General features: G+C 33.5%; 1 protein-coding gene across 1 annotated transcript; it reads left to right on the plus strand.

Annotated features, from left to right (window-relative positions):
- Positions 1-32,349: 32,349 nt before the first annotated feature.
- LOC126880469 (angiotensin-converting enzyme-like) lies at positions 32,350-121,680 on the plus strand. The gene is made up of 9 exons (XM_050644328.1): positions 32,350-32,674; positions 56,050-56,346; positions 60,603-60,858; positions 69,414-69,720; positions 86,756-86,908; positions 92,939-93,063; positions 109,077-109,252; positions 115,619-115,902; positions 121,178-121,680. Exons 1-9 carry the CDS (start codon positions 32,591-32,593, stop codon positions 121,470-121,472), a joined length of 1,977 nt encoding a protein of 658 aa, XP_050500285.1. The 5' UTR covers positions 32,350-32,590; the 3' UTR covers positions 121,473-121,680.
- The last annotated feature ends 19,621 nt before the right edge of the window (positions 121,681-141,301 follow it).

Raw genomic sequence — 141,301 nt, forward strand, 5'->3', positions numbered from 1 at the left:
CATCTTGAGAAATGAATATTGTGTAGTTTATGTTTCGAATGCCATTGTTACGGCGCTTGGGATGGTTAAATTGTGAGGGTTAACATATACTTGCCGTCGAAAGCTTAGGATATGGCTATACTCGGGAAGATTTTCACCGATTTTTAGAAATGTTATGGGAGATACAAGATGTAGACCGATTTTTTGCAGTTCTTTTTCAAGGACATAGTGTGGAATGGATGGGCATACTTGTGACATAACAATTCTTTCGGCAGGTGTTATAAGTCGTCTAGCCTTTAAAAGTTCTCCTCGGATAGTGATTTGGCCATGGTTATCTAAAAACTCATCTAGGATATTTTTGTTCGCAAGATAAATGCAAACTCGGTTGTTGGAAAGGCGCGAGGCGAAAATGATATTTTTAGGTTGAATAATGTTACCAAGAGGGATTAGGTAGTCATGAAGTGGAGTATTTTCGATTGAACTAAAGACTAGTGCTAGCTGTCTAGACGGAAATTTAAATTGATTTGTCACTGCTGAGTAGCTTTTCGGTGAAATTTGGTTTTGTTGAAATTGTTGATCCATGCTTGCTTCGGTGGATATCATTTTAGAAGAACAGGTATCACCCGCAAGAGTGAGTGCGGCCCTGTCCCCCTATTGGGAAAACCGACTCCAGTTTTGTCAGTATAAATCGCAATAAAATTGAAAATGTGTTTAAAATGTTACTGGTATATACAATTATTGAATATTATAATACAATGAAATATTTATTATTTCAAAAATTTACGTGAGAAGTCGATAATATGCCATATATCACTTACTGCTTTTTTGTTATGTAATACTTTCACGAAAACTTAACTTGTATATAAATAAACTTTTATTTATATTTACTTGTTGAAACGATAAATGTTCTGTTAATTGCTTTTTGATAACTACCTAGCTCGTCTTCGATACGATGTTAACGGTACGAAGGTTCAAACTCTCCGCCTGTAATTTTGTATATATTTTCTTGAGACATTCCTTGAGATAACGCTGTTGATATATTTTTTGTTTTATGCTTATTTTTTATTTAACAATAATAAATATGTTGATTTTTGCCCTTTTTGTGCAAAAAATTTCGTTGTTTTGATTTCTGAGTGATACCAAAAAGTCAAAAATCGTTATAACTAAAAAAACTCGAGAAAGTTATCTCGATAAACATATTATAGCTAATAAATGTTTTTTGATTTTTTTGTTTACCATGATCCAATGACAAGATCGGATGTCCACCGCGAAATCCATTTTCTTTTTCGAGGTGTCTTAAAAAATTTGCCACCGTTGGCTTATTTTTCGATATTTTTCCTTGAATTTTTTTAATATTCTTTGAATTATACTGAATATGCTTATTTAATTTAAAAATAAAATAATTTTATCATATTTTAAAAAAATCACAAAAATATACTTGAAATGTTGATTTCAACCCCTACGGGATACCCCCCCCCCTTAAAGATAACTATGACACGATATTGATAGGCAACCCATGCTGGCCGTGTTTGTCTATGTATGAAATTTTCTAAAACAAAAATGTTTCATCCGGCAAGCAGATGGATACATTTCGACCTCCTATTCGGATCTTAGACTAATATTTATTGAGTTTAAAACATATTTTAGGAAAAAAATATAATAGAGTGATTCTAGTGTGCAGAGTTAAAGACGACAAAAACAAGTAAATAAACACAACGGGTATAACAACGTTTTTCTAAGTGGAATATAAAGGCTGCAAGTTATATAGGGTGTTTCATTGGGAAAGTAACATACGTTAACTGTAGAAAGAGGACACTTAGCCGGTCTCAAAAATACCGTACTAAATGGGTCTTACTTCATTACTAACAAATATACTGGGTGTTTGACCTACTTTGCCATTTTCTTATTTTGTTCATAACTTTTTAGCCACAGTGTATATTTATTTTATATTTGGCACGCAAATATTATTTAAGGTGTACAATCAATTAATTTATTTAAAATTGTAAAAAATCCAGGTCTGGATTAAAAAATATTGGAAAAATATTCCAACCCAAAAACAACACACTGTACATCAAATTTTTTTATAATAGATTTTTTATTTGAAAAGAGGATGAAAAACTAAATTTAATGGTATATTTTGAATTTTCGGCAAAATGATTTTTCTGGTAAAATTTTGAATTTGAATTCTGAAATTATGTGAATTGCAAAAGCTCGAAGTAGAAAAAAATTTAAATACCACTTACAACTTGTTAACCACACTTTATATTTATTTTATATTTAACACTGAATATTCTTTAAGGTGTCTAATCATGTAATTTATTTGCAATTATGAAAAATCCAGGGTCGGATTAAAAATCATTGAAAAAATGTTCCGACCCAAAAAAGCACCCTGTGCATTAATTTTTTTAAATGGATTTTGCACTACTTGAAAGTAGCATGAAAAACTAAATTAAGTGGATTACTTTATATTTTCAGGAAAATGATTTTTTGGGTAAAATTTTGAATTTGAATTCTGAAATTATGTGAATTGCGAGAGCTTGAAGTAAAAATATTAAAATGTGACTTAATTTTAATTAATACCATTATTTAATCTAAATTTTTAAAATGTTAACATTTTAGAATTTTTTATTATGGCGACAAATAACTTCATAACAAATATTCACCTTTAATTAATGAATAAATAATAAAAAATCTACAAAAAATACATAACTTTAATCAACGAAAGATCTAGTGCGGCAGATTCGTGCAAATATTTATTATAAGAATTGTGCATTTAATGATAGAAGCATATAATTTAGACCACATATACTACACATACAAAGCTTCAAAATTAGAAATGAGGCCATCTCAGATTTTACGTTTTACAAAAATGGCAGGCATTCAAATTGGCGACGATACATATGTGACTGGATCTACGAAAAAAGGTCGCCAACAATTGGTCGAGCGAAAAAATGTCGCGCACATTTGAGCGCGTATCAAAAGGTCGCCGGCGAAAAAACAGCGCCGACGAAATAAGGTCGCGTGCAATTGATCGCGCGAAAAAAGATCGCGTCAGAAAATATGTTTTCATTTGCATACTTTAACTTTCCTTCACACTTAATCCAGGCTTAGGTCAGATTTAGATGATGCAATAGAACTAAAGGATTGCTGTTAAATAATGACCCAAACAGTTAAATATTTTCTTATTAGTCATTTTAACCTATTGGTAAAAAATATTTTTGATACGCGCTCAAATGTGCGCGACATTTTTTCGCTCGACCAATTGTTGGCGACCTTTTTTCGCGACACCATATGTGACTAATAGCACGATAACTTTTTAACGAAAAGTCCCACTTCAACCAAATTTGGTATACGGTTTCTTTTTTTTTATTTATAAGATCGAGCTCCTGAACCGGAAGAATCGGTTTACCAGAGGTTGTGCTTTTCCTGGTTTTTATGTAAAAATATGTTGTGTTTTCAATTATTTTACCCTGTATATATTAATTTTTCAAAAAGGTAATACCGGCATTGAAAAGAGCGTAAAAATGTTTTTTTTAAATATGTTGAACTTTTTAGTTATATCAAGTACTATGTAATAAATGCATGACTTATCTTCACATGTACCTATGTGCGGCAGATTCGTGCACATATTATAAGAATTATTGTGCATTTAACGGTAGAAGCATATAATTTGGAGCACGTATACTATACATACAAAGGTTCAAATTTAGATAGAATCCCATCATAGATTTTGCCTTTTACAAAGAAGGCGGGCATTTAAAATGGCGACTGTACATATGTGACTAATAGCATGCTAACTTTTGAACGCAAAGTCAGATTTCAATCAAATTTGATATATAGGTTCTTTTTTTGATGTATAAGGTTGAGCTCTTGAACCGGAAGAATCGTTTTACTAGAAGTTGTGTTTTTCCTGTTTTTTTTTTTTGTAAAAATATGTTGTTTATTTTTTCAATTCTTTCACCCTGTATATATTAAGTTTTCAAAAAAGTAATACCGGCATTGAAAAGAGCATAAAAATATTTTTAGGAAATATTTTGAACTCTTTAGTTATATTAATTACCATTTAATAAATACATAACTTATCTTCACATGTAGGTACTTATATGCGGCGTGACCCGTCAAAATAGCCCGGTCAAAACAGCCCTGTCAAAAAAGCCCCGTCAAAATAGCCCGAACACAAAATAGCCTCGACAAAATAGCCCGCAAACAAAATAGCCCCGACAAAATAGATCGCACACAAAATAGCCTTCTGTCAAAATAGCCACGGCTAAAATAGCCCCGGCTAAAACAGCCTCTTATAAACAATTACATAATTATTTATACAAGGTGTCCAAAAACTTTTTTTAATTTAAATTATTTGACAAAAAGGAAGAATGTATTTAATTTATTTAATTTAAAATGCATTTTACTGTTGCCCGAAAACAGAAAAAAATGTTTATATCATAAATAAACATTGATTTTCGCTTAACTTAAATGTTCAAACTTCCAAGAGGCAGGAAAGACAGGACTCGAGTTCTCTGAAAAGACCATTTTTATTTAATGTGATTAAGATAAACATCTGAATTGAGGATAATGACCATTTCCGAAAAAATGTATTTTTAAGGAATGATTTCATGATGAATTCTGAAGGGAGCTTTTTTGTCGGGGCTATTTTGTCGGGGCTATTTTGTCGGCGGGCTATTATTCCGCGGCTATTTTGTCTGCAGGCTATTTTGTCGGAGCTATTTTGTGTGCGGGATATTATGTCAGAGCTTTTTTGACGGGGCTATTTTGACGGGGTACCTATGTGCGGTAGATTCGTGCAAATAATAATATAAGAATTATTGTGCATTTACGGTAGAAGCATATAATTTGGACCACACATACTACACATACAAAGATTCAAATTTAGATATGAGGCCATCTCAGATTTTGTCTTTTACAAAAATGGCGGGCATTCAAAATGAATCTGCCGCCCATAGGTACATGTGAACATACGTTATGCATTTATTAAATGGTAATTAACATAACTAAAAATTTCAAAATATTTCCTAAAAATCATTTGTACACTCATTTTAATGGCGGTATTACCTTTTTGAAAAATTCATATATACAGGGTGAAAGAAGTGAAAAAGAAACAACATATTTTTACATAAAAAAACAGTAAAAACACAACTTCTGGTAAACCGATTCTTCCGGTTCAAGAACTCGATCTTATTCATCAAAAAAATAACATATTTTCCAAATTTGGTTGAAATATGACGTTTCCTTCAAAAGTTATCGTGCTATTAGTCCTCCATGTATAGTCGCCATTTTGAATGCCAGCTATTTTTGTAAAAGGGACAAAAACTGAGGTGGCCTCATATCCAGATTTGAACCTTTATATGTGTAGTATCTGTTGTCCAAATTATATGCTTCTACCGGTAAACGCACAATAATTTTTGTACTATTTGCACGAATCTGCCGCACATAGGTACATGTGAAAGGTACGTTATGCATTTATTAAATGGTAATTAACATAACTAAAAAGTTCAAAATATTTCCTAACAAATATTTTTACGCTCTTTTCAATGGCGGTATGAACTTTTTGAAAATTAATACATACAGGGTGAAAAAATTAAAAAAAAAAACAACATATTTTTACATAAAAACCAGGAAAAACGCAACTTTTGGTAAACCGATTCTTTCGGTTCAAGACCTCGATCTTTTTTATCAAAAAAAGAACCTATATACAAAACTTGGTTGAAATCTTACGTCTCATTCAAAAGTAATCGTGCTATTAGTCAATATGTATAGTCGCCATGTTGAATGCCCGCCATTTTTGTAAAAGGCCAAATCTGAGATGGCCTCATATCTAAATTTGTACCTTTATATGTGTAGTATATGTGGTCCAAATTATATACTTCTATCATTAAATGCACCATTGTTTCACATATCGGCTTCACTAATCTTAAAAATTAAAAAAACAAAAAAATTGCTGAAAAATGACTTTTGGATATTTAACATCCAAAGTTTATAACGAGGAAATAAATAGTAGGGAAGAACTTCTTGACCGGATTCGAGACGCCTTCCAAGAAATGAAGAATAACCCTGACGAGATTAGGAAGTCAGTCAGACAAATAACGAAAAGAGCAAGATTTTGCCTTCAACAAGGTGGTGGCCATGTTGAACAATTACTATAGTTTTGAGAAGTTGTTTTTTGGAAAAACATTGCTGTTTTTTTTTTATTTTTAAGACAGTTTGTTGATTAAAGTTATCTATGCTTTGTGGACTGTTTATTATTTATTCATTAATTAAAGGTGAATATTTGTGATGAATCATTTGTCGCCATAATAAAAAAATACTAAAATGTTAAAATTTTAACAATGTGAATTAAATAATGGTAATAATTAAAATTAAGTCACATTTTAATTTTTTTTACTGCGAGCTCTCGCAATTCACATAATTTCAGAATTCAAATTCACAATTTAATCCGAAAAATTATTTTGCTGAAAATTCAAAATATACCACTAAATTTAGTTTTTCATCCTCTTTTCAAATGCAAAATCCATTTTAAAATAATTTAATGCACATGGTGTTTTTTGGGTAGGAACTTGTTTCCAATATTTTTTAATCCGGCTCTGCATTTTTTTATAATTGTAAATAAATTAAATGATTGGAGACTTTAAATAATATTCAGTGTTAAATATAAAATAAATATAAAGTGTGTTTAAGAAGTTGTAAGTCGCATTTCAGTTTTTGAAGTTATACTTCTTTACCGGCGATAGAGGGTAAATTTTTATATGGGAAAGTCTAGCGACCGGGCGCATGCGCATTATAACTTTGTTCTGATTGGATGTTCAAATGACATGTCAAAAATTATTCAATATGGTGGCTGTGGCACAGCTGTAGTTAGATTATTTATGGTTGTTGCGTTTTAAAATTTGTGTGAAAAGAAACAACAAACAAAAGTTAGTTAATAGTTATACTGCCTTTTTAAATAGTTTTCATATACCTATATTTTTGGACTTTAGGACAAGGAAAACTCATTCTAATTTGGTAAGTACCTAGTTTTTATTATAATCATATTGTAATTATACATTTGGATTAGGTTGAAATACATACATTTATTTTCTCAAGAATGCGGATTTTAGAGAGAAATCCCAAATTAGGTTCGATTTTTATTTTTAAATTATGATTTTTTGGCGTAGATTTATTTATCTAGTAGGTATGTAATGCTTTGATTTACATACTTAATTTGATTACCAACAAAAGTTCTACCAATCTTCATCTAATATATTGTTTTCTTACTGTTTTGTTATATTTTTATATTTTCTTCCACAAAATTTAAACTACATAATTTTCAAAACAATTGTCAAACAGTAAAACGTTCAGTTACCGTATTTTCCCACAAGATAAATAATGTGCGATTGGACGAGTGAGTCTACACTTCGATTACGAGTCAAAGCGGCACGAAATTCAAGGGTTCAATTCCCGATGCAAGTTTTATTTTTTTATGCATATTATGATTGTAAGTATATTTGTTATATAATTTTTTTTTTCAGCAAATGCGTATTTAAAATTTTTGCCAACAATTATTATCGTCCAGAATTCATTTTTTCTTTGTGGCATTTTTCAATGTGTTTGTGTGCGTTTTATTCTTTTATTTTTTTAAACTTTTGGTATAGTCTTAAAAATCACATAATATGTAGTAGAAGTATAACTTCTTACGTGCGTACAAAGTACACACACATTCTTGTTTCCACTTCGAGCTTGCGCAATTCACATCATTTCAGAATTCAAATTCAAATTTGACCAGAAAAATCATTTTGCCGAAAATTCAAAGTATACTACTAAATTTAGTTTTTCATTCTCTTTTCAAATGCAAAATGGATTTAAAAATAAGTTAATGTAGGTACCGGGTGTCCCAATAAGAATGGCTCTCGACCATATCTCAGGAACCGTTTATAGTAGAGCTTTGAAATAAAAAATTTTATAACAAAAGTTGCCTCAGGAAAAGCCTGGAAGTTATTTTCATAATTGTGGGACCACCGCTAGAGGGCGTAATTGAATATCAAAAATTAAAAAATCTAAATTTTACAAAATTTTCCTAATGAAGGGGCACTGGAAATCCGATCGTCGTATTCTTCATAAAATTCTACGCATATTTGATTTGACAAGTTTAGGTCTACCTTTGGAAATAAGAGGTGGGGGTGAGTGGGAAACTTGTTATGAAAAACTGGCTGTGAGTCCGGTTCTGCTTAATTAAATTTTGCAAACTTGGTCTTGTTGAAGACAGATCTTTTTCGTCAATGTAAAAGTTATGATTTCCAACCAACTTACTGAGTAATATGCCAGCTAGAAGGCGTTATTTAATTTTTTTCAGAAATCTAGTGTTCCTTGGAAAATATTAAATACAAACATGCATTTTTAATACTATATTACAAAATTTTAGCAACAGAATAGCGAAAACCGCATGTTAATACCTTTTTTCTATCTCGAGATATTTTACAAAACGTGTAAATTTAACAACATAACTGTTACTGTCACCGGTAAGCGAAAATAATTAAAAGTAGTGTGCTATGGAAACAACAAAGAAACATTTTCCAGCTGTCAACGTATATTAGGTCTTTTCAACGCTTCTCATTTGTTTCGAGCCTCGTTCATATCTCGTATATTAATATTATACACGGATTATACGGCATATGACAGAGGCTCGAAACAAATGAGAAGCGTTGAAAAGCCCTATTACAAAGAAATAAAAACAACTATTTAGTGATGACATAAACGTTTAAATTTTTGCCCATCGTTTTCGTTGCAAACATTTACTCTTTCAAGAGTAGATTGAACAGCAGTCTCAATTTCTGCTTTCGATGTGCATTGAATGGCGTTTAGTATTCTCTGGATAATGTATCCTAGAGTAGTGTATGATGGGCAACAATTTGAATATTTAGGTCGTCACTAAGTAGTTCTTTTTGTTCTGTGTTATATTTAATTTTAATAGTATTGTCTCTCTTTATATTGTTGTTTTAATTAATTATATTTTTATACGTTGACATCTGGAAAATGTTATTTTGTTTTTTTCCACAGCACACTACTTTTCATTAACTTAGCTTACCGGTGATAGTAACAATTATGTATAAAATTTATACGTTTCTCGAGATATCTTGAGATAGAAAAAAGGTATCGACAAAATGCATACTTGTATTTAATATTTTCCAAAGAAAACTAGATTTCTGAAAAAAATTAAATAACGCCTCCCAGCTGGCTTATTACTTATTAGGATGGTTCAAAATTATCACGCTTACATTGAAGAAAAAGATCTGTCTTCAACAAGACCCAGTTTTCAAAATTTGATTTAGCAGAACCGGACTTACAGCCATTTTTTCATAACAAGGTTCCCACTCACCCCCGCCTCTTATTTGCAAAGGTAGAGTTAAACTTGTTCAATTAAATATGCGCAGAATTTGATGAAGAATACAATCATCGGATTTCCAGTGCATCGGATTCCATTAGGAAAATTTTGTAAAATTTTGATTTTTTAATTTTTGATATTCAATTACGCCCTCTAGCGGTGGACCCACAATTATGAAAATAATTTCCAGTCTTTTCCTGAGGCAACTTTTGTTATAAAATTTTTTATTTCAAAGCTCTACTATAAACGGTTCCTGAGATATGGCCGAGAGCCATTCTTATTGGGACACCCGGTACATGGTGTTGTTTTTGGGTCGGAATAATTTTCCAATATTTTTTTATCCGAACCTGGATTTTTTACAATTTTAAATAAATTAATTGATTGTACACCTTAAATAATATTTGCGTGCCAAATATAAAATAAATATTCAGTGTGGTTAAAAATTGATGAAGCGAATAAGAAAATGGCAAAATAGATAAAACACCCAGTATCTTTGTTATTAATTAAGTCAGGCCCATTAAATATGGAATTTTAGACCGCGTAAGTGTCCTCTTTCTACAGTTAACGTATGTTACTTTCCCAATGAAACACCCTGTATTTAAGGGTTCAAACAACCCGGGAACAGTCGCGCTCTATTCTGTCACGTAAGCAGTCGCGCGTTCGTCTACTACGGACGTGGTGCCCACATGACCCCAGACTAAATTCAAATTTAGGCGAGCGGCGGGCACTCCCAAAGTGATGTAATTTGTAATGTGTTGAATAACTAACAATTTGGAAAAATATAAAAAATATATATACACTAATGTAAAATATATGAAATAAATTATATTTAACATAATTTGTGATATCTTTAAAAAATGTTGGCAATACCAAATAGAAATTACATGGGGTCTACATGGCACCACGTCAGTAGTTATGTTCCAGAAAGTACACGTCTGTAATAGAAGGTTTTAAATCTAACAATACGAATTTAAATACGAATTTAAAACAAATTTTTATTTTATAATATTTTTATTTACTTTTTATTTTAAAAATATTTATTTCTAACAATTTTAAAGCTGGTTCTCACCAAAGCCACAATATTTCACAAAAAAATTTAAAAATAAAAAAAAATAAAAATTAAAAAAATACCTACTCATTACTACAATCTTCTTTGGGGCACTTACTAGTGGGAAGTTATGCTGCAAAATTGTTCATCAAGTTATCACGAAAAAGGATAAAATGTTAGATTTTTTCTAACGGCGCGACTGCTCCCGGGTTAACACAGTTTACAAAACAGGATATCTCTTCACCTTTTGCACCATTTCTAAAAATACATACGCTAAAGACTAGTAAATACAGAACAATATCCAGTGCGGATTAACCATTAGGCGGAATAGGCGGCCGCCTAGGGCCCGGGCACTTGATGGGGCCCGCATCCCACACAAATGCATTAATTAATATTTAATTAGGTATTTAGGCAGTTATTAAAAAAAATTAATGTTAAAAAATCAATAGGGCTAACAGACAAAAAAAAAGAAAATTGTTAATTTATGATTTCCAATCAAACTCAGTTTTTTGCTTTGTCTGTCAAATATCAGAAAAATACAACCGACTCAAGACAAATTAAGCAGCTCTCTTCAAAGGTATTTTTATATTCCATGTTCTAATCATTCCCTCAATTTGATAACCAATTCTGCAAGCAAATTTTGATAAAAGCTGCTAATTATTTTGGTATGGTAGTACGTTTTTTTTTTTCAATTTCTACCCACCGATGGGCCTTATAGTCCATTCACTCACGGTGAAATATTGCAAAACCTCCGGATTTTAAAGAACCGTTGGATTTGAAACAAGAGCTTGGATTGACATGAAATTTGGTATAATCATAGCTAACATGTCAAATAAAAAAGTGATATTGTGCCAATGTGTGTTTTTGCTCTACAGTTGAGTCCACCCCTTCTCGGGGGTGAAAAAATATACCGTGAAAATACGCCCGGAAGTGGATAAACTGACTAATTCTAAGCAAATTTTGTTCAATAGAGTTTTTTCATCAAGTCAATACATTTCGAGTTATTTGCAAGTGAATATCTTCATTTCTCAACAAAAAATAATATGTTTTTAGACGGTTTTTCGCAAAAAAACTCAAAAAGTAAGTATTTTATCGAAAAAATATTCTTAGCACAAATATAGCTTTTAAAAAATGGTGAATGTGTGCAGTCTGTAGACCCAGTAGAAGCAGATTTGTAGCTAATGAAAAGTAGGTTCTGAAGCACTTTTCATGGAAAACTCATCATAACTTGTTTAAATGTTTAAAAAAAGCATTATTCTTGTTTTTTTAAAAAATTTCTATCATAAAAAGTAAGCAAGATACGTTCAGAATAAAGTTGATCCCATTTTTTGGGTAAAAAAAACTGGTGAAAATAGCCCCCTAATTAGCATCCCAAATGAAATTAATCCTTACCGCTCCACAAGCTACTTTACTTATGTATTGTTTATATGCTCTGTAAGTTTTATCGGTATAAAGTGCTAATTTATAAAAGGGCTGTAGTAGAAAGGGCTTGAACAAGTCACTAATCACGAGTGTATGTAATTTTTTTTTATTTAGCTTAATGCTTCGGCAACTAATGGCCATTGGAATGGTATAGTGAATTTTTCCAATCAGGTACCTAGTGTAGTGGGCAGTGTGTGTGTGTGTGTGTGTTGAGTAAATGCCTTGTTACTTAGCAAAGTCGTCATTGTTTTTGCAAAGAGACGCTAATTGTATCCGAACGTCTGCGGTCCCTCCGGTGAGTACCGATCCCACAAGGATAGAAACTATTTTCGTTTATTAATTTTTAATAAAATTTATTATTTAATGAAAAATTCTCTACCCAGGTTATGCAAATTTTGAACAGTCATATCTTAACCAATTTTTATCTTCCAAAAAAGCGAAATTCTGAAATATTCAGAAAATCAAAACCTATATTTTTTACTCGTTAATATTTTTGGTACCACTAATAATTTTTAAGTTATTTTGAAAAAAAAAAGAGATTTTTTTTCAAAAAATTTGTTTTACTTTAAATCCCAATGTTTTGAAATATAAGCACTGTGAACCGGTAAAACTTACATATCATATAAATAATATACTTATAAGTTTTTTCAAGATTTTCATACATTTTCAAGATTTTTGTGCCAAAAAAGGAATCAACATTATTTTAAGCTTTACTTGCTTAATTTTGATACTTGAAACTTGTTAAAAAAAAATAAAACTTTTTTAACACTTTAAAAAAGTTGTGATGATTTTTCACTGAAAATTTCTTCATTTTTTGGTAATTTACGTTGAAATATTTGATTTGGAATTTATCGAATAAGAATCTACTTTTCATTAGCTCCAGTTCTGCTTAAACTGGGTCTACATACTTCATACATACACCAGTTTTTTAAATTTTGTATACGCTATATTTTTTCTAAGAATATTTTTTCGATAAAATACTTAATTTTGGAGTTATCTGCTAAAAACCGTCTAAAAAGGTGTTTTTTTTTGTTGAAAAATGAACATATTCACTCGCAAATAACTCAAAGAGTATTGATTTAGTGAAAAAACTCGATATAACAAAAGTTACTTAGAATTAAACAGTTATCCATTATTTTGAATGTATTGTTTTTTCACCTCCGAAGGAGTGGCACTCACACCCAGGGCAAAATCACATATCGACACAATATCCCTTTTTTTCTTTGGCATATTAGCTATGAAATATTAATGAGAAGTTGTTGCGAAATGTAAAAAAAAAGAAAAATGATCTTTTTTACATTGTCGTAATTTATTTTTGGAGTAACTACTTCCCAAAACAACATAAACATCTGTAAATTTGTTTTCAGTAAATGGTCGATATAAAGGGGCCTACTTCTTATGGCCGCCTAGGGCCCCATGATGCCTTAAACCGTCACTGACAATATCATTAACAAGTCATGTTCTCAAATTATTATTAAAAATAATGCATGGTCGTAAAAATAAAAAACGGGAAGAAGGAATAGATGATAATCAATTTGGATTCTTCAGAAACGGACTAGGAATTAGAGAGGCATTATTTGGTTTTATTGTGATAGCTCAAAGATGCATGAGCATGGATATGAACGTGGATATAATATGTATTATTATGCTCTGTTTTTTCTCCTTGTTTTGAGATTGACAAGCATTTTATTAATTAGATTCATTCATTAATTCGTTTAATTGCTACTCATGAAACAAAACCTAAATTTAAAAAAAATTTTCCATAAACATTATTCTCAGTGCTAACTGATTGGATGTATTACCTTTATTTGTGTCTTCTAGTATTTCTCGTTACTTGCTTTATCTAGGACAAAACAGGGAAAATAAATATACTCAAAATTATATAAATTTTATAACTATTAATTATTTATATAATATACTATAAATATTAAAAATTCAAATTTATGCTATACTTTATTCTGTTGTAAAAATATCTTATCTAATCAAAAATAATTCTTTAATTCTATGATCTCCTTTTGTGAACCAAAATTCATCCAATTGAATCGGTAGACTGTTCTTATTATTATTAAGTAAACAAATATGAAAAAAAATTTTTTAAGAAACGCTTTTCTTTAGTTACGAGTGACTAAAATTAAAAATATTATAAAAAAATCAACTAAAAAGCAAAATATAAAAAAAAAAATTGAAAAAATCTAACACATTCGTCAAAGAACAGCGTGGCGCGTCTTCATCGAATAAACGGTTTTCGCCCCACGCTTTTCTTTAACGAATGTGTTAGATTTTTTCAATTTTTTTTATATTTTGCTTTTTAGTTGATTTTTTTATAATATTTTTAATTTTAGTCACTCGTAACTAAAGAAAAGCGTTTATTAAAAAAAATGTTTTCATATTTTTTTATTTTTTACTTTTTATTCTAACATGTTTCAAACATTAAAATATATCGTCATGTTTATTAAAATATGTATATAACATATGATGTACTAACATGAAAAGTAGTCGGAATCGGCAAAAAATTTGAAACTTTTTTGTTTATTTATAAAGCATAACGTAAACAATTAACGCAAAAAGTGAAATTATCTATAGCTCATATAATTAGCTACAATCCGTAAAAGCTTCAAGATTTTACATTGTAAAAAACAAGAGAATTTAAGCATTTTCCATTAAAATCGTTTTTTTTTTTTTATTTAAACAACTAATAAACATAAATATTTTTTTTCTTGACTATTCGTGTATTGTTCCCGCGAATGCATATGTCTGCAAATTTTCATTCATTTGTATTGGAGAAAAGGCAGTCAAATTAACGTCTAAATATTTGACGCAAATTATTGAACTAAATAAAAGCGTTTAAAAAACAAAATTTAATTTCCACTTTTTAAATAGATTATTTATAGCCCAGTCGGGATAGCATTTGACCTTGCATTTGGAGCTGCCCCAAATTTTATTTTTCTAATCTTTAGGGAGGGTCAATATTAGTGTAAATTTAAAATCTCGACTGAATTCCACCCTTGCGTTAGCCGCCATCTTGATTTTAAACGAGAACCGTTTTTGCTCAATATCTCCGCCATTTTCAATTTTTTACAAAAAGTGTAGAAACTGAAATTGTTGAAAATGCGATTTTCTATAATTTAATTTATTATAATTTTTTTCTTGCAGTCGATATTTTCCGAGTTATGAGGGGAAAATAGTGACAGTTGTAGCATAATTATTGAATTATTAAATTATCTCGTTTATTATTAGTTCTACAACAAATATATACCTATACAAAAATGAAGAGAATTAAATTTTGTACAATTTTGATGCCGTTTATTTTTTTGATAAAATCAATATTTAAGGTAGTACGTATGTGGTAAATGTGCGAGCGTAAGACCTGATTGATTTTGTAGCAATAGTTTTTGTTCAATATCTCCGCCATATTCAACTTTTCGACAAAAAGTGTAAGAACTGAAATTGTTGCAATTACGATTTACTACAATTTTTTAAGAGAACCAGTGGCGGGTCTACAAGGGGAGGAAATGGGAAAATTCCCCCCAACAGGGTCCAAAATTTAAAAAAAAATGTTGAAACATCACGATATTTTAGCTGACATAAAACTTAAAATATCGACAGACAAATTCAACCAATAAAACCCGCTAGTTAATAAAATTAAGTGAACTTAATGCATATAATGTCTTTTTATGTCTTTTATATACTTAGTTTGGTTGATGTTTCATTGGAAATTTCAAAAATTTTATAAAATATAATTCTCTTTATTTTTGTTTAAGTACAATTATGTCGTAAAGTTAATAATAAATGAGACAATTCAATAATTATGCTTCCCCTCCGATTCCATTATTGTCCCCCTTAACTCGGAGAATATTGATCGTATAAAAAAATTGTGCCAAAGAAATTGTAGAAAATTGCATTTTCAACAATTTTCTTTCCCACTATTTATGTCGAAAAGTTGAAAATGGCGGAGATATTAAGCAACAACAGTTCTCATTTAAAATCAATATGGCGGCTGATGCAACCGCGGAATTCAGTCGAGATTTTAAATTTACACTACTATTGATCTCTCCTAAAGGATAGAATTATAAAATTTGGGGCAGCTCGCAAACAAAATTCAATTCAATAATTATGCTCCCCCCACCACTTTTTATTATTTTCCCATGTAACTCGGAAAATATCAACCGCATGAAAAAAATTGTTAAAAAGAAATTGTAGGAAATTATATTTTGAACAATTTTAGTTGAGAATGGCGTAGATATTGAACAAAAACATTTGCTATAAAATCAATCCGATCTTACGCTCGCGCCATTAACGCATACGTACTACCTTAAATATTAATTTTAGCAAAAAATGAAATAAATCAAAATTGTGTAGAATTTAATTCTCTTCATTTTTGTATAGGTACGTATTTGTTGTAAAACTAACAATAAACGAGATAATTCAATAATACAATAATTATGCTCCAACTGTCACTATTTCCCCTCAATAACTCGGAAAATATCGACCACACGAAAAAAATTATAATAAATGAAATTATATAAAATCGTATTTCCAACAATTTTAGTTTCTACACTTTTTGTCAAGAAATTGAAAATGGCTGAGATACTGAGCAAAAACAGTTTTCGTTTAAAATCAAGATGGCGGCTAACGCAACGGTGGAATTCAGTCGAGATTTTAAATTTTGACTAATATTGACTCTTCCTAAAGATTAGAGAAATAAAATTTGGGGCAGCTCCTAATGCAAGGTTAGGCCTGCTATTCGTCTAACCCGACTGGACTATTATATCTTCTATGAATTTATAAATGAATAATTTATGCGGTAATACTATTAAGTTCACAAAAAAAATATGGTATGTAATACAAAACAACTCTCTCTTTTCACAAATAATCTGGCTAACCTATGCTCACGTCCTTATTTCTTCTGATGGATTGTGTTGTTCCTGGTTTTCCCACATGTGCTCCTCGGACTCTGCAAACTGTCCTTCTCCTTCAAACTGTTTCAAAAAACAGCACTCGTTTGAATTCCTCCTCAAATTAAAATCTCTGACTAGATAAAAACAATATCAATTTTTAAAATTCCAAGATTTTTTCTCTCAGCTCGGTATCTCGTGCAAAGTTTATATAATACGGCTACTCGTTCCAGACAGAAACTGGAATCTATTTGGACACAAGGAGTTTGTACTTCTCGACTTGATCACGATTTCGTCCCAACAAGAATCTGCTTCCACGGTCACCAATTTAACACACTTTACAGAAAAATACTACTTTTAAACTGGACTGATTGCTTTCGATGTTAATTACACAATAATTCCTTTTTCTCTCATCAATTTGAAACTCACCACTCCATTCTCCTTCGATCGGTCTCCTAGCCAATGACAAGAATTCTCCACACATCATTCCCTACTTTTTTCTTAAGAACAAATAGTATTGTATACCAATTTCCTTTCTTGTCAATTTCCAGGAGATATTAAAATTAATTTTACTTACAATCTAAAAAAAAAACCTCTATTCTAAACTAAACAAAATTGTTTACTATCCGTTTCTTTCTGAAAAACCATTTAGAAAACACTGTCTATTGTTCAATCAAACGCGGAATACATTAACTTTCTAAACAACCATTTATAGTCCGTTCTGTTGAAATGTATAAATTGTTCGTAGAAACTTTACCACTAAAATTTTTCTCTTCCGCGAAAAGTTCTTACGGTTAAATTATTTTATTTTCAAAATTTGACCATATACAGGGCCATGAAAATTTACGGTCTCGTAGTCTTTGACATATGTAAATTAATTTTTTAAATTCTCCCCATAAAAATTATTTAACAGTAGATGTTACGTTGACTTTGAAAATGGATATGACAAGATAAGAAATGAAAAATTCTAAAGACAAAGAACCTGTACAAAAGGGACTTAAGAATAATAACCTTTATTGGAATCACAGAGATTTAGGAAATAGTTATTTATGTACCAAGTCAGTAAAGTGATTCTTTGTCGAACGAGCCTGATATTACGAGCAGAGGGAGCGAAGCGAGCGAGGCGAGTAACAGACGAGTTAACAGAGTATAATGTCACAAGAGAGTGAGAATAAATTGAAAATAATGCGACAGTTTTTCGAAAATTTGTTGTCTGGCAATAGATATGAGAGCCCGAAGGGCTCGAGTGGCTATTGCCCAATGACAACAAATTTGAGTAAAAATGAAGCATTATTTTCTTATTTATTCTTACTGTCGTGTGATGTTCGTAAGATTATTTTTTAATACGTATATTATTGATATTTTCTTAAATGTGACAGTTGTCAAAACTAGGAAACCGGTTGCCACTAAACAGAAACAATCTACTTAAAAAAATTCTATCGGTAATTTTCTACAGTAGATAATTCTCAGTATAACTTTAATCTGATTGGACAGAATTAAACACGTGATCAAATATCTTACCATACGATTGGAAGTTAAAATCATTAAAAAATAATCGGGTATAATATCACAAGAGAGTGAGAATAAATCGAAAATAATGCGACAGTTTTTCTAAAATTTGTTGTCTGGCAATAGACACGGGAGCCCGCAGGGCTCGAGTGGCTATTTCCCAATGACAACAAATTTGAGTAAAAGTGAAGCATTATTTTCTTATTTATTCTTACTCTCATGTGATATTCGTAAGATTATTTTTTAATACGTATATTATTAGGAAATGTGGTGAGACCGCTCCCGTCTGAAAAAAATTTCTGATTCGATTTCATTGTGGATTCCTATTCAAAAATGTCCCCTTTAAATAAATCAGAAGGGTGCCGGGCGGAATTTTTGGGCAGAAATTGTTTAAACAATTTTTTTAAACAAATACAAAAGATCATGTTTTTTTGCTCTGTAACATATATTTTTAGATTTTTTGGGTCAATCTAAACAAGAAAGGTATCTTGTAATTTTTCTCAGAAATTGATAGTTTTGGAGTTATAGGCGATTTAAAATCTGAAAAATGCGAAAATACGCATTTTCGAGGCTTAAAAACTCATATTTAGATTAGTATTTTTGAGCTGCCAGATACTTAGATTGAAGACTGAACATTCAGCTTTAAGATTCTGAGCAGTGATCGCTTCTAACTTTAATTTATACCGTTGTTTTTTAATTGTTAAATATGCGTGTTTATCCGATTTTTTGCCGGTGCGGCGGGCTCCATTTCAAAAATCTCCTATTTTTCTCCCAAAAATATTTTTTCTAGATTCTTTGTGATATTCTAAATAAAATAAGTTTCTTGCTTTTTTTCAAAAGTTAATAGTTTTTAAGTTATAAGCGATTTAAAATCCGAAAAATGACAAAAAACGCATTTTTGGATTTTAAATCACTTATAACTTTAAAACTATTAACTTTTTAGAAAAATTTAAAGAAACTTATTTTATTTAGAATATCCAAGAGAATCCAAAAAAAATATTTTTCGGAGGAAAATAGGAGATTTTTTAAACAGAGCGCGCCGCACCTGCAAAAAAATCGGATAAACACGCATATTTAATAATTAAAAAACAACGGTATAAATTAAAGTTAGATGCGATCCCTTTCTAGAATCCTGGAGCTGAATATTTAGTCTTCAAGTTAAGTATCTGGCAACCTAAAAAATACTAATTTGAATATGAGGTTTTAACTCGAAAATGCGTATTTTCGCATTTTTCAGATTTTAAATCGCTTATAACTCGAAAACTATCAATTTCTGAGAAAATTTACAAGATACCTTTCTGGTTCAGAATGACCCATAAAATTCAAAAATATATGTTCCAGAGCAAAAAAACGTGACCTTTTGTATTTGTTTCAAAAAATTGTTTAAACAATTTCTGCCCAAAAATTCCGCCCGGCACCGTTCAGATTTGTTTAAAGGGGACATTTTTGAATAGGAATCCACAAAGAAACCGAATCAGATATTTTTCCAGACGGGAGCGGTCTCACCACATGGACTATATGGATATTTTCTTAAATGTGACAGTTGTCAAAACTAGGAAACTGGTTGCCATTAAACAGAAACAATCTATTAAAAAAATTCTATCGGTAATTTTCTACAGTAGATAATTCTCAGTATAATTTTAATCTGATTGGACAGAATTAAACACGTGATCAAATATCTTACTATACGATTGGAAGTTAAAATCATCAAAAAATAATCGGGTATAATATCACAAGAGAGTGAGAATGAATTGAAAATAATGCGACAGTTTTTCGAAAATTTGTTGTCTGGCAATAGACACGAGAGCCCGCAGGGCTCGAGTGGCTATTGCCCAATGACAACAAATTTGAGTAAAAATGAAGCATTATTTTCTTATTTATTCTTACTGTCGTGTGATATTCGTAAGATTATTTTTTTAATACGTATATTATGGATATTTTCTTAAATGTGACAGTTGTCAAAACTAGGAAACTGGTTGCCATTAAACAGAAACAATCTACTTAAAAAAATTCTATCGGTAATTTTCTACAGTAGATAATTCTCAGTATAACTTTAATCTGATTGGACAGAATTAAACACGTGATCAAATATCTTACTATACGATTGGAAGTTAAAATCATTAAAAAATAATCAGTTTAATTTTTATTTCTCTAGCTTTCTATTGGTCAGAATCTCCTATGAATGAAATAATCGCGCTAATATCATTAAAACATGAACACAATAAGATAAATTTTGAAATAAATTTGTAAATAATATCTAAATATTAGTTTATTGCATGTATTATAATATATTATAATGCCATATTACAAGGTATTTTACTTTCCCGCACGGCGTGCGGGAAAATGTCTTTCACGCACGTCGTGCCGGAAAGTGCAACTTTCGGAAACGAAATGCGTGCGTGAAAGTGGCTCTTTTAGCACGGCCGTAGAAAAATATTTATTTGTGTGAGTTACGACGTCATAAATTGTAGAATAAATTATTTACATCGAAACAAGCAGAGTAACGAACACTGAGTTTTGTGAAAAACTTCATCAATAGTTAACAAAGAATCGAGAAGTAAAACGAGGTTTATTAATGGATCTCCATATTTTATCAGTCGAAACAATGTAGTGTTGTTGCGGAATGTGGTAAAATTGTTACAATTGCAGAAACAAACATATTGGGAATACATTATTTATACAATAACATTAAAATACGCCACCGTGATGGAGAATACAAGTTGTAATATAAAAAGTTGTACAGTAGGCAGTAGTAGTGGCGGCTCGTGATTTTTACCATAGGGGAGGCTATACCTAACTGTTAAATATCTAGACAAATTTGCACTAGCAAAAAAAATCCGTCAAAAAAATCTAATTTATGGCCCTATTTTTTTGACCATTTTTTATTTACATTTTATAATATCATCATAATTCATAATTTCATAATATCATATCATTTTAAAAATAGTTAGTCAAATTGTAAAAGTGTATTATTACCAAAGTTTGTGTCGTTTATTTTTGTTAACAATTCTATCTCTATAAGTAGATATGCATATCAAAATAAATACAGATTTGAACTTTTGCAGTCCATAAAGGTTGAGGGTTCACATTTTTTAAGATACTCAACTGATTTTTTTTTAATTCTAAAAGCGGCCTACCGCGAATCCAAAAACACGGTAAATTACCGATATCTAACCCCACATACCGAATTTCATCACAAAATTCGCACTTTTAGTTTTTTCATTATTTGTATTCAGGATCCTAAAATCGCAGAGGAGGCTGCTGACCGATCAGCCGCCCTTGCCCAATCTCCGGGCAGCGTGTGCGTTAAACTATAATGCAGCTGTAAGAAGACCGGGTCTCCGTAAACGCTGCTGGACTGCGCGGAGCATTAGCAAGTGAGATTTTCCGGCCAGCAGCCTCCTCTCCAGTTTTAGGATCCTGACTACAAATAATGAAAAAACTAAAAGTGCGAATTTTGTGATGAAATTTGGTATGTGGGGTTAGAACAATATTTGGAACAACTTGTTCAAATAACTTTTTCCGATTCTCTAACGGGAAGCAAAATAGCAAAGTAAACAAAACAGTGTAGCATGTCCAGCATATGTAAAAAGTTTATGGGGAGGCTAAGCCTCCCTTGCCTCTTCTGACCAGCCGCCACTGCAGTAGTCTATAAATTTTTTACTAATAATCAAAAAAAGTAGCTTTTGCTAAATAAATATTTATTTTTAATTTTTTAAACACTTTAGTAGGTTAAAGAAACAATTCATAGCTTAACTAAATGCACTTTTATAATGTATGCAACGAGGTATCCCAATATCTTTAAAGTTGTAGTTCCTTTCTAAAGCACATAATCAATAGACATCATGAATATTTCTCTAGATCTCCATATATGAATATATTCAATTCTTTTGTGGATAAGATATATAACTATACGATTTCACTTTTGACTTCATCGAACTAAGAAATCATTTTTAATTAATTTCTCTTTCATTGGTAGGCTCTGCATTCCGTTCAAGTACAGAGTTTAAAAATATGACCTTAATTACAAATTATTCATACATATTTTTACATTTACCCCCCAACTCATTGTTCAACAATTTGCATAACCGCTTAGTTTCATTGTTCATCTTCACATTTACTCTCTTAAATAAAATAAATCAGTACTTATAGGTCATTTGGTGAAATTATTATTGTAGTAGACCAGGGCGCATCTGTAAAAATATTAGTACATTTGGATGTTGAGAGGTGACTCATATTTTTTTGCAGAAATTGCTTGAAAATAACTTATATAATAATATTTGAGTTATCCTCCCACTTAAAAAGGTCCGGAACATTCTTTAAATAATCAAAATGTCAAAAAATGAAGGAAAAATTCGATCTTTTTCTTGGTTTTTGATTATATCTTTAAATGTATTCATGTCCGAGAAAAGTTGCAATGACATAAAAGTTTTGTAATTAAATTTCCCACAATATAGGATTAGTTAAGGATTTTAAAAAGTGTCACCCTTGTTGCAAAATAGCAATAATGGCAAAAAAAACCATAGAAAAACAAGTATTCGCATTTTAGGTTTTTCAACCATTTATGCTAAAGTTAGGACCTTAATATTTCACCCAGAAAAATTTTATGAAACAATTAAACAATACTGTAAGTTTTATTAAGATCGGTTTAATAGATTTTGCAAAATAAATTTTGCAATCCAGCTTTCGCAAAAAAAATTCATTTTTTCAAAATGTTGCAGGACTGAAAATAAAGCAGACAGCAAGTTGAATTTTATTTTGTATATATAAAAATACTGTACCATTCATTTTTCAATTTGCAAAATTAAAATCGTTTGACTACCACGACGCCAGGAATTTTTTTCAAAAAACATTAATTTTTGATGCTACGCGGAGGACAGAGGATACGTTTGCTCTGATTGGGCATTTCAATGATCTTTGATAATGATTGATAAATTTTAATTTTTAGTACATTTCGATATAAATAAATAAATGTGTTTATTGCAAAATAAAAACACATACTATGTCCTTTGAAATAACAGCAAAAACTTTCTTTGTTCATATATTTTAACTTAGAGAATGAAAGTTTATTATTTTTAAACTAATGCAATTGTTTAAACAATATTTCACAAACAATAATCAAATTAGTTTGATATTTGTGGAATTAAAATATTAGAAGACAACAAAATATAGAGTAAGAGAATAATATATTAAATAAAGATTGGAAGAAATTTTAATTAATGTTTATTTAAAACAAATTTCTGGCGCCGTGGTAGTTAACCGATTTTAATTTTGCAAATTGCAAATGAAAGGTACGGTATTCTTCAATATGTAAAAAAAAATTCAACTTGCTATCTGCTTTATTTTCAGTCCTGCAACATTTTGAAAATAGCTCAAATATATTGCTTGACAATAAAGGAAATATTATAATGGAGACAGAACGAAAACTATGACGATGGAAAGAGTACATCGAGGAACTATTCCATGACCAGAGAGAAGCTAGTGCATCCGTAGATAGCCAAACCGGAGATGTGGGCCCAGAGATAACCAAATCAGAGGTTAGTCAGGCAATAGACTCTATGAAAACCAATAAATCTGCTGGTCCAGATGAATTACCTAGCAAGCTGATAAAGTTGGCCAACGATAAAAACCAGGACATAATAGTAGAACTGTTCAACGCTATCTATACTACGGGAATCATCCCTGGAGAAATGTTGACATCAGCATTTTTGTGTTTGCCAAAGAAATGAATGCCAAAGAATGCAGTGACTACCGACCATAAGTTTAATGTCACATACCTTGAAAATTCTGCTGAAAATGATCCACGCCAGAATACACTCTAAACTGGAGCTGGATATTAGTGACACTCAATATGGGTTCCGCAATGGTATGGGTACCAGAGAGGCATTATTCTCCTTCAACGTGCTGACACAGAGATGATCAGAGATATTAACCGTCCTCTTTACGTCTGTTTTATAGACTACAATACTACAATAAAGCGTTTGATAAAGTAAAACATGATCGACTCATGGAAATTCTGAAAACTAAAAACGTAGATGAAAGAGATTTAAGACCTCTTAAGACCTTTAAGACTTAAAAGTTAATAACATACCTCTATTACAATCAGCAAGCAATAGTAAGAATTGAAAAAGAAATATCTGAAGAAATGGAAATAAAGAAAGGAGACAGGCAAGGCTGCATACTATCAACTCTATTATTTAACGCTTATTCTGAAGAGGTAATGCGAGAAACTCTGGAAGATGAAACAGTCGGCATAAGAGTAAATGGAGTCTTAGTTAACAACATCAGATATGCAGATGATACAGTAATAATAGCCAATAGTTTACAAGACTTGCAAAGACTCATGAGTAAAATAGTAAGGTGTAGTAGGGAATACGGACTCCCTCTCAATATCAAAAAGACGAAGTTTATGAAAATAAGTAAAAACAACCATAATAATAACGAAATCTTGATAGTAGAGGACCAGCAGGTCGAAAGAGGAAAAAAGTAAACTTACCTAATAACACTTACATCAGAAAATAATGACTACACTGTAGAAATCAAAGTCAGAATCGAAAAAGCACGTTCTAATTTTATGAAACTGAAAAAAGTCCTATGTAGCAAAGATCCATTAGCTCTTAAAGTACTCACAACAAAATGTTACGTATACAGTTTACTCTACTATGGAGTAGAATCATGGAACTTAAATGTAGAGAAAATGAGACGACTTTACGCTTTTGAAATGTGGACCTATAGAAGAATTATGAGGATTTCCTGCGTAGATAGAGTTACGAACAACGAAGTACTGAGAAGAATAGGTAAAGAGAAGGAAGTTGAACTTACAATTAAAGAAAGAAAGCTAAGGTATATCGGACATGTAATGCAGGGCTAGAAGTATGGCACCTGCGACTTATAATGCAAGGAAAGACAGATGGCAGAAGAAGCATCGGAAGAAGATGAATTTCATATCTGAAGAACTTGAGAGAATGGTTTGGATGCAGCTCGAAACAACTATTTAGAGCTACTGCCTCAAAAATTAAAATAGCTATGATGATTACCAACCTCCGTAGCGGAGATGGCACCTGAAGAAGAAGAAGTTAGAAAACCAACTGTCAAGCATAGATTTTCCTGGTCATTTCCAAGTACTTCTTTGTTGATGACTTTTAAAGGTTCCTTAGTGTTATCTTGGCAAGTCATTCCTTCTCTCTATCTTTTCACGGTTTGCGTGTGAGAGTGATATTTGGCAATCTCCACGATTGTTGTAGTTGGTCAGCCGTAAATCTCCAGGTCCTACGAGTCTTAGTCCTGCCGCCTTCCTATCTAGTTCGTCAGCAATGCAGTTGCCTTTATTTCCATTGTGTCTTTTAGTCCACCTCAGGGTGATGTTATTACCATCTAAAGCTTGAGATAGTGAGTCATAACACTCCATTGCTAATACCGATGTGAGACGTAGTAGCGCTTGTCTGCTGTCCGTGCAGATTATTATGGTTTTACCAACTATACCTTTTTGGGTTATCCTGTTTGTGGTTATCGAGATGCCAGTGAGCTTAGTCTGAAGTATGCTGGTATTTTTTCTCATACCCCACATTACTCTTAGTAATATGGAGTACCTACATATCCCGCATCTTCAAGCTTCTTCAGTTTCGAACCATCGGTGTACAGGGTGTTTGGTAAAGAATGGGCCATGGCTTAACCGCAGATTCCTGCGCTTAAAATAGGTCGATTTAAGCTAACTTCCTTTAGTACGAAATACAGGGTGTCAAAGTCAAACTTTTATTTAATTTATTCTTGAATATTTCCTGACAGGCATGGGATAACAACACGAAATTTGGTAAGCGCGAGTTTTTTGGGATGTAAAATCTAAATTCGCCACCAAAAATAATGTTTTACCCAGAGGGCGCCACATACGCCTTTCAGCGCTCATTTAATACGTTCAATTTTTTTTATCCCCCACCCTACATAATTTTTGAATACACATTTTTATCTCTTAATCTTTTTCTTTAAAAAGAATACTACATTCATCTCGCCAAACTCAACTGTTTTCGAGATAACCGCATTTTAATTCTGCGATACAACATAAGTTTTTGCATAATATCTTTGATATCATTGTAGTTAGACCCGTAAAATAAACTTGAAACCATAATACTAATGGTAGGGGAGCAAAGTATGCTAAATGTGCAGTCACTCGAGCGCTTTGGGGACCTATTGGGTTGTGAAGAGTAGGTTCTAAACCTAAAAAAAGTTAAGTAAAGTTTTCCAGTTTAGTGGGCGCTTGCCATTTTTTAATTTAATTTTCCATTTCCAACAATCGTTTTTCCGATTATAACGCCATCTATCCATAATTCGAAAAAATGTTTCGAATAAAAGTTACTTATTTTTATGTAAGGAATCCAAATCTGCAATAAAAAATGAGGGCTCCCATTTAAGATTTTAAAGTAACCCCCCACCCCACATCCATGGGGGTCGTGTTTGGTACCATTCGATAGATTTTTAAAAAATACTGAATAAGTGTATTTTACAGTTTTTCGATCTGATGTTCATTTCGCGAAATATCGCGGGATTCGTATTTAAAATATTAAATTTACCCCCCACCCCTCTCCGTGGGAAGTCGTGTTTGGTATTATTCGATAGATTTTTAAAAAATATTGGGCACATATTTTTTAGTTTTTCGATCTGTCATTCATTTCGCGAAATATTCGCTTTTTTCTTGTGAAACTTTGGGACTCACCCATTTCCTTACGCCCGGCTCAAATCGTCAGATTTTTGAAATATACACTCTTTTGCATGTACTTAACTTACCTTATCTTAATCTGACAATTTCGAGTTTTTTAAGGATAGATTTTTTTTTTCGGGCCCCCCTTAACGAACTCCCCTGTGTTAAGAGCCAATATATGGTAGAGGTACATCTGCAGGGTACCAGGTTTCTCGCATATGCTAATCTGACGCGCTCGAGTAACTGCAAAAATCCCCGCTTGGGCTCCCCTACCATAATTGCGCCAGTTCTCATATTTATATCATTGCATCGCAAATTCTATTAATTTGAAGAAATTTGCGATAGATTTTTGTAAATTTTTATGATTTTAATATATTTTTCGGGTGTAACTACAATGACATTAAGCAAAAAATTATGTTGCCTCGCAGATTTAAAATGCGTTTTTCTCAAAAACTGTTGAGTTTAGCAAAATAAACATAGTATACTTTTTTTAAGTAAAAATATTGGGAAAATAAAAAATTTTGTCAAAAATTATGTAGAGTGGGAGATAAAAATAATTAAACGTATTAAATGAGCGCTGTAAGGCGTATGTGGCGCCCTCTAAGTAATACATTATTTTTAGTGACGAATTTAAATTTTTCGTCCCAAAAAACCCTCGCTTACCAAATTTTGTGTTATTATCCCATGCCTATTAGGAAATATTCAAGAATAAATAAAATAAAAGTTTAACTTTGACACCCTGTATTTCGGTTATTATCAACTTTTGTATTAACCCTAGAAAGACCAAGGAGGGTTAAAAATTGTCCACAACATTGCATTACATCCAGTTTTCTAAATATCTTTGTTCCTAAAAATCTCAAATAATTAGTATTTTTAGGCGTACTTACTGCCCTATTAGGTGGCATAATTAGCATTTATATAATTTAATTCATTTCCTCATACTTTTATAAAAACTTGACAGTGGACTATAAAATAATCCCCTTAAGTACCTTCAACACCATCCCAAAATGGAAAGGGCCGATATCATTCATGTGTCAAATTAGCAAAATCTAAAAGAAAAAAGGCCAATAAGTAGGCAAAAACAACCATAGTTTGTTCAAAATTCAAGTATGTATGCGGTAAGCACAGCAAGAAGTCAAAAATGTTTCTGTATCCTACGATGATGCCAATTCCACTGAAACCGAAGACTCCGGGTAAATTATAAATTCGTATCTTTTAATAATTCCATTCACGTCTAGGAATAATATAAAAGTGTTATTTTTAAATTAGTTTAACCTTTAACTACCCGCGCATCAAGTTATAACATAACTACACGCGTGGCGTACTTTATACGCCACAAGAAAATACACTTAAAAACAGCGGATTTGTTTATTTCTTTTTTGAAAAATACACTTAGTTGTTTGTTATAAACCTTATTCGGCATCAGTGAATACTTGAAGTTCCTTCTCAGTAAGCCAATTTGAATTTATAACTGGAATCATGGAATAACTGGATTCCATGATAAATAAAAGTATTAATAAATTTTTTTTAAATGTGATTTTTTACAGGAGTAAAAGTATGGTTTACAAAGAAAAATATATTTTATGCCATAATGACTAAAAAACAATTGAAATATGTACTTATATTACTACTTATATCAATATAATCGTGGCGTATATTGTCCACCACCGGAAACAACAAATAATAAACTGTAAATTACGATGTCCCAGAACGCCGATTATAACGCAACTAAAACCAAATTGTAAAGCACATTCCAGTGATAGGTTAGAGAGATAAACAAGGTCAAAAATTAAATTTTTAAATATATTTGCAGTAGAATTCTTATATCTGGCGTACAAAATACGCCAGCGCGTGTAGTTAAAGGTTAAATAAAGAAGTACGTTTTTGGTTAATTTATGTGTGAACATTTATTGACCCTCCTTGGTCCTCGCTGTTTCTACTAAAAGGTTGGTCCTGCGAGGGTTAAGGCCAGTTAGCTTAAATCGACCTATTGTAACCTCAGGAATTTAAGGTTAAGCTATGGCCGTTTCTTTATCAAACACCCTGTATATACAATACGCATTTGCTACGTTTGACTCCTTATGTTTTCTTGTTTCGATCTAGTAGAATGTGTTGAAGAAAAAGTTAGGTTTAATTGCGTCACAGTCTACCTGAAGCAGGGGTCGTGCATCCAGCTCTAACCGCCAGGAGTGACACCTGAATTGTCCCATTTCTACATCAACGTTTGTACCCGCTGAGCGCAATCGTACCATTGTCACCAGTTCTTCTATAGAGGTGATGCCAGTGAGCAACTGAATTGCAGAAGTTTGTGTTTTTTTATGGCTCCTGTTGTACTTAGGCAAGCCAACCGCTGAATATGGTTTAGTTTGTTGACCGCTATTACTTGGTGCACAAGCAATAGCTTCGTAAGTTAGCATTGGCCTAATAGGTCTGGATCCCGCGTATGAAAAAAAGTTGATTACTAGCAAGCTGAAAATTTGTTAATAGCTTAAGGGTGTCTAGTCGGATAAACTTTGATATATGGGAACACTGGAACAGGGGCAGTTTTAATTGTGGAACAAGTTAAAAATTTGGAACGGTCAGACCACGAAAACGGCACATGTATTTTGTCCGACAGAACAGACTTAAACTCTCCGAACAGAGATTAAACTCTCATGCAAAAGTCAGACTGCTATTTATCACCAAATGGGCGTTTTAATGAGTGGAACATGTAGAATATGTCAAATGACAGGAATTATGACAGGTGATAAATAGCAGTCTGATTTTTGCATGAGAGTTTAATCTCTGTTCGGAGAGTTTAAGTCTATTCTGTCGGACAAAATAAATGTGCCGTTTTCGTGGTCTGACCGTTCCAAATTTTTAACCTGTTCCACAATTAAAACTGCCTCTATTCCAGTGTTCCCATATATCAAAGTTTATCCGACTAGACACCCTTAAGCTATTAACAAATTTTCAGCTTGCTATTAATATTTTTTTTTCATACGCGGGATCCAGACCTATAAGGATAGTAGTATAGATACAGGCGATCGCCCTGGGAGAAACCAAGGTGCGTCTAACCCTGTATCGACATTGCTTATAGACAATATATTCTCTTTTAGCTCTACTATTTAAGTGGAAGTTTCATGGTAACTTCCTGTCAGAGGTAATACCAAGGTAGTTTACCTCTTCAGTAAAGTTTAGACTACAGGATCTCTGTATTCATAGGAATTCTAGATAGTGAGTGAGAAATACCATGCTTCTATTAGTCTGTGATCTGAGAGCAACTTGTAAACTTTACATAGCGTCTTCTCAAAATTACCGTTTTGCAAGTCAGATATGTCGTCTGCATAGACTATTGTGTAGAACCCGTTGCTGCTGAGTTGGTCAGAATCAGAGTGTCTAAAGCTATGTTCCAGTTGGGTGGTGATAGCACCTCCCTCCCCCTGTCGACAACCACTCGCAACCTTCATGCTAACCGAAACGTCTTTTGCATTTATGCTTATTGCTCTATTGGAGAGCAAACTGAATATCCATTCGCTCACGGCTAGGGAGACATTCCTGACATTGAGCTATTGGGTGATGGTTAGGAATTAGTGCAGTCACTGGAGGTGGATATAAGCTATTACCTCCGATTTCGCTGAACCTCCATCGATTTGCATGAAAATTGGTGAGTGGTTAGAGAATATCTCAAGGAACAAAGGTGGCATGGTGCCAACTTGCGCTTTTACCCTAGGGGTAGATGCCACCCCTTCTCGGTGGTGAAAATTATTTTATTGAAAATAACCCCATAATTCCATAGAGGGACCAATTCTAAGCAAAATTTATTAAATAAATTTATTAAATTAAATGAAATCTTTTTGAGTTATTGAAGATTAAAAATTTTAATTTTCCTTGAGAAAAATGCATATTTTTAAACGATTTTTCATCAATAATTCAAAAACTATGACTTTTTACAAAAAAAGTTATTATCACCAAAATTGAAGCTAATAAAAAATGAAATAAACCGTTTTCTAGAAAAACCTTTTAATGTTAACTTAAAGTGGGTTATAGGTAGGTAATTGAATATATATTTTTTTCGACGAGTAAAAATATCTAAGTATTCAAGTCGAAATAACGGGAAAATGATGCATTTTATAACATAAGCTTATTAAACATTTGTCAAAGAACTTAAAATATCTATCAAATGAGCCCCCGAACATGTTGATAGCATTAAAATTTATGCATCAAAATGTTTTCAAAATTTATCTTTTAAAAATTTTTCCAAAAAATGTTATTGTTTTTTTTTTTTTATAAACTCCATTTATTTTTACGATATCCGGTTTATCTAAAAAATGTTTGAAAGATAATTCCAAGGGCTATTTAACCACGTTGAATTTAATCTTTTAGACAACTTATTTTTTTAAAAATAAAAGGTTAAATAATTTTGGCCCCAGTTGCATGGTTTTCACAGCAAAATTTAAGATTTTGCACCCCCGAGAAGGGGTGGCATCCACCCCTAGGGTAAAAGCGCAAGTTGGTATCATATCACCTTTGTTCCTTGAGGTATCCTCTAATTACTCACCAATTTTTATGAAAATCGATGGAGGTTCAACAAAATCGGAGGTGAAAACCTTCAGTGACTCCACTAAATGTGGTTTTATCAAACGTTCCCTAAATGTCTATGAACTTTCAGTTCTTCCCTATACTTAACGCAGTGCAGAAGCGGTCCCGAAGTATATGCATGTTGATTTGGGTGAAGTGGGTTAAGAATCAGAACTTCATCCCTTATATATCTCTCTCATAGCTTTTTCATCGTTTTCAATAGAAACCATGATACGGTAGTTGCTCGGAAAGCCTTTGATAGGGTGTAGTCCATCCTACCTGGTTTTGGTATGAAGACCACACGTACCTCTCTTCAATTCGTATGAAATATCTCAGAGCCAAGGAGGCTCTGAACATTTCCACAAGGTTCAGCAGAAGGATATCCAGTCCTCGACGTAGTAGGGCTAGATATATGCCGGGGGCCCCTGCTGACATGAACAATAAAACCCCTTTAACGTTGTAAGTTGTAATTCCTTTCTAAAGTACATAATCAATAATCTATATCAATCTACATATTATGAAAGTATTCAATTCTTTGGAGTATAAGAATATAATGGTACGATTTCACTTTTTACTTCATCGAACTAAGAAATATTTTTTAATTAATTTCCCTTTCAGTAAACTCTTCATTCATCTAGTATACAATTTACATTCCGTTCAAGTACAGAGTTTAAAAATATGACCTTAATTACAAATTAATCATACACATCTTCAGATTTGCCCCCCAAATCATTATTCAGCAATTTGCATAACCGCTTAGTTTCATTGTTCGTCTTCGCATTTATTCTCCTAAACAAAACAAATCAGTATTTATAGGTCATTTGGTGAAATTATTCTAGTAGAGAGTGGGCACGTGCGTAACAATCCTGGTGGAAAGAATTCTCGACATTAACGTGTATGGATAAGTGTATATTCTTAACGACGACGCGTTACGCTCCGTGTGGCATACCTCAAGAGTCATTTGTCACGCTACTTCCTCAAAGTCAAGACAATTTAGTTGTGTCTTATTTTTGCTAGGCCGTAATTTTGCTGGTATCGCTATGTGATCATAATAATACATTTTAATAACGACAGTATTTGTTGTATGTTGTGTTAGATATGAGGCTGCAACAATGAATGGTGCATTGAAGGTGGCAATTTTAGTGGTCGGTTATGGGATATTTTATAGTTACAGTGAAGATGTGCCCTTTCTTTTGGTAAGATATCCTTATTGAAATTCAACGGATTTATTGTATGCTCCAATTATTTTAAATACTTGTGTTTTGTTCGGTTTTCTTTTTTTACATAAATAAGAGACTGAAACTATTCATTTTTATGATCAGAATAATTAATCAAAACACACTATGTGTATAATTAGTCATAAAATTCTCCTTTTTCCGTTCTAAGAAAGTGGGAACTTTTGGTCCCAATAGTAGTTTTGATTGGGATTTTATGATCCCATCAGTAATAAAAAGAGCACTTAGAATACCAATGTTTATTAAATATTAAGGTATAAGTGCAATTTAATTATGAGTGGAATGTTAAAAAACACTTTTTGCATAAAGGTACATTTCATCCAATAGGTATATAAAGTTTTTGTACGGTTTTCCTTCTTCTTATGGGACTAACACAAACTCATTTTAGTATTAGTTTATTCTAAAAGGTGATCCCCAATATGTGTCATTATTTTTTGAATTTTTGTGTGTCTACCTGGACTACCAGTGACTCTTCTTTTAATTTTAGTTTTGGATCTCCCCAAACTCAGCAACTGCTCATCTATAGGTACTAAATAGTTAAGAAAAGGAATTTTCTTTCTTTCCCTTTAGTAGATCCCCTTAAATTTAAGCCGCCATTTGGTAGATCCCTCCCAGATCAACTCCTCCCATACGTTTATTGTGAAAATAGCTTCATGGCAATTCAAGTACATTTTTCAACTGTTTTTTTTTCAATCTGAGACCTAGATGGTAAGTGGCAGTTTTATAAAAGTAAAACTTCTTTAGTTCCCTGCCCTCTAACTTCCATTACACCTTTATTATTTACCAATGATTCGTCAATGAAGAACTTAATAGCAAACTGGGACATCTCCAAACTGATCATCTCCTTTAATACCAGTACGTCCCTGAGAGAATACTTAAAAGCGACAACTACAAGCTATACCGGGACCGTACTGTGCTCACACATCAACCATAGTATGGTATAACTAGGTCCAAACCCAGACATCTACAGTGAAAGTTATCCTCCAACACCAAATTGTTCTATATGGTCCACATAATGTTCAGAAAAAAGTCACACCATTTTGAGCGTCGGGTTTGGGGAGAGAGGGGGAGAAATCGGTAAATTCGTAGTTTTTTAAGTTTCTCGTCAATATTTCTAAAACTATGCGGTTAAGCATGAACAACCTTCTATACAAAAATGTTATACATTAAATTTGAAACAAAAAAGGCCCTATGCATAATGCTTCTAAAATGAACGGCTCCAAAGTTACGGAGGTAGTATAGTATAATTGGTGCAAAAAAGGCCTAACCCAGACATTAAAAGTAAAAGTTTTCCTCCAACACCAAATTGTTCTATATGGTCCAGATATTGTTCAGTAAAAAGTTACACCATTTTGAGCGCCCGGTTTGGGGGGGGGGAGATGGGGGAGAAATAGGTAAATTAGTAGTTTTTTTAAGTTTTTCGTCAATATTTCTAAAAATATGCTTTAGACTAAACAATGTTCTATACAAAAATGTTCTACATCAAATTTAAAACAAAAAAGGTCCTATACATAATTGTTATAAAATCAACGATTCCAGAGTTACGGAGGGTGAAAGTGGATGTTTTCGATACTTTTTATATTTTTTTGGCAATTTATAACATTTTTACTGATTGAAAGAAATTTTCTTTAACAGGATTTGCTATTTCAGTGGCCAATGGTATGTTAGTGATAAGACCTTGAAGAAACGTCAACCTCACCACCCAAAATCATCATCAATTGCCCAAAAAATATAAAAAGTATCGAAAACCTCCACATTCCACCCTCTGTAACTCTGGAACCGTTGATTATATAACAATTATGGATAGGCCCATTTTTGTTTTAAATTTTATGTAGAACGTTTTTGTATAGAACATTGTTTACGCTTAAACATAGTTTTAGAAATATTGACGAAAAACGTAAAGAAACTACTAATTTATCGACTTCTCTAATGGAGTAACTTTTTACTGAACAATATGTGGACCATATAGAACAATTTGGTGTTGGAGGAAAACTTTTACTTTGGATGTCTGGGTTAGGCCTTTTTTTGGACCAATTATACTATACCTACTACCTCCGTAATTTTGGAACCGTTCATTTTAGAAGTATTATGTATGGGCCCTTTTTTATTTCAAATTTAATGTAGAACATTTTTGTATAGAAGTTTGTTCATGCTAAACCTCATAGTTTTAGAAATATTGACGAAAAACGTAGGAAACTACGAATTTACCGATTTCTCCCCCTCTCCTCCCCAAACCCGACGCTCAAAATGGTGTGACTTTTTTCTGAACATTATGTGGATCATATAGAACAATTTGGTGTTGGAGGATAACTTTCACTTTAGATGTCTGGGTTATGTCATTTTTTGAATCAATTCTATCATACTACCAGTGGAATATAATAGACCAGATCTCATACTAGCTAATAAATATAATAGTCAAACAACACTAATAGGTGTGGCGATGCCTAGTAATAATAATCTACTTTTAAATACAAGGAACAGATCGCCAAGTACAGAGGTCTGGAAATACAAATAAGGAGACAATGGAAAATGGAAACTACCTGTCGATATCTATCATTCTCTCTACTACTGGAGTCGTTTCGAAGAGAACAACTCTATAAGACCATGCAGTGATTCTAAGGGATACTACTCTCAACATCCAAATGAGTAAGAAAATTTTTGTAAGATACTCCGACGGGCGACGTACCAAGTCACCTAGAGCTCGACAATACGGAAAGAGTCCCACCAAAGCTCATTGCTTTTGGTACCCTTCTTCTTATTACGCCGTCTCCTTTCGAAGGTTGCCGACCCAAATGGCAATTGTAGCTGTGGAAACTGCTGCACGAAAAATTTCTGAGGATGAGCGGTCAAACCATCTTCTCAGGTCTTTCAACTAGTTCTGGCATCTTCCTACTGATCTTTTGCCCTCTATTTTGCCTTCAAATATGATTTAAAGTTAATATATTTCCCCTCTCAACCATTTGCTCAAGTATTGTATTTTTCTTTCTTTGATTATTCTTAGTAATTATGTTGTCTGCTCATGCGCCAAACTACCTCACTGATAGAAGCTTTTTGTACCCATGGAATTCTCAGCACACGTCTGTATATACAGGGTGAGCCACGCTCAACGGGACGGAGCCTACCGGGGAAACGACTAAAGAAACTAAAAATTCCTTCCGTAGGATACGTAGGTAAGTACCGGCTACAAATTAAAATTTGTGAAATATATACAGGGTGTCCCAATTTGGGGTAATGATATAAAGTTATATATTTTTAAATGGAACAACCTATATTTCACTTTAATTTTGAATTCTACTGAACAAAATATTGTTACTTTATTCAACATTCCCCATACCTATTTTTGACAGGTTTCGATTTATTTGGGATTTTCTGAAAATGTACTATTCGCGAAATTAATAATTAACGTATTTTTGTCAGTTAATTGTCAACTGTCCATGCTTTACATCAGAATAATTACCATTTGAAACTAATCTACAGAGTGTTTGCAATCTGAAGTGTCAATGCTGTACAATATTTTGTATAATTACTTTCTATACTTAAATGGGACACCCTGTATTTTACTTTAATTTTGAATTCTAATCAAAAAAATAATGTTACTTTATTAAACAATCCCTATACCTATCTTTGACAATTTTCGATTTATTTGCGTTTTTTTTTTTGAAAATGCACTATTCTTGAAATTAATTAATTACACTTTATTGCATAAAGTTAAACAAAACACACTGGAAAAAATTAATTTACATTAAATGTTCAAAATGGTGTCCATTTTCTTCAATACATAACCTCACTCTGGGTTCAAAATTTTGTTTTACTTTTCTTAACATTTCTGGAGTAACTGTTGCAAACGCATTACGAATACCCGTTTTCATATCTTCAGCGGTTGTAGATGGAGTTTGATAAACCAAAATTTTAATATATCCTCAAAAAAAGTCCATTGATGTTAACCCAGGTGATCTAGGGGGGCCAATTGACAGCACCATCCCTACCTATCCACTTTCCGGGAAATTTTCTGTCTAAATATTCTAGAACATTACGCGTGTAATGTGCTGGAGCACCGTCCAGCTGCAGAAACATTGTTCTTCTAATATTTAAAGGGATATTTTGCAAAAGTATCCAAAAGACTCTTCGTAGAAATCTTAAAAACTTTTTTCCATTTATGGCCATTAAAAAATACGGTCCAATCAGATGTTCTCCTATTATTCCACCATATACATTAAGGGGCCATCGGTTTATCGATCAATACATCCATATTTATGTTGATTTTCCGTAGGTATTATAATAGTGAAAGTTATGTCGAATCACGAGTCCATTATTATGGAAAGTATACTCAAATTTTATCAAAAAAAATGTTGATCTGCTCCCGTTTTGTCTCGAAACCATAAACAAAACTCTAACCTACGTTCAAAATCAGCTCCATACAAATGCTGATGCACTTGAATGTGGTATGGGTGATATTTATATTTTTTAAGAATTCTGCGTATACTAGTTTGGTTTACTTCAATCTCCCTGGCCATCGTCTATGTACTTGTATTTGGATTTTCAATAACTGATTGAATAACTTCTAGTTCGGTATTTTCATCTTCAGTTATGGGATTTATCAATTTTCGTTTAGGATAAACAACACTGCCAGTTTCACGAAACCTTGTTAAGACTCTTTCAAATACTTTTTTACGAGAATGACGTTTTAAGGGAAATCTCTCAGCATAGACTCTTGATGCTAACAAACTGTTTTGATCACATTCACCCAGTACTAAAATCATATTTACTCGTTCTTCAATTGAATAATCTGACATTTCTATTAATTGAAAGCAATACAGTTAATAGTTTGACTATTAGTTTGACAGCTAGGTACCTTTTGTTTTATCATGGCATTCTTTATAATGTATAATGAGCTATGTAATTAACGACATTTATTGTTCCAGGTGACATAATGCAAATAGATCTGAAGATACTAGATATTAATATAAAATTGTATAATAGTTTGATTATAATACTTGTTACAGCATTCAAATACAGGGTGTTTTGTTTAAGTTAGAGTAGAACTTTATGTAATAAAGTGTAAAATAAAGTGTAATTAATTAATATCAAGAATTCGGAATAATTAATAATAATAAATAATAATTAATTTCAAGAATGCATTTTCAAAAAAACTCAAATAAATCGAAAATTATCAAAGATAGGTATAGGGATTGTTTAATAAAGTAATATTATTTTTTTGATTAGAATTCAAAATTAAAGTAAAATAGAGGGTGTCCCATTTAAGTTTAGAAATTAATTATACAAAATATTGTACAGCATTGACACTTCAGATTGCGAACAGTATGTAGATTAGTTTCAAATGGTAATTATTTTGATGTAAAGCATGGATAGTTGACAATTAACTGACAAAAAGGCGTTAATTAAAATTAATGCGATATTATGTAATTAATTAATTTCGCGAATAGTACATTTTCAGAAAAACCCAAATAAATCGAAACCTGTCAAAAATAGGTATAGGGAATGTTGAATAAAATAACATTATTTTGTTCAGTAGAATTCAAAATTAAAGTAAAATATAGGTTGTTTTATTTAAAAATATATAACTTTATATCATTACGCCAAATTGGGACACCCTGTATATATTTCACAAATTTTAATTTGTAGCCGGTACTGACCTACGTATTCCTACGGAAGGAATTTTTAATGTCTTTAGCCGTTTCCCCGGTAGGCTCCGTCCCGTTGAGCGTGGCTCACCCTGTACAAAGCTCACCCTGTGTACTTACATCTCAAAGGCATCTATTCTCTTTTTTATTTCAGAGTCCGTTGTCCAACTTCCACAGTCATGTAGCAAGACAGAAAGCACACACCATCTGATCATTCGGATTCTGAGTTTTAGACTAAGGTCTGATCTTGTAAAAAATGTTTTTAATGTTCATGAGTGTTTTCCTCGCTTGTTCGATTCTTGATAGGATTTCGTTTTTTGGGTTACACTGGCTATTGACATTTGCTCCCAAATATTGTATGGACGTCACCTGCTCTATTATTTGTCACTTCTCATAAAAAAGAATGTGTGTGTACTTTGTACGCACGTAAGAAATTATATTTCTATTTATAATTTCAAAGAAATAAATATATTTAACGGGTTATTTGTATTTTATTTAAATATTAAACTAACTTTCTTACCTACCACTTTTAAAAAAATTTTATTAAAATGATACTAAACATTAAAAAAAATGAATCATCCGGGATTTGAACCCGGGACCTCTCGATCTCCGGTCACACGCTCTACCACTAAGCTATATTCCCTTTGACTTGACAGGTTACAAGATTTCTCATACATACTGACAAATTTAATAGACCAAGTGAAGTATACAAAAATACTTTAAATATACTTACTATTATTATAAAATATCTTATTCCTGAGGAAGACAAATCCAAAGACACAAAAATTATAATAAATAATACATTTACTAAACACACTAATATATCCTTTTAAGGACTTATTTGCGCTGACAGCGCTGATACAGTGATACATACATAATATCTTGAAAGCAACGAACTACTACATACTGTCTGTGTGCGCATGCGCCCGGTATTATATAATTTCACTCTCGATCGTAAAGAAGTATAACTTAAAAAATGTACGTTTAATCCATTAATGCCCAAAATTAAAATGTTATCAAAATGAAAAAAAACTTCAGAATGAAATAAAGAGAGGTTGTTTTTAATAGCAATGTGTAAAATTTCCTTTTTTTTTTTTGGTTGTAACTGTCTTTTTTTTGACGTATGATATTGTCCTTTTCATGATCATTTTTCAGTGCGTAACAAATGATAGGAAAAAGGGTAAGTCCGTGATAATACACATTTATGACATTTATTCTAACATGACATTTTAGTTAAATTAGACAGTTGTCACATTTTATTTTCAATTTGGAATAAAAACAAATCAAATGTGATTCTTTCATTTATAAAATGGTATTTTCATTGATTTGTATAGTCTTATAAATTATGCAGATTATATTTGTAATATTATTATCTAATCAAAAAAAATATATTTTTTTATTATGGCGCCACCTATCGACGACTATAATAACAACAGAACTAGAATAATTACCAAACTAATCACTGACGTGCCTTTTTTTCTGTCACATACAATTTAATGCGTTAGAAAGAAATCGAAAAACTGTGACGCACTGAAAGATGATCATGAGAAAAAGAATATATCATACGCTGGACAATAAAGGAAACAAAATATCATAAGGCATTAATTTATTTTAAAGTTTTTACAACTTGTGATATTTAACGAAACATTGCTCGGGATGAAGTCCTACATTACATTTAATGCACCGATATTAGGTGCACTGGCCACATTTGCCACACCTTCATTGTTTTTCAATTTAATCCACCAAATGACCCATATTATCCAAGTGAATTTCCTCACCAACATGTTTTGAGGAGTTTTGACGTACACCACGTAGCGTTGGAATATATGATCTGAAGCTGTCAGCAGAGCTTCCACAATTCTCTGGCAAAATTCTAATAAATAAGTTGCCTTATTTTGCGGTAAAGAAGCCATATGTTCAGTATTGCCCTATTCAAACAAAATCTGAATGTCGCCCAATATATTTTTTATATTAAATGCAAATACTATACAAAGATCTTAACTTATCGAATAAATCTACACCACCCATTCCCTTGTTATATATTTGCACAACGTTTGGTTGAGGAGCCATTATCTGTTTCTGGACCATTACATCGGTTACAGCTTCCTATAGTAAATACATATTTCTGAAATTGAAATAATAGTTGCCATAGTAACTTCATTATTACTTATCATTCCAGGGACTTAAAGTGAGCTATTGTTTTTCGGTATATAGAGCATGAAAAGTTCCACGAATTTTTTTATCTCTTTGATTGGGGTTCTTCCAATCCTGCCTTACCTAATTTTGCCGGTACATACAATGAATCTCTTGATCCCTCAAACTTGTCAGTAAAAGTAAAGATGTAAAAAAATTAAAAAATACCTATGTAGATAACAGATTCCTGTGGTATAATAAAAAGCCTACGCAGCTTTTCTGAGACGAAACTTCCTAACGAGTTACCCTGTAGTTTATCTCCACTTTGAGTATAGGGATGAAATTGTGCCAGGTAACCTTTATAGGTCTGGATCCCGCGTATGAAAAAAAGTTGATTAATAGCAAGCTGAAAATTTGTTAATAGCTTAAGGGTGTCTAGTTTTTTTTTTTTTTTTTTTTTTTTTTTGGGAGGTGGGAATCTTCTCAAGACCGTCTGGGAAGGTGTCCCAGGTGTGTCGGATTCGGTCCGTCCTATCTGTATCACGGGCCGCCTACCGACTAAACCCACCCCCTCTTTTCTCCAGCCGACGGGTCTGGGACCGCTCTTAGCGAGCATATCTGACCCGTCGACCTTACTCATATCTCCCCTCCGGCACTCCTAGCGTGCATTCCATGAATCAGTTGGCCCCCGGGTCGACCCCCCGCCCACGCCCCGCACCAGGCCAGTCAGCGTAGCGACCGTCTGGCGCAACCCGTGCGCAGGTAGGGCGACAAGGAGGCCCCCAATCCCGGATAAAAACAGCCAGAAGATGTCAGTTGGCAGTTACGAGCAACTCCAGTCGTTCATACTTTCATCTATGCACTCTTTCTCGTCCGCTCCTTCATACTTTCTCTCATTCAACTCCAATCATTCATACTTTCATCCATGTAAGCTTACTCATCCACCCATTCAATTCGGAAATTAAAATGGGACAGTCGATGGTAAAACGATACAAGACATAACACAAAGGACTAAACGAGAGTGAAAAAAGAGAAGAAAAGAGCAGAGATAAAATGAGAGAAGAGAAAAGAAAGAGAAAAGACATAACGAAAAAGGAAAGAAAAAATAAAGGACAGTGAAGAAAGAAAAGATAGAACACATAGACAGGAAAAACCAAAAATAAAAATTGTTGGAAAGAAATATTAACTTATGTAAATAAAATTAAAGAGGTAAATAAATAAAATACGATAAAATAAATAAGTAAAAATATGAAAAAGTAAAATAAGTAAATAAAAAAATAAAAATAAAAATGGGCAGTCAGCGTGGTTTGGATGTAAAGGGTCCGCCCCCCGCTGGTTGCCCGATCACAACACAAACACATTTTAAGAAAATAAATATAAAGCGGTCATCCCGCTTGCAGCCGCCTCTCTTTCTCTTCTTTGTGCTTTATTGTCTTTGTGACGAAGGCAATGATCAGCTCAAAGTCTCGTTTGCTGTCGATAGCTCTATCGATCAGCTCATGAGGCTCGCCTAGTGGAGATCCCAGGCCCAGCTGCAGTTCGGTACGCCCCGCGCGATAGGCAGGGCATACGAACACGACATGCCGCGCGTCATCCACCACACCACACTCGGGACATAGATCGTCCCTAGTTTTCCCAATACGGTGGGTATATTGTCGAAACGATCCATGCCCCGTCAGAAACTGTGTAAAGTAGTAGTTGACGCGCCGATGCCGACATCCGTACCACCTCACTACATCCGGGATCAGGGATCTCGTCCAGGCGGCCCTTCCGACTTCGGCTGCCCATTCCCTCTGCCACGTCTCTAAACTTCTAGCTTTCTCCAGTGGTCCTGAACCTATCGCCCCGTTGCCCCTTCGGTACATTTGGACTCTCTCCCTGGCCAGGATGTGCACCGGCAGAGAACCAGCCACTACCTGTAAAGCAATGGTTGATACAGTCCTGTACGCGCTGCACACTCTGATCAGGGGTTTCCTTTGAGCCCTCAGAAGCATGTCTTTATACTTTTTCATCCGGAGGACCTCATGCCACACTGGGGCCCCGTATAATATTATGGATAATATTGATTGTAACATCATTAGCCTCTTCTGGGATCCGGGCCCCCCTATATTTGGCATTAGTTTATTCAGCGTTGAGGTCCTCTCCTCCGCCTTTCGACATGCTTCTATCACATGTTGTCCAAATGTCAATCTCTCATCCAAAGTTATGCCTAAATACCTTACTGTCCGTTGGGGTCTTATTTCGGAACCTTGATATCTGAAAACTGTATCATCTCTTTTTCTTGGTCCCCTCAAGATTATTATTTCTGTCTTTTCTACTGCTAACTTTAAATCGTTTTTCTCTATCCACGCCGCGGTCTTCTCTATAGCTTTATTTACTTTTTCCGTTATACCCCGACTCATATCATCTTCCACCAGTAAGGCTAGATCGTCCGCGTATGCTATCGCTCTAACTCCTGTTCTCTTGTGAATTTCTAGTACCCCGTTATATAATATATTCCAAAGTAAGGGTCCCAGGACTGACCCCTGGGGTACTCCCGCGGTCATTTGTTTCTTTTTCTTCTTCGATATGCATACGGATCTCTCAGATAGATAGTCCTTAATTATGTTGGACAAATATTCCGGAGCACCACATTCGCCTATTCGGTTCACTATGAGGCCCCAGTTTGCTGAATTAAAAGCGTTTTTTATGTCCAACAGAACAAGGACCACCCATCTTTTCTTGCTTGTCTTAGCCGCATCCCTTATCCAGGTAGCGGCATCGACTGTCGATCTACCTTTTCTAAACCCATATTGTTGACTAGATAAAACTCTCTTATCTTCCAACATGCCCTCCAGCCTCCTCTTGACAAGTCCCTCATAGAATTTACCAAGACAGTCCAGGAGGCATATTGGCCGATAAGAAGTTGGTGAATCAGGGGGTTTCCCAGGCTTTAGGAGTAGAACCAAGTTCGCTTCCTTTAAGTCCCTGGGAAACTCTTGTTTCTGCAGTAACTCATTACATATTTTTCTGATCAAACCTGGTTTCTCTGTTGCTATAATCTTTATTGCCTCTGGTGGCAGCCCGTCAGGGCCGGGAGCTTTCCCTGTCTTCATTTCCTGACCAGCGGTTTTTATTTCCTCTTCCGTGAACTCCTCGACCATGGTAGGAAATACCTTAATAAAATTCTGTGGTTCCTTAGTGGGGAAGAGGAGCTCAGCTGATTTCATCCGCTGGTCTTCGTCGAGTCTATATGGGGCCATTATCTTCAAGGTTTTCATTGTAATCCTGTATGCGTCGCCCCATATATCCTCGTCCAGTGCTTTTATCAGGGTCTGCCACTTTTCCTTTTTCTCTCGTTTTATTTTATTATTTAATGTTTTCTTCAAGTCTTTATATATTTCTTTGAGCTCGAGGTTGCCCTGGCTTCTCGTGTAAATCCTTCGAGCTCTGAGGCATCTCTCCCGTAAACCTTCTATCTCATCCGTCCACCAGTAGGGGGATTTTTTATCATTTTTCTTCTTAACGGTGGCCAACTTTGCTGCATTTTGTAAAGCTCTTCTCAGTTGGTCAAGGTCAGAAATCTCTTCTTCGTTTATTTTTCTGACCTCCGATAGGTACTTGCTTTTATTGAAGTATGATTCTGTGTGACCTATCGTCCGTTTTAATCCCCCTTTAACCTTTATCTCATATTGTATGTAACGGTGGTAGGTAAATAATTGATCGTCGAGGACGTCCCATCCGTGCACCTTTCTGGATAGCCCTTCGCTTGCGAACGTGACGTCAATATGTGATTGGCTGGCCCCCCTTACGAATGTAGGTTTGTCGTTGTTTAATACTTGGAGGCCAGCCTGGGCTATCCATTCATTCCATAGTTCCCCCTTTTTGTCGTTTATGGGGGAACCCCATAATCTGGACTTCGCATTAATGTCCCCGGCGATCAATATTTCTTTTTCGCTTATGGCGGTGCTCATTATTTCATCAACGATGGCTTCGTATCTCATCATAGGGATGTTCGGAGATATGTAGCATGCCAGGAGGCTGAAACCCCTCAACCTGATGAGGATATGATTCCCCCCCCTGACAATGCTCTGCACTCCCACATCCCTATTTCTAATGAACACCGCCACGTTCTTTCCATTGTCTTGAACCCAACCACCGCCCGACGTAATCTTTATATTTGGTTCGGGGACGATGAGCAGGTCTATGTCTAGCTTGCAGGCTTTTGCGAGGACAAGGTCGTGCGCTCGACGCGCCCTGCCCACGTTTACCTGCAAAATCCGTATACCAGGTTGATCCTTGAGGTCCACTTTGGTTCAGTTCCCTGAGGTCGTTTCTGCAACGGATTCGCGTCTTTCTACTGAATTAAAATTCCTACAAACTACAAAAAATAAATAAATATATATAAATAAAATAAATAAGTTGGTAAAATAGTTAAAATTTGTATAAATAAAATTATTTAATAAATAAATTATATAAATAGGTAAAGAGAATAAATAAAATGAAATAAATAAAATAAATAAATGAAATATATAAACAAAATTTGTATAGATAAAATAATGGGGTGTTTGATTTTCAATAGAGTCTATTCTTCGCGAAACTCTGTGAGAGGTGGCTTCCTGTTTCACTGGTGGACCGTATAGGGGCCCACTCCCGTTCTCCAGAAAGCAACCTCTCACCTTTTCACTGTTCTTTCTATTTTTATTTTTATTACTCACCCTTCTGGAGTTCCCCATTTCTTCCCCTGCCGTACACCCACGCCCTATAGGCTGGGCATTGCATACGGTCCATCCTGTGTCCCTCTTCTTTACAGGTTAGACAGTATGACGCACTGCTACACTGTACCGCAGTATGTCCCGTTTTAAAGCAGTTGTAGCAGCACGCTACCCTGCTCTCCCCCTTACATTCGTAGGTGTTGTGTCCATAGTGAAGACACTTGTAACACCTTGTGGGGGTGTATCTTTCCATTATAGGGCATGACACCCAGCCTATCACTATCGCATTATATTTGCGTAGCTCCTCCGCTTTTGTAGGGCGCACGGCTATGGTGGCAACCTGCTCCCCTTGTCCATTTGTTCTTAGCATTTTTATACTTACCTCTTCTTTGGGTATTCCCGTATAGACCTTAATGGCATCGTGCAAAATTTCTTCTGTGACCCCTGGGTGCAGTTTAGTAATCGTGAAATTATGCTCCTTTCTCCTAATTGCCATATTCATGCCGGACATCCTAGTATCCATTTCCTTTCTTAGCTTTTCAGCAGCTCCCTTCCCCTTTAATTTTACGAGGATATCCCCCCCGTCTGTCTTCTTCATCCTGTCTACTTTAATTCCAATTTTTCCTATATCGATCTTTTGGTTCATTTCCTTCACGACGTCGGTATATTTCTTCCCACCAGTTTTGATTAGAAGGGCCTCTTCATGTTCTTGTCTAGCCCCTTTATCCATTTCTTTCCCTCTAATCACGATTTCCCACGTTATATTTTCTCCCCGACCCACGAATTCTAAGGCTTTCCGCACGTTTTCTTTATTTATTTCATTATTTATGATTACACGAATTGTTTCCGGCGGTTCTTCCCTCTCTTTGATTTTCTTCATGGCCCTCTCGGCCACTTCATACATACCTTGCTTCCTAGTTTTTGCTACGTACGTGTACCACAGCCTTTTTCCGGTGGCCATGGAACTTTTTTTCACATTTTCTATATATTCAATGCTTCCCTCTTTACAACCTTCAATAATTTCATAAACATCTTCCCTGATTGTGCGTATGGCGCTTTCTACCCCTCCCTCTTTTATATCGTTATTCGTTACTATCAAACATTCCTTCTTCTCTATCGTGTCTTGTAGGCCCCCCTGTTCCCATTTTGTTTTTTCGTATACTTTTTCTTCCCATTTCTTTTTGTATATTTGACTAAAATGATTAATGTTCCCCCCTTCGTTTAGGACTCTTAATATTTTTTCCGTTTCTTTTTTTTGTCTTTCCTGTTTTATTTTGATTTTACATTGTTCGCATTTCGTGTCTTCTTCCTCCCTTTGTGTCGTTTGATTTTGGGTTTGGCTAGTCTTGTTTTGTATGGTTGTTATTTCCCCTATTAACTTTCTCGCTTTCGCCTTTTTTTCTCCTTCTATGGATCCATTAGCATTTAGGATTTCTAGTACCTCCTTTAGCTTTCTTTGGATCCTCTCATTTTCGGTTTCCTCGGAATATGTTAGGCTTTCTTCTCGCTTCTCTTTCTTGAATTTTTCATTTATTTCGAGGCTATCCCCTTTCCTTTTTTTATTTTGTTTTATTTCTTCTTTATCCGCCTCATCGAACAGAAGAGCCGACAAGACGCTCTCTTCTGTGTCTTGCCACTGTACATTCCTTTGCTCTTCTTTTTCCCTTTTGGCTTCTGTTTCTTCCTCTTCTTCTATTTGCACTGAAGAATCATTCTCCCCTTTATCTTCTTCTTCTTTCTCTTCTTCTTTGTTGATTTCCTTTACCATATCATCCCCTACCAGTGTCGAGTGTTTTGGGGTACATGACCTGTTCATCTTTGGCTGCCTATTATGCCACTCCAACATTTCTTCTTCGAATCTTCTTTGTTCCTCTTCTTCTGATCTGCCGTCTTGCGGCCGTTCTTCCCTATTCTCATGTTTCTTGGTTAATTCATCGTCCTTTTTCACTTGCCTGTAGTCATCTTCCTGTTTTCCTATTTCTTTTTTTGTTTTTGTAGTATCCATATAAGTCCCACGAGTCGGGACGTGTTACATGTCCGGCGCGGCAGTGCGCCCTTACCGCGCTAAGACTGCATTACTTCGGGAGGTCGCCAGGTATCCCGAAGGGATCGTTTGCGATGCTCTAACCCTCGCATCTCTCATATCTTTGGCACGATGCCTTCCACCGTGATAGTGGGGATTATTTTATTGAGGTTTACTCCTCTAGGCTTTTTATCACGGTTGCCTCCGGACGCAGTGGCGGTCTGTATTCACAGGCTACCTGGAATTTCCGCGTAACTGCTGCCTCCCCTGTCACGCGGGATTTGGAATGGATATGTGGTAGGAAAGGTACTTTGGTGGGGTAAGACATGGCGACTACTCGCAGTGGGTATGTCGAGAAAGTTCTCGAATAAAGATTTGTGATCGGAGTTCGACGTAGAGCCCCAGCATGGTGCGTGGGGCTCCCCCTCGACCTCCGGCAACAATGCTGGAGTGGGCGAGAATAACTTTAGGGATTAGAGTAGTCGTAGGGAAGTTGGAAGGTGAAATACAATAGCTGAAGGCGAAGGCGTCGCAACTGCTCACCTCAGTTGCGACGCCTTTTAGCGTCCAGCGGCGGTGTCCGGCGCTCACCCGGTGCACAGTCGCTGGACGCTGGGACTGTTCTTGGTTTCATCGGTCGTGCTCCCCACACAGTTTTAGGGACCACGACCGGTTACTCGGCCCTCCCACCGTCGTCGAGGTAGAAATACAGCCCCGGGGAGGGAAAAAGAAATAAATATATTTAACGGGTTATTTGTATTTTATTTAAATATTAAACTAACTTTCTTACCTACCACTTTTAAAAAAATTTTTATTAAAATGATACTAAACATTAAAAAAAAATGAATCGTCCGGGATTTGAACCCGGGACCTCTCGATCTCCGGTCACACGCTCTACCACTAAGCTATATTCCCTTTGACTTGACAGGTTACAAGATTTCTCATACATACTGACAAATTTAATAGACCAAGTGAAGTATACAAAAATACTTTAAATATACTTACTATTATTATAAAATATCTTATTCCCGAGGAAGACAAATCCAAAGACACAAAAATTATAATAAATAATACATTTACTAAACACACTAATATATCCTTTTAAGGACTTATTTGCGCTGACAGCGCTGATACAGTGATACATACATAATATCTTGAAAGCAACGAACTACTACATACTGTCTGTGTGCGCATGCGCCCGGTATTATATAATTTCACTCTCGATCGTAAAGAAGTATAACTTAAAAAATGTACGTTTAATCCATTAATGCCCAAAATTAAAATGTTATCAAAATGAAAAAAAACTTCAGAATGAAATAAAGAGAGGTTGTTTTTAATAGCAATGTGTAAAATTTCCTTTTTTTTTTTTGGTTGTAACTGTCTTTTTTTTGACGTATGATATTGTCCTTTTCATGATCATTTTTCAGTGCGTAACAAATGATAGGAAAAAGGGTAAGTCCGTGATAATACACATTTATGACATTTATTCTAACATGACATTTTAGTTAAATTAGACAGTTGTCACATTTTATTTTCAATTTGGAATAAAAACAAATCAAATGTGATTCTTTCATTTATAAAATGGTATTTTCATTGATTTGTATAGTCTTATAAATTATGCAGATTATATTTGTAATATTATTATCTAATCAAAAAAAATATATTTTTTTATTATGGCGCCACCTATCGACGACTATAATAACAACAGAACTAGAATAATTACCAAACTAATCACTGACGTGCCTTTTTTTCTGTCACATACAATTTAATGCGTTAGAAAGAAATCGAAAAACTGTGACGCACTGAAAGATGATCATGAGAAAAAGAATATATCATACGCTGGACAATAAAGGAAACAAAATATCATAAGGCATTAATTTATTTTAAAGTTTTTACAACTTGTGATATTTAACGAAACATTGCTCGGGATGAAGTCCTACATTACATTTAATGCACCGATATTAGGTGCACTGGCCACATTTGCCACACCTTCATTGTTTTTCAATTTAATCCACCAAATGACCCATATTATCCAAGTGAATTTCCTCACCAACATGTTTTGAGGAGTTTTGACGTACACCACGTAGCGTTGGAATATATGATCTGAAGCTGTCAGCAGAGCTTCCACAATTCTCTGGCAAAATTCTAATAAATAAGTTGCCTTATTTTGCGGTAAAGAAGCCATATGTTCAGTATTGCCCTATTCAAACAAAATCTGAATGTCGCCCAATATATTTTTTATATTAAATGCAAATACTATACAAAGATCTTAACTTATCGAATAAATCTACACCACCCATTCCCTTGTTATATATTTGCACAACGTTTGGTTGAGGAGCCATTATCTGTTTCTGGACCATTACATCGGTTACAGCTTCCTATAGTAAATACATATTTCTGAAATTGAAATAATAGTTGCCATAGTAACTTCATTATTACTTATCATTCCAGGGACTTAAAGTGAGCTATTGTTTTTCGGTATATAGAGCATGAAAAGTTCCACGAATTTTTTTATCTCTTTGATTGGGGTTCTTCCAATCCTGCCTTACCTAATTTTGCCGGTACATACAATGAATCTCTTGATCCCTCAAACTTGTCAGTAAAAGTAAAGATGTAAAAAAATTAAAAAATACCTATGTAGATAACAGATTCCTGTGGTATAATAAAAAGCCTACGCAGCTTTTCTGAGACGAAACTTCCTAACGAGTTACCCTGTAGTTTATCTCCACTTTGAGTATAGGGATGAAATTGTGCCAGGTAACCTTTATAGGTCTGGATCCCGCGTATGAAAAAAAGTTGATTAATAGCAAGCTGAAAATTTGTTAATAGCTTAAGGGTGTCTAGTTGGACAAACTTTGATATATGGGAACACTGGAACAGGGGAAGTTTTAATTGTGGAACAGGTTAAAAATTTGGAACGGTCAGACCACGAAAACGGCACATGTATTTTGTCCGACAGAACAGACTTACACTCTCCGAACAGAGATTAAACTCTCGTGCAAAAATCAGACTGCTATTTATCACCAAATGGGCTTTTTAATGAGTGGAACATGTAGAATATGTCAAATGACAGGAATTATGACAGGTGATAAATAGCAGTCTGATTTTTGCATGAGAGTTTAATCTCTGTTCGGAGAGTGTAAGTCTGTTCTGTCGGACAAAATAAATGTGCCGTTTTCGTGGTGTGACCGTTTCAAATTTTTAACCTGTTCCACAATTAAAACTGCCCCTGCTACAGTGTTCCCATATATCAAAGTTTATCCGACTAGACACCCTTAAGCTATTAATAAATTTTCAGCTTGCTATTAATCAACTTTTTTTTCATACGCGGGATCCAGACCTATTACTGGTTGCAATACACCGGAATTTATATCCATAATGGATGGGTTTTCCCCGAGTAGACCGCTGCGTTAAATTATGTCCATAATACGGCTCCATCGCTTCTTCTACTGAACAACTTCTAGTCACTACTGGAGGTAATAACGAAAACTTTAATTTAGATTTCCGTTGTTTGGACAATGCAAAGTGAGTTGAACTTGTAAATTACACTGGTAAATTTTCTGTTCCAAAGTATCGTCACCTATAACATTAATTTCTACATTACATTCTACATTCTACATTAAACTACATTTTCAACAATTCAACACATCCTTGGGATTGTTAGGATCATACTTTTTCGTCATTTTTTTCTAAAATCGAAATAATGTTGATTAGTTACCACGAGTGCCCAGCGTATTATATATCATACGCAAAAATCAATAATCTTCAAAATACTCACCGGTATAAATTTCAACAATATTTATATCTCTATTCGATATTTAGAAGCCTTATTAGTTGAGTACTACAAACGTTTTCTCAAAATAAGTCGAAAAAGTCATACAAACTCATTTGACATGCAACTGGTGCACTATAATGTAACCTAAGAAAGCTTAGCACAAATCTAATCACGCTTTACTGCCAAACGATAATAAATTTTTAATAATACGATAAACAGTTACCTTCTACATCTACTCTGTGCCGTATATTAGGACAACAACTATTGTTTACTTTTTTTTTCTGATAATTAGATGGCGAAATATGTAGCAGTGTCTTGCGTATTACATAAAATACGGTGGGCATTAATGGGTTAATCTGTCTTTGAGAACACTCAAATTTTAGTTTTGAAAACGTTTAAGTGTAAACCAAATATTTCGCTATGACGAGCTACCGCATTTATTATATTTTGTAGTTCTTGTGCGTTGCTTGCTATAAGGACGGTATCATCGGCGTACCTGATGTTGTCTATGCTGGTTCCGTTACTCTTGATTCCACCTTGGACCTGGTCTAATGCTTCTCCGAGAATAGACTCCAAATACAGATTAAATAATAGCGGTGAAAGATAGATACCCTATGTATACGAAATGAGTAAATTTTCCCTTAAAGGGACTGTGAGCGGTATGGCTACATTTGGATAATAAATATATACAATTTGTTTGTTCCGAAGTGGGAATAGAAATGTCAAAATCAACTTAGTGTAAAGTAAAATTTTCGCTTTTTCCTCTCACAAACAGTAACTTGACATTTAATTTATTTGGAATAAAGATGGTGGCATCTTGAATGTGTTCATGTTCCTTAAATTGACGTTAAATAAAATATTCTTTTAATTTTTTTAACGATTAATGTTAAGTGCTACAACGTGAACTCATCACGAAATTATTTTGTCCTTTAAAAATTAATTTGCCTTTACGATGTCAAAAATTAAGCACCTAACATCTTAGAATATAATGTAAGTACAGTTAAAGGTGCAGTTTCGCTGTTTTACGGTATTTAGGTATAAACAATGAGGGACAATTTGACCCACAATCGGTGAATCGTATCGAAACGGAGGAAGAGTAATCAGTGAAAATTTTATAGGCATGTCATTTAGAACAAGCAGATGATAATAAATTCAAATAAATCAATACGTAATGGAACTGTTGCGAACGTGACGTAATTTTAATAGAGTAAATTTTTTTGATTCATTAGGCTCGCAAAGCCAACCCAATGAAACAACAAAGGAAAACGTCAAAAGAAAAATAATAAACGTGGTATCAGAAGTACATGCCAAATATAAAGGGATTCGAAACAGAAAAAACATTAAAAGAACTAAAATATAATAAAGCTTCAGAACACGACGGTATAATTGACGGTTTAATTGAAACAAGCAAGACAGTAACTATCCCTACACTAAAAGAGCTATTTAATAGATGTCTCCATAATAGCAATATCCCTATAGACTGGAACGAGAGTCTAGTAATACTATTACACAAAAAAGGAGGAAAATGTGGCCTACAGAATTATAAACCTATATCGTTGCTCAGTCAAGTACGCAAACTATGTCTGAGAATAATTCTGATTATGTGATAATTCTCATTGAATTAGGCGGTAAGAGATTTAAATAGTGAAAAAATATTTCTTTTTTTTTTTAATTAGGTTTTAAAGTCTTTATAATATATCCACACGCTGTCCACAAACATTTTTAGAAAAATTGACTTAAAATATTTTATGTCTTTTATAAAATCAAGTAGAGTCGATTAAGAGTTGTGAAACACGAGGTGAAACCACTAAAGACAATATTATAGAAAGAGAACAATTTATTGTAAAGCAATTACAAGAGGTGGAAAAAAATTATTTTCAGCCTGTACAGGCGCAAGGTTTGTTTCATACTTAAAGTTTTCTGTAATTAACCCTTTGTTGGTCGTACATGGGATTAGCAGTCTCATGGATAGCATTTTTTTTTGTTTAAATTCAAGCTAGTATAAATACGGGATTGTAGATTTGGGATATCTTTACTTAATCTTTTGAGATTCCTTTATCTAAGTTTTATACAAAAATGCTGGTTTCATTCCTTTATAAATTAGGATCAGCTACCTGGTTAATGATACAAAAATTTGTTTAAAAATTAATAATGTATTCAAAACTATGAAACAATTTTATTAAATTTGTTTTTAAATCAGAGTTTTGTTGATAATATTTCTGCACCTCGGAAGTAAACTACAGTAAACTACACTATGTCATTTTAAGCAACTTTTTAGTAGAGCAGTTTGAATATTTTAAAAATCTTATATATCCCATAATTAGGTATCTTTCGGTCTGAAAGACATTGTGATCATATTTTAATCAAAAAATATAACTAGTTTGTACAATACAACTAATAAAATGTTAAAATTTGCCCTAATTACTGTAAGTAATGGTATTTTACCGAATATAATATTGTGAAATGCCCAATACTAGTTTATTACTTATCGTATTTATCTAAAATAAGATTAAAAATAACCTGCATAATAATATTATGGTCGGTGTCGGCGATCATAAAAATCTTAAAGCTCTATAATAATATGTCTTAAAATAGGAAACCTTTGTCGCTAAGAACAAAATAAAAATATAATAGCTGAGAGAGTGCAAAGTACATTCACAGTTGAAGAATTCTTTAAAATGCTTGACATCAGATGTTTAACACCTGATAACAATCTGAACAGATTCTGTTTTTTTTTTTCGTTGTATACAATTTCTGGTCAAATTATTAGACGCTTTATAAAAGATTTTATAAAAAATGTTAACTATGAGGTAATACTAAATAGGTTTTTTTATGTACCAGATACATAGTCTATAAAGCCACTGCGCATCCGCTAGGAAAAATTATTCTAATTCGGATTTTTTGCACAATCTTACTAAAAAGGGGCCCCTTTTAAGAAATTTGCATGTTGCCAGGACCAAAAGTTCGTCAAAAATGTTTTAAACGTTTTTTTTTGTTTTTTTTCCTAAAATTATTTTTTTTTTGCATGGAACAAATTTTTTTTTTAAGTTTTTTGGATCATTCCAATCAGAAAAGGTCATATTAGTGACTCTTCTCTAAAGATGATAGTTTTTGACATGTAAGCGATTAAAAATTGAAAAATTGCGAAAATGGCCATTTTTAACCCTCAAAAACTATGTGAAAAACTGAAAATTTGAATGTTACCAAGGTAGGTAGATATTCTTTAAACATCGATTGATGAAATCCCGAAGAGTTTTTGCAATACAATATTCAAAACTTCTTTGTTTTTTAATTGCTAATCAAGCGTGCGCGACACTATTTTCCACCGTTGCATGTGAATACAATATGGTGCAAATGAAAGGAATAAATTCGTTATTTCATAAACCGGCGACTTTAAGGAAAAATTCCGAAACAGGTCGATTTTTATTTTTAAGTTATGATATTGTGGCATGTATGGTATACTAGTGACGTCATCCATCTGGGCGTGATGACGCAATCGATGATTTTTTTAAATGAGAATAGAGGTCGTGTGCTAGCTCATTTGAAAGGTTCTTCAATTCTATATTCAGTAATATAAACATTTACATAATTATTTATACAGGGTGTCCAATAATTTAATTCTTTGTCAATTTGCCAAATGATTTAATTTAATAAAAAATTTTTGGACACCCTGTATAAATCATTATGTAAATGTTTATATTACTGAATAGAGAAATGAAGAGCCTTTCAAATGAGCCAGCACTCGACCTGTATTCTTATTTAAAAAAATCATTGATTACGTCATCACGCCCAGATGGATGACGTCACTAATATACTATATATGCCACAATATCATAACTTAAAAATAAAAATCAACCTGTTTCGGGATTTTTCCTTAAAGTCGACGGTTTACGAAATAACGAATTTATTCCTTTCATTTGCACCAGACTGTATACACATGCAACGGTGGAAAATAGTGTCGCACACGCTTGATAACAATTAAAAAACAAAGGAGTTTTGAATATTTTATTGCAAAAAACTCTTCGGGATTTCATCAATCGATGTTTAAAGAATATCTACCCACCTTGACAACATTCAAATTTTCAGTTTTTCACATAGTTTTTGAGGGTTAAAAATGGCCGATTTCGCAATTTTTCAATTGTTAATCGCTTATATGTCCATGAATGGATCCAAATGATCCAAAAAACCTAAAAAAATTTTGTTCCATGCAAAAAAAAATAATTTTAGGAAAAAAGTAAAAAAAAACGCTTAAATAATTTTTGACCCACTTTTGGTCCTGGCAACATGCCAATTTGTTAAAAGGGGTCCTTTTTAAGTAAGATTGTGCAAAAAATCCGAATTAGAATATTTTTCTTAACGGATGCGTAGTGGCTTTCTGGACTAACAAGGTATGTTGTTTTGTTGTCTATTTAATTGTCTATATTTTATCACAAATAGAACAATATTATTAATGAACCAATATGTATTTACTGACTTTTAAAAGAAAACAGAAATAACGACAACTAAATATTGTCAATTTGTTGTTGTCATATTTTGGCTCAACAAAATAATAACCTTTAATAATACTTTAATTGTTTAAATTTAATAAATTTTAATACACAGAAAAGCTTTTTATTTCATATCAATCACAACTGTGAGACACATACCGCTAATAGGCTTAGTTTTATAATAATTTTTGATAAAAGTTTTAGCGGTATCTACCTTTTTTTATATAAAACTCTGTTTTAAAATATAATTAATGGTTCCCTTAATAAACTATTAGCTAGTCCATAAATCCCTAACCGGCCAAAATTTTAGCATTCAATTTTGAAATCGGTTTTGCCACCATTTTTTCAAATGTTAGTTACCGCCTTTGTGCCTACCACGGCAGTCTAGCCCTCGATCAGCAGTCCTATATGCTATATTAGGTCGTGTTTCTGCAGCATATGTCATTATTCTGTCTTTCATTCCTTTCCGAAAAACCTTAAAAATATAAGAATGAAGATAAAGAATAAATTTTAAAAAATAATACACAATTGAATATTTTTTTAATTTTGTAGCGGTATATCTACACGACTTTTTATTTTCAGGGAAAAAATACCAACGTTCCAGAAGCAGCAGATTTTTTAAAAGACTATGATATTGAAGGATCAGAAGTATGTTTTCGTGTCAACTTGGCCCAATGGCACTATGCTACAAATATGACAGATCTCCAAAAAAGAAAAATGATTGAAGAACAAACACTAAAAGCTAAATTTGATAAACTGGTATGGAAAAGGGCAGCTGCTTTCGATTGGACCCACATAAATGATCCCGATACCAGAAGACAATTAAAGATGTTAACCACAAATACAAGAGCAAGTTTACCCGATGACAAATATAACGAAGTAAGTTTGACATTGTTTCTATGATTTATTTATTACATTACAATTAGGGGCGTCCCGTCCCGCACATTGTCTCGTGGGACGGGACGGGACAGCGATTTTTGCTGCGGGACGGGACAGCGATTTTTGCTGCGGGACGGGACGAGAGAAGAAACAGCGATTTTTATGCGGGATGGGACTCGGGACCGGGCTGGCGCTTTCTTCCGTGAGACGTGCCGTATATCCCGCAAAAGCTGCACTTTATTATTGTCGGAATTATTTAGTAATTAAAGTTACCTATACAACTGAGGCCCTTAGAATACAAGAGGTGTAAGTGCCAAGCTTTGAGAAAACTTTGTTCAAAGCTCTAGACAATTTTTTTAAAAATCTAGGTAGGTACTACTTAGCATGTTTTCAATATGACATATTACTATTACTAGTCTAGTTTACGTAGACAGTTTGAAGTCACCATGTTTTCTATGTGTTTGGGAGTCAATTTTTGTATTTAACCCAATTTCCTAAAAAGGGCCTCAACTAAATATCAGCATTATGCTTGCAACGTAAAAATATTTATAGAAACTAAAAGGTTTTCTATTACGGATACGGAATATGGATTTATAAGTTTCATCCGATACCAATACCGATGATTTGAAATAAATTGCTGATGGTGCTGCTGGCCTTGATCTTGAAAAGGCCATTAAACAATAGCTCGCACTGTACGACAATTCAAATCATCTAACAGGATATTTAAAAAAATTCCTCACTAAAAAACATCAGACCTGCATCAACATAACAGAAAGCTAACGTGAGTTTTCAACTTCAGCAAATTTGTGTACTAAGAAAAAAGACTAGCCTGAAAGATCAAACACTAAACAATTTATGTTTTCTTAAAACATTTATTAAACACAAATTTATAATTTTCCTATTTTTAAAATTTCCATTAAAGTTTTGAATTTTTTGTTAATATTTGAATTTTTCCAAAAATTTTTAATATGTAATCAAATTTATACGTGTTTATACTAATTGCAATGAAAAATAATAAATGATCTAAAAAAAAATTTCTTCTTTGTATTTTTAAATTAAATGATTTTCGGGAATTCCCGGAAAATCTAAATCACCGACTCCCGATTCCCGGGAAATGAAAAGGGCCAGGAAAATGGAGCTCTGTCTTGAGTCTCAGACACCGGAAGGTACACTACAGCTACATAAACTATAGATACTCAAGAAATATCATCTGTGGATAATGGCGACAATACAAGACACGTCTACGTCGTCTTCCTTTGATAATATCTACCACAATAACAAACAATTCCTGAATACGGTTTATAAACTCCAATAACAATGTCCATTTATAAAACTCCGGCTATGACAGCCAAACATGTGAAATAAACATTTAAATATACTATTTATTATTCCTTGCTCCTTCCTCTAATTGTACCCATTAGTGTAATAATTTTTAAGAATTGATGTAAATATTATTAAATTTCTAACTATTTAACAAACTTATGATTCATCTCCTACTCGTTTTTAATTTTTTTATGATTCATATATTATTTTGTGCACGTTTTTTACCAAGGTATATAATAACAACTAGTATTATAATACTGTCGTGATATAATTACATATTTTATTATGTCTGCTATTGATTAAATAATTATTTTTTAATATTAAAATACAGCCATGTGCAAAAAAATCGATCCATGATATATTCCCATTTATTGTGAATTTTAAGACTTACGACTTGTTACACAATCATCATCATCGGGGTCTTGAGGTGTAAGTCCCCTCTTAGTCTGTTCAAGGATTAGGATTCCTTCCTATCCTTTGTCTTAGTTTCCCAATTCCTTCCTCTTAACATCCGTAAGTATTCTTTCACCTGGTCTTTAAATCGAGCTCTGTGCGTGCCTCTGCTCCTCACTCCATCCAGTGTTTGGTTATAAATTAGGGATGGGAAAAACCTACCGGTTATAACCTAAAACCGGTTTTTTCCCTCCGCTACAATCGGTTTTTTCGGTTTTTTTTTTGTCCAGGTTAAAACCGGTTTTTTCTTTTTAAAGTAATAACCGGTGAAAAACCGGATAAGTTACCTCTGGAAAAAATAATGAATTCAGAGAAAAAAGGGGGCTGTTTTTTGTATATTATGGGATCTATATTATATTATATTAATCCATCCTCATATATTTACAGAGAAACGTCTATTAGCTGATGCTGATATGCTGATATGAAAGCATCTCTAAGCTAGACAGCTAGTACATGATATATTATCCGGACTGACTATCGTTACATTAGTATGCCAAAATTGTGGATTACTGTAAATATAGAGCGCAAAGCTCATGATAATTGACAAGAAAAAGACAACAGAAGGTCAAATCTACGTCAACCAAACCACAGTAAAAAGAGTCATGGACTACAGTTACTTCGGCACTATGATGAATTAAGAATGGGCCAACAACCAGAATAGAAGAGCGCTAATTGGAGCTTGCCTCTTGAAAGACCTCCTTCAAGAGCCACAAAGCCACAACCTCGCTCTTGGTATAAAAGTAAGAATGCGGTGATGCTATGTCTTTTCTGTCCTTTATTGCGGTGTTGAATAGTGGATTTTGAAGGAAGATACATACAGAAAATTGGAATCAATTGAGATGTTGCTATATCCAAAAATACTTCGGTTACTTAGAAAGACCTGGTGAACTGACGAGTCGTAAATAAGGGGGTCCTCAGAAGAATGATGAATAACCGAGATCACCATCAAACGTCGAAAGCTACAATATTTAGGACACATTATGAGAAATGGGTCCAGCTATGCCCTGCTACAAACCATCCTGAACCATTCATATGTCTATTGATTATCTTGGTATCTATATTTCTTTCAATAGTATCCATATCGGTAATTTTGAAACCGATTCGAATGGAGTACCGCAAGCTAAAGTGGAATCTAAATGAAACATTGTAACCTAATTGGTATTGGTGATTAATTGAAAAACCAAACACCGGTTTTTAGAATAACCGGTTTTTTTGACCGGTTACAACCGCCAGGTTAAACTGTAAGTAAAAAAAACGGTATAACCGAAAACCGGTGCTGTTTATTTCGATGCACTTACCAATAGTAGGTCCATTATAAAGGAGGTAAATCCCGGAATTATGGCGCCTTCGCCATAATATATGTTTTCCTGCACGCCTTTATAAAAAATATGTTTGAAGATTTTAGATTCAAAACAGCCTAAACGTTCGTCATCGCTTTTTTTCATCATCCACGTTTCTGACACGTAAATGAGGACGGGCTGGATAAGAGTGCTGTACATCAATATTTTTGTTCCATTTGTGAATATGTTAATGTTAAAAGTTTTTTTAATCTATAGCAAAGGTCCCCAAACTATTTTTTCTCGTAGACAACTTTAAAAATTTACTGGTTTCGGTGAACCCCCTGCTGCTACATTTTTACCATATTCCCAAAACTTTTGATTCCTAAATTCCTTCAATTCCTAAATTTTATACAATTTTGATCTCTTCATTTTTTTGCTAAAATCAATATTTCAGGTATATGTAGTACGTATGCGGTAAAGGCGCGAGCATAAGACCTGATTGGTTTGATAGCAGTGATTTTTGTTCAATATCTCCGCCATTTTTAACTTTTCGACAAAAATGGTAGGAACTGAAATTGTTCCAAATAAATCGTGTTTACAATATTTATTAATAATTATTACAATTTTTTTTAACCATTTTTTTCGTACGGTAGATATTTTGCGTGTTAATTGTACTTACAGCAGACGCCTATATTTTTTACTCTGAAATTATTCTACATATTTGCTTTTGTATTCTAAAACTATTCAAATTCTTAAAACCACTTAGTCTTGTGTTTTGGCTATTTGTGGGCAAATTTTCAGTAAAATCGAAGGACATGTATTTTGGAAATGGAGGAAAATGTAAAAAACGGTATTTTAACGTTTTCAACACTAAAATTTGATAAAACTTGCTAGACGTTTGTTTATTTCTGCTGTTAGTTACTATATTGCTTTGATTGATTTGTGAGTAAAGATATAAGAACTGTCTTACTCATTTGAAAGTATAATATGTTCCAACCTTTGGATTTTCGGTTTTTACTACCTGCTTATTATTTGTCAACTTCATATGTAGCAGTTTTACTAGTATTAACGTGTAGCCGCATTCTTTTTGCTGCTGCTTCTATTGCAGTTGACGATTGGACCAGGTAGTTATTATATAGCAGATATATCAAAAAATATGATGCTATACTTGTTATTAATTATAAAATTCTGTTTTTCCAGATTTATCATTTAATATCTGAAATGAAAGATATTTACGCTACTACAAGAATATGTCCCTACAAAGCAGATTTTTTTGAAAACGAAATCAGTTACTGTGATTTGGATCTTGACGACGTTCATACAATAATAGCTAGATCGAGAAATCCCATAGAGTTGGCACACATATGGAGAGAAGTACATAACAAAATGGGACCGCCTATGAAAAATAAGTTTATGCGATATTTGGAGTTGGCAAACCAAGCCTCTAGATTGAATGGTATGTCTTTAAAAGTAAATATATCGAGGGGTTCGAGCGAAAACCCGATAACTAACAAAACCATTGTTTAGAGATAATCGCGATTAAAGATTTTATGAAGTTTGAAGAAGATTTAAAATCGTCATAGGAAGTTTTATCAAATATTCGTTATAGCCAAATGGCAGAGAATTTAATATTTAGTTAGAATAATTTATTTTCAGTTTGATTTATAACAAGGTATTTACAAAAATAAACGTAATATTTATCGGGTTTTACCTCGTTGAATCAGTATAACATTTGATTTTATTGGTTTTTATTTTTAATTTTTTTAATTTTAAAATAAAAGTTAACTGTATATATTATTCCAACAAAAAAAATATACCAGCTTTCTTTTTAGAAAATTAAAAGATAAAATTTGTCCTCGTTCGACTCTTCTCTCATCATTACGTCTGGAATTCGATCTACGATATAATTACCGGTTTTTAAATTTGTTATTTAAGCATGCATCCCTTCTGTAAAAATATTTTCTTGGCACATCTTCATCAAATCCATTTTCTTTGCTTCACTTATTGGAAGGGTACTTTTATATAACTTCGATAAATTGCCCGGAGTTGGTAAGTCTATGGTTGCTTTTTGGGACGAAATTTGTTTTTGCCTTTTAGGGCGTAGAGTAGGAGTTTTTTTAATTCAAACCAATATCTTCTGATATTTTTATTAACTGGTTACCGCTTTTCGCTATTGTCTTCTTTAGAATATCCAGTAGAATCACTGTTAGCTACGGCATTCATTATATCATCTGAGAATATACACAGCGTTTTGTAACAAACTTTAGACACACTGGAATTCATTTATGGTAAGCTAGTGGAAAGAAACATTTCTTACTTAATGTTCGTTCCTTTCTTTATGAAGTTTTAGGGGCAAGTTTATTCCTAATTAGTTTAACAGTTATATTGTACAAAATAAAACTTTTTCTAGACTAGACTACTACTACTAGACTCCAGTAATTTCTACAAAGTTTCAATAGTCTTCAGACAACTTTTCAGTACACTTAAATTTAACAAATTGAAGAGTCTCAGATGCAGAATCCACCAATTTAATAAAAATTAAAATGGTAAATAGTGATTTAAACCTGAGACTTTTCGCGTTGAAAGTTCTTACTGATACATCCTTAATCTGCGACTTTTTCAATTAATAAGACAGCAGACGACGAATATAGAAAACAAAAGGGAAATGATCACATTCCGCCTTCATTCGTCTAGGAAAAGGACAGCAGAGGAACTTTCAGTACTCAAACCGAGTAAAGGATAATTTATTATTTAATTACTTAAATTTAAATTTACTAGCATTGATTTGCTGTGGTACTTTGGAAGCTCTGAGTTTGTTTTTGATTATAAATATGGGCCCATTCTAACCCCTTTTTTGTTTTCGTAATATTCAATTATCAATTTACGCCATCTTTTATTGGGTTTTCGCAGGAAAAAAGTGAGCTGAAATTTAATAAACTATCATAGTCTAAAATTCTTTATTGGATTTTCGCATGAATATATTTTGTCAAAATGAACAATTTTGTAATCTTCATCTCCGATAAAACTAATTATCAATTTTTAACTTAGAAATATTTCTAATAGAATTAGTAACTTTACACAGGAAAAGAAGATAAATGATTCTACCGGATTCTCATATTATAAATATGTTTACAACAAAGTGTTTTTATCAGTAAAGTTATATTATATCTATCGAGTTGGTGTTATTTAAAAATATGAGTTAACGATTTTTACCATGTTTGGTTTTTATTAGTTATTGTGCTTAAAAATGTTAATATCAAATAAAAACATTTACCAGTAATAGGAGACGTATTTTTACTACAGCAGAAATAAAAATACCGGATTTCACAATTTTGGTATTTTTCGGGTTTTTGCTCGAACCCCTCGATATGGTGTGTAAAAATAAGCGAGACGGTCAAATATTTCGCGAAACGAATATCGAATATCAAAAAACTGAAAAACATATTTCAATATTTTTCAAAAATGTATCGAAGGACACCAAACTCGACTTCCTACTCCACCTTATGGTGGTGAGGTGGGAGGCAGCTTTAAAATCTTAAATAGGAACCCCCATGTTTAATGCAGATTTGGATTTCTTATATAAAAATACTAATATAGTAAGTGACTTTTATTCAAGACATTTTTTCGAAACATCGATAGATGGCGTTATTATTGTAAAAAAAATGTATCCTTATGCCTTAGGAAAATAATTATGGAGACGGTCTAATATCTCGAGAAATACTCGTAAATGAAAAAATTAAAAACACGTGTTCAATATTTTTCAAAAATCTGTCGAATGAAACCTAACTTAACCAAGCATGATCCCCACCCTACCACACCCAGGGAGTAGGAATGCGGGGCCGCTTTTGGAGTCATTCGATAGATTTTTAAAAAATATTAAACTCCTGTTTTTTGGTTTTTCATTTGTAAGTGTAATTCTCGAGATATTAGCTCTTTTCTATATACCTATACCTATGGTATGATGATAAATCGTTTTTTTTTTCTACTACAGCGCCATCTATCAACAATAAGACAAAATGTTTTTTATAAAAGTTACTTAATTTTATATGAGGAATCCAAATCTGCAATAAAACATGGGTATTCCTATTTAAGATTTCAAAGTTGGTTTTATTTGATAGATTTTTGAAAAATATTGAACATGTGTTTTTCAGTTTTTCCATCCAGTGTTCATTTCGAGAAATATTCAACAGTTCCGCTCTTTTCACAAACCCTGTATATAAAATATTGTTTTATATTAACAGATTCAATGGTTTTTATTTAAATGTTATTTTGATGAATTCTGAGTTATACATACATGGTGCACCCAACCTTTGGTGTTCTTTTATTGCAGTTAATTAAAAAACGTATTAAAAAAAATGTAAAACCGATGTATATCAAAGACGTCTATTATTTAAAAGTATTTTCAGTTATACATGGTTAGTCGAAACAACGGATATAATCAAAGTTGTGTCTTTTAACAAGACACCCTGTATATTAAAGTTTTTTTAACATAATTTCTAAAAATATGAAGAGTTTGTATAAGATTTTATAGGTCTGAAGGTGATGCCTTTCGAAATATTTTCAATTTTATTGACAAAAATATTAATATTTAAAAGGCTGTGGATTAGGTTTCCAAGGTACCAAACATATAAATGACGTGTCAAAGTATTTCTACTGTAGTATTATTTTTAAATAATTTAGCATCTTTGACGTTTATTTTAACCATACATTGTACAGTGTGATCACTCTTGTCAAATATAAAATTTTCTCATTTTTTTTTAATGGAACACGCTGTATATTAATATTGTATTTTGCAGAAAGTATTACAACCTTTATTTTTATATGACGCTATACCTAGCATGTTTCATTTTGTATATATTTAAAAAAAAACTATAGATTTTATGTTTAAGTTAGAAGATTTTTTTAACTATTTTAATTTTTAGAAGAATTATAATCTCATACTTCCATCCATCCAATGGCACTACAGCCCAAATCGAGCCTTGGCCTCCTTCAATAAGCTTCTCCAATCATTTCGATTTACCGCTGTTCTTTTCCATGAACGCGTTCCCAGGAAGTTCCTGGCATCCTCATCGACTTCGTCTTCCCATCTCTTTTTAGGTCTTCCAACCGGTCTTCTTCCCTGCATTCTTGCATTCAGCAATTTTCTGGGGATTCTATTCTCATGCATGCGGACCACGTGCCCTGCCCACCGTAATCTCTGTAGTTTAGTGTGTTGTGCTAGAGTTGGTTCGCTATATTGCTCGTATATTTCTCTATTATACCTAATTCGCCAGTTGTTATTTTCCCTTATTGGGCCCAGTATCCTACGTAATACTTTTCTTTTAAACACATCTAATGCATTGGCAGATTTCTGTGTCACCACCCATGTTTCGCAGCCATAACTTACTATGGGCCTGATTATTGTTTTATATACCCGGAGTTTTGTTTTCCGGTGTACGTCTCGCGATTTGAATATGTGGCCCATCGCGAAATATGCTTTATTTGCCAGCACAAGCCTTCTATTTATTTCCGGTTCTTCTTCACTGCTTGCAACCAGATCCATTCCTAGGTACGTGAATCTATTCACATGTTCTATATCGTCAATAAAGTGTTGTTGCGCCGGTCTATTTGATCTGGTTTGTATGAGCAGTTTTGTTTTATTTGTGTTTATTGCTAGCCCTACTGCTTCTGCACTCTGTTTCAACTCAACGTAGGTTTCTTCCGCTGCATTCATTGTTCTGCTCATTATGTTTATATCATCCGCGTATGCTGCTAATTGGGTAGATTTGTTTGTAAGTATGTTATTTCCGCTTACCGTCAACCGTCTAATTACATATTCAAGAACAAGATTAAAAAGCGTTGGAGCCAGTCCGTCGCCTTGTTTCAGTCCTTGCGTTATCGTAAACGCATCAGTGATCTGTCCTTGAATACATGCTTGTGCTTCTGTTTCTGTCATTGTCATTTGCACTAGTCGTATTAATTTTGATGGTATGCCAAATTCTTCCAATATATTAGGTAGAATTGTTCTATCTATTGAATCATAGGCTTGTTTAAAATCTACAAAGAGATTGTAAACGTCCATGTCATATTCCCATGCTTTGGCTAGTATTTGTTTAACTGTAAATAGTTGGTCAATGGTAGATCTATTTTGCCTAAACCCTGCTTGATATTCCCCGATGATTTTTTCCGTGAGAGGTTGAAGTCTTCGATTAAGGATGTTTGTGAATATTTTGTATCCCGAACAAAGTAAAGAGATGCCTCTATAATTCTGACACAACAGTTTGTCTCCTTTTTTATGAATAGGGCAGATTATACTTTTCTTCCATTGTTGGGGAATTTCTTCTTCTATCCATATCTCTCGTATTAGCTGATACATCTGTTGTGTCAAATTCCTTCCTCCTTGCTTGAGTAGTTCTGCCGGTATTTTATCTATTCCCGGTGCTTTATGGCTTTTTTGTATATGGATTGCCGTTTGGACCTCCTCTAGCGTTGGGGGTCTAGTTAATTCATTTTCTTCTCCATCTTCCCCCAGCTCTTGTTGTTGTACCTCCTGCCGTGCCTGCTGCTGTCTCTGTTGTTGTAATGGTGGTTGTGCCCCTTTGTTTAATACTTCCTTAAAATATGTCATCCAGGTTATCTTAATTTCGTCCATATCGCTAATGATTTCACCCTTCTTATTTTTGCAGAGGCTAGTCTTAGGTTTGTATCCCTGTCTTAAATGTTTAATAAGTTGGTATGCACTACGTGCTTCGTTTTCCTTAAACTCCCTCTCTATGTTTAGTATCCGTTGGTTTTCGTACTTTCTCTTTTTCTGCCTGCACAGTTTATCTGCTCTTCGTCTTTTGTTCTCAAATTCTGTTTTTCTCTCTCTAGTACGTCTGAGTATGTAATTCTTATGTGCTTCATTTCTTTCCTGTATAGCTTGTTTGCATTCTTCATCGAACCATGTTTCTTCTCTCCGTTGTGTCTTTGTTCCTATGACTTCTTTCGCTGTGTTTAGTATGATACTGCTTATGGTGTTCCATTGATTTTCTATTGTGGAGTCTGCTCTGTTTTCTTCTAGTAATTTTTCATCCACTGTTCTCTCAAATCTTTCTTGTACCTCAGGGACTTTTAGGTTATCTAAGTTTAGTTTTTCTTGTTTTGGATATTTTTCCTTTACCTGTCGACTGATTTTGCATCTAAACCGTGTCTGCACTAGTAGATGGTCTGAGTCACAGCTTGCGCCACGTCTGCTTTTTACATCTAATATACTCGTCGCCTTTCTTTTTTCAGTCAGTATATGGTCTATTTGATTTATTGTGTTTCCGTCAGGTGATATCGAAGTGCCCTTATGTATGTCCCGATGTGGGAAGCATGTCGAACTGATAATCATATTCTTTCCAGCTGCGAAATCTATTAGAAACTGACCATTCTCATTTGTGTCTCTATGCAAACTATGTTTCCCTATTATCCCTATGTACTCTTCTTCTTTTCCGATCTTGGCGTTTGTGTCGCCTATCACCATTTTAATGTCGTTTCTTGGTATTGAGTCATAGATTCGTTCTAGATCTTGATAAAAGGCTACCTTAGTGTCTTCTTCCTGTTCATTTGTGGGACAGTGTACATTTATAAGGGTTATGTTAAATAAATGGGTTTTTATCCTAAGCTTGCAGATTCTTTCATTGATGGCTTGAAAATCTGTTATCAGGTGCTTCATTTTATTATCTACGATAAAGGCTACTCCAAATTCTTTATTTCCTTCATATTTACCGCTATACAGTATAGTGTGTGTTTTAGTGTCCCGGATACCTTTTCCCAACCATTTAGTTTCTTGTACTGCAGTGATTCCTATTTTATATCTTTTCAGTTCGTGTAGAAGGATCCTCTGTGCTCCTGGTCTATTTAGCGTTCTGACATTCCATGTTCCCAGCGTAAATTCCATATTCCGTTGCCAAAGTCGTCGTCTTGATATCCGTCCATTCCGAGGCCTATCTGAAGGTTTCGTAGTAGTACTTTTTTACAAGAATAGGTTACTGGCCTATCGCCCAACCCCCTTTTCGGAGGACCATTTCTCCCTTCCTCGTCAGCCCTGACCCTACTTTCCACTGGGGTTGGTTACCCAATCTCCGGTAAGGTTGCTCAGGGTCCCCAGGGTTCACCCGTGCAGCCCAAGCCGCACTTTGTGGAGGTGAGGATAGGAATTGAGTAGGAGAGGCTAGAGATGCTAACTGGAGACAGCATCTTGTATTGCGCTTCACTACCCCGTTTGAACCCCATAATAATGAAGAGTTTGTATAAGATTTTATAGGTCTGAAGGTGATGCCTTTCGAAATATTTTCAATTTTATTGACAAAAATATTAATATTTAAAAGGCTGTGGATTAGGTTTCCAAGGTACCAAACATATAAATGACGTGTCAAAGTATTTCTACTGTAGTATTATTTTTAAATAATTTAGCATCTTTGACGTTTATTTTAACCATACATTGTACAGTGTGATCACTCTTGTCAAATATAAAATTTTCTCATTTTTTTTTAATGGAACACGCTGTATATTAATATTGTATTTTGCAGAAAGTATTACAACCTTTATTTTTATATGACGCTATACCTAGCATGTTTCATTTTGTATATATTTAAAAAAAACTATAGATTTTATGTTTAAGTTAGAAGATTTTTTTAACTATTTTAATTTTTAGAAGAATTATAATCTCATACTTACTACATACAAACTGCTTTAGCATTTGTAATTTTAATTATTATAATAATAATGTTGTTTCCTGTCACCTGGTTCAAGGTGTCCCATAATGATTTTATATTTTAAGCAATATTTTTTTAAGCGCTCTAAATAATGTCCTTAAGAGCATAGGCGTAACCAGGGGGGGGTTTTGGGGGTTGTAACCCCCCCCCCATTGGGATGTACTTTGAGCTCTATACGCTTAACACCATAGCCCTCAGAGACCTTCCAGTAGTTGTAACCCCCCCCTTTCAGGTAGTTGTAACCCCCCCCCTTAGGATCATCCTGGTTACGCCTATGCTTAAGAGCCAACAGTAGCGATCAACAGGTAGCAACAAACGCGGTCCAAGATTGCGAAAGTTCTGCGAACTTTCAAAAGTGAGTCAACAGTGCGTCGGTAATTCGACACTGACAGTGACGTTTTTATACTATCAAAATAGTTATTTATGAAACAGTTCGTGAAGTATGCTTTTTGCGAACGCACGCGATTTTTAGAGCACGGGCGACAACGGAGCGAGTGCTATACATCGCGTAAGTTCGCAAAAAGTACTTCACGCACAGTTTCATACAATATTTTATCTACGATAAACAAATAAAAAAACTGTAACTCTTCGTCACTGGAATTCATTTCTATTCTACAATTTGTAGAACTTTGACATTTAAAAATCCTAACTACTTTCAAACCACAAAACTGTCAGAAATTTTGTTGTAAGTCATTGCTCATATTGTCATCACCATGACAACGCGAAAGTTAAAGATATTTGATTAAATGAAAATGTGCCAAAAAACCCATTGAAAGTGTGCGAAAAAGCAAATCCCATTTAAATACATTGTTACTTCACGCACTGCTATCTATAATGACAGTTTTCACAAACTAAAAACATAGATAATATGACAAAGAGTAGATTAACAATAATTTTTATACACATAGGCGCGAAATGTTGCAAAGCCAGTGACGTTCGATTTCTTGTTAAAAAAAATCGATTTTTAGTAGTTTCAATTTGACACAAAATCTGGCACGGGATAAAAAATTTATTTGAAGAAAGTTTATTTTTTTGTCTTTCTTAATGGCGGTACAGGCTCCTTTTTGCAATATTTTATTTAGTTATAGAATAATTTCCACATACTAACATATTTCTGAAATTGGGCTCTTTACCGCCATTCTTTATTATATTACGGATATGTGTGCCAAATATCTCGACAAAATATTTAAAATTACAGCCGCAATCTTGGAACGCGTTTGTTGCTACCTGTTGATCGCTACTGTGTGCTCTGAATATGAAAGGAGTATATTATTTTTAAAACCAATTTTAGGATTTAGTGACTACGGGGAGGAGATGAGATACATGTACGAAGATATAAACTTAGAAGATGATTTAACTGAATCAATGCATAAACTTCTACCACTCTACAAAGAACTGTTCACCTTTGTACGTAAACGACTTTTACAAAGATATGGAGATCATGTAATAAGACCAGATGGTCCCTTGCCGGCTCATATCCTGGGAAATTTATGGGGTCAAGATTGGACTAATATTGCCGACATGGTTCTACCGTATCGTGATTACTCTGATTTGGATGTTACCGATGAAATTTTAAGACAAGGCTTTACACCACTCAGGTAATGTCATAAGACAAAGTTTATTTAGTTTAAAACTAAACCACCAAACTACCATTTAAAGTCGACAATAGGGTGTTCCGAAAAACCCAATGTTTAAAAATGTCTCCACGTCTGTTTTCTGGTGATGAGTAGCCTATAAACCAAGGGTGGGCAAAAGCCGGCCCGCGGGCCGGATTCGGCCCTTTTGCTTATTTTATCCGGCCCTTTGGAAAATCCCGCAAATATTTTTTTTAAATACCTTTTATGCGATTTTGTTGAAATCAACAATATTAGTGTGTGTAGTGTTCATATAAATAACGAAATATATAAATAATAGAGAGTATTGTATTTTCGCACAGCCGCAGACGTAACCATATCCCTACTTTAAAGTTTGCAACATACTTTCCATAAAGCTTTTATGTAGAATAAGTTAAAAAATTTAATGTGATATTTATAATTTTTTATCGTAAGTGGATCAGACATGAAACAAAAGATATCCTTCCTTTGTATATCTTCTCCATATTCTCCTAAAAATTTTCCCCCTCAAAAATTTTTCTCCTCTCTAAAATTTTTCCCGGCAAGAATTATTTATACCTAGGTAACCTAAATCAGTGACATTATAAAGCTTGTCATATTTAAGTCGTCTTATATATATTGCTCTTTTATATTTTGTTCCTCTTGTCCATCCTCTTTCGGTTTATATTGCTTTCACCCATTTTAAAAAAATCTGAAAACGTTGAATTATCCATGTCAGTCTGTCCCAGGGACTTTGTAAATACAACTCCTCCATCATTATAGCATAGACTGACAAATAATGAGGTGTCGACTGAAAGTTTATAACTAAAGTTCTGATTATAAGCATTTTGCTATCTTTTGCTTTTTTTTGCTTTTTTGCTTTTTTTGCTTATTATTAGGATTTTTAGTAAAAATGCTTATTTTATAGATATGTTGCTTATCTTTGTTTATTTTGCTTCTTATGATAAACTATAGTTAAATTTCACGTATTACTTCCTGTCTTAAGCAAAATTCAGTAAGTATACAGAGATATAAAACCCTAATAATTCAATAAACCATAAGAATTTCAATCCCTTAGACTTAGGACAGAGTTTCCCAACCGCTGGGTCGCGACCCACTAGTGGGTCGCCAGCGGATTTCAGGTGGGTCGCGGCGTGGCTCTTACAGTAGCTGAATAACGTACATATATATCATCATGGGTAAGGGATGGGTCGCGAATATTAGAGGATGGGTCGTCAGACATGAAAGGTTGGGAACCACTGGCTTAGGAGATAAACTGGAAAACTCATCGTTATACCTGTCCATGTAATAAAATAATATTTGTCTGCAGAATGCCCAAATTTATTATATTGTTGTAAAATACTTTTCGGTGGTATCGGTACATTTGTCTAAATTTAAATACCCACGCACCAATCACATGTGCAGATGTTGAAATAACTTTTTCTACGTATAAATAATATTATATCTACAAATAGAAGACACAGCTTTTTAAAAGAAAATTTTGAACATATTGTTAATTGTTTTTATGCTAATGGCAATAAATACAAAAATATTAATATGTTAATCATTTTTCAATTTTTTTATTATATTATAGTTTAACACTTTTGTAATTTTTTGTTTATTGTTAATAATACAATATAGTACGATAATTAAAAATAAATGTAATTTAATGTTAAATTCCTTTATTCATATTTATATTATATCCATGTTTATTTACAGGTTTTTTTTCTTGAACTTTGCTTATTTCATAAAAACTTTGCTTCTTTTTTTGTCATTTTTTGCTTATATAAGTGCTGATTTTGACCTTTCATGCTTATAATCCAGGCTTTACTTATAACGCAAGGATGGTATTAAGGTAAGAAATTTGACTTAGAACCTCCGGTTTTAGAGCTGAAACCGAAAGTATTATTTTAAAATTGCCGAAATAGTATAAACGATATATTATTCGACGCGCCTTAACAAGTCGATAACAGATATATAATTCACCGGTTTCATGCCTGATTGTCCGTCCGTCTGTTCGCGAACGCGAATATAATAACTTCTACGTTATTAGAACTGATATAGCCACAAATTAGGCGTCGAGTGTGAGCTTGGATGGTAAGGATGGTATTATATATATAAATTCGGGTTCAAAACGTCCTCCGACGTTGTCCGATGCCTTGTTGCCAATATCTTCTATCATTGCAGTTTTCATCTTCTAATCCTCGTACACTCATTGATCGTCTTACTCCTTGTATCCATGTCGTTCTTGGCCTTCCTCTTTTCCTGTTTTCTGTAGGTATCCATTTCATAATTTTCTTTGGCAGTCTTTCCTCCCCCATTCTCTGAACATGTCCGTACCACGTTAATTGTTTCTTCTCAATGCATTCTACAATCGTTTTCTGTAAATTCATTCTTCGCTTTACTTCCTCATTTCTAACCCGTTCTAATCTCGATGTTCTACTTGCTCTTCTTATGGCGTCTATCTCAGTAGCTTCTATTTTTTCTTTTTTGATGTTCCTTTATTGTCCATGTTTCGGATCCGTATACCAATGTGCTCTTAAGCATGGTGTTGTATATTCTTATTTTTCTTTGTTTCCTTACTCGGTACTCCACAAAACTCCGTTCAATTATTTAATTATCGTTTTTGCTTTATTTATTCTGCTCTTAATTTCTGCATCGTCAGTGCCTTCCTTATTGAAATTAATTCCCAAGTATGCTTTTTCTCATGAGGATATTTCAGTGCGTCACAGTTTTTCGATTTCTTTCCAACGCATTAAATTGTATGTGACAGAAAAAAACGCACGACGGTGACATTTATAACATTTATTCTAGTTGTCAATAGATGGAGCCATGTAATGGAAAAAAATATTTACGAATTATATAATATATCTACGAGTATAATCTGTAAAATTTATAAGACTATACAAATCAAAGAAAATACCTTTTATAAAGGCAATAAACACAATTGATTTGTTTTTATGCCAAATTACAAAAAAAATGTGACAACTGTCATATTTAACTAAAATGTCATGTCACTAAAATGTATATTATCACGGACTTACCTTTTTTTCTATCATTTGTGATGCACTGAAAAATGCTCATGAAAAGAAGCATACTTATATTTATCACAGCTAGTTATTTTCTGATTATTGTCCAATATCGTATCAGTTGAATCCTCACCTAGGCATAAATATTGTGTTTTTTCTACATTCATCTGCAGTCCCCATTTTTAGTATTCTTCCTTCAATTTCCGAGTCATATATTCCAAATCTTCTTTATCGTTTGCACATAATATTATCTGATCGTCTGCAAATTGAAGGGTGTACAGGCAGGTGTTGTCGTCGATTTGGATGCCCATTATTCCACTGCATAGTTTCGGTATCGGTATATTGTCAAAATATGCTTTTTGCAAATCTATAAAAACTAGGTGTATTGGCCTATTCCGTTCTATTTATCACAGCTAGTTATTTTCTGATTATTGTCCAATATCGTATCAGTTGAATCCTCACCTAGGCATAAATATTTTGTTTTTTCTACATTCATCTGCAGTCCCCATTTTTAGTATTCTTCCTTCAATTTCCGAGTCATATATTCCAAATCTTCTTTATCGTTTGCACATAATATTATCTGATCGTTTGCAAACTGAAGGGTGTACAGGGAGGTGTTGTCGTCGATTTGGATGCCCATTATTCCACTGCATTTTCTTTTCCATATTGTAAGGGCTTTGGCGACAAAAATCTTAAACAGACTCGGTGATATGCAACATCCTTGTTGTAGACCTTTGTTGGCTCTAAACAAATCTGTTATTTTGTTTCCTAATTATACTGCAGATTTCATGTCACTGTATAAATTTTGGACAGCTTTTATGAGAGTAAAGTTAATGTTGGAGTTTTGCAGTACTTCCCATAGTTTCGGTATCGGTATATTGTCATAATATGCTTTTTGCAAATCTATAAAAACTAGGTGTATTGGCCTATTCCGTTCTATTTATCAAAGCTAGTTATTTTCTGATTATTGTCCAATATCGTATCAGTTGAATCCTCACCTAGGCATAAATATTGTGTTTTTTCTACATTCATCTGCAGTCCCCATTTTTAGTATTCTTCCTTCAATTTCCGAGTCATATATTCCAAATCTTCTTTATCGTTTGCACATAATATTATCTGATCGTTTGCAAACTGAAGGGTGTACAGGGAGGTGTTGTCGTCGATTTGGATGCCCATTATTCCACTGCATTTTCTTTTCCATATTGTAAGGGCTTTGGCGACATAAATCTTAAACAGACTCGGTGATATGCAACATCCTTGTTGTAGACCTTTGTTGGCTCTAAACAAATCTGTTATTTTGTTTCCTAATTATACTGCAGATTTCATGTCACTGTATAAATTTTGGACAGCTTTTATGAGAGTAAAGTTAATGTTGGAGTTTTGCAGTACTTCCCATAGTTTCGGTATCGGTATATTGTCATAATATGCTTTTTGCAAATCTATAAAAACTAGGTGTATTGGCCTATTCCGTTCTATTTATCACAGCTAGTTATTTTCTGATTATTGTCAAATATCGTATCAGTTGAATCCTCACCTAGGCATAAATATTGTGTTTTTTCTACATTCATCTGCAGTCCCCATTTTTAGTATTCTTCCTTCAATTTCCGAGTCATATATTCCAAATCTTCTTTATCGTTTGCACATAATATTATCTGATCGTTTGCAAACTGAAGGGTGTACAGGGAGGTGTTGTCGTCGATTTGGATGCCCATTATTCCACTGCATTTTCTTTTCCATATTGTAAGGGCTTTGGCGACATAAATCTTAAACAGACTCGGTGATATGCAACATCCTTGTTGTAGACCTCTGTTGGCTCTAAACAAATCTGTTATTTTGTTTCCTAATTATACTGCAGATTTCATGTCACTGTATAAATTTTGGACAGCTTTTATGAGAGTAAAGTTAATGTTGGAGTTTTGCAGTACTTCCCATAGTTTCGGTATCGGTATATTGTCAAAATATGCTTTTTGCAAATCTATAAAAACTAGGTGTATTGGCCTATTCCGTTCTATTTATCACAGCTAGTTATTTTCTGATTATTGTCCAATATCGTATCAGTTGAATCCTCACCTAGGCATAAATATTTTGTTTTTTCTACATTCATCTGCAGTCCCCATTTTTAGTATTCTTCCTTCAATTTCCGAGTCATATATTCCAAATCTTCTTTATCGTTTGCACATAATATTATCTGATCGTTTGCAAACTGAAGGGTGTACAGGGAGGTGTTGTCGTCGATTTGGATGCCCATTATTCCACTGCATTTTCTTTTCCATATTGTAAGGGCTTTGGCGACAAAAATCTTAAACAGACTCGGTGATATGCAACATCCTTGTTGTAGACCTTTGTTGGCTCTAAACAAATCTGTTATTTTGTTTCCTAATTATACTGCAGATTTCATGTCACTGTATAAATTTTGGACAGCTTTTATGAGAGTAAAGTTAATGTTGGAGTTTTGCAGTACTTCCCATAGTTTCGGTATCGGTATATTGTCATAATATGCTTTTTGCAAATCTATAAAAACTAGGTGTATTGGCCTATTCCGTTCTATTTATCACAGCTAGTTATTTTCTGATTATTGTCCAATATCGTATCAGTTGAATCCTCACCTAGGCATAAATATTGTGTTTTTTCTACATTCATCTGCAGTCCCCATTTTTAGTATTCTTCCTTCAATTTCCGAGTCATATATTCCAAATCTTCTTTATCGTTTGCACATAATATTATCTGATCGTTTGCAAACTGAAGGGTGTACAGGGAGGTGTTGTCGTCGATTTGGATGCCCATTATTCCACTGCATTTTCTTTTCCATATTGTAAGGGCTTTGGCGACATAAATCTTAAACAGACTCGGTGATATGCAACATCCTTGTTGTAGACCTTTGTTGGCTCTAAACAAATCTGTTATTTTGTTTCCTAATTATACTGCAGATTTCATGTCACTGTATAAATTTTGGACAGCTTTTATGAGAGTAAAGTTAATGTTGGAGTTTTGCAGTACTTCCCATAGTTTCGGTATCGGTATATTGTCATAATATGCTTTTTGCAAATCTATAAAAACTAGGTGTATTGGCCTATTCCGTTCTATTTATCACAGCTAGTTATTTTCTGATTATTGTCCAATATCGTATCAGTTGAATCCTCACCTAGGCATAAATATTGTGTTTTTTCTACATTCATCTGCAGTCCCCATTTTTAGTATTCTTCCTTCAATTTCCGAGTCATATATTCCAAATCTTCTTTATCGTTTGCACATAATATTATCTGATCGTTTGCAAACTGAAGGGTGTACAGGGAGGTGTTGTCGTCGATTTGGATGCCCATTATTCCACTGCATTTTCTTTTCCATATTGTAAGGGCTTTGGCGACATAAATCTTAAACAGACTCGGTGATATGCAACATCCTTGTTGTAGACCTTTGTTGGCTCTAAACAAATCTGTTATTTTGTTTCCTAATTATACTGCAGATTTCATGTCACGGTATAAATTTTGGACAGCTTTTATGAGAGTAAAGTTAATGTTGGAGTTTTGCAGTACTTCCCATAGTTTCGGTATCGGTATATTGTCATAATATGCTTTTTGCAAATCTATAAAAACTAGGTGTATTGGCCTATTCCGTTCTATTTATCACAGCTAGTTATTTTCTGATTATTGTCCAATATCGTATCAGTTGAATCCTCACCTAGGCATAAATATTGTGTTTTTTCTACATTCATCTGCAGTCCCCATTTTTAGTATTCTTCCTTCAATTTCCGAGTCATATATTCCAAATCTTCTTTATCGTTTGCACATAATATTATCTGATCGTTTGCAAACTGAAGGGTGTACAGGGAGGTGTTGTCGTCGATTTGGATGCCCATTATTCCACTGCATTTTCTTTTCCATATTGTAAGGGCTTTGGCGACATAAATCTTAAACAGACTCGGTGATATGCAACATCCTTGTTGTAGACCTTTGTTGGCTCTAAACAAATCTGTTATTTTGTTTCCTAATTATACTGCAGATTTCATGTCACTGTATAAATTTTGGACAGCTTTTATGAGAGTAAAGTTAATGTTGGAGTTTTGCAGTACTTCCCATAGTTTCGGTATCGGTATATTGTCATAATATGCTTTTTGCAAATCTATAAAAACTAGGTGTATTGGCCTATTCCGTTCTATTTATCACAGCTAGTTATTTTCTGATTATTGTCCAATATCGTATCAGTTGAATCCTCACCTAGGCATAAATATTGTGTTTTTTCTACATTCATCTGCAGTCCCCATTTTTAGTATTCTTCCTTCAATTTCCGAGTCATATATTCCAAATCTTCTTTATCGTTTGCACATAATATTATCTGATCGTTTGCAAACTGAAGGGTGTACAGGGAGGTGTTGTCGTCGATTTGGATGCCCATTATTCCACTGCATTTTCTTTTCCATATTGTAAGGGCTTTGGCGACATAAATCTTAAACAGACTCGGTGATATGCAACATCCTTGTTGTAGACCTTTGTTGGCTCTAAACAAATCTGTTATTTTGTTTCCTAATTATACTGCAGATTTCATGTCACTGTATAAATTTTGGACAGCTTTTATGAGAGTAAAGTTAATGTTGGAGTTTTGCAGTACTTCCCATAGTTTCGGTATCGGTATATTGTCATAATATGCTTTTTGCAAATCTATAAAAACTAGGTGTATTGGCCTATTCCGTTCTAATTTTTTTTCGATGATTTGTTTTAACGAAAATACATTATCCGTACAGGACCTTCCAGCTCTAAACCCGCATTGTTCTTCTTCTTCGTATCTTCGTAAACTTCTTCATTGAAGCTGAGAAATTTAACCTTGGCGTTCTGGTTCCAGATTTGGAACTTTTTAAGTCGCCGAAAAAGTTCAAGCGATATGTTACTCGACGCGCCTTAGCGAGATGTGAATAAATATATATTTCCGGTTTTTACATCACTTCCGGTTAAAAAGGTGTAATCGAAAGTGGCACAATATAGACGCAGAAGTATTACAATATTACATCAATCACCGCGTATTGAAAAGTCGAGCTTGAATATTTAATTCCGGTTTGATATCATTTCTGGTTAAAAAGTTATGGCCGGAAGTTTGGCAAAAACGACTTGAAATTAGTGAAATCGTGTATCAATCGTGTATCAATTAGTAATGTTGGATAAAAGCCCAGGACTTACAAAGTTCAATTGCTTGTTTCTCACCAAATTCATTTATTAAATTAATTCTGTAAAACGTGCTTTAAACGTGTAAACTCTATCGCCTGAACTAAGACTTGAAATTAAAGAATTTGAAGTTATGTAATAAACAGCATAAGCAACTTCACCTAAAGTGTTTCTCGGTTACTTGTAAAGCAGCAGGATCTATACAGCGGTTCTACTATTAAATTTTAATTTATTTAGAACTTCTACGTTTCACAACACTTAACTTGTTACAGTTAAGCCAGAATTAAATTATAATTTTCCATATTAACAAAGCGCTCTTTGAATTATAACTTTGGATATTTTGAGTATCCAAAGTGCACGGATTGTTTAGCAGAAATACTTTGGTTCAGGAATCACTAACTTAAACATGGGACATTTGTTAAGGTTTGGTGATTAATCATTGTCATTGCTCTATCGTATGTTAAGAATCGTATATTACTGATCCCTCTTTTTCTTTCTTGAGTCCTCCCCGTTTGCAGAATGTTATTTTGTTTTACTATGTATCTACAGGGTGTCCCAGACTTATTTATCTAGGCTATATCTTTTAAACGAATAGAGATTTTCGAATGCGACAAACATTGATCTATTCCATTTTGTAAAACACTTTAATATGGCGTAGAGAAAATCATCCCCTATATATTCATCCCTTAGTTACAACCCCTAACTTTAATATTTTTTAATAACACCCTGTACATATTTTTTATAGTTTTGGATGTGGTCTTCGATCGTCTATTCAACAGATTTCTTAAAAATAAAATCGGTTCGTAAGTAATCAAGAAAATATCAGTTTATTTTTGTTAACTTTGTGTCCCAGATTAATTTATCCAGGTTATATTTTTTTAACGAATATAGATTTTCGAACGGAACAAAAACTGATCTATTCCATTTGTAGTACACTTTAATATTTTTTTTTATTTTTTAAACACCAATAAGATGCTTAAAAGAACATTACAATCTGATCAAATAATGTGATCAATGAGCAACTTATTTCTGACCTAAATTACTACATACTAAAAACTTAAGACTAAACTCAATAGTACCCATTAGGTTCTGTTAATATATTGCACAAGTGTTAACTTGTACCATCACTTGCACCGTGCACTATTTTTCAATTAACTAACTCGAAGGGTTTCTTCCTCTTGAGTCTTCTAGCTAGATCCGTGTTGTCGAGGAGCTGAATGGCCTCAACATTGACGTGTTGAAGAAGTCGTTGTTCGTGACTCTTGGCAAATTTTTCTATGGTCTTGTTAACAGTATCCATGTCTAGGTCCCTATGTAGGTCACTGTTCCTATATTACCATGGAGCGTTGACAATGTTCTTTAGTAGTGATGTAACGAATGTCATTTTTTGAACATTCGTGAATACGAATGCGAATGCGAATATCTGCTACCGACATTCGCGAATGCGGATGCGAATGCAAATATTCAGTTTTTTTTTAATTTGTTTATATTTTTGTAATGTTTCCTAGATTTTTAATGAAAAGTCAATTGATATTTACTTTAAATCAATCTGAATCTTAAACTTTATTACATAATACCAAATAATGAAAAAAGTGAAGGCTGATAATGTAATTAGGATACAAGGTTATGTTCGATCTATCTATTGACCTTCATTTGTCCAAAGTTGAACGTAGGTCTCCCCCTTATTTTTCCACTCTTCTTGGTTCATTGCTAATGCTATCGATCTGGTCCCTGCGTATCTTTTTAGGTCATCCGACCATCTCGTCTGTGGTCTGCCCCTTCCTCTTTTGTAGTCCCAAGGTCTCCAGTGAGTTATCGCTTCATTCCACCTTCCGTCTCTTTGTCTGCTGTTGTGTCCTGCATATTTCCATTTGAGAGTAACTGCATGTTTGAGGTTAAGTTTACCTTTTCTTAATAAAAAAAGATGAGAAGTGAATAGGTTTTGATTTTATTAACCTAATATCTTAAAATTTTTTTTCTGGTTTTCATATTCGCAAAACATTCGCACAAATTTCGCGAATGCGGATGCGAATGCGAATATGCAAAAACATGCGAATATTTGCGAATGCGAATGTGAATACGAATATTCGTTACATCACTGTTCCTTAGTACTTTGTTTTGGAATCGTTGAATGATGTTTGAATTGGTATTACTAGCGCAGCCCCATAGCTGGATGCCATATGTCTATATAGGACACTTTAATATGGTGTAGAAAAAAATCATCCCCTAAATATTCATGCCTTAGTTAGGGGTTGTAACCATGGGCGCCCATACCCATGAGCAGGGGGGGCCGTGCCCCCCTAGCTTTTCGGGTGCTTTATACTACATATGGTTATCCAAAGTATACAAAATGTAATGTGCAACATCCTCACGTCTGCCCCCACCCTAAAAATTTGTACATGGGCGCTTGTGGTTGTAACTAAGGTATGAATATTTAGGGGAGATTTTTTTCTACGCCATATTAAAGTTTTATACTTTTTATATTACAAATGGAATAGATCAGTTTTTGCAACATTCGAAAAACTCTATTCGTTTAAGAAATATAGCCTGGATAAATTAGTCTGGGACACATAAATTAACAAAACTAGACTGATATTTTCTTGATTACTTACGAACCGATTTGATTTTTAAAAAATATGTTGAATAGACGGTAGAATATCACATCCAAAACTATAAAAAAATGTACAGGGTGCTATTAAAAAAATTAAAGTTAGGGGTTGTAACTTAGGGATGAATATTTAGGGGATGATTTTTTTCTACGCCATATTAAAGCGTATTACAAATGAAATAGATCAGTTTTTGTTCCATTCAAAAACCTGTATTCGTTAAAGAGATATAGCCTGGATAAATTAGTCTGGGACACCCTGTATATATATATATGGCGGTCTGATAAACACTTATCCTACAAAAAAAAGAATGTGTGTGTACTTTGTACGCACGTAAGAAGTTATACTTCTATTATATGATTTCTTAAAAATAAATATACTTTAAATAGTTTGTTTTAATTTTTTTTAAACACCAAACTAAGTTTGTGCTTACAGCTTTCAAAAAAAGTAAAAAAAGTATTGCTCCGGATTCGAACTCAAGACGTCTCGATCTCTAGCCAAATGCTATACCGAATACGCTACGAGGACTGTGTCTGTATTGGTTCGGACGTACCTAATAACCATTCACGGTAACAAACAGACAAGGTGAATAAATATACAATAAAATGTTTTATAATACTCATCTTACTCCTGAGGAAGACAAATCCCAAGACACAAAAATTATAATAAATATATTTACTAAAAACACTAATGTATTCTTTTCACACCTTTTCTTGCACTGATATAATATTTATACATAACTTGAAAGATTTAGCAAATAAACGCCATCCTGTCTGTGTGCGCATGCGCGCAGTATTATGAAATTTTACTCTTAAGCGCGCCTAAAGGAGTATAACTTAAAAAATTTCTGAAAATTGGTTATTTATTTCTAAACATAGTTTCTTTTACCTCGATACACTTGACGCAGCGATGCTTAAACTTCTTTACCCGTCTTAAAAATACGTTTTCTCGAGGTCTGCAAAGTAGGTTTTCATGGTGGAAATGAACTTCTCATTAGACTTAAATTTCTGTCCGGCGAGTGACTTGTTCAAGTTTGGAAACAAAAAGAAGTCATACAGGGCCTAATCTGGAGAATTAGGCAATCCAAACCACGTGATTTTTAATGACAGGACGTATGGCAGGCAACTCAGCGTTGCCAGAGTTGTTAAAATTGTACCAATTTGATACAATTAACAACCAAACTTTTGATGCTAAAGTCTCCTAAAGTAAAAACCTAAAATTTTGTGACATAAGAAATTTGCTTCAAATAATATTAAACGACGTTTTTTTAAGTTTTTGTACAAAATGTGTTGATTTAGTACTTTGTGTCACTATTCCAGTCATTCCGGTGCATTTACAAAAATTTCTCTGGCAACACTGCACACAAGCGATTTTATTGGATACTTTATTTAAATTAAAATTTCAAATTTAAGATACAATGTGGTATTACTAAGTACCTAAAATAATAAAATATATATTACCCCGATGATTTTACCTAAAATCTATTTTAGGGATGCTCAATATTATTTTTATTAAACTTATAAAACATAAAATTTGTTAACCTAGCTTTCTTCAATCTTCCAAATTACTTAGTTAAAACTTTTTAACTACTTATTAAAGTGTATTGACGTAAGCAATATTTGTTACTATGTCACAGAAGTATTTATCAATACTTACATGGACATAAAATACGAAAATTACTTTAAAATACTAAAATAACACTATACTATCATATGCCTTCAATGTATTGCATGCCAATCGCCAGACATATTGGAATAGTTTGACAGATCGTTGGATTCCCTAATACGGTGGATGAGATAGCAGTTCGTAGCTCAATTCGACGAATTTGGCCATGGCAACGCCAAAGGTATGAGCCGGTATATTGTCATGGTAGAAGAGCATTTTTTTCGGCGCTAATTGGGGCCGTTTTATGCAATTGGGTGTCCAATCGGCTCAATAATTCGGCATAGTAGAACCTTTCTTCAGGAAAAGCGCTGGCATACGTTCCATGTCAATCCCATCTTCTTCTGTTGCTATGCAGTGTGTAGGCGTTCATGCTCGTTGAATTATACATGCTTCCACTCTTCTTATTATTGTTATGTTTGTTATTATTGTTATATTAGTTCAAGTGTATGGGCACATAGATTAATAAATAAAAAAAATGCAGAAAAATTAAATAGAGCTCAGAGAGGATTTCTTGTAAGAATGACGGGAGCATTTGGAACAACTGCAACACAGGCACTCACAGTTTTAACTGGAGTAATGCCAATGCATTTAGAAACACAAAAAAGATCATGTAATTATTGGCTAAAAAAAAGAAAAATATGAAAAAATAATACAAATAATAGGATTAGATATAAGAAATAAAAGAGAATTAAAAGAAATAATAAATAGAAAAAGACAAAATGAATGGGAAAATTCAACAAAATCTAGACGTTTATACAATTTTATATCAATATTAGAAAACATTCCAAATTATTTTATTCCAAAACGCTTTAGTACACTTTTTAACAGGACATGGACCGTACCCAACATATTTGGAAAGATTTAACTTAAAAGATGATGCATATTGTGAATGTGGAGAACTAGGTACACCAGAACATATAGTGTTACATTGTGAAAATACCTACTATAGAAAATGAAGAACATAGAGAAATGAGAAGAAGATTAGAAAGAATTGAAATAAGAGATATATTACAAAATGAAGAATATTTTGGAATATTAAACAATCTAACAGAAATAATATCTAAAAAACAACAAGAAATCTATAATAATAGAAGAAGACAACAAATAATCCAACCCTGATGAAGTTGAGTAAGATAAACTTAAAATAAATAAAATAAAATATAAATTCAAAAATAGATATTTACAGTTATAATAATAATAATTCAATATAAAATAAATAAATAAAAATAATAAATCAATAAATAATTCATTAAATTAAAAAAAAGACTATCAACTCTCTTATGAAAATAGAGGGACTGTCTTTATAACTTAGAAGGGAGTTGATGGTACCAAAAATATTTTATGTTTACTTAAATTTCTTAAATGTATTTGTTTGTAAATGTTTGTAATGTAATTAATAGATTATGGCAAATTAGTTAATAAATTGTAAAAATAGATTTAGTAGTTTAGTAAAAAATGTAAAAATATAAAAAAATATCTGTAATCCCATCAGGAAAAAACGACCTGGATTAGTCACTAGAGGCCAGGTCATATGTAAGAACAATAAATAAATAAAAATAAAATAAATAAATAAATCTTCTTATTATTGTATTGATATTAGGTATGGCGCGCCGTTCCCTTGTGCGTCTAAACCAGGAGTGTCGTTTGCTACCTGGCCTGCTATACCTTCAATTTTTCTCATTAAAATGATTTTGAAAAGATTATATTTGCAGCCTCTTAAAGTATGGCCTAGGTATGAAACCTTTCGTTGTTTAACGATTTAGAAGCTGTCTTTGGGTATTAGTTCTTTTTTAAGACCTCTTCATTTGTAATAAGGTCGACCCATGGAATTTTAAGCAACCTTTTGAGACCCCATGTATCACAATAAAGCCCATGATCATAAAGGTGTTTAACTTATAATTTGATATTATTAAAGTATAAGAGTAGAAAGACTAATTTTAAGAACGCTTATCGCATATTCCACTTCTGATTCTAATATTGGTGGGCCAGTTAAACATGTACCAATTTTCATTTGTTGTGTCGTAGTTCCTGACAGGAAAACTCTAGTACCTATCTATACGTTTATATGTTTGCAGAGTTCGCATAGATCGTTGTGATTTGTTATGATATTTTCTTTTGTTATTTTTGAGTAGTTATATTTTCTGACTGAAAGTATTTGATATTTCTTTGAGTTTTATCTGTTCGTTAAAAGATTCATCTTTTGCAGGTAATAGTTTTGCTTTCTCTCATTTTTTAATTATCCATCTTCTGGTGCTATGCAGTGTGTACGCATTCATGCTGGTAGACCTATGGATGCTTCTACTCTTCTTATTATTGTATTGATATTAGGTCTGTCTTTGGGTATTAGTTCTTCTTTAAGACCTCTTCATTTGTAATAAGGTCGACCCATGGAATTTTAAGCAACCTTCTGAGACCCCATGTATCACAATAAAGCCCATGATGATAAATGTGTTTAAATCGTAATTTGATATTTTTAAAGTATGAGAGTAGAAAAACTAATTTTAAGAACGCTTATCGCATATTCCACTTCTGATTCTAATATTGGTGGGTCAGTTAAACATGTACCAATTTTCATTTATTGTGTCTAAGTTCCTCACAGGAAAAGTCTAGTATAGTATTTTTACTACAAAAACGTTATTACGTAGGTCAAAATTTTTGACGTAAGAGAACTGTCAAAACATTAGAATGTGACTTTTCATAAACATGGCAATAAAAAAAGTCACATTCTAATGTTTTGACAGTTCTCTTACGTCAAAAATTTTGACCTACGTAATAACGTTTTTGTAGTAAAAATACTATACCTACCTATATGTTTGCAGAATTTGCATAGATCGTTGTGATCTGTTATTATATTTTCTTTTGTTATTTTTGAGTAGTTGTATTTTCTGACTGAAAGTATTTTTTGATATTTCTTTGAGTTTTCTTTGTTCGTTAAAAGATTCATCTTTTGCGAATAATAGTTTTGCTTCCTCTCATTTTTAATTATCCATTAATTTTTAGTCTGGCTTATTTCTTTTTAATTCGTTTATTTATTTCTTGGCATTCTCTATCATTGTTCATTAAACTTGTTCTTGCTTCTATCATGTCCAGAATTTATTCTGTTATCCAACTTTTTTTGATTGTATTTATTGTACCCTAGAATATTTTGTGAAGCTTTATGTATACTATTTTTGATGTTTTCCCATTGTTCTTCACCGCTTTATTTTTCATTTTTTGCTACCTTTTGTAATCCAAACAATCATCCAACTTATTTTCGACAGTCATAAGATTATAAACATATAATCAAGAGATGTAGAGTAACATTTTTGGATGTTGTTTTATGTGCTACTAGATTGAAAACTTAGTTTCTTTGCTAGCAGTTGCCGCCAGGGCATCCCTGTCATTTTTTTCGTTGCAATCCGTGACTGCATGTCGGGGTTTTCCTAGTTGGGTCAGAGAGAGCAGCATATTATGTGCCTCCTGATGAGAGATTAATAAGTTTCGAAACCGGTAGAGGTACTTGCTGCGCTGTCTGATTGAACTGGAATAATGATGCGGCTGTAGTTTTGTGTTGCAACGAAACTGAAAATGGTTATTCATTTTTGATTTACATGTTTACTCTGATTGAAGTACGAAGGGAACCACTCTCGTTGAAACTTTACCGCGCTGAGCAGATAGGACGTGAATTATAAATTGTAAAATTCCCTCATCTTCCTTAGTCTCAGCATCCGTTATGGCTTGCAAATTGTAGAAGCCTCGAAAGTATTACCAGAGAAGGTTCCCATTGATTTCAATCTGGTAGGATGTAGAGTAATATTTTTGGATATTGTTTTATGTGCTATTAGATTGAAAACTTAGTTTTTTGCTAGCAGTTGCCGCTGGGGCATCCCTGCCATTTCGTTCGTTGCAATCCGTGACTGCATGTCGGGGTTTTCCTAGTTGGGTCAGAGAGAACAGCATATTATGTGCCTCCTGATGAGAGATTAATAAGTTTCGAAACCGGTAGAGGTACTTGCTGCACTCTCTGATTGAACTGGAATAATGATGCGGCTGTAGTTTTGTGTTGCAACGAAACTGAAAATGGTTATTCATTTTTGATAATCAAGAGACTTTAGTCAAAGGATTTACTCTTAAGAAGCCTCCTACACATCTTTTATGAGTAAGCGTCCTTAACGCTTTACCCTAAAAGACCTCCTTTGAAAATGATATAATGCTTTTCGGTAAACAGAATAGATTATTTTCGTTTGGGAATTGGAATTTTTAAGACACTTTTACACAATTTTTGTAATATTGAAAATATGAGTCCGTTTAAAAGCTCTTACCTACTAATCAAAATATTTAATTCACTTATTGTAGAATACAATATACAAGATGTAACAAATCAATAAAACATGTTGATCCTGATGTATGTATTTTTTTTGTTCTTTAATTCGTCTTTTAGAATTAGCAATAAAAAATCCAGAAGATTAATTTATTTCAATTTTTATTTCAATGAGAAGAAACTGAAAAGTTATTAATAATTATAGTTACCTACTTTGTAATTCTTGTACCGCTAAATATATCAGATTTATTTATATTCTTTATTTCATAATGCTCTTTTGTTTTATAGAATGTTTCAAATGGCTGAAGAGTTCTTTACATCGATGGGATTGAAGCCTATGCCACCCGAATTTTGGAGATTTTCTCTAATTGAAAGACCAAATGGACGAAAAGTACAATGTACAGCAAGCGCGTGGGATTTTTGTAATAACATAGATTATAGGTAAGTATATTATAAATTCAATACAAACAACTTAATATGATACCCAAGAAAGGCAGATGTGAGTCCAAAACCAACTGACATATTATTATCTCTTCCCGATAACTCAGGGGCCAAAACAAGGAGATTAGCTGGCTCCGACTAAGTTTAATTATATTATTCCAAAGCCACTGCGTATCCGCTAGGAAAAATATTCTGTTTCGGTTTTTTTGCACAATCTTACTCAAAAAGGACCCCTTTTAACAAATTTGCATGTTGTCAGGACCAAAAGTAGCTCAAAAATGTTTTAAACTTTTTTTTTTTTTTCCCTAAAATTATTTTTTTTTTGGCATGGAAGAAAGTTTTTTTAGGTTTTTTTGATCATTCCAAACAGAAAAGGTCTTTAGTGACTTTTCTCTAAAGTTGATAGTTTTTGACATATATAAGCGATTAAAAATTGAAAAATTGCGAAACCGGCCATTTTTAACCCTCAAAAACTATGTGAAAAACTAAAAATTTAAATGTTGCCAAGGTAAGTAGATATTCTTTAAACATCGATTGATGAAATTCCGAAGAGTTTTTGCAATACAGTATTCAAAACTTCTTTGTTTTTTAATTGCTATTCAAGCGTGTGTGACACTATTTTCCACCGTTGCATATGTATACAGTATGGTGCAAATGAAAGGAATAAATTCGTTGTTTCGTTAACCGGCGACTTTAAGGAAAAATCCCGAAACAGGTCGATTTTTATGTTTAAGTTATGATATTGTGGCATATATGCTATACTAGTGACGTCATCCACCTGGGCGTAATCCATGATTTGTTTAAATGAGAATAGGGGTCGTGTGCTAGCTCATTTGAAAGGTTCTTCAATTCTCTATTCAGTAATATAAACATTTACATAATTATTTATACAGGTGTCCAAAAAATTTTTATTAAATTAAATTATTTGACAAAAACAAATGTATGTAATTTATTTAATTCAAAATACATTTTACTGCTTTCACAAATCAGAAAACAAAGTTTATTTCACAAATAAATATTGCTTTTCGCTTAAATTAAATGTTCAAACTTCCAAGAGGCAGGTGGCTGGCGGGAGCTGGCTTGAACATTGAATTTAATCGAAAGGCAATGTTTATTTGTAAAATAAACATTTTTTTACTTTTCTAACTAATAAATTACATACATTCTTCTTTTTTTTCAAATAATTTAATTAAAAACTTTTTTGGGCACCCTGTATAAACAATTATGTAAATGTTTATATTCCTGAATAGAGAATTAAAGAACTTTTCAAATGAGCTGGCACATGACCCATATTCTCATTTAAAAAAATTATCGGTTACGTCATCACGCCCAGATGGATGACGTCACTGGTATACCATATATGCCACAATATCATAACTTAAAAATAAAAATCGACCTGTTTCGGGATTTTTCCTTAAAGTCGCCGGTTTACGAAATAAGGAATTTATTCCTTTCATTTGCACCATACTATATAAACATGCAACGGTGGAAAATAGTGTCGCGCACGCTTGATTAGCAATTAAAAAACAAAGGAGTTTTGAATATTTTATTGCAAAAACTCTTCTGGATTTCATCAATCGATGTTTAAAGAATATCTACTTACCTTGGCAACATTCAAATTTTCAGTTTTTCACATAGTTTTTGAGGGTTAAAAATGGCCGATTTCGCAATTTTTCAATTTTTAATCGCTTATATCTCAAAAACTATCAACTTTAGAGAAAAGTCACTAAAAACCTTTTCTGTTTGGAATGATCCGAAAAACCTTAAAAACTTTGTTCCATGCAAAAAAAAATAATTTTAGGAAAAAAACAAAAAAAAATTTTTGACCCACTTTTTGTCCTGGCAACATGCAAATTGATTAAAAGGGGTCCTTTTGAGTAATATTGTGCAAAAAATCCAAATCGGAATATTTTCTTAGTGGATGCCCAGTGGCTTTCTGGACTAATATGGAATATTTTATAATAAAAATGTCTGTAAATCCAAACAATATATTGTTTACTAAATCTTAACAGATTGTGATGTACCTGCACAAACGATGTAAACTTTATGGGCCGAGCCGTAGGAAGAAACATCACAGAACTGTTTGTGGAGCTTAAAGAAAATGCGAAAGAAATAATCCGTCAGCGTATGTAGAACTAAAACCCTATACAAGCAAGAAAACTACGAAACTTGCAAAATTTGACAATAGATGACGCAAATCTTAAATGACGATTAAAGTTGTAAAACAGCTGCTCACATACAGATAACTGACGGCAGCGGAGAGGAAGAAATAAAGAAAATAATATCTAATGCTTTCTAACAGTATACCTACTAACCTATCTCTGTCGCAGGTGTTTGGATCCAAAGACATCCATATAAAAGTAAAGTTCAAAATATGTAAAAGCTTAATTCTGCCAATAGCAACATATGGCACTGAAACATGGATCATGGCAGAAAAAGAATAAACCTTATTAATACTTTTGAAAGAGAGATATTATTATTTGGAAGGATATTGGTACCCATCTGCGAAGATAGTATATGGATAAGAAGGTTCAGCCACGATTTATATCAATATTACAAAGTTTGCGCTAGGCAGGTCACCTAATAATATACAAAACCTTAATAAGACCGGTACTCACATACGGCTCAGAAACCTGGACACTCAGTAAAAGAGAGGAAACATTGCTAGCCACCTTTGAAAGAAAAATCTTGCGACACATATATAAGGACACAAAATAAAACGGAATTTGGCGAAGAAGGTACAACTTTGAACTATACAAAATATACCAGGATCCGGATATCATAACATTCATTAAAATAGGACGTCTGCGCTGGATGGGACATGTAGAAAGAATGGAAGAAGGCGAAATACCAAACAAAATATTCAAACAGATGCCAGTAGGAAAAAGAACAAGAGGAATACCGAAGCTGAGGTATTTAGAGCAAATATAAAATGATTAATAACCTTAAAAATAAAAAACTGAAGAAAAAAGCACGAAACAGATCAGAATGGAGAAGAATCCTGGAACAGGACAAGACCCAAAAAGGGTTGTCGAGCCAGTGATGATGATGATGATGATGATGATGATGATGATGATGAGGTCACCTAATAAGAACGAACAACGGCCACTGGGAAGACCAAGGAAGAGGTGGATAACCGAAGTGAGAACGGATACTAAGGGGTGGTGATTGAGGGTGGATAATTATAGGATAGCAGTCAAGGAAAAGGATGCTTGGAGGCGGAAGCTGGGGGCGGGCAAATGTCTGACTTAAGCTATAGCGCCATTAGAGAGAGCGATAGAGAGAGAGAGACAGAGAGAGAGAACAATGCGATCCCCTGTCTACAACTCTGTTCAACATAAATCTGATATGGATAATGAGAACGGGTGAACTAAATAGAACAGAAACTCTAAAGACAAAAAGTTATCAAATTCTAATCTAGGCTAGCAAGATCCAGGGACCTATTAAAAGAAGTATGTACTACTTTCAAATTCACCACAGGAAAAGTAAACCTGAACATCAATGAACAGAAGTCAAAATATTTGGAAACAACAGTAACACAATACGGAGAAAATGAAGCAGAAGAATTATTAATAGGAAAAACTGAAAATGAAACAGAATTCGAACGCAAGTGATACTTTAACCAAATAGAAGAAGAAAAATTAAACGATAGGAAAGAACAATTTTAAGAAAGAATCAAATAAGGAGACTTCTAATGTAGCGTTAGGCACCGCGATAAAAAAATATGAGCAATTTATCGATATCAATCGAGTTGTTTCAATTTATCGTTTTGTGTAAACGGTACATCGTAGCGATTTATCGGAATTGGATTTGGATTAGAGTTGGTATCGGATTGGATTAATTTATTGTGGCGATCGAATTGTTTCAGTTTATAATAAATCTCGACGATATATCGCAGCGTCTAAACAGCTTTAAAAAAATCAATAAATCGTAGCAACTTATCGTCACAATAAATTTCTCGCATTTATCGCGGCGTCTAAACTCCACTTTAAAGATGAAAAGCTGATATCGTGGGAATGAATTTATGTAGGGGAAACTACAATAGCACAAGTAGCCAGAAGGCATTGTCAGTCAGGCATGTGTACGAATACAAAACCACCGGATAGACTTTTTCAAAATTTCGCAGGAACTAAAGCAACGGCTCCACGGGCGAGAAATTGACGCTAGCAGTAACCGTAAAACTAACTTAAGGTTCCGCGGAACGGAATAGGAATAGTCGAACTGTACCGACTACAGGACTTGTGCGTAGTCGGTTCAGTTCGGCTATTCCTATTCCGTTTCGTGGAACCTTAAGTTCGTTTTACGGCTACTGCTAGCGTCAATTTCTCGCCCGTGGAGCCGCGGACAATTTCTTCGCTTAAGCAGGGAGATGCGCTGGCCCCAACACTATTTAACCTAGCACTGAAGTATGCGGTTAGGCAAATGCAAACTGGACGAGGAAATCTACTGACCAACCGAACGGTTCAACTGGCCGCTTATGCCGATGATATTAATATTATGAGTAGAACATCAACAGGGGCACAGGAATCATACGCAGAGTTAAAAACACAAACAAAAATGCTAAATCTGGAAATTAACACAGAAAAAACAAAAATAATGACTCAGGCGGGAAGAAATATAGTCCCACAAAACATTATACATGAAGATGACATTGAAACGGTTGGAAAGTATACAGACCTGGGAGTAGAAATATATTCCGACGTATCAGAAGATACCGACGCAGTAGCCAGCGATCTACGCAAAATGGGAGTACAGCAATGGGAAATAGCTGCTCAGGACCGACAACAATGGAGGGAAATAGTAAACGCGGCCAAGACTCACATAGAGTTGTAGAGCCAAATGATGATGATGATGATGATGATGTATCAGAAGATGGAGAAATACGGAAGAGAATAACGCAGGCAAACAGAGCTTATTTTGCCCTCTCTCCCATATATTTCGGTCTAAAAGTGTCCACCGAAATACAAAGATGAGAATCTATAAAACTTTAATTCGACCAATAACATGCTATGGCAGTGAAGCCTGGGTCCTGAAAGAAACATCCAAAAACAAACTCGACACATTCGAAAGAAAAGTACTGAGGAGAATACTAGGAACTGTGAGGGAAAACGGAATCTTCAGAAGTCGATACAACAACGAACTTTATCAACTTTATAAGGAAACACCCCTGTCAGACTTCATTATAATACAAATATTGCAATGGGCCGGACATGTAATAAGAATAGGAGTGGATAGGCTACCGAAAAGAGCACTGAATGCTAGAATGCAGGGAAAGAGACCGGTTGGAAAGCCAAGAAAGCGCTGGGAAGACACAGTAAACAGCTACGCACAAGCCCTTTTAGGAGTCCGTGTATGGAGAAGAGCAGCCATAGACAAGCAAGGGTGGAGGCAAAAAATAAAGGATGCCAAGGCTCAATTTGGGCTGTAGTACAGAACTGTAGTGTAGAACAGAACTGTAGAACAGAAGAAGAAGAAGAAGTAGCCAGAAGTAATGAGACTAAGATGATTAGGTCATTTGAAAAAAAAATAAATGACGAAAGTGTACCAAAGAAATTGAGATAAACAGGGTTGGCAAATATAAGAAGAGTAGGACGACCTAGAAAAAGATGGCTCGATAGGGAGGAGAAAGACTGAAGAGGATAGAAGGGAATTGTCAAGCTTTGGGCCTAAAAGACCTGCGTTTGCATTATAATAGTAATGATGTCTGTGTTGCAAGTCCTCTGTTTTATTTCAAAATGTACGCTTCTTTTGCATCTTGATAAACTTAAATAAAATAATTTATGTTATTGTTTTCTGTCTTTTGCTAGCCGTAATTATGCATAAAATAAATCTTTCAGAAAACGTTTCTGCAACTTAAATTTGTATGAAGCAGTCTTTGCCTCGGAAGCACACTGTTTTGTATTAAATAAATTTCGAATGCAGAAACTGGCAAAGCATTATGTTATGTTTCCAAGTGAAACAGACTTTCTCAAATCAAAACAGTTATACTGAAAATAATTTGACTAAAACTTTGTCTTATTTTACTTACAGAATTAAACAGTGTACAGAAGTTGATATGAAAAATCTAGTTACGATTCATCATGAGATGGCCCACGTAGAATATTATCTGTACTATGCTGATAAACCCTACCTATACAGAGAAGGAGCCAATCCAGGTAGATACTATTTTGTTTTGTAGGTATATTACACGACCAGTAAGAATAGGTAAATAACGTTCACAAAAATATATAGTGCTCTCATTATGCTAACTTTTTCAGATATAAATCCACTAATGGATGTTAGCGATCACGTTTTCCATTAACTCTCTGTTTCTTGCAATATGTATCAGAGATTGAATGTCGTTAATCCCTGTCCATTGCCTTATGTTTGGGAGCCAGGACATTTTCTTGCGTCCCATTCCTCTCTTGTCTTCAATTTTTCCCTCGATTATAAGTAGGGGTCGACAAGACAAGAATTCTTGTCTTGATAACAACTTCTTGTCTTTTCTTGAAAAAAAAATCAAGAAAATTTAAAAAATCTTGTCTTGACGTTTTCTTGACATCTGATATCTTGTCTTGACTCAAGAAATTTCAAGATTGAATAACCATTTTCAATTTCGTTGCAAAACGAAAACACAGCCGAACCATATTCTAGTCCAATCAGAGAGTGCCGCAATCACCCCTACCGGTTTCGAAACTTATTAGTCTCTCATCAGGAGGCACATATGCTGCTCTCCCCGATCCAACCAATTCAAGATCTTGAAATTTTTTGATTTATTACCCGGTCTGGTGATATGCCGGCGGCATATTTACAGATGCTTGCGTGTGTAGACACCAGGGTGTTGAAATCAGTTAGGGTTTGGAAAAACAGTACATTTACACATGCTAGCGCGTGTTGACACCACGGTGTTGAAATCAGTTAGGGTTTGGAAAAACAGTACGTTTACAGACGCTAGCGTGTGTTGACACTAGGGTGTTGAAATCAGTTAGGGTTTGGAAAAACAGTACAGTTACAAATACTAGCAGATTTGGACACCAGAGTGTTGAATCCAGCTAGCTTTTTTAGTAATTAATATACATGCATAAATGCTAACGGCTATTGACTTTGATTTTATATACCTACTGCTGTGGAAAAATATTTAAGTGATTTAGGTATTAGTAAATAATTAAACGTTGTTGGGATATAAACAATAATATATTAACACAAAAGAACAACATAAAAAATAATGTTGCTCTGAAGCTATTTGCTTGTGGAATTTTTATAATTAACTATTTAGATGGGAAATTATGCCACAATTAAATTGAAAAAAATAATTTTATTAACGTTTCGATGCCCAAATCGGGTGTCGTTTTCAAAATAAAAAATACTACTATATTACAAAAAATGTTGTTGCTTAGAAAAAAATTCTACTAATAATTTTTTTAATCTGACTCATTTATATATTGCAATTCATACATATATTATACATTTTAAAGTATTTTTTACTAAACAACAACATTTTTGTTTAATTTAGTGTATGTATTTTGTATTTTGACAACGACACTTTCCCATCTAAATAGTTAATTATAAAAATGCCACAAGCACATAGCTTCAGAACAACATTATTTTTATGTTGTTTTTTTTTGTGTTAATATAAAGAGAGAGTCTGTAATTTGGAATAAATTCAATATCTCAAATACTAATTGTTTTTTTGAAAAATGCTCAGACTCGTCGATTAGTATTTCAAATTGTCCTTTTTGACATACAATAATAATGTACACAGGGTGTCCCAATTTAGAGATATGACGTCATCGTTGATTTTCTTAAATAGCAACACTGTCATTTTGGTAGAATATGTAAAGTTATACACAACTGCAAAATATCAAATTTTTATTCCCTACCATTTAAAAGATAATAGAAAATAACAAAGTTATGTCTGTAATTTGGAATAAATTCAATAATTAAAATACTAATTGTTTTTTTGAAAAATGTTCAGACCCATCGATTAGTATTTTAAATTGTCATTTTTGACATATAATAATAATGTATACAGGGTGTGCCAATTTAGAGATATGACGTCATCATTAATTTTCTTAAATGGCAATACTGTCATTTTGATAGCTATTTTGATAGGGTGTGTAAAGATATACACAACTGCCGAATTTCAAATTTGTATTCCCTACCGTTTACAAGATAATAAAAAATAACAAAGTTATGAAAAACAAGTAATCAAATAATAATTGAATTTAATAATTATTTCAATTAAGCAAATACTCATAATGTTGCCCTCAATTATTGTCAAATTGTCAATGGGCAACGTTATGGGCATTTGCTTAATTGAAATAATTAAATTCAATTATTATTTGATTACTTATTGCTTTTCATAACTTTGTTATTTTTTATTATCTTGTTAATGGTAGGGAATGAAAATTTGAAATTTTTCAGTTGTGTATAACTTTATACACCCTATCAAAATAGCTATCAAAATGACAGTGTTGCCATTTAAGAAAATCAACGATGACGTCATATCTCTCAATTGGGACACCCTGTATACATTATTATTGTATATCAAAAAGGACAATTTGAAATACTAATCGACGGGTTTGAGCATTTTTCAAAAAAACAATTAGTATTTTAATTATTGAATTTATTCCAAATTACAGACCTAACTTTGTTATTTTCTATTATCTTGTAAATGGTGGAGAATAAAAATTTGATATTTTGCAGTTGTGTATAACTTTACACACCCTATCAAAATAGCTATCAAAATGACAGTGTTGACATTTAAGAAAATCAACGATGACGTCATATCTCTAAATTGGGACACTCTGTATACATTATTATTGTATGTCAAAAAGGACAATTTGAAATACTAATCGACGGGTCTGAGCATTTTTCAAAAAAACAATTAATATTTGAGATATTGAATTTATTCCAAATTACACACTCTGTATTATTGTTTATATCCCAACAATGTTTAATTATTCATTGATACCTAAATCACTTAAATATTTTTCCACAACAGTAGGTAATAAAATCAAAATCAATAGCCGTTAGCATCTATGCATATATAAGCACTAAAAAAAGCTAGCTGGTTTCAACACTCTGGTGTCCAAATCTGTTAGTATTTGTAAATGTACTGTTTTTCCAAACCCTAACTGATTTTAACACCCTAGTGTTAACACACGCTAGCGTCTGTAAACGTACTGTTTTTCCAAACCCTAACTGGTTTCAACACCGTGGTGTCATCACGCGCTAGCATTTGTAAATGTACCGTTCCTCCAAACCCTAACTGATTTCAACACCATGGTGTCTACACACGCAAGCATCTGTAAATATGCTCCCCGGCGACCTTTTTACTGCGTTGCTTGCCAACACGGCCTCTACTGCTACTGGCTTCCGACCCCGGGGAGTCCCCGATCTGAATTTGTTTCCTGACGAACGCAAAATGTATGTGCAGTTGCTCTGTCTTAATTCATGACTTATCAGTTACGATTTAAAAATGTGCTAAATTTGTTATTTAAAATAAAATATATACCTAGTATGGTATAGTTAGATCCAAACCCAGACATTCAAAGTGAAAGTTATCCTCAAACACCAAATTTTTCTATGGTCCAGATAATGTTCAGAAAAAAGTCACACCCTTTTGAGCGTCGGGTTTTGGTGTGGTGAGGGGGGGAGAGGGGGGAAAATCTGTAAATTCGTAGTTTTTTAAGTTTTTCGTCAATATTTCCAAAACTATGCGGTTTAGCATGAACAACCTTCTATACAAAATTGTTCTACATTAAATTTAAAATAAAAAAGGTCCTATGAATAACCTTTCTAAAATGAACGGTTCCAAAGTTACGGAGGTAGTATAGTATAATTGGTCCAAAAAAAGGCATAACCCAGACATCCAAAGTAAAAGTTTTCCTTCAACACCAAATTGTTCTATATGCTCCACATATTGTTTAATAAAAAGTTACACCATTTTGAGCGTCCGGTTTGGGGGGAGAGATGGGGGAGAAGTCGGTAAATTAGTAGTTTTTTTAAGTTTTTTGTCAATATTTCTAAAACTATGTTTTAGCGTAAATAATGTTCTATAGAAAAATGTTCTACATAAAATTTAAAACACAAAAGGTTCTATACATAATTGTTATAAAGTCAACGGTTCCAGAGTTACGGAAGGTGAAAAATGGAGGTTTTCGATACTTTTTATATTTACCGATTTCTGTCCCCCCCCCCCCCCCAACCCGACGCTCAAAATGGTGTGACTTTTTTCTGAACATTATGTGAATCATATAGAACAATTTGGTGTTTGAGGATAACTTTCACTTTGGATGTCTGGGTTTTCGGTATAGTTATACCATACATTGCCCAAAAAATATAAAAAGTATCGAAAACCTCGGCTTGTCACCCTCCGTAACTCTGGAACCGTTGATGTTATAACAATTATGTATACAAGATTTTTTGTTTTAAATTTCATGTAGAACATTTTTGTATATAACATTGTTTACGCTAAAGAATATTTTTAGAAATATTAACGAAAAACGTAAAAAAAACTACTAATTTACCGACTTCTCTCCCATCTGCCCCCCAAATCGGACGCTCAAAATGGTGTAACTTTTTACTGAACAATATGTGGACCATACAGAACAATTTGGTGTTGGAGGAAAACTTTTACTTTGGATGTTTGGGTTAGGCATTTTTTTGGACCATTTATAATATATAGTCTAAGAGCTGGGAGCGGATTTTGTGCGTGATAAGTAATATGGAAAAACTACACGGGGATATGTTGAACTAGTTGTGTACATGACTTTCAGCAACGGCCGGAAACCAGAGTTGGGGCCGAGGGTAGTTATAAGGGGTCAAAATCGCGGAATTTATTATTTTCTTTATGACGCTCATGATAGAGATAGTGCACCAAAATTTGGGAATAAGTAGGTCATGACGTACCTAAGTAAAATCTCTAGGGGCTCAACGCTGCGTGGCCGACAAAAGGGTGAGGGTAGGGGTGAATATAAAAAATATAACGGGCTTTTTGCGACGTTCGTGATTGTGATAGTGCACCAAAATTTGGGTATAAGTAGACCATGACATAAATAATTAAAATCCCCAGAGCCGGAAACCAGAGTGGGGAAGGAAGGTAGTTATAAGGGGTCAAAGTTCCTTTTCTTATTATTTTTTTTGTGACGCTCATGATCGAGATAGCGCGCCAAAATTTGGGAATAAGTCGGTCATGACGTAACTAAGTAAAATATCCAGGAGTGGAACGCTGCGTGGTCGACAAAGGGGTGGGGCAGGGGTGAATATAAAAAATGTAAGGGGTTTTTTGCGACGTTCGTGATTGAGATAGTGCACCAAAATTTGGAAATAAGTAGACCATGACATAACTAAGTAATATCCCCAGAAGCTGAAACCAGAGTGGCGGACGAGGGTAGTTATAAGGGGTAAAAGTCGCGGTTTTTTTATTGTTTTTTTTTTGTGGCGCTCATGATGGAGATAGTGCACCAAATTTTGGGAGTAAGTAGGTTATGATGTAACTAAGTAAAATCTTCAGGGGCGGAAGGCTGCTTGGGGTACAAAAGGGTGGTAGGCAGCGGTGAGTATAAAAATATATGGGGGTTTTTTGCCGTTCATGATCGAGATAGTGCACCAAAATTTGGGAATAAGTAGATCATGACATTACTAAGTAAAATCTCCAGGGGCGGAACGCTGCGTGGGAGACAAATGTTGTGCCGGGTCACAAAAAAATAATACACACTGCGACTTTGACCCCTTAAAACTACCCTCATCCCCAACTCTGGTTTCCGGCTCTGGGGATTTTACTTAGCTAAGTCATGGTCTATTTGTTCCCAAATTTTGGTGCACTATCTCAATCTAGCAAGTCGCAAAAAACCCCTTATATTTTTTATATTCACACCTACCCCCACCCCTTTATCGGCCACGCAGCGTTCCACCCCTGGAGATTGTACTTAGTTAAGTAATGACCTACTTATTCCCAAATTTTGGTGCACTCTTTCGATCATGAGCGTCACAAAAAAGAATAATAAAAACGGCGACTTTGGCCCCTTATAACTACCCTCATCCCCAACTGTGGTTTCCGGCTCTGGGGATTTTACTTAGTAATGTTATGATCTACTTATTCCCAAATTTTGGTCCACTATCTCAGTCACGAACGTCGCAAAAAAACATTTATATTTTTTATATTCACCCCTACCCCCACCCCTTTGTCGGCACGCAGCGTTCCGCCCCCTAGAGGTTTTACTTACGTCATGACCTACTTATTCCCAAATTTTGGTGCACTATCTCGATCATGAGCGTCATAAAAAAAATAATAAAATCCGCGACTTTGACCCCTTATAACTACTCTCGGCCCCAACTCTGGTTTCCAGCCGTTGGTGAAAGTCATGTACACAACTAATTCAACATATCCCCGTATAGTTTTTCCATATTACTTATCACGCACAAAATCCGCTTCTATCTCTCCGACTAATACTACCTCCGTAACTTTGGAACCATCCATTTTAGAAAGATTATGCATAGAACCTTTTTTATTTCAAATTTAATGTAGAGCAATTTAGTACAGAAGGTTGTTCATGCTAAACCGCATAGTTTTAGAAATATTGACAAAAAAACGTAAAAAACTACGAATTTACCGATTTCTTCCCCCTCTTCCCCCAAACCCGACGCTCAAAATGGTGTGACTTTTTTCTGGACATTGTGTGGACCATATAGAACAATTTGGTGTTGAAGGATAACTTTCACTCTGGATGTCTGGGTTATGCCATCTTTTGGATCAACTATACTATACTAATAGTTTACAATTTTATTTTCAACAGGATTAAGTAAAGCGTCGATGATACGGGACCAGTTTACATGCTACTAGTCGGCGAGTTTAAAAGCTAGCAAATGAGCGAGTCAACGAGTGTCGATGACAAACAAAACTTTACACCCGCTCAGTAGCCAAACACTAGCGAGTTGCAATCAAATCATGAAATGTTCAACTATTCGTTCTCAACATTATTTCTATAAGCAAAGGGATCTTCATCCTTCAATTCTCTCAATAAACCTTAGGAAGCACCATATTTTTCGCTTTTTCTTATCCATGATTTTACCTATTTTTTTTCGCTTTAAGCTTTTCTTTAGTTTTCGTTCTAAAACATTCTTGACTGCATGAGCCAAATCACTACGTCCACGCGACCTAATTCCGTTGACATTTTTGATAAAGCTACAAACACGCAGACACTCTATTTGCAACCAGTAATAGCAGCAATGATGACACAGGGATAGTTAACTAGCTTACAGCTTGCAAACTTGCCCCGTGTCATCGACGCTGTAGCATCTTTTATTATTTTCATTTTACATTTTTGTAAATGGTTTTGGCAAAAAAGTGTCCAATGCATTAAAATATGTTATGTTATGTCAAAAATATGTTACCTTTTTCACAAATAAACACATTTTAGAGTTTTCGATATTAGTCAAGATATTTCAAGATTTCTTGTTTTCTTTACAAGAAATCTTGGTATTGACATAAAATTTCTTGTCTTGTCTTGAAATCTAGAATTACTTCTTGTCTTGATCTTGTCTTGAAATCAAGACAAAATCAAGACAAGATCTTGAAATTTTCAAGAACTTGGCGACTCCTAATTATTATAAGTTGAAGGGACTGGTATTTTTCATTTCGCTTGATGTGACCCAGGGCCTAGATTTTTGACCCTTCGCTTCGTTATCGAACGTATTCGCTACGTATACTAAACAGATACGAAGCGAATACGTTCGATAACGAAGCGAAGGGTCAAAAATCGAGGCCCTGATACTCCGTTTTCCTTTTCTTGATGGTTTCGAAAAGTTGGCGTTCTTGGTTGATTCTTCTACGGGCATCGACATTTGTGACTTTCGCCGTCCATATTATCTTTAAGGTACGGCGATGAAGTCACATTTCGAAGGCTTCTAATCTGTTTATATCCCTCGTTTTGAGTGTCTAGCCCTCTACGCCATATAGCAGCACCAACCATACATAGCACTTAGTAAATCTTAGTCTCAGTTGAAGATCAAACTCTGAACAGGTCAGTATACCTTCCTGAATTTTACAAAAGCTTGTCGAGCTTACTCAATGCGACATTTTACTTCCCTGTCCGATGCCCAGTCTTCAAAAATCCACATTCCCAGGTATTTAAATTTGCTCACTCTTTATGATCTTTATTATGCTAACGAACTCTTAAAAATTATGGTAAAGGGATAAAAATTAAATGTTAGGATACAAAGAGTCTTATGCTCATAATCTTATTTACAACAGTTTGTGGACGACCGGTTTCGGCGTTTACAATTTATACGTCATCATCAGGCCCTTCAGAAACTGAACAAAGATATCAGTACAAGAAATATACAGTGTACAATGTGCTGTTAGATTGTAACACTGTATATTTCTTGTACTGATATCTTTGTTCAGTTTCTGAAGGGACTAATGATGGCGTATAAATTGTAAATGCGGAAACCGGTCGCCCACAAACTCTTGTAAATAAAACCTTTAATAAGATTATGAGCATTAGACTCTTTATATCCTAACATTTACATAATGTGCTCATACCAGCAACTAGCTCATCGCGGATAAAAATTATTTAGCATAATCTTCTGGTTATGGTCTCAGTGTTTCATGTAGCAAAAGCGCCCCTAACAAAACTTCTTCTTCTTCTTTTTGTAGTGCCTATCCGTTTCCGATGTTGGCGACCATCATGGCAATCTGTACTTTGCACACTGCTGCGGTAGTGCAGCTAGAGTAAGAACTAAGTAACTAGCTAAAAATATTAATTTCAAAATGTATTTTTGAAGTTATTCTTATTTAGGCGCGTTGGGAGTAAATTTATATGTGCGCGAATTCATCAAAAGTCTTGGTCCTGAGCGCAGCTGAAACGTTGTGCTCTGATTGGGTAATTACAATGAACTGGCAATAAAATTGTTCAATATGTCGGTTATGAGTAATAGATCTGGATCCCGCGTATAAAAAAAAGTTGATTAATAGCAAGCTGAAAATTTGTTAATAGCTTAAGGGTGTATAGTCGGACAAACTTTGATATATGGGAACACTGGAACTAGGGAAGTTTTAATTGTGGAATAGGTTAAAAATTTGGAACGGTCAGACCACGAAAACGGCACATGTATTTTGTCCGACAGAACAGACTTAAACTCTCCGAACAGAGATTAAACTCTCATGCAAAAATCAGACTGCTATTTATCACCAAATGGGCGTTTTAATGAGTGGAACATGTAGAATATGTCAAATGACAGGAATTATGACAGGTGATAAATAGCAGTTTGATTTTTGCATGAGAGTTTAATCTCTGTTCGGAGAGTTTAAGTCTATTCTGTCGGACCAAATAAATGTGCCGCTTTCGTGGTCTGACCGTTCCAAATTTTTAACCTGTTCCACAATTAAAACTGCCCCTGTTCCAGTGTTCCCATATATCAAAGTTTATCCGACTAGACACCCTTAAGCTATTAACAAATTTTAAGCTTGCTATTAATCAACTTTTTTTTCATACGCGGGATCCAGACCTATAAACAAATGTTGTGTATATTAGTTTTTATTGTTGTGAGGACAGAGATTAAAGCAATATTAAAATTGTAGTGACTTTTTAAATAGTTTTTAAAAGCAACAAGTATGTAATTCTAAATGTTACCTACCTATTTGGAAAATGTAAAATAAACCTACCTACCTAGTATGTAATGCTTTGATTTACATGATTTGATTACCAACAAAATTACTACCAATATTCATCTAATATTGTTTTCTTACTCTATGTTTTGTTGTATTTTAATATTTAAATTCCACAAATATCAAATTAATTTGCTTAAATTCAGGACTGTCAAAAGTTTAAAACGTTCAGTTGGTATATCTTCCAACCTAATGCATATGTCTTCGTAGCCAAAATCTAAAGATACTTGAATTTTAAAACTAACCGCGCCCATGGTCCGCGGCGCGGGTTCAATCCCCAAAACAAACTTTTATTTTTTTATTTTTTTTTATACATTTTATGATTGTAAGTATATTATTATATAATTTTTTTTTTCAGAAAATACGTATTTAGCTAAAATTTATCTAAAAATTATTGTTCAGAAATCATTTGTGGCATTTTTCAATGTGTCTGTGTGTGTTTTATTCTTTTATTTTTTTAATTCTTGGTATTTTTTTAATAAAAATTTTTGAAAAGTAGTAAGTATTAAAATTAGTTTAATATTTAAATAAAATATCAATAAACTGTTTAAGGTATATTAATTTCATTGAAATCATAATAATAGAAGTATAAGTTTTTACGTGCGTACACAGTACACACACACATTCTTTTTTTTTTTATAAAGCAAATAAAGTATTTCACCGAATTTAAAAATTTAAAGACTTCGCTTTAAGGGAATTGCAAGGGCTTTCGCACAATATCTTATTACACCCTCATTGCCATTAAAAAATTTTGAAGTGATGCTTATCCTGTCTTAGGGGTGAAAGTAAAGTAATCTAAAATACCAAAAAGATATTTTTCCCTTAAAACAAAATTGACCTGTCACTGGGTTTTTCAAAAATATTGTAGTTCTTAAGGGCGTAGGAGCAAAGATTCCGTCTCCAGTGCTTTTTAAATGCATTAATTTTTTCGAATTCTAAGAAAACTAATAAATATTTTTGAAAACCTTAAACGGAGAATGAAATACTACATTATTACCGAAGGCTAAAAGTCCTTTAGAATAAACAAAAAGTTTTTTTTAATGAGATATTTGAAATTAAAAATCACACTAAATTTTCTTTTTTTTTTCATCCTGGAGCTTATTAAACTAAAGAGTATAGAAGTTTGCAGGGACTTTTGGCCCTCTGTAATAACGTAATATTTCATTCTGCGTTTAAATTTTTCAAAAATACTTTAGTTTAGTCTTCTTTTTTTCTTTGGGCGCCGTCTTCTTAGCGAAGGTTGGCGATGACTTCTGCCAAGTCTTCTTTATTTTGGCTTTTCTTATTAAACCTTGAAAGTGTAATTCTGTCCATTCTTTGATATTGCACAGCTAGGGCCGCATTTAGGTCAATTGACGCCAATAGGGAACTTGCACTAAAGATTTTTTTTGCATAAAATTGTTAATTTATTAGGTCTGGACACCGCGTATGAAAAAAAAGTTGATTAATAGCAAGCTGAAAATTTGTTAATAGCTTAAGGGTGTCTAGTAGGATAAACTTTGATATATGGGAACACTGGAACAGGGGCAGTTTTAATTGTGGAACAGGTTAAAAATTTGGAACGGTCACACCAAGAAAACGGACGTTTATTTTGTCCGACAGAACAGACTTATACTCTCCGAACAGAGATTAAACTCTCATGCAAAAATCAGACTGCTATTTATCACCTGTCATAATTCCTGTCATTTCACATATTCTACATGTTCCACTCATTAAAATGCCCATTTGGTGATAAATAGCAGTCTAATTTTTGCATGAGAGTTTAATCTCTGTTCGAAGAGTTTAAGTCTGTTCTGTCGGACAAAATAAATGTGCCGTTTTCGTGATGTGACCGTTCCAAATTTTTAACCTGTTCCACAATTAAAGCTGCCCCTGTTCCAGTGTTCCCATATATCAAAGTTTATCCGACTAGACACCCTTAAGCTATTAACAAATTTTAGCTTGCTATTGATCAACTTTTTTTTCATACGCGGGATCCAGACCTATATGTTTTAAAATGTTATATTCAAAATATTACGTCTTAACAATGAATAGTGTACGTACAACATCTAATCAAAGTTTCGCGCCTAAAATTTCCGTTTTAAACAACTTCAAAAGCGAGACCTGAGGTCTGACGTCACAGGCCACTCGTATCGTTTGTCCGTTCGGGGTGGGCCATTGCATTTAATGCAGTTTGCCCATAGATAAATAATATAGTTGAAATATATTGTTTTGCTCTGTGGCAAAAATGATTTTTTCTGTGACAGGCAAAATATTAACATTTTATCTCTGTTGACATGTATCAAAAAGTTCTTTTTTATGAAATTACTTTGTTCGTTTCTTGTGTTGAAGAACAAAGAAGAAACAAGTAACTTAAAAATAAACAAAACTTTTAGTAATAAAAGTAAGAGTAACTAAAAAGTAGTGGTGCTACTATAGTATGCGGTCTACAGTCGGGTTTCTACTATAGCTTGCGGTCTACCGAGGGATGGGGTGTAAGTATAAGCTGAGATGATAAAGATATTAACTTGTAAAATTACAATAATGATTCTTCTTATTTATGCGTATTATTAACTTTGTAAAGAAGGATTTTGTTGCTGCTAATCACCATAATCTTTTCTCAGAAGGCTTTGAACACAATAATGAAAGGCTCCAGTAGGTACTAATAAACATTACAATAAAATATAATCTTTATTATAATGCAAATTACATCGTAATCTTTTCCAGGATATACGAAATCCTTCGATTAGAGGTAGGTAGATCAAACCCACGGGGTAAACCGTATAAGTACTATAATATAATGGTACCAAACTATTGTTCTAAACGGTTTAAACATGCTTATTAATAACTCTTACTTATTTGACTTTGACACCTCGCATTTCTCCAATAGAATAGCTTTTACTACTTTTTATAAAAGTTGCCACGATGAAGACATCAACGGTAGGTAAGTTAGTCAGATTGACCTTTTGAAAAACCCTCGTCCGTCATATGCGTTTTAAACTCTTTACAAGGTAGCACTCAACTTTATCAATTTCAGTTTAAAACTAAGCTGATTGGGGAACTACTTATTACAATATATAAGATGAACATAAATAATAATTTTTCATTAAAGACGATTAAAATGTAATATACCCGTGATACCTACCTTAATCACGTTGTTTCCGCCGGTTCACCGTGGCCGGTTGACGTCGAACCAATAGAAGGACGTTCAAGAGCCTCCTAAGATATTTGAATTTTATAGCATTTTCAAAACGTCGTAATTAGCGTACGGGTTAAAAATATTTGTTCTTTTCGCATGCAAGCGTTTTAAGATCATGTTACCTTATGTTTTTTAATATTATTTTAATATTTAAAAATTTTTGCAAGTTCCCTATTCTCTAGAAGTCGCCCTTCAAGCATGTACCATTTTTGCGAAAAAAAATTGCAAGCAGAATTTCTTATTTAAATAAGAATGCACTAAAAATGGATTTAAACTACGATGTTTATATACATATAACAGAAAAAATTGTCATTCCAGTTCGATCACATAAGAGATTTCTTTCGTGATTTTTCTTTGGCAAAATCATCTATAATGTCGTTATAATTTATCGCCTTTGTTACGTCACTTTCTATGGACACAATCGACAAATTTTTAATGCGTCATACTTGATCGGAAATTGTTTTTAATTCTTTACATTTTCTAAAATCACCTTTCAGCGGACACGTTGGCAACTGGGATGCACAAAGCAAAGTCAAAATTAGGGAAAATATCTTTCAATCCACTTTTCTTTAAATATTTAGATATGTCAATTGGTGATTGATTTTATTGTGGTATCCAAATGACCCTTTAAGTGAATGCATTCATGTATGAATGATGCATCTAGGTCGTCTTTATAAATTTGTATCAGATTTTCAGCTTCTTTAATAATTTCTTCATTGTTTAATTTTGGCAAATATGTTATAACACGAAATCGTTGATGAATAAGTCGATAAGATTAAAGATTCAGGTCTCTTATCAGAGTGTCGATTATAATATAGAATGTGTGGATTTTCATCTCATTACTGGCTACTACAAGTTTAGTTCATCATCGGCCCCCTCGTCAAATTGAATTTTTTCTTTTTCTCTTTCTTATTTCTTTATTTTGGGCATAATGTTTTGGCCTCCTCTTAATAAATGGCAAAATTATTTCTGATTGAGGTAAAGTAATTTGAAAGAACTTAATTATTGGACATACTGGACATACTTACTTATTGGATAGGTTCACTCTTTCAAAAACATGTTGCCAAATGACAGCTAATAAAGCCATTTCAAAAGTGTCAATTTTTTCAAATATAGAAAGTGCGTGTTATGTTTCACAGCTGTATTCGTTAACATTCGTCGTTAGAGATATTAAAAAGCGCATTTTTTATTTCGCTGAAGCCAGTGTACGCTTTAGTTGCGTCCGCCCTTGCGGACCACCTAGTTTCACTAACTGTTTTCTAAAAATGAATCATCACTTCTATTCCATTAATGGATATACTTAAATGTTATTTTTTGTGCAGTATTTTTGCCGCCCTCTCATAATTTTCTGCCCTAAGTAACTGCCTATATTGCCTAATGGATAAAGCGGCCCTGTGCACAGCCAGGTCATTTGTCGTCTACCGGGGCCGCGTCTGCCTTCTATTTTCCCTCCTGCAATAAGCTAAAGGAAGTTATACCTGTCTTATCTAAATATATGTCCAAGATAAGATGTTTTACGTTTCTTGACAATTTCTGTGAGTTCACGTTCTCTATTCATACGCCTTAAAACTTCTTCATTTATTTTTAATCCATTATTTCAGCATTCATCATGACATTCAACAGCAACATAATTCTGCAAAGCATCTTATTAATCAGTAACAATATTAATATGTCCGGTTCGAGAAGGAAGCAGAGAAAATGGGGTGGTCAATCCATGGAATTTTCAGTATACGACAAAATACCCACATCTCAAAGCTCTCTAAATACGAGCTGTCAGTCATAACGAGCTGACTGTTAACGTCCAAGCTTCCATGCCGTGTACTATTGTTTTATATTACACCATACATAACACTTTGTCATGCAGTATCGTAGGGACAGATCAAGATTACATACTGGTAGTAAGTAACTGTCGCACCTTTAAGAAGTGATTTTTGTCGGTTCTATTCTACATTTTTAATCTGTTGTTCTTGGTCTAAGGCAGGGGTGGGCAAAAGCCGGCCCGCGGGCCGGATCCGGCCCGTTTGCTTACTTTATCCGGCCCATTGAGAAATGCTGCAAGCAATTTTTTTCAGAGCGTAAGCGCCATGTTATTTAAATGCATTCATATTTTTCGATTCCTGAGAAAACTAATAAGTATTTTTGAAAAATTTAAACGCAGAATTAAATATTACATTATTACTAAGGGCGAAAAGTCCCTGAAAACTTCTACAATGTTTACACAGAGGTGAAAAAAAAGAGAACCTACGTTATCATTTCTAAGTATGTTCCCTTTCTCCTTACTCTCTTTCTCCTTTTAATGATGATCAAAAGTTCTCTGTTTCTTTCCATTCTGTGCAACACCATTTCGTTCGTAATGTGATCGGTCCATGGTATTTTCACAATTCCCCTAAAAAGACATATCTCAAAAGCTTGCAGCTTTTTCATTAAGTCAGCAATAACAATCTAATAAAGAAGAATAGAGTGGACATAACATTTTATTATTAAAATTAAGTTATTTATAGCGTTCTCCGCCTTCCGGTTGCCAGTTTCCAGCTTCGTCCGTCATTGCATTCGTCAGGGTGAAGGTTCCTTTCCGACATTGCCTTCTGAATACCGCCTATCCAGGATTGTTTTGGCGTTCCTTTCTTCTTTCTTTCCCTTGGCGTCCATTTTAAAATTTGTTTTGGCAGCCTGTGGTTGTCCATTGACGTCGTACATGACCGTACCAGATCAGTTGCCTCCTTTGAATTTCGTCTATGATGACATAACATTTTACCATCCGATATCATATTTGCAGATTGACTCTTTGGTTACTCAAAAATTTCCTCATCTGCTAAAAGGCTGCTCTTGATTACTCGATTCTTGATCGAATTTCTGAAGTTCATTTTTTATCTGGTTCCTTGTTATGGCTTAATATAATGGACCATATTAAAAATTTCGTAATTTTACTGGGAACAAATTGTTCGCATGTATACACCAGAAATACAATTTATTATTATTAACAGTCAAATGTCTTTCTCCAAATGCTTTAAAATGATACTTATAGTATTTTTGTCAAAAAAATTTCTTGGGCAGAGAAAAACCTCCACCAAAAACATTAGCGTACATACTGGGTATAGTCCTCCGCCCCGGTAGACATTTTGAAAATTTCATTTTGGCCCACGCTTACAAGTATTTGCCCACCCCTGGTCTAAGGCTTCATGTATCATGTTGGTTTCCTCAGAATTCGAAAAAATGAATGTATTTAAAAAGCATTGGAGCCTAAATTTTGCGCCTACCCCATTAATAACACCTCTCTTTCATTTTCATCCGGCCACACTGTATATTAAAATGTGTAAATGTACTTATTTCATTTTTAGGTTTTCACGAAGGCCTTGCGAATGCGATAGTCTTATCAGTTTTTAATCCAAAGCATTTATGGAGAGTAGGACTGTTTAATAACAAAACCGACACTGTTGAAACAAACATCAACTTCCTGATGTTAATGGCATTGAAAAAAGTTGCTTATGCTCCTTTTGCTTACTTAATAGATCAGGTTTGTATTTTATAATTCAAAATATTAAACGTCGACCCACCAGTTGATTTTTGGTTTGCTTAATCATAAGTGTACGAGGGTGCGTCTTTATTTAAGGAATATATGGGACTGCAACCTATCCTTACAATATGGGACTGCAACCAAACAAAATTACCTCCGTGAAGTGTGTGAATGGGTTTACTCCCTCGATATGATAAAATAAGGAAGAGGCAGGAAAAATTAAAGTGAAATAGGAAAAGTTAAAGGGAGACACGATAAAATAGGAAGGATCAGAAAAATTAAACAGAGACAGAATAAAAGATAAAGTAAAACATGATCGACTCATGGAAATTCTAAAAAATAAAAACCTAGATGAAAGATATTTAAGACTAACAACACACCTCTATTACAATCAGCGAGAGCGAGCAATAGTAAGAATTGAAAAAGAAACATCTGAAGAAATGGAAATAAAGAGAGGAGTCAGGCAAGGCTGCATATTATCACCTCTATTGTTTAACGCTTATTCTGAAGAGGTAATGCGAGAAACACTGGAAGATGAAATAGTCGGCATAAGAGCAAATTGAGTCTTAGTTAACAACATCAGATATGCAGATGATACAGTAATACCTAATGGCCGATACTTTACAAGATCTGCAAAGACTCATGAGTAAAATAGTAAGATGTAGTAGGGAGTACGGACTCTCTCTCAATATCAAAAAGGCAAAGTTTATGAAAATTAGTAAAAACAACCATAATACTAACGAAATCTTGATAGTAGAGGGTCAGCAGATCGAAAGAGTAAAAAAGTACACTTACCTATGAACACTTATAACACAAAATAATGACTAAACTGCAGAAATCAAAGTCAGAATCGAAAAAACACGTTCTAATTTTATGAAAATGAAAAAGGTCCTATGTAGCAAAGATTTAGATTTAACATTAGCTCTTAAAGTACGCCTAACAAAATGTTACGTATACAGTGTACTATTATACTATGGAGTGGAATCATGAACGTTAAATGTAGAGACAATGAGACGACTTAACGCCTTTGAAATGTGGACCTCTAGAACAATTATGAGGGTTTCCTGGGTAGATAGAGTTACGAACAATGAAGTACTGAGAAGAATAGGTAAAGAGAAGAAAATTGAACTTACAATTAAAGAGAGAAAGCTACAGTATCTCGGACATGTAATGCGGGGCGAGTAGTATATATGACATCCTGTGACTTATAATGCAAGGAAATATAGATGGCAGAAGAAGCATCGGAAGAAGACGAATTTCATGGCTGCAGAACCTGAGAGAATGGTTTGGATGCAGCTCATAACAACTATTTAAAGCTACTGTCTCAAAAATTAAAATAGCTATGATGATTGCCAACCTCCGTAGCAGAGATGGTACCTGAAGAAGAAGTGTTTTAAAAAATTGGAGGGGTTTGCCGCAAATTAAGTTTTTCAAGTTTGTTGCAAATTAAGTTACTTTCTATAAAGATGTTAAACAAATAAATGTTTTGAGATTTTTGACCATTTTTACGATTCTCGTGAGATTACTAATAGTTTTCACTTCCATTGAACGGCACCTTATAGAATTTCCATTTTTAGAGCGTAATCTTCAAAACCTATATGACATTTGAGTTTTGGCAATAACTAAGAGGCATTTAAAGTCTAAAACTGCTTAACTTAAACTTTTCCATTACAAAATATGATCTCACTTCACCGGAAATACTACAACGAAGGAGGCATTAGATAGAATTTCTAGCTGAAATTGTGTAATTTTGATTATTTCATTCATAGGAGATTCTGATCAATAGAAAGCTACAGAAATCTAAATTAAACTGATTATTTTTTAATGATTTTAACTTCGAATCGTATAGTAAGATATTTGATCACGTGTTTAATTCTGTCCAATCAGATTAAAATTATACTGAGAATTATCTACTGTAGAAAATTACCGATAAAATTTTTGTAAATAGATTGTTTCTGTTTAATGGCAACCAGTTTCCTAGTTTTGACAACTGTCACATTTAAGAAAATATCCATAATAAACGTATTAAAAAATAATCTTACGAATATCACACGACAGTAAGAATAAATAAGAAAATAATGCTTCATTTTTTACTCAAATTTGTTGTCATTGGGCAATAGAAACGAGAGCCCGCAGGGCTCTCGTGTCTATTGCCAGACAACAAATTTTTGAAAAACTGTCGCATTATTTTCAATTTATTCTCACTCTCTTGTGATATTATACCCGATTATTTTTTTGATGATTTTAACTTCCAATCGTATAGTAAGATAATTGATCACGTGTGTAATTCTGTCCAATCAGATTAAAATTATACTGAGAATTATCTACTGTAGAAAACTACCGATAGAATTTTTTAAGTAGATTGTTTCTGTTTAATGGCAACCAGTTTCCTAGTTTTGACAACTGTCACATTAAAGAAAATATCCATAATATACGTATTAAAAAAATAATCTTACGAATATCACACGACAGTAAGAATAAATAAGTTTTATTCATGAAATAATCGCAAAAAATTGCACTCGATCTCTAAAATTAATATAGAATTTTAGAGCTCTTGTGCAATTACTACTGAAAATCTTGTGCAATAGAAAAGAAGCAGTTTTAAACGTTTTAAATCGTTGGTAATGTGTTTGTTCAAATTCAGCGTTTTTTAGACATATTTCAGATGCTTCATAATTGTTGCCAAAACTCAAAATCGAAATTTCATGTTAAAGGTTTTAAAGATTAGGCTCGATCAATGGAAATTCCATAGTGACCGGTCAATTAAAGTATCAAATTTTATAGATATCATCAGAATCGTAAAAAATGGCATAAAACGCGCTACGTTTATTTATTTAACAGTTTTTTTAGAAACTTACTTTCTTTGCGGCTAAATGCAAAAATTTTATATACGAAATCGGATAATTCACCTTTAAAACTTAGTTCAGAGAAATAAGGAAAAAAATATCGTGTTGGTGATACAACCCCCTCCAGGCCGAAACCAAATTTTTTGAGTAGTATGGACATCTATAATAATAACCTATATATTTCCTGCAGCCGATTTTGATGATATACATAGTTATACACAAATGAAGATCAATAAACCGTAAATTTTCGCTTTTTTCGTCTAAAACCAAAAAGTTAAGTATTTTAAAGAAATTTGAGAGTGAGAAACTCATATACCGTATAAGAGAATTCAGTATGGCGTTCGCTCAATATCTCTATCCTTATTGGTTGCTTAGAAAATTGCAAAATAAATCATAAATTTGGAGTTTATATAAATATTCATACCTTATGTAAAAATTAACGTAGAACGTTCTTATTACACGAGTTGCTGACACGTGTGGTGCTTAAATTATATTTTAAATTTCAAAGTAATTGGTCAAATAGTTTAAAAGTTATTTAATTTGTTTATCCACAAATTAATTTTTTTGCAACGCTATAAGTCAGAAAATGGTGAAGTTACATTAATACTTTGGATAGTTTATGAACTAGGGGGGGGGCTAACTTCGTCCGTAATTGTCCTAGGACAACTGTTTTTTTTTAATGTGTATAAAAATTCAGTCTTTCCAAATCTGAAAAAATAATTTTTCTACGGGTAACGGTTAAAAAGTTATTCTAATTGTTTATAAGTAAGCAAAAATTCGACGTGTTTTTGCAAAATAATTTTACACTGTTTAAAACTACTTTTTGTCATTTTTTTAAATTAAGTCAATAGTATAAATTTTCTTCTTCCATAAACTGTCAGAAGTCTTACTGTAACCTCATAATTTTCTGACTTATAGTGTTGCAAAAAAAATTAATTTGGGAAAAACAAATTAAATAACTTTTAAACTATTTGGCCAATTGCTTTGAAATTTGAAATATAATTTAAGCACTACAAGTTTAAGCAATTAGTGTAATAAGAAGGTTCTAAGTTAGTTTTTACATAAGTTATGGATATTTATAAAAACTTCAAATTTATTATTTATTTTGCAATTTTCTAAGCATCCAATAAGGATTGACATATTCAGCGAACGCCATATTGAAATTTTTTAAACGATTTATGAGTTTCTTATTTCTCTGGACTAACTTATTTTGATTTTAATCGATAGGACATTCTGATCAAAGGATATCGAATTTTTACCGTCGAGTTGATACAAATTTGATTTAAAAAATTAATTTTGCGCACGTAACTGACATTCAAAATCGCCGATCCATTCAAGAGTTTTTTAGAGAACCATTCATTCTACAAAAAAAAAGTGCTAAAAAATATTTTTGTTTGAAATCTTCTCAGCTACATTTCTGGTTTGAAACATTTTTTCCTACGGCTTTCAGATTCGGGGGTAGAAGTGACAAATTTTTTGCATTTTTTGGGCTCCAAAATTGATATTCTCATCAAAATTCAGCTTATTCGTATGGTTTTTAGAGGTCAAATATCTAACGCTAGAACTACAGTTGAGTCCGCGAGTCTTTACCCGTGCGTCATTAATACCTGGCGAGATAAAACACATACTTTTTATCTAGCATCATTCTCTTCCATGCATGAAACTCATGACAAACCAGCTGCCGTTTGTTATTAAGTAACAACACATGTTATTTTTATGAACCATCTAGACTCAGTGCATTGAAAAGAGATAGGTACAAAAAGAGACGATTCGGTATGTTTTCATATTTTAAGCATAGAGGTATATATTAACATAGAGGGAGCCTACCTTCCGCGCTTCCTGACGACAAGATCTCAGGGACTGGTTTGCTGCATCTCCTTCTAACACATTGTATCGAGAATCTATAATGACATTCAGTGTGATTATAGCCACGGAAGAGGAGGACAACTGTAGCAGCTTTACTATGCGTAAGAGTGAAACAGCACTAATCCAAATAAAAAAGATGGTGTCGTCACTTCGCTCTGAATGACACTCTCTCTATGCTAATATTTAACTCTATGATTTTAAGCACAATTTGTTTGACGTTTCTGATTTGTTTAATTTTGTGGCTGTCAGTCAGTTGAACTTTTTGAGGTTTTTGTCGAATTTTTGCGTTTTGAAGTTTCTTTATATTACACAAACAGTTGTTTTCACAACTAATTTTATATTGGGCTTTGAAATTTTAAGGTAAATAATTATATTTAGGCAATTAATATTTAAAACATACAAAGCTAACGTCATTCACACAGTAAAGAAATTACTGTGTTTAGATTTCCGTCAAAGTGAATAAAATAACAAAAATAAAATATGTTATATATTGGATTTTTTTATAAATTGTTTATTTATTTATTAATCAATAATAATAAAAGAATTTATTAAGCTACTTCAAATGTAGCTGTAATTCTGCGCAAAAATTTTGAAGCAAAACTTACATTTGACATTCTATATATTTGATAACGTCAAATTTTATAATAAAACCCGTAATCGGAACAGTAGCCACTTTCTGTCAGTTGTTGTTGCGTGAAATAGATTTCCGACCAATGAACTGTCAACACCGATGGAATAGGGCTTTTCATCGATTGTCATTTGTTTCGAGCTTCTGTCATGTGTCACATAATATTAATATAGCTACGGCATACGTCTTTGGATTGTATCATTGGTAGATACCAGAGGATACCAATAACATATGACGTAGACGTATTTATATTTTGTGACACATGACAGAAGCTCGAAACAAATGACTGTGAATGAAAAGCCCTATGGGCAAGAAGTGAATTTAATGACGCCAGGATGAGATAGCGCTAGTCAGGGAAGGAGGGAAGATAATGGCCAACTTTCGTAAACAAAAAATTTATAGTGATAGTCAGCGTTGCCAGCTTGGGGTATTTTTCCATAATTTTGGAGTAATTTGAAAGCGTCTAGAGGAATTTTTCTAAGTATAAATGGTTGGGGAGGGACAATTATGAGATATTTTAAGGGGTCATGGTAAATTAAATTTGCGTATATACGTAGAACTGTAAAATTATACTCTCATATAATCGAAGACGATAGGACCTATGAATTATTTCCAGGACCTTCTGTTGATAAGTAGTATAATTTTGGTTTACTGTTCTCTACATTTGACTACTAATTTATTAAAATGCGGCAAAAATTTAAATTTAAGGGGTTTTAGCTTCAATTTGAGGGAATTTCAGTTTCTAAGTGGGGGATTTATAAAATCACATCTGGCAACTCTGGTCATTATGATAATATCCAACCAATAAAGAAGTCAAATTTTCCCTGACAAGCTCTGTCTCTCTCTAGGACCTCTCACTTGTATGTTGGCCGCAATCTCGCTTCACTGTTTGAATGGGTTGGGGCCATTCCATCCGTGTTGACAGTTCATTGTTTCCGACTTGTTTCGTATGCTTTAAGTGATGACGCACGGGTAAAGACTCGCGGACTCAACTGTATCTATGAATATTTAATTTTTATATTTTAGTGGCGCTACCAGATTGCAGAAGACGGTGTAAATCGAATGAATGCAGATTGGTGGGATCTGAGATTAAGGTATCAAGGAATTATACCCCCAGTACCAAGGTCGGAGGCCCATTTCGACGCGGGAACCAAACGACACGTCCCAGCAGATTTGCCTTATATGAAGTATTTCGTGGCTTTATTATTAGAATTTCAAATATATGAAGCTATGTGTAGGGCGGGTAGACATGTAGGACCATTACATACATGTGATGTTTACAGATCCAGAGAGGCTGGAAGGGTTTTAATGTAAGTTTCATTAATTTTGTAAAATTTTACCAAATGTCTTCATATACATTTGGTTCGATTAATTTAATCTGCTGTTAGTCCAAGTAATGAAGCTTAAAATAGCACAAAATTAAAATAGGACAAAACTTCACAATTTTTACAGAATGGATCGATTTGTTTGAAAATTTGGGAAGAAGTAGTGGATAGCCCAAGGAGCAAAATCTATTATATCATGCCGAAAGGCACTTTTACCATGGAGGTGGTTGCCACCCCATCTCGGGGGGTGGAAATTTTTCAATATATTTTAGTCGCAAAACTTTGTAAAAACGTGTATTCTAAGCAAAAAAACGTTCTATACATTTTTTTGATAAAATTGATAGTTTTAGATTTATTCGCTATCGAGAATGTTAGTTTTATATCGAAAAAATCAATGTTTTTAATAAGTTTTCTGCTAATAACTCCAAAAGTTTTCGTTTTATCAAAACAACTTTACTTAAGAAAAATATACCTTTTCAAAAAATAAACAAAACGGTTTTTTTATTTTCTTTAAGACCAACAGTAATCGATCTATACTTTATTATATGTTGGCTCTTCTTCGTCAAATGCTAATATTGTAGTTTCAAAGTCAAAATACGGGAAAACTATGCATTTTTCGAGGACAACTTGTTCAAACTAATTTAAAGTACTTAATAATATCTATCTCCAGAAATAAAAAAAAGTATCTAGCTCAAAAATTAAGTGACTTAGAATGAAAAGAATGTCAGTCCCTATTTATTTTTTCAGCGAAAAAGTGATCGCAAGCAACCCCCTAATCACTTACCTAATTAAAATTAGTCATTGACCTTATTTGGTCTTTTATATTTATGTATTATTAATAGGTTGTCGAAGTTTAACTGGCTTAGAATGATTAGTTTTAAAAAAAATGGAGTTAAAAGCGAATAACGAATTTTTGTAGTTTGGAAAAAAATGGGTTTTTCTTCAGAATAGCAAGAATAGCATCAGAGATGCGAGAAAATGTTTAAATATGAAATTGTATCTTATTTAATTTTCAAGAACCTGGTTTGCAAACAATTTTTCTAAGATAGAAATTGAGTGAGCTATTGACAATTAAAACTTGTAATAATATGCTAAAACCACCTTTACTAACCCTTTCAAAGTCACCTCTTTCTGCGACTGAGGATTTTAAAAATATTTAATATTAATAGGCTTATAGATCTTATAAAAACCTACAAAATTATTTTTTAACAAACTTTCTAAGATAAAAAATAAAAAAGTTACGGGTAAAAAATCAATATATTTTTTTGAAAAAAAAAGGGAAATCAAATAGGAAGCATAATAATGTAAGTTAGCGTTGTTTTTAGTCATTGACCTTATTCACTCTTATTTATTTGTGTATTGTTAATAGATTCTAGAAGTTTGACTGGTTTAGAATAATTAGTTTATAAAAAACTGGAGTTTTCTATAATTTTTATAATAATACGCTGAAAGCGAATAACGAATTTTTGTAGTTTGGTAAAAAATGCCATTTTCTTCAGAATGGAAAGATTAGCATCAGAGATACGAAAAAATGTTTCAATATAAAATTGTAGGTTATATAATTCCCAAGAACTTGATTTGAAAAAAAAATTTATATGGCAAAAATTGAGTGAATCGTAAATGAGTATATCGAAAAATATTGATTTTTTCTATACAAAACTAACACTTTCGATAGCAAATAAATGAAAAAGTATTAATTTCATCAAAAAAATGTATAGAACATTTTTTGCTTAGAATGAATGTTTTATCAACTTTTGCAGTCAAAATTTAATAACAAATTTCCACTCCCGAGATGGGATGGGAACCACCCCCATGGTAAAAGCGCCTTTCGGAATCATACAGATTTTGATCCTTGAACTATCCACTACTTACTCTCAAATTTTCAAGCAAATCGATCCATTCTGTAAAAATTGCGAGGTGAAAAGCTTTGGTACCTGGCATATGTGGCAAGTTATAAAAAAAGGTAAACACTTGCAGTGAATTGTGTGTTTGTTCAGCTATACCCACTGCAATTAAAAATCCACTGACCTATTCTGGAATAACTTTTATCTTACCTCGTACTATTTCATTCTGTATACTTTCTGTGTTCTTTTAACAGAGAACAATTGGAGGTACCGCTTCCCCGCGAGTAAATTGATGAATTACTGACACTACCTCATCTTCACTCCCATAGGCAGGCAGCTGGAAACGTTAAGGAAACCCTATTATGTTTCCCAAAAATAAAATATCAAAATTTATACTTTCATTTCCATTGCTGGGGCCGAATGAAGACAAAAATTTGTACTTGACTTTCAGATAGACTAAGGGGGAATTGATGGTACTTACTGGGATAATCTCAGCACCTGGCAAAAAATGCCAGACACCCGACCTATTCAAGATCTTAATCTATGAATTGGGTTGAAAAATTTGTCTCTGTGATCTAACTCACACAACCTTGGATCTCAGCCTCATCAGCTCGCAATCTCCTGATTTCTACCTAGCAAGCGATTGGTTGCGCTTAAAGAAATCTGGTAGGAGGCATTTGTCAATAATGTAAATAGAAATTTTATATGCTTATTTGTGAGACACAGTTCTAAAAGCGATTTACTCAAGAAAATTAAAAAATCAGAATTTTACAAAATTTGCCCAATGAAAGGGCACTGGAAATCCGATCATCGGATTCTTCATAAAGTTCTGCGCATATTTGATTTCACAAGTTTAAGTATATTTTTGCAAATAAGAGGTGGGGTGAGTGGGAACCTTGTTATGAATAAATGGCTGTAAGTCCGGTTCGGCTAAATTGAATTTTTCAAACTTGGTCTTGTTGAAAACAGCTCTTTTTCGTCAATGTAAGAGTTATAATTTCGAAACAGCCTATTAAGTAATATGCCAGCTAGGAGGCGTTATTTAATTATTTTCAGAAATCTAGTTTTCTTTGGAAAACATTAAATACAAGTATGCATTTTTAGACCTGTATTACAAAATTAGATCAAATTAGCAACAGAATATCGAAAACCGCATGTGGATACCATTTTACTATCTCGAGATATCTTAACAAACGTGTAAATTTTAAATATAACTGTTACTGCCACCGGTAAACGAAGCTAAGGGAAGGTAGTGTGCTGTGGAAAAAACAAAGAAACATTTTTTAGATGTCAACGTGTATTAATTAAAACAACAATAGGACAAACAACACTATAACATTTAACAAAGAAATAAAAACAACTACTTAGTGACGACCGTGGTGACGACTTAAATGTTCAAATTATGGCCCATAATTTTCGATGCAGTAAAACACAGGTTCCATTAAAATAAATAAATATATTTTTGTGCTTTCGATACAAAATACAACCAAAGATAATAAAATAAAACAATATTCTCCTCTTCGTTCCACCCCCAAAGAAAGCCTCCTTGGCGGATGTTGTGTAAAAGAAAACCAAAATTGTATTTACTATCATCAAACATGCAATAACAATGTTAGTATAATACAAGAAGCAATCACTATATTTCTCAACACGGAATCAACATATTAATAAACTCATAACCACGTTATTCCCCAAAACGGAATCACTACAGACAGTTTCGCAATTACGGAATCAAAATATCAACAACCACACACTAAGACCCATGCAACGACTCGACCCCCCAACTGGCGTTCGCTCGTCGCTCAATGCGCGACCACCAACGAAGCGATCCTTCAATACAGAACCGCTCCGTGGCAGAAGCAGGTTCCCACTCAATACGTCGCAACACTGCGGTGGTTCCTAACTCAATCCGTTGGGAACTGAGTGTCCAACGTCTGGTAGCCCGGGTGAGTTCCTTGCCGGGTGGAACTGATTTTCTGTTGCTCCGCTCTCTATTAAATACACTTTCGGCGACCCATCTCCTGGCGTCCATCGGTAGTGGTGAAATCTAATGGGATTGCGTAGGTTTCGATGCGCGTTCGGTACCTTGCTGGCGAGCTGAATTTTTAGCTAGAGAGGCCAACCGTTACACTGTATATTAAAAATTTATGCAGGATGGAATTTGAAATAGGTGAATTAAAACTTTATACCAAACGGAACAAAATTGTCAAGAGTAGAAATCAATGGAAGCAAATGGAAGAGACATTTATCCAGCAGTGGACGAACACAGGTTGAAGAAGAGACCGATCGGAACAAACAAAGGCTACGCAACCCCCACGTGAGAGCGACAAGTGGAGCAGTTTTCGTTTACAGGACAAATGAAATTATACTGTAACGTATTATAGGGATATAACAGACCCATACACAATCTCTTCATAGACTTTCGACAGGCATGTGACAGCGTAGAAAGAAGCCAAGTATGGAATGCCATGGCGGAGTTCTCAATACCAAAGAAACTCATTCGTATGACTAAAGTCTGTATGGAGGGTGGAATATCAAAAGTACGTGTAAATAATAAACTGTCTGACAGCTTCGAAAACAACAGGGGAATGCGTTAGCTCCACTACTTTTTAAACTTGTATTAGAGAAAGCCATGAGGTCAGCCGAAATAAAAACAGAACTGCTATCGGTTCAAGGTCCCAAGGTATTACTAGCATACGCAGATGACATTGATCTCGTTGGAGACTCCATCCTATCCACAAAAGCCATTTTCAACAAGGTGGAAGAAGCAACAAGCGAAGTAGGGCTGAAGATTAATGAAGAGAAGACGAAATATATGTGTACAAATAGAACGACACGAAGAGACAGGATAGGACAAAATATGACGGTCAACCAGACCAAACCGGACTAGCAGATCTCCGAAAAATGAACATCCCATTTGACCCTAGGTTGATGGAAGACCGAACAAATTGGAAGAAAGTTGTACAGTCAGCCAGGACCCACCCAGGGTTGTAGCGCTACGTGATGATGATGATGTATTATAGGGATGCCAAGAAAGATGTTAAAGTATATCCCGGCTTCAGCAAATCAAACAAAAAGATAAAATGATGTATATCTAGGTCTTAACAACTATGACAGCAAAAACACCTAAACTGTGTAAACTGAAAATGTGGTTTTAATTTCCCTCGATTTTTTTTATTTTCCAGATGATTAATACTGAAAAAGTATTTTAAATATCTGAATGGCAACACTAAAAGTCACTTTAATTAACATACAACATAAATGTTACACTCCTAATACGTATATCTTTACTAGAACTTCATTCATATTATATTAATGTATGGAGTTTAACAGCCGAAATTTGCTTAAATTAATTTATTAACTTGATACATCCCGTACCTTTCTCTAATATTTAACAGATTATATAATTATTGCAGGGAGGTGATGAGAGCTGGCAGATCTAAACATTGGAGAGAAGTCATGAAAATCCTGACACGAGGGGAGACGGACAAAATAACTGCAGATGCAATGCTAAATTATTTCCAACCTCTTATACTCTGGCTCAGGGAACAGAATCGCGATGAAAGAGTCGTTGGTTGGACGACATACAAGGAAGACAAAGCTTTATTCCAGCCGCTGGTTTTATATGGAACGTCATCAGTCGTTCGAGGAAGAATGTTTGTGTTAATAACTGCATTAATATTTACAAAATTTAATTTCATACTACCATAAAGACGGATTTCTCTTAATTAAGGAAATCCTAGTGTGTTGTGACGTGACAGCATTCGTGTCGTACAATCAAAATAATACAGTCAGAATTGCTTTTTCCTCGAAAATTAAATTAAATATTGATGATATTTATAGTTGTTTAACTATTTAACAAATTATTGTTTATTTTCATTGTAAATTTATTTAAATATTAAATATATTATTTTAGTTACCTAGTGAAATTAACTTACTTTGTAACCCAAGACCGTCCGCACATGGGTCGATCGAAGACACGTCTCGAAGTTCGCGCGTCTTGCTCGTCTTGTACGAACCCTGCGTCACAAGCGATTGCCCTTCGCACACTAGTAGATTCTGTTTTTAGAAATGAACGCATTTTTTATATAGTAACCAAAACGACTATTTCGATCTGTGAAGAGTACGGTATTATTAAATTTTTATACAGTTGCATTATACAGTTGAGGGTATTTTTCTACTTCCTCAACGAATTTTATCATAAACATCTAGAAACAGAAGTTCAATGTTATCAGAATTTTACATTACAAACAATATATTTCCACAAAGCTAATAGTACTACAATCAACGAACATAATATTTACCGATCTTTAAAAAGACTAAAATTTAATTTAGGGCAAAAATCAACAAAAACGAAACAAACAAATAAAATAATGACTGTAAAAGTGCGTCTCACTCGATCTTTCTCGTTCGCTTCAGATCACACGGAACGAGAGTCGTACAAGACGAGGAGATTTGCAATCCAAAACGCTCCGTGTACGGAACTCAATGCCACAACGAAGGAACTTAAGAGACGGGGAGAGATCTACGCGATTGGAATCGAGTCGATTACTTCGAGCGTCGCTCCATGTGCGGACGGCCTATTGTTTTCTCCAATAATACAATCGAGTGTTTTGGTAAAATTCACAAAACAGATTTCTTACTCAGCACGCTCAGCATAACATAGAAAATGCAGCCTTGACTTCCACTTCTACCAAGAACAACATCCAAGACGTAACTGTGAAAATCGGCGATATTACAATAGCTAATATTTACATGCCCCCTGTTCTCACCTAACCTACACATTATGTTCTTACGCCCGGTTTCATAATCAATTTAAAGTGAACATTAACTAAAGTTCACTTTAATGTGTATTACAATTCCATTGATAAAGGTACCAACATAAAATCTAAAGTCCACTTTAACTTATTATGAAATCTAGCGTTAATCCCTACAAAAGCCATCCATACAAGTAGGTGGCTTTAACAGCCACCATGAGATGTGGAAGTAGTCCGACAATGAAAAATGGCTCGTCCTTTTTAGATTGGTCAGAAGAACGGGTGAGTATTTACCTCCTATTTGACGCCAAGGATAGAGACACTTCCAGATATGCAACTTAGAGGAGGGAGTATAATCCCGATATTTGCCTTCTTACCACTGACGACAAAGGCCAGCCTCTAACAGCATTAAGAAAGGTCATATCCGATAAAATCATTTCCACGCCCCAGATGGAACTTCAGGAAAGCTAACTGGTCTGATTTCTATGTTAATCTTGTTAAATGCTTAGGTTGGATCCCACCAAAAGCTTAATCTGACGGGAACAATAATATCATCATCAAAATCAACCATTTCTTGAAGATACCGCAAAGGAGTAAATTCCTGAATGGTCTCCTCTCTATCTCTCTCTCTCTATCTCTATCTCTCTCTCTCTCTCTAGTTCAATTCTCCTTGTAGAGTATTTGGCTCTTATGTGTTTCATAGCCAAAAATAGTGTAAAATTGCTGTCTGGCCGGGAAGCTGGATGGTCTTAGGAGAGCGAAAAAACATACAATACGATGTGGAGACAAGGGGAAATTATAACTGTATGTGAGCTATTCCATGCAGAAATATCACTGACGTCATTAATGCTGTACTATGCATCAGAAGTTTCCAAGTCAACGTGGGCGATATAGCTAGTACCCAAATGAAACTGAAAAATGGCTTCCCGCAGGGGTCAATGTTGGTCCCCTACTCTTTAGCCTTTATATATAGTAGACCTGCACGAAACCACATCACACGAAGTTCAGATATACATACGACTGGGCGCTTGCTACGAGCCATAAAGAATTAGAAACTACTGAGTAAATATTAACAAACCTGATTACCCTCGGAAAATATTTTCGCTTCTGGAGATCGCAGACCAACACGTTAGGACGAAATAAGTATCGTGCTTTCATTTAAACAACATTCTGGCCACTTACCAATTGAAAATCCACTTCGAAGAGAGACTCCTCTGCCATACTAAACACCCAAAATACCTAGGTGTGACACTCGATAAAACGCTAAGCTTTAAAGAATATCTTACAAAGATAATTGCAAAATTTAGAACATGAAATAATATTCTGCAAAGTTATGTAGTACTACATGGTTTTTCTCAGTGACTACACTTAAAACGACAACACTGGAACTCGTATATTCCGTTGCGGAGTACTGTGCACAGGTATTAATCAGTACTGAGCCGTATAGGCCCCTCACATTCCCGACGAGTATGTGCCCTGTAGTATGAGATATTTTTGTCATCCTGCAATACACAAGTATGGTATGCGCCAAAACAGACGACACTGAAAAACTAAGGGCCGGTTGTTCGAACGCTAATCAACATTGATCACTATCAAATACTTAATTACTGTCACAACTGTCAATGTCAAATTTGGTTGGGTTGCCGAAAACATAATTATTGATGACAATTATGAAATTAGTTAATCAATTATGTTAATAATTGTTATGTTAATTGACTAACTAATCTCATAATTATAATTAACTATGTTTTCAGCAACCCAACCAAAGTTACATTGACAGTTGTGACAGTAATTAAATATTTGATACTGATCAATGTTGATTAGCGTTCGAACAACCGGCCCTAAAGCTTTATTAAACATGAAAAATTAAATAACATTTCAAATAATGCGAATTTTAAGTTTTGCTTCTATACAAAATGTGTCAAAGTGCTCGCCATTGCGTTCCTTGGCAACATTTGGATGGTGTGTTGCTATTGAATCAAAGAAAAAAAATATCAAACCAAAATTGAAAAACTTTAAAAAGGGTAAACCCTGTAGTTGGCTGTATACCTTCGTTAAAACAACGTGGAATAAAGTAAACACTTCTGTTGTATGTAGGTATATGAATTTATTAAAATTCTTCAAATTTATCCACAAGGGAGTGGAGTACAGAACGTTTTCGGTCAAACTGACCATCATCAGTGTAAACCTGGAAATAAGTGAACCACTTAGATTGAAATGCAAAAGGGTGAAATTTTGACAGTCAAAAAAAGAAAATGTGGTTACTTACGTCCAGTGTACAAGTAATTGAAACTAGCCACTTCAATAGGTGTAAAAACCTCTAAATAACATTATTGCTACATTATATGCTATATAGTAGTCGACATTAAGTCGATGTCTTAAGATTATAAATATCACATGTGGATGTATGTCATCCTTGCTCGGAAATTGCACAAGGTTGTTGCAAATTGAAAAAGGTTCACAAAAATAAAGTAGGGATATCAGAAAAAAGAAGAAAAGGCTGATGTCATTATTTAAAAAAAATTGTATCCCCAAGTCCTATTTGCCATTTTATCAGTCTTTGTAGATTACTATTTAGGTATGAAAAAAAATACCTGTTATATTCAAGTATTTTCGTTTTATCAAGTGTTAGACATAAAATGTTTATTTTCTTTTATATGTTTAATAATATTTTTTATACTAGTAAGATAATTTCCATACTATTGTAAATAAAATTTCATTTTTCAAGTGAATACTTTCATTAATTTTTAAAAAAGTGACCAACATTTTAAAAGAAAAGTGACATAAGTCAAAATTTTCATCTTTTTTTCTTTGTTAAATCAGATATCATATTTTTTTTGTTTTGCTTCTTACACAATTAGAAACATTCACTCATCCATATTCTTTGTTGTTGATTTGAAAATTTTAACAATTACCGTTTAAAACTGACAGTTAAATTAAGATCTAAAAAATCTATTTTTGTCTCTCCTGAAAAATGATGTTTTTTGATTTGTGACACTGTTCTTCCGGATGAGCAATCTCTCCCAGATATGACATTTTCCGGTGTTTAGCAGTTCTCTATCTTTGTTGACCCTTCTTAGTACTTCGTCATTAGTTTTTCGTGCTGTGCAAGGTATCTTCAGCATCAAGTCTATGAATCCACCTTTCCAATACTTCAATTCTATTCACGATGGATACTTTTAGCGTCCACACTTCTGCACCATACAAAAATAGCACTTGACCATTTTTTGTCTTAGTTCTAAACTGAGATTCTATCTATCTATCTAATCAGCCCTAAACATCCATCCTTGGATATAGGCCTCCTCTTCCTTCTTCCATGCCTCTCTATCTTGGGCAATTTGCATCCAATTTGACCCAGTGTGTTTCTTCAGGTCTTCACCTGAAGAAAACTGAGATTATTGCAAAGAAATTACTTTATGTTAGTCTAAGAGCTGGGAGCGGATTTTGTGCGTGATAAGTAATATGGAAAAACTATACGGGGATATGTTGAATTAGTTGTGTACATGACTTTCCCCAATGGCCGAAAACCAGAGTGGGGGACGAGGGTAGTTATAAGGGATCAAAGTCGCGGTTTTTATTATTTTTTTTGTGACGCTCATGATCGAGATAGTGCACCAAAAATTTGGGAATAAGTAGGTCATGACGTAACTAAGTAAAATCACCAGTGCCGGAACGCTGCGTAGCCGACAAGGGAGTGGGGGCAGTGGTGAATATAAAAATTGTAAGGGGTTTTTTGTGACGTTTATGGTCAAGATAGTGCACCAAAATTTGGGAATAAGTAAAATACATGACGTAACTAAGTAAAATCCAGAAACCAGAGTGGGGGGTGAGGGTTATAAGGGGTCAAAGTCACGGTTTTTATTATTTTTTTTTGTAACGCTCATGAACGAGATAGTGTACCAAAATTTGGGAATAAGTAGGTCATGACGTAACTAAGTAAAATCTCCAGGTGTGGAACGCTGCGTGGCCGACAAAGGGGTGGGACAGGGGTGAATATAAAAAATGTAAGGTGGTTTTTGCGACCTTCGTGATTGAGATAGTGCACCAAAATTTTAGAATAAGTAGACCATGACATTACTAAGTAAAATCTCCAGGGGCGGAACGCTGCGTGGGGGCCAAATGTTGTGCTGCGTCACAAAAAAAAATAATACCAACTGCGACTTTGACCCCTTAAAACTACCCTCATCCCCAACTCTGGTTTCCGCCCCTGGAGATTTTACTTAGTTACAGCATGATCTACTTAGGTACTCCCAAATTTTAGTTCACTATCTCGATCACGAACGTCACAAAAAATCCCTTATAATTTTTATATTCACCCCTGCCCCCACCCCTTTGTCGGTCACGCAGCGTTCCGGCGCTGGAGATTTTACTTACTTACGTCATGACCTACTTATTACCAAATTTTGATGCACTACCTCGATCATGAGCGCCACAAAAAAAAATAATAAAAACCGCGACTTTGACCCCATATAACTACCCTCGTCCCCCACTCTGGTTTCCAGCCGTTGGGGTAAGTCATGTACACAACTAATTCAACATATCCCCGTATAGTTTTTCCATATTACTTATCAGGCACAAAATCCGCTTCTATCTCTCCGACTATGTTCATAAAAGTAATTTTAGTCATTGCTATTCTACGTTTTATTTCTATATTTATTGATGAGCCTACTATTGCAACTCCTTCTTAATTTTGGTTTCAATGTTCTTGAAATTCGATTCTATTCTTTACTAAACGTTCTTTGAAATGCTCTTCTCAGTCCAGATACTTATATATCATACACTTCTTAATGTCGTTAGTGTTGTAAAAACTTATTTTAATTTTCATTGCTCCATAGGAGATTACAACTAATTATGTTACCATTTGCCATCGTTATTTGTAGATTTTATGGCTTTTTTCTAATTTTTCGTATCCGCAACTCATTTTTCTGCCCCGAACCCATAATATCATAATGGGGTATTAAAATAAAACTTAATTTTATAATTAAAAATACAGTTAAAGTTTTTACAAGCTTCAGTAAAGTTAGAAGTTGTAAAGTAAATCAATAAAATTTTATTATTCACGTTAATATGGTGCAACACAAATACACTTTCGGAAACTTCATAACTTATATTACTTCAGCTCCTAGTTTCAAGGAGATTAATATTAATATAAGCTGTTCGAAGAATAAGGAATTATTACGTATAAAATGTATGTAGGTTGCCCAGAAACGTGAAATGCATTTGAGAACGTCATGACACCTAGTTAAACTTCAGGCATAGAAGATATGAATATTTGATATACTGTAGATATAATATTATATGCAGTTCTGAAGAACCGATACGATACAAATTGTTAGCTGACGAGAATGTAATATAACATATACAGGGTGTCCCGAAAAGATTGGTCATAAATTATACCACACATTCTAGAGTCAAAAATAGTTCGATTGGACCTAATTTACCTTAGTACAAATGTGCTCATAAAAAAAAGTTAGGTACAGCCCTTTGAAGTCACAAAATGAAAATCGATTGTTTTTTTTTTCAATATATCGAAAACTATTAAAGATTTATTGAAAATGGACATGTATCATTCTTATGGCAGGATCATCTTAAAACAAAATTATAGTGAGATTTGTCCACTCCATAAAAATTTTATGTGGGTGTGGTATTATAATATCACCCTGTACAAAAGATGTTTTATTGAAAGTAAATTGTCCGCCCTTGACCAAGGCCGACGCGTGAGGTTGCAAAGTTCATTCTAATATATAAGTAAACGCCCGATGATATGATACCATTATTATTATTGTTATGATTATTGTAATAGTTAGCAGTAACCACGTTTAAGATAGGTCGTGATTATAAACAAGTTATTATGATTTAGTCATCGATATGGTAAACCAAAAATATATGGATTTGAATAGAAATAAGAGTTTTAATTAATTGGGACCAGAAGGCAGTAACAACACACATATTTATGACCTGTTGGGTCATATAAGCTGTTCGAAGAATAAGGAATTATTACGTATAAAATGTATGTAGGTTGCCCAGAAACGTGAAATGCATTTGAGAACGTCATGACACCTAGTTAAACTTCAGGCATAGAAGATATGAATATTTGATATACTGTAGATATAATATTATATGCAGTTCTGAAGAACCGATACGATACAAATTGTTAGCTGACGAGAATGTAATATAACATATACAGGGTGTCCCGAAAAGATTGGTCATAAATTATACCACACATTCTGGAGTCAAAAATAGTTCGATTGGACCTAATTTACCTTAGTACAAATGTGCTCATAAAAAAAGTTAGGTACAGCCCTTTGAAGTCACAAAATGAAAATCGATTGTTTTTTTCAATATATCGAAAACTATTAAAGATTTATTGAAAATGGACATGTATCATTCTTATGGCAGGATCATCTTAAAACAAAATTATAGTGAGATTTGTCCACCCCATAAAAATTTTATGTGGGTTTTGATCCCTTAAACCCCCCCCCAAACTTTTGTGTACGTTCCAATAAAATTATTATTGTGGTACAGTGGTACCATTAGTTAAACACAATGTTTTTAAAACTTTCTTGCCTCTTAGTATTTTTTCTATAAGCGAGTTTTTATCGAGATGCGGCTTCTTTTTTTTAATATATTTACATAAAAATTGTATGCGAGTTTTGTTCCTTTAAACCCCCCAAATGTTTGTGTACGTTCCAATTAAACTATTATTTTGGTACCATTAGTTACACACAGTATTTTTAAAACTTTTTTGTCTCTTAGTCTTTTTTTGATAAGTCACCTTTTATCGAGATGTGGCTTTTTTTTCAAAATATACCTAAAAATGTAAATTATAAATACATTTTCAGATTATTAACAGGTCTCTATAATCGTACTTAACCATATACAAATATGTGGTGGATTCGATAAATATTCAAAATATCTCGATAAACACTGGCTTATCTAAAAAGTCCTAAGGGGCAAAAATGTTTTAAAAACAGTGTGTTTAACTAATGGTGCCACACTAATAATTAAATTGGAACGTGCACAAAAGTTTGGAGGGAACAAAACCCCCATAAAATTCTTATGGGGTACACAAATTTCACTTTAATTTTTATTTAAGATCCTGCTGTCATAAGAATGCCACATGTTCATTTTCAATGAAAAATCTCTAAGAGTTTTCGATATATGAAAAAAAAAGAATGTGTGTACTTTGTACGCACCAAGAAGTTATACTTCTATTATATCATTTCAACGAAATCAATATACTTTAAACAGTTTATTTATATTTTATTTAAATATTAAACTAATTTTAATACTTTCTACTTTCCAAAAAATTTTATTAAAACAATACCAAAAATTAAAAAAATAAAGGAATAAAACACACACAAACACATTGAAAAATGCTACAAAGAAATGATTTCTGAACAATAATTGTTGCCAAAAATTTTAACTAAATACGTATTTTCTGAAAAAATTATAATTATAGTAATATACTTACAATCATAAAATGTATAAAAAAAATAAAAAAATAATAACTTGCATTGGGGATCGAACCCGCTTCCCGTCGATCCCGCCGATCGAAAATCGAAGTTCTTTCCCATTGCACCATCTTCGTGTTTGTGTCATGTGGGAATATACACCAACTGAACGTTTACACCATAAACTTTTTGACAGTATGTAGTTGTTTATTACTTATATGAATTTAATCAAATCAGTTTGATTTTTGTGGAGTAACAATATATTAGGTGAATATCGGTAGAAATTTTGATGGTAATCAAATCATGTATATCAAAGCATTACATACTATTTTGGTAGATTCATTTTAAATTTTCCAAATAGGTAGGTACCTATGTAATTTTTTATTAGGATACTGAAACATTTACAATTATTACGTACCTGTCGCTTTTAAAAAACTATTTAAAAAGTTACTACAAATATAAACTTGTTTTTTTCTCTGTCATCACAACAATAAAAACTAATATACACAACAATTTTTTATCCATAATCTCCATATTGAACAATTATTGACAGATGATTTTAAAACCCAATCAGATCCCGTATAAAGTTTGAGCGACTAATATCATACTGTCGGTGTGCGCATGCGCCAGGGAATGTAAAAATTCACCCTCGTGCTTAAAGAAGTATAACTTCAAAAATTGATTTTCATTTTGTAACTTCAAAGGGCTGTAACTTTTTTGTGTGCACTATTGTATATAGGTAAGTGAGATTCAATCAATCTATTTTGACCCCATAATTTGTGGTATAATTTATTACCAATCTTTTCGGGACACCCTGTATATAGGGTGAGGCAGATAAAGGGCCTATTAGAAATATCTCGAGAACTAAAGGTAAGAGAATCATGAAAATTGGAATACAGGGGTTTTGAGGTATGAACTATTTAATGAAAATATTTTGGGCTCTTTACTACTTCCGGTTATACCGGAAGTTGATTGTAACTTCGTTTTTTCAAATGGGACACCCTATATATTTTTACATTTTTGGACTCTGCTCGATGTCTTCTTTCATAAAATATAGGTTTTGTAATATTATACAGGGTAGTTTAAAAGATAAGGACGGTTTTTTATAAATTTTGTAGCAAACTTCACACCCTGTAGAATTTTACTGATTTGATATCAAAAACTCCATTTATGTTAAAGTGATTTTTAATATAGTCTATTATTATTAATATAGCGAAATGTTTAATTTTAGTATACAGGGTTGGTCGAAACTCGGAATGAGTATTATCTGAGTTTTCTTAAATGGAACACCCTGTATTTTAGTATTGTAATGAAATGATATTGTATAGTACTTTTTTATTTCTTAAGCATTCCTTATACCTAACTGCTTTAATTTGTAATGTATTCGTAGTTCTTTAAGCCAAACATTAATTTCAACAAAAATTACGTGAAATTTTATTAGGTTTGCCGTGAAAATATTCAATCATAAATATTTTTTGAAAATAAGTACATGTTAATCTAGAATGATCCTTAATTTATTAATATTGGATGAGATACCAAAATGTCTACGTTGTTAAGATTGTTGGTGCATAAAATATTAATGAAAACAAACCATATTCTACCCAGTTGGCTATGGCTTGGACACTAAAGTTGATTAAACATTAGACATTATATTATTTTTATAGTTCCAGTTGCTTTGTTACCATTACTAATATAAATTTTTGTAATGGGAACTGATTAGTAAAGTTTTTGTTCTAGGAGAGTAAGTATAACAAAAATGTACTACTAGCAATAAGAATTTATCATCTGCAACTCCCTGATACACGACAGCCAAGAAGAATACTTTTCAAAGTTTAGAAGAGAAACTTTTCAAAGTTTACTAGAGTAGTTTCGACGTAATAGACACTTTACGAGGATGGATATGGATACGAACATGGCACAGATTATGGACATGAGAGAATATAACAAAATCGATGCGAGTCTTGACAAAAATATGCAAAAACTAAACCGTAAAAATACAGACAATGAAAGAACTATAAATGCAAAAAATGAAAAACAAAATAAGTATTGGAAAATTGGGTTGTGGAATATACCAAGTCTAAATGGTAAAGAAGAGGAACTTATTGATGAGTTTGAAAACACAAAAATGGATTATTTAGCATTAACTGAAACAAAGAGAAAAGTTAGTGGATGTATTAAAATGAGAAATGAGCACTACATGATTTTTGGAGGTGTTAATGAGTCAGAACGTGCGAGGGCAGGAGTTGCCCTAATGGTTCACAGAAATGAGCATAAAAATATCACTAGATGGAAAAATATTTCGGAAAGACTCCTTAGAGTAGATATGAGTAAAAACGAGAAGACAACAATTATTGTTGGGTATGGACCATCGGAAAATGAAGCCAAGGAACTCAAAGATAGCTTCTGGGAACAATTGCAGGACGAAATGGACCAAATAAATCATAAGGTCATAATAGTAGGCGATTTTAATGGGCGAGTGGGGTCAAGCAATGAATATGACTACCCTATAGGACCATATGGAGAAATGGTCAGGAATAATAATGGACAAAGAGTCATCGAGTTTTGCATCATGAATGATATGCAAGTTAGTAACACATTTTTTCAACACAAGGAGATTCATAAATACACACTAGTGATGGATTCGCGGAACGAAAAATCCGTTATTGACCTAGTATTAGTACAGAACAGATACAAAAATGAAATAGCGGACGTGCGTGTTAAAAGAGGCTATGAGATCAGCTCGGATCATTTTCTCGTTGAAACTAAAGTAAAGACAAGGAGAGAACAGGCATTTAATATTAAAAATGAAGAAAATCGCTACGAACAACCAAGTATTAAAGTATACAAACTTCAATCTGAAATATTAGGAAAGAATACTGTCGTAAATTAAATGAAGAAATACGAAAAACAAATTGGAAAAATGAGGAGGATATAGAAATATTATGGAACATTTTTAAGGAGCTGGTGTACGCAACTGGGAGTAAAGTATGTGGTGTAACGAAAGGAAGATATCTGAAAGGTACAGCTTGGTGGAATAATAACATAAAATTGGAAGTTTCGAAGAAGAAAAAATTGTGGAAAAAGTATATAAGCAATAAAAGTGAAAGTAATTATCAAGAATATAAGGAACAGAGAATACTGGTTAAAAATAAAATTAAAGAAGCTAAGAATCGACAATGGGAAGAATTTGGAAATAAAATGGAAAGTGATAGTAAGGGGAATGCGAAGTTGCTTTATAGGACTTTAAAAAATCTAAGACAAAAGAAATCAAACGGAGTAACAGGTTTAGAGGACAAAGATGGTAACATATTATTAAAAAATGAAGAGATTACCGAAAGATGGCGAGAACATTTTATGGAGTTATTAATGGGAGACAACAACGAAATAGAGAATGACAGGGAGGAGTACAATTTAAATGAACAACAAGATGATGATGACGTAACATACGAAGAATACAGGGAAGTAATTTTAAAAATAAAAAATGGCAAGGCTGCAGGACACGATAATATTAAGGCTGAGCTAATTAAATATATGGAAGGAGAAGGATTACAATTACTATGGAAGATCATAAAGAGCTGTTGGCGTACCGGATGCATACCTAGAGATTGGACGCTTGCAACTATTCTACCATTACACAAAAAAGGCGATAAACATAAGTGTTCTAACTATAGAGGAATATCATTGTTGGTAGTTGCTAGTAAAATCTACGAAATAATACTAGAGAAAAAGCTGCGAGAAAATATCGAGGCCACACTGGATGACAGCCAATGCGGCTTTAGGCCAGGGCGAGGTACAACCGATCTCATATTCACGGTGAGACAGTTATCAGAAAAAGCCCTAGAGCATAACAGTAAGTTGTATCTCTGTTTTGTGGACTTGGAAAAAGCATTTGATCGGGCGCCACGTAACAAGATCTGGGAAATATTAAACCGTAGAAATTTGAAACCGAAGTTAATCCAAGCAATAAAGAGTATATATAAATGTAAACGTAATAATGTAAGAACGAACAATTGCTCATCTCTTGAATTCTACACAAGGACAGGTGTAAGACAAGGTGGTGTTCTGAGTCCTTTGTTATTTATCACTCTAATGGACGAAATTGCAAAAGAATGCAGGGGTAAGGTAAAAAGAACTAGGGTTGGGGTGTATAAACTTCAACAAGTATGCATGTCAGAGTTGATATATACCGATGACCTGGTAATTGTGGCAAAATCAGAAAAAGACTTGCAAGTAAATGTGAATGTTTGGAATGAAGCCTTTAATAAATTTGGGATGAGAATAAATATTGAAAAAACAGAAGCTTTAGTAATATCGAAAACACAAGAAAATATAAATGTTAAGTTGAATAATGAGACCATTACACAAGTTGAGGACTTCAAGTATCTAGGATCAACAATGAATGGGCAAGGAAATATAGAACCAGAAATAAACAGCAGGGTAATGAGTGCAACAAAATTATACTATGCACTAAATAAAAGTTTTATTAGGAAGAAAGAAGTAAGCCTGAAAACAAAAATGAAAGTATTTCAAACCGTATACGAGCCGGTGCTACTCTACGGTAGTGAAACGTGGACAGTGAACGACAACAACCGTAGTAAAATTCAAGCATGCGAAATGCGATATTTACGTGCGGTATCCGGGGTGACCAGACGTGATCGTATAAGAAATGAAGACATACGTGAAAGGTGCGGTGTTGGAAGGACCTTAGACAGACTTGAAACGAAACAGTTATCGTGGTTCGGACATATGGCGAGAATGAGTGAAGGTAGAACTGTAAAGAGGGTATGGAAAGCGGCATCTGACAACAAACGAAGAAGAGGCAGGCCAGCAAGAACGTGGAATGCAAATATTGGAAAGGCTTGCGGAAAAAGAAATATTGGGTGGAGAGAAGCAGAAAGACTAGCTACCGACCGAAAGGCATGAAGACGTCTCATTTCTCCACTTACCTCGACACCGTAAGGTACAAGAGGACGGCTTAAGTAAGTAAGTAAGTAAGTAAGCATTCCTTATACCTAACTGCTTTAATTTGTAATGTATTCGTAGTTCTTTAAGCCAAACATTAATTTCAACAAAAATTACGTGAAATTTTATTAGGTTTGCCGTGAAAATATTCAATCATAAATATTTTTTGAAAATAAGTACATACATGTTAATCTAGAATGATCCTTAATTTATTAATATTGGATGAGATACCAAAATTCCTACGTTGTTAAGATTGTTGGTGCATAAAATATTAATGAAAACAAACCATATTCTACCCAGTTGGCTATGGCTTGGACACTAAAGTTGATTAAACATTAGACATTATATTATTTTTATAGTTCCAGTTGCTTTGTTACCATTACTAATATAAATTTTTGTAATGGGAACTGATTAGTAAAGTTTTTGTTCTAGGAGAGTAAGTATAACAAAAATGTACTACTAGCAATAACAATTTATCATCTGGAACTCCCTGATACACGACAGCCAAGAAGAATACTTTTCAAAGTTTAGAAGAGAAACTTTTCAAAGTTTACTAGAGTAGTTTCGACGTAATAGACACTTTACGAGAACATTCATACTAATATGCAGATTCTCAGTGACACTAACATTTAATTCATTTTAGTCATTTAAAATAATTTTTATTCGATCAGATTTCTCGTAATCTAAATTTCCAGTTCGTTGAAACCGCTCTAGTAAATTTTGAAAAGTTTCTCTTTTTGGTGGTCATTTATCATGGAATTGCTGATGATAAATTCTCATTGCTAGTAGCACATTTTTATTTGTTATACTCTCCTAGAACAAAAAAACATCTGAATCAGTTCCTCATTAGAAAAATTCATATTAGCAATGGTAGCAAAGCAACTGGAACTTCAAAAACGGTAGAATGTTTAAGCTTAAGCAAAGCAAATGTTTAAGCATATTTAGTGTCAGTTATAGCCAACTAGATAGAATATTGTATGTTTTTATTAATATTAAACACACCAACAATCTTAACTACGTAGGTATTTTGATATATCAACCAGTATTAATAAATTAAGGGTCAGTCGACATTAAGATGTGTTTATTTTCGAAAAATTATTTGTGATTGAATATTCTCACGGCAAACCTAATAAAATTTCACGTAATATTTGTTGCAATTATTGTTAGGCTTAAAAAACTACGAATAACTTACAAATTAAAGCAGTTAGGTATAGGGAATGCTTAAAAAATAAAAAAGTACTATAAAATTTAATTTCATTACAATACTAAAATACAGGGTGTTCCATTTAAGAAAACTCAGATAATACTCATTCCGAGATTCGACCAACCCTTTACACTAAAATTAAACATTTCGCCATATTAATAATTTTTAATAATAATAAACTATATTAAAAATCACTTTAACATAAATGGAGTTTTTGATATCAAATCAGTACAATTCTACAGGGTGTGAAGTTTGCTACAAAATTTATAAAAAACCGTCATTATCTTTTAAACTACCCTGTATAATATTACAAAACCTATATTTTAAGAAAGAAGACATCGAGCAAAATCCAAAAATATAAAGGGTGTCCTTTAAAAATATAAAGGTAAAAATATATAGGGTGTCCCATTTGAAAAAACGAAGTTACAATCAACTTCCGGTATAACCGGAAGTAGTAAAGAGACCAAAATATTTTCATTAAATAGTTCATACTTCAAAACCCCTGTATTCCAATTTTCATGATTATCTTACCTTTAGTTCTCGAGATATTCCTAATAGGCCCTTTATCTGCCTCACCCTGTATAATCGGTTCATAACGTTCTACGACGTCTTCCGATTCAAAATCGCCATTGTTCTCTATCGTAATACATGTCTTCGTTCAAGCCTCTTTCTCTAATTTCCCTATGAATTCCCTCTATCCAGCTCTTTCTCTTTTCCGCCGTCCTTTCGGTGCCCACTGTAATACTTGCTTGAGTAATCTTTCTTCTTCTATACGTTGTACGCTGCCAAACCATCTTAGTTGCCTTTTTTTATATCGTCAATGATATTATGCTTTACATCCATTATCTCCAATATTCTCGTATTTCTGATTCTCTTCTGATTCTCTTCTTCATATACCAGCAGCTTTTTCCGAGAAATCCATTTCAGTTGTTCTGAGCATACTTTCTGATTTTTCTGTAAGTGGCCAAACTTCGCTGCTATATGTTACTATATGTTAAATGCTCTTAACAATGCTGTTATAGATGTTATGCTTATTTTCTTTGGAAATACTTTGATCCCATGGCAATTCCTATAGTAATCCTTTTGGTAATATAACAAATAATACTTTTTGATTATCTGGGGATAGAGATAGTCAACTCAAGCAACACGAGAAATGAAGTAAGATCAGTATAGCAAAGCTACAAAATCTGTATAAAAAAGCAGGCTAGATGACTTTAAAATAGTATTGCCAATATTTATGCTCTGAGTTATTATTACATATTTGGTCTTCTTTATATTCATTTTTAGTCCATATTTTTCACAGAGACTGTTTGTTTTGTTTAGTAGTAGAGTTGTTCACCAAAGATTGCCATAGTCAAGGTGTCATCTGCATATATCTTATGTATGTTGTTAATAGTTCTTCCGTAATTATTATTCCTTCACTTTCAGATAGTAATACTTCTTAAAAATGGATTCACTATATACATTGAACAGTAATGGAGACATAATACATCCCTGCCTAACTCCTCTCCTGATTTCAATTTCTGGGCGAGGTCATAATAATATCTTGAACATAAATAGAAATGAGCGGGAGATATAGCTTGTAGCTCTTGGCTTCAAAACCTGAAAAATTGATTCAACGGGTCTACAAACGGACTATTTCCAATAGCTGCCAGCAGAGTAAGGTAAACATGTTGATTATCAACATCCGGAATGAACAGGTACCGTAAGAGTAAGAAGAAACTACGTGTTTCAAGATATACCAATCCACTCTTGTGTATCAAACTGAGAGCTAGTCAAATCTCTTTCAAATGTTCCTGGATAACATAGCGTTCATCCCAGTAAAAAAAACACATGGTATGAGAATTGGAAATTCACGAAAATTTATATTACAAATCGATTTTTTTCAATGTATTATGTAATTTAACTACTAGGCTGCTTAATAAGTTTTACATTTCGAGAAGAGAGGGCTTTGCTACTATAGTGGAGTCACTGAAGGTTTTCACCTCCGATTTCGTTGAACCTTCATCGATTTTCATGAAAATTGGTGATTTAGTTAGAAGATACTTCAAGGAACAAAAGTGACATGATGCCAACTTGCGCTTTTACCCTGGGGGTGGATGCCACCCCTTCTCGGGGGTGAAATTTTTTTATTAAAAATAATACCAGAAATCGATAGAGGGTCAACTTCTAAGCAAAATTTGTTATATCAAGTTATTAACATAAATCAATACTTTTTGAGTTATTAAATATCAAAGATTTTATTTTTCTTAAAAAAAAATGCATGTTTTAAAGCTATTTTTCACGTATTAATCAAAAACTATAAGCTTTTGTAAAAAAGCTATTATTACCAAAATTAAAGATAATAAAAAATGTAATACACTCCCCACTTAAAGAACTAAACTTATGTTATTGCAAAGTGAGTTATGGGTAATTGAATGTATATTTTTGTCGACGAGTACTCAAATCTAAGTATTCAAGCTTACATAACGGGAAAACGATGCATTTTATAGAATATACTTGTTACACACTTGTCAAAGTACCTACTTCGGAATACCTATCAAATAAGCTCCAGTAGAAGTTAATAGCATCAAAATTAAGCAAGTTATGATAAAAATAAGAAAACCCTTTCGATTTTTTTTAGGAAAAAGTGAAAAATAAAACATACGAAATTTCCACAAAAATTAAAATTTGTAGTAATCCTCACAATAATTTCTTTAGATTAACATAGTTAATGATTTTAACAATTTTGACCGGTTTAGAATGCAAATTTTAAAAAAAAGATATAACTTAAAAAAATCAGAATTTTTAAAATTATCGTACTTTTCATTTCTTTTGATAATAACTCCAAAAATACTCAATATACGGAAAAAATTATATATAACTAAATTTTAGTTTTTTCAATTCAAAATACCCTACCCATTTTACTATTTTCGTAGAATAAAAAATAATCGAGATAGAAACGTTTAAAATTTCAATTTTACTGCGAGAACCATGTAACCAGTGCTGCTATTAATAGCAGCTCATACTTCCTTTTTATCAATTTGATCAATTTAATGTTATAGTATACAGTCAACATAAAATAATTTTTATATTCTAAATAAATTTTGTAAATCACAATTTTCTTTTCAAAAAACAATAGATTTAAAATGTTAGACATTTTCAGATATTAAAATCTTTATCATATTATTATTGTTTTGGATCATGACCTTTTGTTAATAACCTTTGAAAATCGACTACCTTTTTCTCAACTATCAATGTCACTCCAGACACTTCCTTACACACTTTTGACACTTTATAGTCAGCGTTGGCCTAAGATGATTGCTTAAGTTTCCTAGTAGGGTTTCACCATGTTCCCGGATGTTATATCTTGTAACATCGGCGTTTAGCCTGTTTAATATTACTTTTAAATAATGTAGATCGAATTGTAAATTCAACCATTGTTTGGTTCTGGGGCTATTTAGCAACTATTCAAGTAAGTAATCATAACCACACTTTTCTAACTTTCAAACTTTCAACCATCTTTCAATTTTAATAGTGTGATTACTTATTTTATTGTAGATTCACTGATGATGGACCGATAGGTCTGAAAACGTTCTGAATTGGACATTTTATTCAATCCATTGGGATTTTTTAGATTTTAATAAATATACCAATTACATAGAAGTGGTTTTTACTTCATGTTAGAGTTTTTTATAAATTGTAATCTTGTTGGAACAACTACTGTAGTGATGTTCAGAGAGAAAATATTGAGTAATAAAGTGTAATTAAAACCATAAAAACTGTATTTCTTATCGAACCGCAAAAATTATTGAACAGCCTATGGTTTGTTTTTAAACCAGGAGGAGTAATTCAAATTTACCGCGCCATAAAGCTTGTTTGTAATTGGTACAACGGCAGGAAAGTTTACACCACTGTTATGCAGTTTTGACATTAATGACATTTATGAAATTTTGACACTTTTGGCATTTCATAGGTTAATTAAGTTATATTGGGTATTTTTGTGTTTTCTGCGTTATTCCTTTAATTGTTAGATTTTTAGTCTGCTTTTATATAAAAAAAAACAGTTGTCTTTAGATCTGTTTAGCGACGAATTATAATATAATATAATATTTATGGATTACTTTCGACTGCTGATATGATCAACCAAAAAAGAAGATGTATTTGGTGACTTTTCTAGTAACTTTCTTGGGTGCGTATCTGTCGTTTTAGATTACTCCTCTTGGTTTAAAAACAAACCATAGTATATTAATTTTTTTTATTAGAAAAAGAAGTCGCATCCACCAAAAGGTTATTAGAGACGGAACAAAATATAAATAACAAAAGTAAACAACTACAGATTGTACAAAATGTTTATGGATCTTAGATAATTAACTACATTATCATACGAACGGTTTTGACCTAGAGCCTCTAGTAGAGCGTTTGTAATATTGTGGCGCTGTCTTTCTTGGTCATATTTACTACAACTTATTAAAAAGTGTTCGACTGTTAATCGGACGTTACACTGATCACATATAGGTGGATTATTCTTTGTGAAAAGGTAAGAGTGCGTTAACCTGGTATGTCCTAGACGTTAATGCGCAACCGCAATTTGTTCTCGTCTATTGCGAGACGATGGAATCCACTGGGACACATTATTTTTTATTTTATTCAGCTTAGAATTATTTTGAGACCACTCATTTCGCCACAAACACAACACTATTTTTAAAATAACCTTTTAAGTCACTGGAAACACACTTGCCTGTCGGCTCCGAAAAATCACTTAAAATTGCCTCTCGTGCAGTCCTGTCAGTTTCTTCATTTCCTGTTATTCCGACGTGTGAGGGAACCCATAAAAATTGGACGCTTCTTCCATGTTTCGGAAAAATGTGTTTTAATGAGTTTAGAGAGCTAAGGGAATCTGTTATGATCAGGGCTTTTGTGAGTGTAAGCTCGTTAAGAAGTTTCACAGCACAGTATATGGCGTAGAGTTCAGCTGAATATGTGCTACATGCTGGGGTTAAACGGAAAAGAAGATCGTTTTCTGAAGAAACAATTGCTATTACTACACCACCGCTTGCACGACTTGCATCTGTACGGTCTTTGCGGAAACAAGTGAAATGTTTTGAATTGTACAACTGATTGGTCTTTAAGTTTGTCTCCTGTAGACAAATAATATCTGGAGAATATTAAGATAAATGAAGC

This window comes from Diabrotica virgifera, chromosome 2 (assembly GCF_917563875.1).
Source record: "Diabrotica virgifera virgifera chromosome 2, PGI_DIABVI_V3a".
In the NCBI taxonomy this organism is placed as follows: domain Eukaryota; kingdom Metazoa; phylum Arthropoda; class Insecta; order Coleoptera; family Chrysomelidae; genus Diabrotica; species Diabrotica virgifera.

Bases quoted from the DNA above. Each gene is read 5' to 3' on its own strand.
- LOC126880469 (XM_050644328.1), top strand. From the start codon at position 32,591: ATGAATGGTGCATTGAAGGTGGCAATTTTAGTGGTCGGTTATGGGATA. The intron at 32,675-56,049 runs GTAAGATATCCT...TTTTATTTTCAG, and splicing joins AAGATGTGCCCTTTCTTTTG to GGAAAAAATACCAACGTTCC. The intron at 86,909-92,938 runs GTAAGTATATTA...TTTTACTTACAG, and splicing joins TGTAATAACATAGATTATAG to AATTAAACAGTGTACAGAAG.